The sequence below is a fragment of the Lygodium microphyllum genome, chromosome 3, assembly GCF_053477565.2.
Source record: "Lygodium microphyllum isolate KBCC chromosome 3, Lygodium_microphyllum_v1.1.10, whole genome shotgun sequence".
Taxonomy (NCBI): domain Eukaryota; kingdom Viridiplantae; phylum Streptophyta; class Polypodiopsida; order Schizaeales; family Lygodiaceae; genus Lygodium; species Lygodium microphyllum.
In genome coordinates, this window is record NC_141137.1 from 119,178,260 (window position 1) to 119,322,438 (window position 144,179).

At 39.4% G+C, this 144,179-nt stretch overlaps 1 protein-coding gene across 1 annotated transcript; it reads left to right on the forward strand.

The window, feature by feature from the left end:
* Window positions 1–70,561: 70,561 nt before the first annotated feature.
* Window positions 70,562–72,395, forward strand: LOC148038812 (nicotianamine synthase-like). The gene has a single exon (XM_087674679.1). It carries the CDS (start codon window positions 70,889–70,891, stop codon window positions 71,939–71,941), a length of 1,053 nt encoding a protein of 350 aa, XP_087530805.1. The 5' UTR covers window positions 70,562–70,888; the 3' UTR covers window positions 71,942–72,395.
* Window positions 72,396–144,179: the final 71,784 nt, after the last annotated feature.

The following is a 144,179-nucleotide window of genomic DNA, read 5'->3' on the forward strand; positions in this document are numbered from 1 at the left end:
AATATAAAGTTTACTTTCAAGGAATTTTTCTGATCTGTTTTTGTGTCAGTGCATAAAATTACGTAAAGGAACATGTGATTAACATGTTAATTAAGGAACCTGTTTCTATGCGATACCACTAATGTGCCCTTAGGTAAGTAAGAAACTAAAGCTATCAAGGGAAGTAGGTGGGCGGAACCCCCCACGAGTTTGTCTTACGGCAGGGTGGTCCTAGAAAACTGTGAGGCTTCTTAACATTCAAATCGCAATGATGTATTAACCTTAGATAATGTAGTGTAGAACCTTGGCTCATATCATTTTAGGGGACCATAATGGGACTTTACCCTACCAGTAGAGAGGTCGAGCGATGCATCCCTCTCGTTTTCCATTCTCTTTGAACCAAGTGCAATATGAGTCCACCTTGGTTTAGATGCTTTGTGCAAAGTAGATCATCTGAAGCTAGAAGGTTGTAGAATGACTTGACCATTAGAAACCCAGGAAGATTTAGGTTGATCCTATCCAGGTTGGCTGATACGTTTCATTGCGGAGTAGACTCGGGAGTCGCTAATCGACAAACCCTGTGACATTTCATGGGAGTGCCAAGGGGCATCTTTTAGATCAAACTACTAAAATGTGTCACAACCTAGGCATGTTATAGATGGTATCAAAAGAAACCAACAAACAACATAAGCAAGATAAGAGTAAATCAGATAAGAATTCCCAAAGCTTGATTGACTGTGGAAGTACGCATTCTTTTATTTCTCTTGCTTGTGCAAGAAAGCTAGGAATAACCACAATAGCTGCACCCACTTTACTTGTGGAACTAGCAAATGGGTGTGAAATCACTTGTACTAGACGAACTGATAAAGTGAGATTCCTACTCGATGGAAAGCCAACAATTGTAAAATTCAAAGCAATGAACTTAGGGCTCATGAATGCTTACTTGGCATGGATTGGTTAATACCCAACGATTCCCACATTTACTATGGAAGGGGCCAAATTTCCTTCCAAAGTTCTGAAGGGGAACTAGTCACAACTCAAGGGAAGGCTGGTAAACCCAAAATCCAATTAGCAAAGGCATCACGGATAGTTAAGGGAATACCAAAGGGTTTACCCATCTACTCTATCAAGCTAAATAAGCTAGAGCAAAGTAAGGAGTTTGAAGAAGAACCTTCATGGTTGAAGGAGTATGCAGATGCATATCCAAAGACTTGATGGAGCTATTGCCCCCAAGGGAGATTGATCATGAGATCAAACTCATACCAAGCGTTGCTGCAGTTGCAAAAAGAGTGTACAAAATGTCTATTCCCAAAGCTATCGAATTAAAGGAGAAGCTCAAATAACTTTTAGATCAGGGGTTCATTCGGCTTAGTAGTTCACCATGGGAAGCTCCTATGTTGTTTCAAAAGAAGAAGGATGGAATGCTCTGGCTATGCATCGACTACAAAGGGCTGAATTGAGTAATCGTCAAGAATAAATATCCTATCCCAAGGATAGATGAGTTACTCAATCACCTAAAAGGGGCAAAAATCTTCTCAAAAATTGGCTTAAGGTCAGGGTATTACCAAATCAGCATCAAGGATGAGGATATTCCAAATATAACTTTCAACACCATATATGGTCATTTTGAGTTCATAGTAATGTCCTTTGGATTAACCAATGATCCTTCTACATTCAATAGGCTAATGCAGGATATCTTAAGACCATACCTTGATGAGTTTGTACTTGTTTTCTTTGATGAAACCCCGGTCTACTCCAAGGAAGAAGAAGACCATGAGCCTCAACTTCACATTGTCCTTGAGATCATGAGGATGCATAAGCTTTATGCCAAAAAGAGGAAGCGTGCCTTCCTCAAATGATAGATTGAGTATCTAGGCTTCATTGTATCAGAAAGGGGAATCTCTGTGGATCCTGTAAAGGTTAAAGATGTATAAGAATGGCCCCCACCAACCACTATTAAGGAAGTGTGTAGCTTTCTTGGTCTAATAGGATGGTATAGGAACTTCATCAAGGATTACGTCTTAGTTGTGGCACCCCTCACAGATCTACTAAAGAAGAAGGTTGCCATAGTGTGGATAGCCACTGAATAAGCAACCTTCGACCAACTCAAACATAGCTTAGTGACAATGCCAATTCTGAAGCACCCAGACTTGAGCAGGGAGTTCTTGTTACAGATGCCAACTCACTTGCACTAGGTTGTGTACTAATGCAAGAAGGTCATCTTGTGGCATATTCCTCAAGGAAGTTAAAAACCCATGAGAAAAATTATGCTACTCATGACTTGGAACTATTGACTATCATTCATGCCCTCAAACTCTGAAGGCACTACTTGCTCGACAACAAATTCTCCTTGGTCACAGACCGCAAGTGCCTCAAATGGATCTTCTCCTAGGGGCTGACCTCAACATGAGGCAACGCCGCTAGATCAAGTTGCTACAAGAGTATGACTTTGCAATCAGATATAAACATGGCAAGGAAAATATGGTCGCTGATGCCTTAAGTCGTAAAGCATTCCTCAACTCTTCCATTATGGAGGAACCTTAATGGCCAGATGACTAGCCACCATGGTGTCAATGCCAAGCAACCCTATTCTTGAATTGGCTAGGGAGGACTCTAAACATGACCCATAATATCAAAAAATGATAAAGAAGATCCTAGAAAAGGACCAAAGTCCCAACTCAAAGTTACATACCAAGAGTACTTTGTTTATGAAGGCCTAGTCTACTTTAGGACAAGATTATGTATTCCTTAGAGCCAAAGACGTAAACAATGGATACTCTAGGAAGCACACGATTCCCCTTTCTTTAGTCATCCAGGATATGTCAAGACTCTTAACATGGTCATGAAGAGCTATCATTGGGAGATACTTAAGGGAGATGTACTCAAATATGTCACGTAATGTTTGTCTTGCCAATGCATCAAGGTAGAGCATGTCAAGATGCCTGGAAAGCTACAACCCCTCGACATCCCTCAAATGAAGTGGAAATTTATTAGCATGGACTTTGTTGTTGTGTTACCTCTAGTTCCAGGTGGGTGCAACTTAATTATAGTTGTAGTAGATATGCTCACCAAGGTTGCACATCTCATCCCAGTAAAGACAAATTATAAGGCTTCAGTTATTGCCAAACTGTTCATTAAGGAGATATTCAAACTCCATGGTCTATCCAAAAGGATCATCAGTGGATCAAGAATACCTTTTCACATCTCATTTCTGGAGAGGGATATTGAAGCTGTTGGGACTCAGCTCTATCTATCATCCTCAAACTGATAGCCAAATGGAAAGGGTCAATCAAGTGATTGAAGATATGCTTAGAGCATATTGCTGTTACGAACCACAGACCGCTAAGACCCACGGACCGCTTATTGCTTCAAACGTTCCAAGCGATCTCTCATGACTATCTCTCACCTAGATGACGCGCCGTCGATCCTGTCGGGGTGTAGTGAGCTTACCTTGATGCTGAAATGAGTTGCCTCCTTCCTCACACAAGCCGGTAGCTCCACGATCCTAGATACTAGCTCAAGCATCCTCAAGCCTCCTCCATCTCCAAGCTCTATCCACCATAGCCGTGTGTGAGACAAGAGAAGAGAAGAGAAGAGAGAAGAGGAGATGGTGAAGAGCTTCACCCTCTTGATCCCTCACTCCCACACACTCACTCCCTCACACTCTCACACTCCCTCCCTCAAGAGCACACACACAAGCAAGATGAAGAGAAGAAGAGAAGAAGAGAGGACTCTTGTTAGCCACACACCAAAGAATGAGCTTCCATTCACTTTTTTAACTTTATATATACAAACCCTAAAACCCCATGGGCACCCATCCCTTTTTACATAACCGGCCATTGCGGCAAGGTCCCTTTTTCTAATTCCCTCTTCTTGCTTCATGCCCTAATCCTATACCTGTCTATTCTTTTACAAGTGGCATAGGAGGGAGCCTAGTGCTCTTTTACAAGAGTTTTTGAGGCACCTTTCCTTTAAAATTGCTCTTTTTGCCTCAGTTTAGCTTTAGAGGTTGCCTCTATGCCTTTGCTCTTTTTCCATTCTTTTTTTCTTTTTCCTTTATTTTTTCGCCATCTCGATTTGAGGTCCCCTCCGAGGCGGGTGCCGTTCCATGGTACATCGAGCTGTTTGTTGGGGAAGGGTAGGCGGTTGGCAAGTTGTTGGTCAGGTGATGGTAGGGCCATATGTGGGCTGGGCTACTTTGGAAGCGTGGACAATGATGATTAACAGAGAGCTAATGAGATGTCAAGTGGATGATGGGTCCTCCAAAGTTGATGTTTTGTCACATTTTGCAATAACTGCAAAGGGAAAGTGTGGTGCTCTACCTAAGGGGAGTGCCTGCCTTATTGTGTGGTGCATTGTGCTCGTGCTGGTGGAACGGGAAGCTGGGTCTAACCACAGGTAGGCCTGGGTGATGTCCCACACTTGAGGATCCCGTTCGTGTGGTAGGGAGGTGCGGTGAGTGTAGCATAGGGTGACAGGTCTAACCATAGGCGAGTGTTACCTCCCTAGGTGTGTCCTGCCCTTGGGGTGCCCTAAGTGTGAAGTGGGGGAAAAAAAGAGCTAGGGGGTTAGGAACGGGGCCAACCGATCGAGGTCACCAGACGTGCCTAACTTAAAGACCCCTAGGTGTAGGGATTGTGAGCCATGTGCTGCGACCTGTGTGCGGATACCCTTTTCTTTCTTTTTTTCATTCTTCATTCTTCTTTTTTTTTTTTTGGGTTGGGTTTAGTAGTAGGGAATTGTTAGTCCTCGTCCTCAGGAGGGGGTGGTGAAGGAGATTTAATGGAATAGCTCAAAAATCTCTAGCTTTGCATGAAATTCTTAAGGTCTAAGTGAACTTGGAGGGGAGTGGTGGAGAGAAATGGATGGCTGTAGCGAGTGAACTGGATGTCGCTAATGTCTTCAAGAACAACGAGGTAGAAAGAAGGGAGGAGGCTTGCTCGCATCATCAGGCGGGTCATCGCGCAGCTATCGATTGCATTAGGATAAAAAAAGAGCGGGGGAAGGCCGCATTCAGCTGGGGTGGGTTCTTGCCTAAGTAGGATTTCTAGGAGCCTAAGATTGTTACAAGTGGTGATGAAGGTGGGATCTGGGTAGGAGGAGAAATCAGCAATAAAGCGTGGCATGGTGGCATCTAAGTTGTCGAAGGTGAAGGTGAGGGCCTGGGCTAAAGTGGTGGTATAGGGGTTGTATATTACAAGGAAGTCGTAACGGCCATGGGCGATGGCCATGGGCATTTGGATCCAAGTCTACTCCTATTCGTCGAGGGTACGCCATGTGGGTAGGGTTATTCCTCTCCGAAGGGAGAGTGTTATAGAAGGCCATCCATGCGAATACATTGTCATTGCAGATGCACCTTTGCCACAATGGTTGGCACTCGTATTTGGGCACGGACCGAGGCACTTCAAAAACTTTATTCTGCCAGTATTCCGCATCCTTGGTGCCCCAGAGGGTGGGATTCTTCTCTCTGTCCTTTAGCCACTATTGGCTTAGCCACCTTCCGAGGTTGATCACCTCGTCCACTATTTTAGTGGGAAGGATTTTGCACAGGCCATTGGGGATGAGGAAGCTGAAGGTGAAGGGCTACTTCTCCTTTTCTTGTCTCTCCTAGATTATGAGCTCTGCATGAAAATTGGGAGGCATGTCATTTGGGCATGGCGGGAGAGGTACAGACGGCTGGGCCATAGGGTTAGCCCTTAATCTTTGTCTAGCTTTTTCCACCAGCTTCCTCCTCTTCTCCCTTAGGGTGGTTTTCCTCTCCGCAAATGCATCTACTGGTTGCCCTTGCCCTTCAAAATGGGGTGAAGGGGGTTGTGGAACCACTTCTTCTTCGAAACCTCCTAGGTCGATGTGCAGTTCTGTCTCACTCCTTGGGCGCTCTTGCCATTGTATCCCTTCTATGAATCCTAGAGAATCAATCTCCTGGGGGTTTAGGCCGGTCGATAGCAGATACCTACATTGTTCCTCCGGGCTTAGCCCCATTGTAATGGGTTGGGAGGGCATGTGTAGCCCTGCTCGCAGGGCTCTGCACGCTATGCTCAGTTTCTTTTTTACTGGCTCCAGGGATTCCCCTTTCTCCTCATGAGTGGCATCCATTAAGGTATTCAGGAAGATTCGTTGTTGAGTATGGAAGGCATGTATGCACAAATTTATAAGCACAAGCAATTCTTTTTCAAGCAAATTTTCTACACAATAGGGAGGCAAAACTGTAATCTAGTGACAATTCTTTCCAAATTAGTCTCATTTCCTTCTTCTTGGATTTCTTCTAGTTTCCCTTTGGATTTCTACTAAGTTCCCTTTGAAATCATTATCCCAATTTTTCTTCCTCATTGGATTCTTCCTTGGTTTTTATTAAATTTTTTCCAACGTGTTTTGGCCTTTTCTCGCAATCTTCCCTAACCCAACCGTTGTTGAAGGTTGGTTGATTGACCTTATTATGAGTCTTGACTATTTTTCTAGACTTCTATGTATTGGGAAATGATTACAATTTGTCTTAATTTGTGAAAATTAAGTTAGAACCTTGGAATCTTGATTTTTACCTTGGAAACTATGTAAGTCAACAATGTGAGTATTTTTCTTAGAAATTTCAAGCTTCTATTTTCTTGAAGGAGAAATTTATTGGCTTTTTGGTTGCTTCATGAACTAGAGTTTATACTTCACTTTGTCATGTTGGCAAGTGAGTTGATTCAAATATCCTAGGCTTCTAATAGCTACATACGTAATTCGATAATTTCTAATGGCTACTTAAACATTTTAATAATTTTAAATTAATTAATAACAATGATATTTTTTCTATTAAAGAGGGTACTTTTACTCAACCAATTTAAATTATATGCTTCTAACTATGAAAACTATTTCTCTATGTTTACATAATTTGTATATGCCACAAACTATTTTCTCTATATTTACATAAATTTTAAATAATAAGAAAATAATTCTTGATGTAATTACTTGAATCCTAATTTGTTGTGGATTATTTTGATGGATCTTTCTAAATTGAAAATTGATTAATTTTGATACGCTATGTTTATTTGCAGCTAAAGAGGAGTTTAATTCAATGCATTGTGATGTCATGCAATTTATTTTACCTTTCAAAAATAAAAATCTAAATTAATAGTTACCGTTATTCTAACATTTCTTTGTTATTGAGTTCTTATTTTTGCCTATTTGTTAATCCATAGATTTTTCATCAAACATTGAAATGCGTTTCTTTATGTTTCTAATCCTTGTAAATAAACAAACATTAATCTACAAAGGAACCTAGTTTTGTGTTACTATGCAACGGTGTGTTATCTAAATTCGTTGATTGTATTTGCAACTCACATGTTCCCCACTCCAGAGTATTGTCTCTTTGGGGCCATTGTGAATAGGGAGTCCTCAGACACTAGCTTTTGAGCTTTGTCAGTCTTGATTGGAAACCTTGAACAGCTAGTGGATTCCTTGCAAGAAAGGGACTTCATAGAGAGAAGAAGGGGCCTTTCCACCAATGCTACATGCAAGAGGTTGGACAAAGCTTTCGCAAGCCAGAGTGGTGCTCTCTTATGCGATGATTGTTGGTGATGATGGTCTCCCCTTTCTCTTCTCTTCCTCTCACTCCTCCTATCTTCTTCTTCTTATCTCACTCCTCTTATCTTCTTCACACACACACACACACACACACACACACACACACACACACACACACACACACACACACACACACACACACACACACACACACACACACACACACACACACACACACACACACACACACACACACACACACACACACACACACACACACACACACACACACACACACACACACACACACACACACACACACACACACACACACACACACACACACACACACACACACACACACACACACACACACACACACACACACAATGTGTGTGTGTGTGTGTGACACATGGAGAGTAAGAATAGATAGCCTTTTCCTAAGCCTTAGGCTAAGGCTTTATAGCCTTATCAAGGCTAATAATTGTATGGTGACTGTGTGTTTAACTGATACTTTTGAGTGGAACGGTTTGATGGCATGGAGTTGGATAATACAATCTAAGGCTTGTAATCAATTAACAATAAGATAGAGAAGAACCATGGTGGCTTGTCTCTTTCCCCTCTAATAGTAATGCGCATAAAGTTTAGGATAGGAGGGCCTTTGTTATGCATGCCCTCTTTCTTTTTCTACTAAAGTAAACCGCCTTACGTTATAGGGATTAACTTTTCCCATGGGTCAATGATGAATATGTGCAAGCACATCCTTAATTAGGTCTCCACATGAACATGAGAAATGGAGAGTTTGATTGAAATAGATTAAAAAAGTATACTTTCCAATACATCACTCTTTAGATGTACAATCCTCACTAAAAACGTGTCATTTTCAAGAAAAATGGGATTCATGAGAATAGGACTTGATAAGTTTCACTTTTATATAAGGACTAGGTAAAATATCCTAGAATGGCTAGCTTTAGTATTAGGTTAGAGAAGAATCAAGTTTGTAATTGAGTAGATTACATTGGAATAGATTTTTTAGGAGAGGAATATCACTTTTTGAGTTCTTTTTTAGTCAAGGATGAATTTTTTAACTTAAGGTACAAATTCTTTAAGCATGCAACAAAGATACCATTCCATGTGGCACTATGACCATAAAAGAGACATGACTTGTAAAAAGATCCCAACACATGAGCAATGCCTTATTGTTAGGTATATCATGAAAGCATGTATACAAATACATATGCATATGTAGGTAACATTGCTACATATAAATATGCATACACACACTTGCACACATATAACCATATATATAAATACACTTATTGCTACATATGTCTTTATGTATGTACTACATGTTAATGTATGGATGTTGAAAGTGCATGCATAGATAAAGTGCACACACACACACACACACACACGCACACGCACACGCACACGCACACGCACACGCACACGCACACGCACACGCACACGCACACGCACACGCACACGCACACGCACACGCACACGCACACGCACACGCACGCACGCACGCACACGCACGCACACACACACACACACACACACACACATTGAAAGTGCATGCATAGATAAAGTGCACACACACACACACGCACGCACACACGCATGCACGCACACACGCACGCACACGCACCCACGCACACGCACACACACATGGTGCATGATTGGATAAAATGCAAATACTTAGATAATACCCCCACACTAGATGTTCACATGTGAGGATAAGGTGATAATAAGGATTCCAACTTACAACCTACAAGCAATTCTTGACATTATAATAATCTCTCTATTCCTCTCGATTATAAACAATTGTTCCTTATATAATAATGTCATGAAAAATATTTTTTGAAAGGAGGATGGAGATGTTTTGCCCTCTCCATATTGGAATAGGATCCTCTTAGTCAATCATGATAATTATATTCTTAAAGACATGATATACTTTATGATGATGCTTGGTGTGTCTAAACACATATTTTATATGTTGGAAACTTCTCAAGCACTATAAAAGAAATTGCTTTTATTAAGGGTACTTAATAGTATAAAGTTGTAGATATCACATGATAGGGTAAGGGGGTTTGATTGAATATAAACCTCCATATATGCTTCTAAGTATAAATCAATACCTTAGGCTAACAACTTGCAACCCATAGGTAAGAATTCAATAATTAAAAGAAGTATTAGGCTAGCATACTTAGCTATTCTAATCCTAAATTATATAGACTATGAATATGATTGATGGAAGTTGGGCAGAACATATGATAATAGGAGGATATGGGATGATATTGCATGTGATTCAATATATGATACATACTTATTAAATAGAAAAAGTATGTTATGCTTAAAAAATTTTAAAAAAAGAAAAGCTATATACTATTTTATATAATAAAGAAAGGGTGACATGCATGTTCACCATTGCGGCCTTAAAAGCCTAAGGGGTTAGGATTGGCACAAAGGAACATTGGAAAAGGCCATCATGTCTTAATGGTAATGGCTATGGCTTTTTGATGGCAATTGCTAAAGCCTGTATATCCAACCCTTGTACCCTATGCATAGGCTTGGATCAAGGGCAAAAGAAAACATATATGGCTTATTAATGGTCCCTCTTGGTACTGCCCACTGTATCACTCCTTCATTGGCTTGCCTTGTAGCATTAAAACGAGATATGGCACGATCTGTGCACCATAGTATCAACATCAAAAGTGCAATAATCTCCTAAAATGCCTAAGAGGCTAGGCGACATAGCCTATTAACTTCAAAATAAGCATAGCTGCATCATTGGTGCCTCTACACACAAATGCCATGTATTAATAGTAGCCCCTAGTACTGGCAATATAGCCATGCACCAAAAGCCCTTCATAATTCCAACTGGTCTAGTTTAGTTGCATGGCATGAGCGTCACTAGTAGAAGAGTAATATGGGTAGTCAGAGTGTACATAACCCTCAACCTATTCCATATACACCTCCTCAATCAAATCACCATTCAGAAATACATTCTTTACATCCATTTTCCAAAGCTTCCATCCCTTATAGATGCTAATGCAATGACAGTTCTCACAGTTACCATATTTGCAACCGCACTAAAAGTCTCCTAATGATCTAATCATATTGTTACACATAACCCTTAGAAACTAGTCGGGTTTTGAATCTTTCCAATGATCCACATGCCTTGCATTTCACTTTATAAACCCATTTATGGCCAATGGGTGTTTTTCCTTTAGGTAGACTAACCAAATTCCATGTGTCATTTTCAACCAGTGGTGTGTATTCCTCATCCATGGTAGCACACTAATTTTTATCTCCAACAGTCTCACTGAACTTTGTAGATTCCCTATATCCCATCACTTTAGTCATGTATGCATAATGTTTGGAAGAATACCCACCGTATGTCAGCCTATCAATTAGTTTCATGACCCTTTTTGACCTTCTCAACCACAATTCACTATGCAATTTCCTCTCATGAGGTGGCACACACCTGATTTTCATTAGACCAAGCATCATAATTGATGGTATGCCCAATTCACTATCAAGACTATCACTACCAGGTGACTCATATCTAGATGTAAGTGGACTACTAACATAATCAAACATATTCTCTTTACCTTTATCTAATCTCCCCCTCACTAACATATTCATGTCAGTGATGCAAAACCATAACTTTGTAGTTGTCATGTTGCTGATAATAGAAGAACCATTAATTGTAGCTCCACTCACACTAGTTCTAGAGTAGAAGGGTAGTTTTAAGCGTTAGTAGAGTTGGTTGGTCCATCAAAAATCACTGGATTCAGACCCTGATGCCAACTCATCAAACACTACATCCCTACTAATCAAGGTCTCATGAGTAGATGGGTTATAGCACTTAGAGGCCTTTCTGTCCTATGCATATCTAAGAAAGACACTCTTTATAGCCTTCATATCTAGCTTCCTTCTCTTTTCATCAAGAACATGTACATAAGGAGCAATGCAACCAAATACTTTAAGGTGACTAATATTGGGCTTGTGACCACACAATTTCTCATAAGGTGTGAGATCATGACTCCCTATTGTAAGTGAACTAATCAATACATAAACAATACTAACCACTGCTTTAGCCCAATAACCATTTAGTAAGTTATTTTCATTAAGCATTGCTCTGGTAGTTTCATAAGCACTCGATTTTTTCTCTCCCCCACACCATTCTACTATGGTGTGTAACTATATATAAGCTGCCTTTTTATACCATACTTTGTCAAGTACTTGTCAAATTCTCAAAACACATATTCTCCACCTCCATCAAATCTCAGACATGAGATATAACATCCAAACTCATTTTCAACATATGTCTTAAAATCCTTGAATACATAAAGCACTGCGTCTTTATGCTTTAGAATGCATAGCCAAGTATATTGGATGAAATTGTCAATAAATGACGCATAATATATGGCACCATTGAAATATGTATTATGAGCTAGACCCCATATATCCGAATATATCAACTGCAAACGCCTAAAATTGTTTTTGACATGTCTCATAAACAGAAACCTTGCTTGCTTCCCAAACTAAAAAGTGGAACAAACATGTCTTAGATCTATATACTTAAACTTTGGCAAGCCAAGTACATCCTACTTTTGTTGCATATTTTTCAACCTTTGAATAGTTACATGACCAATGCATTTGTGCCAGATTTCCACATCTCTAATTGATTTATTATCATGGGCAAACATGGTTGCTTTCAACTCAGGGATAGGTGCATCCAAAGTGAACATTCTACAATCTCTTTTGCCTTTTATCAAAATCAATTTGTAGCCATTTCTATCCTCTTCAATAAAACAACCATCTCTATTGAATCTGACTTGTAGATTTTTCTCTACCATTTGACCAATAGATAGTAGATTCTTAGTGATCAATGGTACATATAACACATCATACAGGCTCTTCTTCTTGTCGTCATGCATAACCAACACACAGAACCACACCTATATGCTGAACATCATGTTATGTGTCATCACCAGTGTATTCACAGCCATGAGATCCTTTTGTTAGCTCATCAAAACACTCACCATGTGAAGTCATATGATTGATGCTCCTAAGTCTATATACCACTTTTCATCCTTGCCTTGCTTAGGCATATACCTGGAAACATGTTGCATAGCAAACAACCTATCTACTTGATCATCATGAGTGCCACTAGAAGATGTATAGGTGCCATGCTATCTACCTTTTGCTTTCATGTCCACTTGCTTTTTATGAAAATCCTTTGCTATGTGTCCATATCTACCACAATAATGATAGTCATTATCCCTATTAGACTAATCATGTGACTACCATGATCTATCTCTACCTCTAGGTGATCTCCCCTTGTCTCTAAAGGATCCAGACCTAGCCTTGTGCATTCAAACTTTGCCATGCATTCCATGCTATTGCCCATAGGAAATCTGAGAGTCACCATGACCTTGAGAAGCTCCACAAGCTCTACCACCTCTAGCTCATTGATTGGAGTAAAATATAATATCTCTACTATGAGAGGTACTAGAGCTTGTATTCAAGCCAAGATTGACTTCCTCATGTAGCAATAAGGCAAGTAATTCATCCTAGTTAAGGGCATGTGCTCTCATAGAAATTGACATGTTAAATGCTTTGTAGTCCTTTCCTAAGCTATTCAAGGTGATTGTACAATCAAGTCATCATCTTCAATATTAAAACCAATAGATGCAACCTGATCTATGATGGTTTTAATCTCTGTAATGTATGCTTGAATACGCTTGCCATTCCGTGTCATGTTATTAAATTGTTGTTTTAGCTAAATCTTTTGTGCATGAGTAACATTACCATAGTTCTTCATAAGAATGTCCCATGCATCTTTTGGAGTTTGATAGCTAGTAAGTTGTATGGCCATGGCATCCGAAACACATAATGAGAACCAATCCAAACCTTACTAGCTCTTTATGACCACTACTTGTACACTCTTAGTTACTCTATAGTCGAATTCTGTTCATGAAGTTTTGGTTCAGTCTCATCTCTTATACATAGATCCCAAAAACCTTTGCCAATTAAAAAAAAATGCATCTTGAACTTCCATAGAGCAAAGTTCTTGTTATCAAGCTTCTCTCCCACGATTTGAGTGATATTGTCAGTACTTGTAGCGTTTTCCATATTTGCAGGCTAAAGATATTCAATGTAGTATACAAACTATAAATGCATGACTCCCTATAGTCCAATGTATTTTCACTGCTTAAATCACTTGCATAACATTCAAGAAACTCAAGTACATGTATATATACCATGTATATAGTTTAATCTAGCTCAACTAACATGCAATAGACATCAGTTCTCAAATGAGAATCTTGAAAACTTTCAATCAGGTAGCAAGTAGGTAGATCACTATTCAAACGAGATAGTTTCAATCCAAGATTTTTATGACAGTAAAAACAACAATTAATTTTTAGCTGAAGAGCATGTCAAAAATTTCCAAACATATTTCAAACCATTTGAGGGTAGAAACATTGCATGTAGATCTCATTAACTACATAGTAGACATGTAGGTGTGTCTAACTTGAATGAGAGACAATAGTTTGAAAGGATGGTAGCATAAACTCTAAAATAATCAAGTTATTCTTAGCTCAAAACACCTTCAAATCATAATAGACATGTGTTAATGCATCTGGAAGTCAATACATAACCAAGGAAGCATCGATGCTTGTATTGCCTTCAAGTGGTAGTGTCAAATAAGCTTGTCACAGGTTGTCAACAACCAACTCTTTGACATAGCTAGTTGGAAATCAACTCAAGGCTGAGCATTCAATGCTCATCGCATCCCATAGACCATCTTGCATTCAAATAAGCTTCTCACAGGTTGTCAACAACCAACTCTTTGATATAGCTAGTTGGAAATCAACTCAAGACTGAGCATTCAATGCTCATCGCATCCCATAGACCATCTTGCATTCATGTAGCAAGATACAACTATCAGTATAGGCAACAATCAAGCTCAAATAAGCTTCAAGAAGTCAAGTGTAACTGTTCGAAAAATTGAGGACAATTTCCAATCTATGAATATGCTTCCAATGGTGTACTTCATCCCTCTTTCAAGATGCCTAGTTGTCTATGAATAACGACATGCCTATTGTTAAGCATCGCATGATGTTTGAGGATGCCAATGCCAAGCATTTGATGGGGTTGAAACATGCTTGAAATTTTCAGCAGAAATAGATGCCATATCCCTGGATTCACGCTAATATGTTTGCCTTCTTTTTCATTGTTGAGAATGTGCCTTTGCTTCTAATTATCATGAGCTACAATAAGCACTATATAGTGCCTAACATAACAACTAGAACAGCCAACATGTATAGCTTCATCAACATGACAAAGACTTATGCTATCCATGCAATTAACAACATGCACAAATATGAGATGAACACGTTGAACACCTACTCCTTATGCTGGTCTCAATGAGTAGCTTCACAACTCCAATGCAAGCCATTGATCCCTCTTCACAAGCCTCAATATGCCGTGTCAAAATGTAGGCTTCAAAAACACACTGATACATACCACATCAAGTGTTGATTATGGCCATCAATGTCATTTTGTAGGGGTTCAATCTCCAACTTTTTGATCTAGCTCCTACTCATTGCGAGGTGGTTGAGCTCTCCAGCTCCTCTGATTCCATGTTCAAAGAAAGGGGAAGAGACAGACAAAGGCATGGAGCTACAATAGAGAGCAATGTACTCTCATTATTTCATTATTCCTTTATCATACTCAATTGAGTAACTCAACTAAGGTCTCAGTCACACATCCACTAACTATGGTTGAGTCTAACTAAGTCAATTATTGCAACATACATGAATAGTGACAACTAGGGTGACAACTGTCTAGATAAGCTCGGTCATGTTGGTGATAATGATGAGATTGCTTGAATCTCGGCATGAATTCATAAAGCTTCATGCTCTAAAGAATCCATTGAATTCAATCCATAGATGCTTGAAGATTATGAAATCCTTGAAGAACCAATGACTTGATTTCTCATAAACACTTGAATACTAAAGATTCAAGCTCACTGATCAAAAGCCCCAAAATATGGCTCCATTATGCAATCCAAGAAGCTCAAAATGCTAAAATTTCTCCAATTACTTAAATCTTCCAACTTAATACTTGCTTGAAAATGTCTTTTGGCCCTGGATCTAATGAAAGAAGCTGAGAGGAGAGAGAAAGAGAGCAAGAAGAAGAAGGAAGAAGACTAGAAGAAGAGAGAGAAATAGAGAAAATAGGAGAGAAGGAAGGAGGAAGCCATGGAAGCTGCAGATGAAGGTGAAGAGTATGATCTTGATAATAACTGGTTGTCCTAATCTGGGGCTCTTACACCTTAAATACCCCGGTCAGTGTGACAGGGTGTCTAAACCCTAGTCGGTGTGTATCCCGCTTGTTACAATCCATCCCCACTTGAAAGGTTTTTGCCCTCAAAAACAAGGAGAAATAGATGGGAGTGATGGGTGGGCCAAAGGAGGGTTGCAGAGTACTACTCAGATCCCTTTGACAATGAAAATTAGGTGTGGAGAGACTAGGGACAACATGCGGTCCGAGATCGGTCTACTGAAGTAAATAAGTCATAACTTTTGATAGGCTGCTCCAAATAGGGCATACCACATGTAAAAATGGAGCTTATGACTAGTACTTTCAGTATATGTAGAATGCATATGCATGTGATTTGAGTAAGTACAAAACTGTTCTAAAACAGTGTGCAGTTTGCAGATAGAGGGTGGTCAATTGGGGCATGATTGGCTAGTCTTCCAACAGTTGGGCCTCACGAAGGTAGGGAAAATCATTGATGATGGTTGCTGGGTGCCAAGAGGCTTCTTCCAAGGGTAGTCCTTGCCATTTGATGAGGTATTCTTTGATGGATCGGGACCGTAAGTGCTTATCTTGCTGCCCAATGATTGCTTCAGGGGACATATTGAGTGATGCCTTCTTCATCTATGGGGGGAAGTTCTTCCACATAGTCCACTGAGGAGCCTACAAAGGGTTTCAGCTGGCTGATATGAAACACATTGTGGATTTTGGTGGTAGGGGGAGTTCTAAGCGGTAGGCCAAGTCACCAACTTTCTTCAGGATTCGGTATGGGCCATAGAAGCGGTGGGCCAGCTTGTTACTGCTGCCCTCTTTGAGAGTCGAGTAGCGGGACTTAGGCACTTTCAAATGGACCAATTCCCCTTCTTGGAATTCCAAATGCCTTTTTTTTTCATCAGCATAGAGTTTCATGTGTGTTTGAGCCTTTTGAAGGTTCATTTTGCATTGCTGAAGTAAAGCTTGCATGCAATCCAATTCATCTCGACTCTGAGGATTGATCTTATCATTAAATAAGACTGTGGGGAGGGGAACCTTATATCCATATAAGGCCTCAAAAGGGGAAACTCCAATGCTAGAGTGCATGGAGTTATTATATGCAAACTCAGTCAAGTGAAGCCACGTGTCCCAACTTTGTTGAACATCATGGCAAAAGTGCCTCAAATATGTCTCAAGCCATTTGTTCACTCTTTCAGTCTGGCCATCAGTCTGAGGGTGGTATGCAGTGGATGGAGCAAGCTTGGTCCCCGTGGAGGTAAAAAAATGTCTACCAGAAGTTACTCATAAACTTCGCATCCCGATCATGTACTATGACATGTGGCAAGTCATGCAACTTGAAGACATTCTCCATAAAGTGAGTGGCCACCTGGGAGGCAGTGTATTGGATCTTAGTGGGGATAAAGTGAGCAGCTTTGGTGAGGCGATTAATGACCACATAGATACTATTCCACCCTTTCTTAGTCGCAGGAAGGCCAGTGATAAAGTCCATTGTGATGTGAGTCCATTTCTCTTCAGGGATAGGGAGGGGCTGCAAGAGGCTAGCATGCTTGAGTGTACTATCCTTATTCTATTGGCATGGAACACATTTGGTCACTAAGTCCTTGACATCCCTCCATAAGCCTTTCCAATGAAATCTTTTAGCAATCCTGTCATATGTTTTGAAAACACCCAAGTGACTTGCAGTGGGGCAAGAATGCATCTCTTCCATAATCTTCTACGTGAAGGGGGAAGTGTGGGGGATGACAATCTTGCCATGGGACCAAATAAGGCCATGCTTAAGCTGATATTGGGAGTTTTCAACCATGACCCCATGTTGTAATTTCTAAAATGTGTGGCTGAAGTGATCATCTAACAAGTAAGCCTCTTGAAGCTCTTCAACCCACCAATCAATGTGCAATTCTGAGATAGAGGACACTCTGCATGCCCACATTCGAGAGAGTGAACCAGCCACAATATTATGCTTGCCCCGAGTGTGTGAAATATCAAAGTCATAGTTCTATAAGGTTGCCACCCATCGCCGTTGCTTAGGAGTCAAATTAGACCGAGTTAAGAAGTACTGGAGGACTTGTGGTCGCTTTTTACTTGGAAGCGGTTGCATACAAATAGTGGTGCCATTTCTTGATGGCATGGAGAATGCCCAACATCTCTTGGTCATATACATTCATTTGCATTTCTTTCTCATTGAGCTTGCAGCTCTCAAATGCAATCACACCATGCTCTTGCAACAACACTGCACCAATACCCCGGCCCACTGGCATCACAATGAATGGTAAATAGCTTAGAGAAGTCAGGGCAAACAAGGATGGGGACTGAAGTAAGCGTGTTCTTTAACTATTTGAAGCTATGATCCGCAGTGGCATCCCAAAAGAATGACTCCTTTTTTAAGCGATCAGTCAAAAGTGCTGCAATGGTGGCATAGTGCTTAATGAAGCGTCTATAGACCAAGGAAGCCATGCAAAGAAGTGGTGGTGGAGGGAGTGGGCCAGTCTCTAACACACTGCACCTTCTTCGGGTTAGCATGTATACCATTTTTGCTCACAATGTGTCCCAAGTACTCCACAGATGTCTGCATGAATATGCATTTGCTCTCCTTAGCAAAGAGTCGATGCTCTCTCAATATGTCAAACACCCTCCGAACGTGTGTCAAGTGCTTCGTGGATGACTTGCTATAAATGAGGATGTCATCAAAGAAAACAAGCATAAACTTGAATAGAAAGGGTTGTAGGATTTTTTTCATCAGGCTCTATAAGGTGGCAGGGGCATTAGTCAACCCAAAAGGCATCACTAGAAAATGATAGAGTCCACGATCAGTCCTGAAGGCCGTTTTGACATCATCTCCTGCCCGCATATGGATCTGATGGTAGCCAAAGCACAAGTCAATCTTAGTGAAAAAGCATGCCCCTTTCAACTCATTCAGCAAATCATCAGTCCGTGGGATGGGACATTGGTTCTTCACTGTAATTTTGTTCAAATCTTTGTAGTCAATGCACATGCGAAAGGAGCCATCTTTCTTTTTGACTAAGAGGATGGGGGATGCATAGGGGGAAGAACTCGGCCCAATGAAACCCATCTCTAATAACTCTTGATTTGCTTTGCAACCTCTTCGCGCTCACACTTGGAGAGTCTATAGGGGGGTTTATTCACTGGCTTGGAATAGGGCTCTAGGTCAAGTGGGTGGTCCACTTGTCTCTTGGGAGGGAGGGATGTAGGCATATGAAATAGGTCATTGTATTCCTCAAGTAAGGTTTGCACGGTTGAATCATGAGATACTACAGAGGGGTGATCAGAATTATCTTGACTTAATTGCAAAATAAAGATTTGTGAGCATTTCTTGAACTCTTGTTTGAGTTGCTTTGTTGTAATGAGCTAAAAATTAGCATGATCTTGAACTCCCTCTAGGTGGATAAGATGTCCATGCATCATAAAATCCATGTAAAGCTGAGAGAAGTCCATCCCAATCTTCCCCAATTGTTTCAGCCAATCACAACCCAAGGCAATGTCAATGGGGCCCATATCTAGGGCAATCAAGTCAACCAGTGCCACATAATTTTCAGCCAAGCATAAGGGAACTGTAGGACATACATGTGTGCTGATTTCTTCTTCTCCATTTACCACTTGGACCTTCAAGGGGTGGTGTAATGCCATAGGGGTGCATTTCAACTGATCAATGGATGATTTATTGACAAAACTATGAGTGCTTCCACTATCCACAAGGATAAACACATGCTCTCCATTGATATTTCCTTGAATACAAAGGGTATTGGGGCTACGGGAACCCATCCAAGCATCGAAGAGATCGAGCAAAGGGAAGTGGGAGGTGGGTGGGATGTCAAATCAAGTATCTATGATGGAGCACCGCCCGGTTCAAAGGGAAACCCATTCTCGGGGCCATAGAATTGCTCGTAATCAACATCATCTATAGGCTCAGCCTGGTCAATGGGTAGGCCATCCTCCTCAGTATGCCAATCTTCCATGACATACATGCTATGAACTTTGACCTTAGCTGTCTTGCTCAGACATTTGGAGGCATGATCGGCAGTATACTTATCTTCACACTTAAAGCATAGGCCCTTTTTCTTTCGTTCCTTCACAACATTTGGGGGAATGAACCATTGGTTATTGGATCCTTGGTACGATGATGTAGTGGACTATTTATTTTCAGCATACCTATTTTCAACATTAGAGCTCGATGTTGGCCCAAAAGTGCCCATTTTTCTTTCAACATGGAAGGTGGGGTAAGCAGGTACTTTGGGGCTATTATTAGGCATAGAAATGCCTCAAAAACCACCTTCGTATGGGGCTGATCGTGAAGGAATGCGGGACTGTCCAACACCTTGTTGAAAATGCTCATTCTTACTATACTTTCATGCATTTCTCTCAGCCAATTCAATTGTATCAAACAGTGTGGCAGGTTTTTGGGCCATGATATTGGCTGATAGGCTCGGTTCCAACCCATAGATGTACTTGTGCAATTTAGCATCGTTGCTAATGCTCTCCACATACATGGTCAAATTCATGAACTGATTTGTGTATTCACGTACAGGGAGGTTATGTTGGTCAAGAGTGTACCATCGTCTTGCCAACTATTTTTTTCCACAGGGGACACAAAGACTTGGACCATATGCATTTTAAAATCTTCCCAGTCAATGAACTGATGATTCTCTCGATTGATATAGCGCCACCATGTGTGGGCAAACCCTTCCAAGTGGAGAGAATCAAAAAGTATTTTTTGATCGTCAGTGTGGGGGTAGATATTGAAGTATGACTCCAACTTGGACGTCCATTCCTCCAAGTCAGATGGTGAGGGGGATTGCCCATTGTACTTTGTTAGGATGACCTTGTCACGTAGATCATAGGGGCCATGCTGCCCATGAAATCCTTGCTGTCCACGCAGCTCGTGGTGGCCATACATGCCTTGCTATCCATACATCCCTTGTGATGCATTAATCCCATGTTGTCCATTATAACCATGCTGTCCATGATTGCCAGGCTGGCCATTTGTACCATATTGTCCTTGATGGGGCTGATTCATATGGGGTGCATGGGGGCTCCTAGGTAGAGTGGGAAAAATCTGACCCAAGGTGGGAGAAGGCCTCAAATGGATGTTGCTTGCATGGTGGACGGGGGAATTCAATAGGGGCTCATCATGTGTATGAGAGGGTTCCCTGATCTCATAGGTAGAAGGGGAACTTCCCTTAGCGCCAAGTATACCTTTTGGACTATGCAATGGTTCCTATGCGGATGACATCTAGACTCATGCTTAGAGTCATTGGTCTTCCTGATGTGGATGACGTCTAGACTCATGCTTAGAGTCATTGGTCTTCTCTTGGGATGAAACGGTCGCTAATTGAGCAACAAGAGCAGTGAGCTGCTCCAAGGTCTGTTGAGTCTTCGAGTTTGAGATAGCCATATGCTCGATTACTTAATCAAACTTGGACATCATTTGGTGGTGGTTGGTGACCATATCATTGTGCCGTTCCATATGACAGAGCTCATGTCGGTAGAGGGTGTGATTGAGAAGGGTATACGGGTCCGTTTTAGGCATTTCCTCTTGTATTTCACCATAGTAATCTTGCATTGAGCTTGTTACTCATTCATGAAGGTTTGGGAGTCTCTAATCTCCCTCTGGAGTTCCTCTTGGGCCTTGCTTTTGCCTTTCTGGCCAGCCATCTAGATGCAGTCCATAGGACCTGATGTCAGTAAAAGGGGCGTAACTCTTTGTAGGAAACTCTGATTGATGAGGTTTTGGGCTCAAGTCGGAGGGGACAACTTCCTCTTAAAGATGAGCTATTAACCTTTGTGATAGAAGATGATCAGAATTTTCTGTAATGAGTTTACTGTGCTTATCCTAGAGCAGTCTGCACCCTGTCCACAGTGACCCTAGTGCACAAAAATAGACATAACTTTCAAACCGTAGCTTCGATTGGGGAGGTTTTTGATTCAAACCAGAGGGGACAAAGACCTCTTCGAGGTGAGCTATAGGGTTTGCTCCTAGACTCAGAACATATTTTTTTGCAATGGGATTTTTGTGATAGTCTTGTAGGACAGTGACCAAAAACACTGCATGTCCCTTAGTACTAAGGTCTTACATGGATAGAGCATAGTTCAAGGGGCATGATTAGCCACATCAATAGCATCCTAAGCATACTGAGAATAGTCCCAAGCATCATTGCATACCCATCAGCTCTGCCATTAATGCATAAGTACATTCACTGCCATACATCTCCTTTGACTGCATGTACTTCAAGTGTCATACATGGGTGCCATTAGCATTGTGGGGTATCCAAGAGGGATCATTGGGATAGGGGAGTGGAGCTCATGGAAGTACCTGCACCTGCATACAAGTATCGGGCTTCGGATCACTGGGAGGTGGGCAAAGTTCCCCCTGGGCCAGGGGGAGGGTCACCTCTCTTTTGTCTTATCACTTGCTTGGCATCAGCCTTTTTCCTCAGCCAGAGTATACATGGCAGAAATTTTTATTAGGTAATCAGCATGAAATGCATTGGAAAGAAGACATTTGGCCTTTTCATGAGATGCAAGGAATGACAAAGGTTGGGGTAGGGGTTACCTTGGCAGTCCAGCGACTCACTGGCTGCTACTTACCCAATTTACAATGGATATTATTCATTTTGGGCTCATCGAAGATCACAAGACCAAATAGGGGTTAATGTAAGTCATTACAATAAATTTGAGGAAAATGTATGATGTATGCACATGAAGAGGATTGAACTATTAACCTACGCAATATCGAATCTCTGCAACAATGGATTAAGCTCAGTACAAGTGGCTAAATTGAGAGATTAAGATTAGATTGGCATACCTCTTTAATGCTTGGGAAGACCGTTGAAGCATAAGTCATCATGGTGCCCGATTGCTCCATTGATCAAGTTCGATTGTTGATTGGGCATCTGTGGAAGAATACTTCAGCATTCGAATGCTCCTGCTAATGAAGAAGGCTCCCGTGCTTGTCCTCGAGCTTGAGGTTCAAAGATGGGAAGCTTCAAGTGAAGCTTTCATGGCTGCCCACAAAGCTCCCATGCATGCTGAACTCAATATCTTCATTCGGGCAAGAGAATTCATTCATGGGCTGAAGGGCTTGTGGGGTATGAGCTCCTAGGGTCAGGGGTGACTTCAACTTGAAGAATCCATGGCTGTCCCAAACTGTTTCAAACAGTCCAACCACCTTGGGGCTGAATCCCGGGAGAAAGAGTGCCAAAGGAGGTAGAGCAATGTGCTAAGTCAGTTCCTTGGAGTGGCAGGGAGGGGAGGGCAGCAAGAGGAGAAGGTCAGGAGGGCTGGGGGAGGGTAGGAAGAGCAGGGAACAATAGCGCAAAATGCATCGCAATTTGCGGGTTGTTCCTTGGGCTCTCTACCTGGTTGTGCCCCTCCATAAGGGTGCTGCCCTTGGTCAGGGGCAAGTGGGGAAGGCTCCTGGATCCTCAGATGGAGACTACCATGGCTGCTCCGAGGAAAAAGAAGGGTTCTTCACTATTGTGTGGCTATGGCAACTTGCCTAGGAGGAGAGAGAAAGGGACTGGAGCAAAAAGTAACTGAGGTTTTGCCCTCTTCCAACTTCTGGGACCCTAAACTTGGCCTCTTCCAACTCTTGGGACCCTAAACTTGGCCTGGAACCCTTAAAATTTGCATGAAAATAAGTGACGATCTACTATTTTAACCATTTTACCTCCAGATATGTCTGAGTCTCCATCCATAGCTCCTGCTTGCTCCAAAAAGCTAAAGTTAACTGCAGTCCTTCTTCCTGTACTTGTACTTGTAAGCTGAGTAACTAGGGTCTTTGGGATTTGAAAAGGAAGAAAGGGGAAAGAAGAAAAGGACCAAAGATTGAAGCTCTGATACCACTTGTAATGAAAGAAGATGAGAGGAGAGAGAAGAAGAGCTAAGGAGAGAGAAAGAGAGCAAGAAGAAGAAGGAAGAAGACTAGAAGAAGAGAGAGAAAGAGAGAAAGGAGGAGAGAAGGAAGGAGGAAGCCATGGAAGCTGGAGATGAAGGTGAAGAGTATGATCTTGATAATAATTGGTTGCCCTAATATAGGGCTCTTACACCTTAAATACCCCAGTCAGTGTGACAGGGTGTCTAAACCCTAGTCAGTGTGTATCCCACTTGTTGCATTGGATACAAGGTTTCTTGAATAATATTAAAGGCTTTAAACAAATTTCAGTGATAGCTTGCTGGCATGGTCATTGGAAGGAGAAGAAAGCTTGAAAAGACAAAGAAATGGGTTAATCTTGTTGTGCCATTGATGATCCGTAACCAAATAAAGAGCCTTAGAAGTAAGAAGATGAGTAATCCCATGAGATTTGTGAAGATTCTTTACCATTGAAGCTACTGACTTGTTTTGCCATGGCTAGGGTTGAAAGAGAAGTTGCCTTGCCATTAAGAGATGGCCAAACTTTTCCATGATCAACAAAAAGTAGCACAAGACTTGCCTGAGATGAAGAATCACGCTGGTGTAACCAACACAAAATGTACCAAAAAATACACAAAGGCCCAAAGCTTGCTTGATGCTGGTCACAAGTATGCTCTATGGGACTGAGCATAATGGACAGATCATTTTTCCCTTAATCTCAAGAGAAAGATAATGCTCATACTGCTCAAGAATAGATGTTTCTTGCTATTCTTCAAGGAAGCTTAAGCCAAAATCTTGAAGGAAAAAGGAAAGAGAAAACATGTTTGAAAAAGTAATTGGACTTCTAACCTTGACTAACTCCATTTTCCCTTTCTTTTACCATTTTACCTCCAAAATGGCCTCTATCTTGTGCACAACTACCATTTTTTCCATGATGCCTCCAACTTTGTCTTCATGTACTTCAATTAGCTTTGACTAGGCTATCCTTGGTCTCTGCACCTATCCACTTCCAAGCTGACAACCTATCCTTGAGTAACTAGAATGTAACTACTCTATGAAGGAAATCCAAGGAAAGATTGAACCAAATGGATCAAAGACCAATGCTCTGATACCACTTGTTAGGAAGAGGGCTAAGAGGTGAGCAAAAGGAGAGAAAAAGAGAGAGGAGAGAGAATGAGTGACAAGGAGAGTGAAAGACTAGAAAGATAGGAAATGAGAGAGAGAAGCCATTAATACTATGAACAAGGAGGTAAGATGAGACACAATAATTGTATTATTGCAAAAGATGTCAAAAATTACATGTCTCATACCTTTTAAACCTATGCTAATGTGACAAGGCCTTCCCAAATTCTTACAAACCTACTACCTCACTTGTTACTTAATAAACCTACTTACTTCTTTGGCAGAAGCACCACTTGACCCTCTCTCTACATGCTTGATGCACTAGTATTTGCTCTTTTTGGAAATACAATAGGTGGCAATGCATATTGGAAATTAACCCTTTTTGTTTCCACTTCCTTGGGGAGCTATTTGTGCATCATTTTCTCATCAAAGTTCACATCATTACGTATGATCTCCCTAGCTTTTGGATCCCAAAGGTGATAACCCATTTTGCCACTCTATCCGTAGCCTATAAAGATGCATTTTCTTGACTTTGACTCCAATTTACTACACTTATCTTTTGGTAGAAGCACATAAGCTTCATAGCCAAACACTCTTAAATGATCATATAAAGGTTTCTTACATGTCCAAGGCTCCTTAGGAATATCACCATCTAGTGCAGTATTTGGTGACTATTAACTCCAATACAAGACATGAAAAAGAAAATGCAAGAATATGGAATAATGTGAAAAAAGGCACACAGGCAAGGAATAAAAGAGGAAATACGAAAAGCACAATGGTGATCGCAAAAGTCGAGTCGGAGGCAAATGCACATTGTATAATGCAAAGTCACCACTAAAATTTTGTAAAAAGAGCGCTAGGCTCCCTCTTGTGCGAATTGTAAAACATAGACGAGCAAAGTTGAAGGGATAAGGTGATTAGAAGGGAATAGGGAAAAATGACCTTGGAAAGATGCCTAGTCATGTAAAAAAGGGGATGGGTGCCCAAGGGATTTAGGGCTTGTATATGAACTCAAAAAGTGAATGAGAAGCTCATTCTTTAGTGTGTGGCTAAAGTGATCTCTTCTTCTTCTCTTCTTCTCTCCTTCTTGCTTGCTTGTGGGTGTGGGATTGAGAGAGGGAGTGTGAGAGTGTGAGGGAGTGAGTGTGTGAGGGTGAGGGACCGTGGTGGAGAAGCTCTCCATCTTCTCCTCTCTTCCTCTTCTCTTCTCTTTTCTCCGCATGGCTATGGAGGATGGAGCTTGAAGGAGGAGGCTTGAGGTTGCTTGAGCTCACATCTTGAATCGTGGAGCTACCAACTTGCTTGAGGGAGGAGGCTACTCATTCATGCATCAAGGTAAGCTCACTACACCCTTGTGGGATCGAAGGCGTATCGGCTAGGTGAGAGATAGCCATTAGTGCTCGCTTGAAATGCTTGAAGCAATAAGCAGTCCATGGGTCATGGCGGATGAGCATGAGCCTACACTCCACTTTGCCAGGACCAATGGATTCAAGCTTGAGCACAGTTGCACGCTTCAAATCGAGCATCGAAGTAGGGTTTCATCCCCAAACCGATGCTTGATATAGATAGGATATTTGCGGTTTTCATCTTCAAAACAAGTAAGTATTTTGGGTTTTTATGAGTAGACAAGTAGGATAAATCATTTCAATATTTGGGTGTGGATTTTTGTTGCATTTAGAGTAGGATAGGATCAAGAAATCAAAGTGAACTGCTTTAGGATTGCTAGTGTAAACAGGCCCAAAATAGGGCAAAAAAAAGGTTGAAATCCATTAACAGGGCATGAGCACTAACGGGACAATGATTGAGCATTAGAACAAAGGTTTAAGAACAATGAAGGGGGGTGGAAGGCTCATTTTTAGCTTCTATATATATATATTCCAAGGCCAAAGCAACATGGATCAATCGCCACATACGGGTGTTTTTCAACTGCATAAGGTATATACAAACCTTGCCCCTTGTCTATTCTTGCTTTTTGGAAGTTTGTGTGACCTGGCATGCCCAAAATCATTGCCATTGATTCAATTTTAGCCTCAATTGGAACCATGGCCTTCGAAATCAAACTCATATTGTCTGATTCAGGATAATTGGGCAGTCCAAGTTTGGAAATCGAACCACTCGAACACCATCCAACCCATCCGATTGGACATGTGCCCGTATGAGATCCGGACAGTCGGATAATCGCACAATCGGACTCACATAAATCGGATGCTCCAAAATCGGACCACCCGGAATCTCAATTGGACAAACGAAAATCGGACAATCGACCACTCAAGCCATCCTCACTCGGATGTCCAATTCTGAGGATCGGACACACTGTAGAATCGAACATTGCTATAGAATCGGACCAAAATTCTGACAATAGAAAAATGGACAAATCAAGCACATCCTGGGCGAAGCAAAAAACCTTCCATAAACAGGGGAATCCTCTAAAATCCTTACAAGTGCATTTGATCTTAGAAATTGCAACTAGGCAACTAGAAATGACCACTGACACTCACGTCAAAAGATGCATCACAAACCCTAGAGACCAGTGAGAGCGGCTAGCAACTAAACCTAAAGCTATAGTCGGCCAATAATATAGATAGGAGTGTGGAAGCTGCATTTACCATTCTACATTGCACTCCACATTGTTTGATATTTGAAGTGCACTTTAAAAATAAAAAAAACTAAAAGCATGATTTCACACCATTCACGGAAAGAGCACCACACACACATAGGGTAAACGTAAATTGAGGACTATTTGTAAATAAGAAGGAACCCACTCAGACTTAACAAGTAGAATGAACCCACCAATAGGAGATGATCCTCAAACCTAGACCGATGATCGAGAACCCCAATTTGTAGGACCAGGAGAGAGACCTGACATGGAAGGCCAGACACATAGAAGAATCAACACCATTGGAGGCGCAACACTGCTTGACTTAATCAACCTCATTGACAACCTATCAGAGTAGGAGACCACATATATGGTAGAAACCAGTATAAACTGCAAAAATGAAGAGCTCAACTTGGAAGATTACCCAGTCAAAATCTAGTAGATGGTGAATAAATATGATGCACACACTAGGATAGACCACCATGATAGGCCATTAGAGGACATCATAGTGGACCTCGAAGAGGAGAGGAAAGTAGTGCAGAAAGCCTTGCAAAGCATAGCGGCGTATAATTAGGAGCAGCAAGCTAGGAAATTGCACCAAGACATAGAGATGCGAGAAGTCCAGTGAGTGTTAGCCCTAGGAAATAGGAACCGAATAAGACCAAACACAGAGAGAGCACTTGAGGCAGACCTAATGTTGAGAGCGATCTTCTCACGAAGTGGCTCATAGACAATACATCAGTAGAATAAAGCACAGTAGCACTAGCAACCTCATTGCTTGTAGGATTAGGAGTTACCTAGGGATCTAAGAGCCAATTCAAAATCCATGTAGTTGCAAAGTAGTTATATAAATACTAGCCAGACAACGATTCTTATAGCTTTGTGGAGCAATTCGAGCATGTCTGCGAGGCCAATGGCCTCACCGATCTCGCTCAATGGTTGCAAGCTTTCATCCTATGCTTAGGCGATAAGGGTAGGACGTGGTACACAAGGCTAGACATTGCAGAGCACAACAACTTCAACAACCTCAAGAGTCTCTTCATTAAGAGATTCTATGAGGCTAGGTACTCCGATAATCTCATAGTGAAGCTGATGAACCTTAAGTAGAAGGACAAAGAAGACATCAGGAACTACATTACCTACATGTGGAGTCTCTTTAAGAGAATCTCGACTAATGAATGACCCACTGAGAGAGCGGTGTCTACAGTTTTCATCAATGGATTTTGTAGTAAGGAACTCTACAAGGCATTGGCAGGCAACTCAAGCCTGCAAAGAGATGCACTAACAAGGGTCTTTGAAGAGGCCATACAAGTGGATGACCACCTTGAGGAGAGGAGCTCCAAGAGCTCAAATCAAGACGAGGTCAACTATAGAACCTCAGTAAGGGCGATGACACCTAGAGAATGATCAATTCTAAGCACTCAAGTTAAGGAAAAAAGTGTTGACCAAAGTCAAGAGCTAGAAGAGATGAAAATGGAGCTAGCCACTACAAGAGATGATGAGAAGACCTATGTGCCCATATTTCCAATGCATGTATTGTGGAAAAAGCCACCTTTTTGCTGAGTGTCAGGACCCTAGGTCTTGACCTTGTGCCAATTGTAGTAGGTTTGGTCCTGATGCCATGCATTTTAGGCTACCACAAGGAGACTTCCATACTCACAGCCTTATAATCAGCCATACCTAGGGAATAGACCTCCAAATTTCTTGGGGAAAGGAGCCCCATTGGCTCTTCCAACACCAAATGATGTGAAGCTAGCCCTTCCTAAGATGGAGATCAATCCCACTGGCATACCTAGGCTGCCTTCTGGACGTTTCGTAACCCATCCACCAAGCGACTCTCCAATCTGCTACATGGAGGAGCCGAATGATGAGGAGCCTTACATGAACCCTTATGTGTTGTATGATGAAGAGGGCAATCTAGTTCTCATGGATGATCGACCAATGCCGGTGATGGCATTAGGAAGAGGAAGAGGTAGAGGCTTAGGAGGTCAGACGAAAGAGTCGATTGGACTTGTGGTCAGCCAAGACACATCTCTTTGCATTGCCCTGAGAGGGAGCTGCCCATCGAGATAAGACTGACCTCAGATGTGCAAAGTGTGGAATCACTCACCTCTTTGTTGATTGCCCTAGGTAGACACCACCCTCTAGCTCGGCAACAATCGTACCTTCAGTACCATTTGGAGTTGAGACACTCGATAGAGAGGCCACATCCATCCCATTGCATGTTATGACCCGAGCACAAATGCAGCAAGCCATCATATCACTGCCAAGGCCTAGTAACCTAGACGCAACCTCAATAGGGAAGAGGAACCATAGGCGAAGGAAGAAGAAAACTGATGCAAAGGTCACACTTAAAATCATGAGTGCAACGACACTACTTGTTGGAAAGAAAGTCATGGACATAGAAGTAGAGACATCCACTCCAAAGACTGCTAAGACAGGGAGTGCTAAGATAGGGGAGTACCCCAATCCAAGGCACCAACTTGAAGCCATAGAAAAGGTCAAGGAGTGGGCGAGAGAAGCCTAGGAATACCTAAAGGATGCAGAGCCCATCTTGGAGGACAAGATCGATGATCTCCCAAGCATAAGCACACCAATCTCTCCCACCTGACCGAGAGATGCATCTGCACCTTAAGTAGTGCCACTTAGATAGAGCTTGAACGCCACATGGGCTAGCAAACTAGTCAAGGCCATTGGACAAGTAGTGTAGATTAGGAGAGAAGCAAGAAGCCAACAATCTTTTGACAATGCTAGTATTCACCCCTGTAACTCTGAGCTTAGGAGACCTTCTTAGGCATCATCCAATGCTATGACAAGAGTTAAAGCAATGGGTAGAAGGATCACTAGAGTAAACGTCAATTGACTTGCAAGACCACGATGTAGTAATGCGAATACGGAGCCTAACACCGCACTCAGTGCCCAAGTCCTTGCACGTGAATGATTTTTGGGAAGGCACAGAGATGCATGTAGTCTTGCTGGTCCTAGCTCTAGGTGATACCACGAGGAAAGGGATTGTAGACATAGGGGAAAGAGTCAGTGTACTTAGCCATGTAGTACTCCAAGCTTGGGATAACCCGCTTGTTGAGAATGCTAGGTTCAACATCACGCTAACTAATGGAACAAAAGTAAAGCCATTCGGAGTACTAAAAAATTGGACATTGAAGATCACAGGAGTCCAATTCTTTGTAGAATTCATAGTCATGAAAGGAGTAGACTATGATATCCTATTAGGCTGACCTTGGATGCACAATGCATGAGTCATAGAAGACTAGGGCGATGGTATGATATTCTTAAACAATCGAACAGAAGCGGTGAGAGTGGAGATGGATACTTGGAAGACTACACTAGTCGACCTAGACACCATCTTAGCTATGTTGAAGGGTGACTCTCAGATTAAAAAATCTTACGGGCCGCTGACCAAGTATATCCCTTGCCTTGAGGATGAGTGAGATTGGATGCATGTTCTAGCCACAATCAATATGCCATTCTTGGACAAGGAGGAGTACAAACAAGCTACCAAGGTAGTTGGTGAGCCCAAGAACAAACCCTTAGTACCAGTCTATATGATGGCTAGAAGCTCTCATAGACGACCCACCCCCATCACGCTCCATGTCTCGAACAAAAAACGAGAGCTCCACAAGATCTTAGAGCACTTGATAGACAAATTAGCTGCTAACCCAGTTGCAAATCTTAAACCACTCAAGGATCTCTTAGACAAGCCCAAGTGGCAATGGACCAAGGTGCACGACCTGAACTTGATGTACAATTGGGCATTAGTTACTAAGGACAAGGAAACATAGTATCAAGACCTAGGGGATGGCAAGAAGTCAGATGAGGATGATTCAGATGATGAGTGCGAGGACTATTGTTTCTTCAGTGAGACGAGAGTGAAGGAGAGATAAACACATTAGAGTACGGCACTGAGGGACACGTGATCAAACAAATACGGGCAGACTCCAAACTACAAAATAAGTACACCTTCAGAATCGAGAAAGAAGTCATGCATATGGATTGTGATTGCACATGGTTGGAGTACATAGGAGCGATTGATTATGAGCAAGCAGGCCTCGCCCAACCAAGTGCCATACCATTGTTTAGAATAGAATCATCCTTCAAGCTACGACCACTAGGAGAGATTCCCTCTTTTAGCGGAGATGGAGAGTTTGATTCTGAGTCAAAAGTAAGCTCAAACAATGATCATGAGATAACCTAACCACCTAAGAACAAACGGGCCAAGGGAGACCTACTAGTCCACCTAAAGCGCCGAAGGTTGAAGAATGAAAGAAGGAGACAAGCTAGGGAACCACAAGTTGAGGAGCAGAGAAAGCCGCAAGACCTACCACAATGATTCACTAAATTTAAGAAAGGTGATAGGGTAGTGATCTTGCTAGGAGCCACGCGACAAGGGCAAGCAAGTGAGTCGATAGAAGGACATGCCAAAGTGAAGAAGGTCAATCTTGCTAAGGAAGGGAAACACCGATCTGTGTTCATAGCTGATGACTTGTGTGAGCAAGAACAATCGAGTCTCATTACTCTCTTACAAGAGCATATAGACATGTTCACTTGGTCTCTTGATGAGTTGAAAGGGGTAGATCCAAGCGTGGTGGCTCATAACATCCCCATGACACTTGATGCAACATTGGTCAAGCAGCGACCATATACTATGAACCCCAAACATGCTCATGCTATCAAATAGGAAATCAATAAGCTATTGAGAGTAGAATTCATTTATGAAATGGACTACGTTTCTCCCATCGTGATCATACTAAAGAAGAATGGAAAGATCAGAGTGTGTGTCAATTATAAGAAGGTTAATGCTGCTACGAAGAAAGACAATTCGATGTCATACATTGAGCATATGCTTGAGAGAGTAGCTGGTAAGGAGGTCTACAGTTTTTTGGATGGCTTCTCAGGGTACAATTAGGTGCATATACATCCTAATGATAGGTATAAGATGACATTTGCTATCGAATGGTGGGGTGTCTTCGCCTACATAGTTATGCCCTTTGGGTTGACAAATGCACCGGCCACATTTCAATGGCTCATGTGTGCTATATTCAAGGACATGCTTAGACGAGAGTTAGAACTGTTCGTTGATGACATGTGTGTTCACTCACATTGAAAGGAACACCTAGACAAACTCAGAGTGGTCTTTAAATAGTGCAAATTATATCTCCTCTCATTGAACCCCTTGAAGTGCCAATTCTGGGTGAAGCATGGATGTATCCTCAGGTATGTGGTGTCCAAGTACGACACTACCATCAACTTCTCAAAAGCTAGGGTTATTGTCGACCTACCACCACCAACCAATTACAAGGGAGTTCACTGCTTCCTAGGCCATACGGGATAGTAACAGTGATTCGTGTTGAACTATGCATTAATTGCTAGACCTCTATACGAATTGTTGATAATATTCAAATGGAATGAGGAATGCCAATGCACATATGAAGAATTGAAGAAGGGTCTAACCATTGTACCAATCCTAAGAGCCCTAGTCTAGACCTCAACCTTCCATGTTCACATCGACGCCTCAAAGTTGGACTATTTAGTGAGCTTTGATAGTAGATAAATCATGGATACAGAGATGAACTACTCTACGATGGATAGAGAGGGATTAGCCATGGTATTTGATGTAAAGAAATTTCAGCACTATCTTTTGGCTATGCCTTTTACCTTTTTTGTTGATCATCAAGCTTGGCTTTATCTTGTTATTAAACCATGTGCTAATACCAGGCACATTGCTTGATGGTTACTTATGCTATTAGAATTGGACTTCTCTATGGTTGTATGCAAAGGGAAGCAGCACTACATGGTTGACCATATGTCTCGTGCATACCCATAGGAGAAGCTGTTGGACAGATGACATAGTCCAAGTGCTAGAATGTGGGCTACTTGAACGACCTATAGAGAAGGCCAAACTTAAGTGACTCATCCTCAAGATACAACCCTATCAATTTTTTGATAGCATACCAACTCTATAGGCTAGGGCAAGATGGATTACTACGTATATGTGTATGTGAACATGAGATGTAAGACGTACTTGCAAAAGCACATGGCGGAATTGTTGGAGGACACTTTAGCAAAGACATGACAACCCAAAAGGTGCTGCAGTCTCAACTATGGTGTCCTACTCTTTTTCGAGATGCCGCACAATTGGTAAAGCATTGGGATGAGTGCCAACAGACTAAGGTACATGTTCATAAAGACCAGATGGATCTAACTCCAATCATTGCAAGACAACCTTTCAAGAAATGGAAAATTGACTTCATTGGGCCGATCAACCCTACAGCACAATACTCACAAGCTAAGTACATTATAGTTGCCACAGATTATCTCATGAAATGGGAAAAAACACAAAGCACCAGAAAAAACGATGCTAGAACCATTTCTAAGTTCCTTTGGGAGCAGATGATCTCATGATTTGGCTGTCCCATTGAACTAGTTAGTGATCAAGCTACACACTTCATTAATGAAATGATTGCTCATCTCATGTCGACCTTTCTATTCATCCATAAAAAATCCTCACCCTATTACCCTCAAGGAAATGGCCAGGCTGAGTCTACCAAGACGATCTTAGTGAATGTCCTAGCCAAAGTAGTCTCTCCTACCTCGCGTAGTGAGACTGGGACAACAAACTAATGGCAGCCTTATGGGCCTATCGAACAACCTATAAAATAGCAGTAGGATAGACTCCATTCCAGTTAACCTACAGGTCTAAAGCCATTCTACTTGTAGAGTTCTTTGTCCCGAGCCTGAGAGTAGCCATCCTTGAGAGATGGGATGGAAAGGAGGCATGGACAGAGAGCCTAATCAAGCTAGAACACTTATCAGCAGAGACTTGACTTCTAGCCACCCATGCATTGATTTGTGAAAAGGCATGATGCAAGAGCTTGTTTGACAAGCACATCAAGCAACAATAAATCGAGCAAGGTGACTTAGTGTTATTGTACTCAATAAAAGGTCATAAACAAAAGATGAAGTTTATGTGATTAGGGCCTTTTCAAGTCTGCACTATCAGTAGAATCGGCAATGTAGAGCTTGAGACTCTAGATGGAGAGGGCATAGGCTTCTTCAATGGTAGTCGCATAAAGAAGTACTATCCCCCACACATCCAATGCATGAGCCTCCCATAATAGAGTCTCCTGTGAAGGTTCGAGTTGCCACAATAATGGAAATTTGTGAGAAGGATGAAGAGGCAGTAGCACGTGCTTACCTTTGCATATCGATCACTATCCAACAAACACATACCTTCGATGCATTGATCGATGAGTGATCTAATTTCAATATCTTAACTCACGATTATTGGACTCAAATTGGCTGCCCAGAACTACAACCTACCAATGCTAAACTAAGCCCATTTAGGGGGGCCAATCCTATGCACTTTCAGAAAAGTGCAAAGTCTTAGCCTCTATCGAGTCTGAAAGCACACCCGTAATTTTCTATGTGTTGCCGAATACAAAAGATGCTAGTAAGCTATCACTATTAGGATGCTCATTTAAAAAGCAAGCACATTGTAATGTCAACTATGAGTCTTAAGGTACTCACCTTGCTATTGGCAATGTACGAATAGTCATGACTTTTAACAAGGGCAACGCAGCTCTTGTCAAAGCCTGCAAAGCCACCGATAGAGAAACCCACCACCAAGCCTAAGGAGGGGGGTCGTGACTTGTCACAACCTGCAAAACCACACTGCTAGCATACTATCAAGATCAAAGCTAAGGCCCTTGAACCACATCTCAATTGGGTGCCTTAACATCGAGACTACTGCCTAGAAGCTTACAAACACGACCTCACAAGCCTAGCAACTCATACTCAAAACCTAGGAGGCAAAGAAGAAACTATAGGAACCAACGAACAGTCAAGTCCAAACTCAATTGGGTCCCTAAGACCTTATTGCAAGTGTAAGACTATTACGAGGGCAATGCTTATCGACTCAACCTAGCACTGCCAATGCCCCTAAAGCCTCACAAAAATTTGGTAGCACACCATTAGAATCACAAACCATACTTAGTGCACAAGAGGGCAAACCACACACTCAGGAGTAGCCACAACTGCAGATGCCTTTATTATGAACCAAAAGTTTTATTTTCTTAGTTTCTTAGGCAACGCCCAACTTTCTTAGAAATAAGAAAAAATATTTATGATAGGCATGGTAAGAATATGTTAAGGTTAGGATTAAGCATCTCCAGTATTCACATCCAAAGCACTTTGAAGAAAAGAATCGACTTGGCTAAAACAATGCTTCTTTTGAATTCTTTCGGACTTTTTTTGTCTAAGAGAAGCTTTTTCTACTTGATCATCTAGAAAGCAAAGGACTAGACAATTTATGAGCTTACAATTGCTAAGCTGTCAAGTCCGATCAAACCCCACCGGTCAAACCCCAGCCTCTAGCAGGCCTTAAACCCTCCTACGAATGATGATCAATTCTTACCTTGGTCTCAGACTTAGCTAAAAATACAGGGGAGGACTTCGTTATTTGCCTTCAGTGCTTGGATGCCACATTTACCACACTTACTAAAAGCTATTACCGACGATTAGACCTAGGTCTTCTAGATGAGCCTTTAGCAACCGAGGTATGCACACTCCCTTGCTCATGGGAGGAATCAGAATTTGTGTTCATTAAGGCTCCCCATGCAGCTGAGGAACTCATTGCCACCGAGATTTTCCACGAACAAGCACGCAAGAAACGCCTCATTACATCTTACAACAAGGGCATAGTCCTTGCCACCAACCAAGAAATTGAGGAGTTGACACAACTTGTTGACAATGAGTCCTCTTTCTTGTGAAAATGTACACTCTCCAACTTCAATGGGAGCAAGAGGGCTACCAAATCATGTCCAACACTGAGCAGAGATGTGCAATCAAGACACCAGAATACGACCCAACTTACGTAGCCCCAACCTTCTATAGGGTGTTGACCACCATTCACAACCGGCCTCTAGAAGGCCACATCATGACTCACCCCTACTTAGATCGCATTTTGACAGAGGAGTTACACATTTCCAGGAGAATAGACTCTGATGATTTTCTAATGGATGTCCTCACCTACATCACTCATGTAAGCATTCAGCCTTTTGACATGGACTGCTATGCTAATATAGAGTACAACCCAAACTTCTACGCTTGGCTCATGCAAAAGTGAAGCACCATAAATGCCCTTAACCCTTCAAATCCTAGGAAGGTTTCTTCTCATCTCCTAAGGGGGAGGGGGGAGGGGGTAAGGTGTGGAACATAAAAACAAACACAAAACCTCAATCAACCTCCAACACAAAAAATAATGGATAAAAATCAACTTATGAGTGAGGAAAAGTGTGACAAATTTTTTGGTGGAATGAATGCATTGTTTTCAGTTTCCATTAGCACGTGTCTTTCCACAAAAAGTATTTGAAGAATACTAATGGTGAGCTATGGCTTCATGACAGGCATGTACAATGGCAGGACATGAGAAAACTAGCAAGCTACCATTCTCAAAGGAAGAGCAGGCAAAGTATGGCTTCTCAATGGAGGCGAGGGCCAACAATCAATTCAAGTTCAGGCATGTCCTGAATTTGGAAGACGTAGTCATGGAGGAGTAGGCCATAAGGCAAATTGTGAAGGAGTGCAAGCAACAGGAGTATGTGGAGAAGGTTGGCTAGGCCATGGACTATGAAAAGTGTGCGAAGTTCCTCCATACCTTCAACAGGAACCGGAGCACATCTACGGGTGCAATATTCACAAGTGGAGAATCCCCGACCTCCAAGGCAAGGAAGAAGTCATCGTCGAAGGCCTCAACCATTGGGTTTGGAGGGGTATTGACGGCCATCATCAGAGAGGCATTGGGGGAAGCACAAGAAGATGAGGGAGTTGGCAAAACACTAGACAAGTCCTCTCTCCACCAAGAACATGAACAATCTAGTGAGAGGAGGGTGTGAGTGACAAAGAAGAGAGTAGGAAGAAAGAGAGAATAGACCTATAAAGAGCCCAAAGAGAGTGCAAAAACGGTGAAGAAAAAAGAAAGAGAAAAGAAAAGTAGGAGTCAAAAAGGATAAAAGAGGGATCCAAGAGGGCTGAATAGGAGAGAAAGAGGAAAGTAGATGAAGAAGTTGAGGAGCTTAGGAGGAGAGAAGAAGACATAGCCTTGGCCATCCGCCTATTAGTGGAGCAATCAGGAGAAGCTGGCTGCCATGAGCTCTCATGAAGAAGAACACCCAGGGACTCCCAGGTACCCAAAAGCATGCCACCCCTAGTAGTTGAGGGCAAGGGCAATTAACCCCACCCCACCTATCCTAGTGTCCACCACCCTAGTCTCTGCACCCACCCAAGCAACTTCTACCATAGTAAATGCCATTAACCTTGTGGCCTGGGTGCAATTTTTGGTCAATAAAGAGATAATTCAAGGTGGAAGTGGAGGGACCCCAGTGATTGGAGCAAAAAGATCGGCAGCTATTGCAGATGTGGAATCCAGACAAGATCCCAAAAGATAGAAGATAGAAGCATCCACAATGACTACTCCCATATCACTGCTGTCGTGTACAAACTATGATGATTACGTCAGGGAACTCCTTTCACAGCTGGAAAGAGCGAAATAGGGAAAGAAGGTTGTAGTGACTGAGCTAGAAGTAAAAAAGGATACATTAGCAGCTTTCCAGCTTGAGAAAACCCGAGTAGTCGGCTATCAATGCGAAATAAGTGAGCTAAAGACAGAGCTTAGGGCTAAGGAGGAGTAGGAGGACTAGTTGTTTGGCGAAGAAAACTTGAAGACAAAAATCAAGAGCTAATAGGGCTTCAAAGGGAGTACAAGCTCCTGATCCTACAACAAGAAGAGCTGCAAGGACAAATGAAGAGGGTCCAATACATAATGGAGGAGCTCGCATCAACAGATGGAGAAGAAGAGAGAGCCCAAAGGTACTAGGAAAACATGGACAAGTGGGAGAAGAGGGTGGATATGGAGCTAGAAGAGCAGAAAAGATTAGAAAGATAAATTGAGGAACAAGAGAGGAGAAAAAGGGCCTTAGCCCAAAGGCATAATGAAATCTTTGAGGAGATGAAGAGAAGAGTGGATGACTGGGTGGGTAGGAGCAAAGGAAGGGTGAGAGACTTAGCGAGTTGGCTAGCCCTTGTAGAAGGTCACAAGGTGTTAGTAGAAAGCAAGGCAGAGGCCACAAAAATAAGTTTGGAAGCCCAACAATGCACCTTCCTCAACACTCTCTTAGACTCCACACAATCTAAAGAGGAGGAGGTTGTTGAATCATAAAGGGAAAATCTAGAAATCACGTGCCAGGCTCGAAGATATGGATTGCACATCCAAGCACAAGTAGCAGGGCCCGAGGAAGCAGTGCCACAAGAGCACAAAAGAGAGGAGATGCAAAGGCCAACTGAAGAAGTAGGGCCAAATGGAGCACCACGATGAAGAGTTAGTCCCACAAACCCCCTCTCCATGGCCTAAAGTACAACATGAGGTAGACACATCTGCTGTTGTTGACTATTGAGAGGAAGGTGGAGCTCAAAAGAAAGAGAACAAGAATGCTTGATACATGCATGAAAAAGGGTGCAAGCTCAACCAACAAGAACTCCGGCAGTGCTCATCCCTCCAAGAGAAGAATGCTTCCCAATGGATTGGAATGCAAAACTTATAGTATGGGAGCAGAAGGAGACCCCGACCAAGAGCCCTTCGACTTTAATTTTTGATTCCCCACTGCATTAAGTAGGGTCCTATCAACAAAGATGGTGGAAGAGATGATTAATGCTGGAAGAAGGCTAGGGGATAAGTGGGTTGGCGAAAGAGAGAAGAATCCTACCTTGTGGGAAACTGAGGCTCATGACTACTGGGAGAATAAGATCATGGAAGTGCCCAGAATGGTGAAGGGCTACGAGCGCTAGCCAAGATGGAGAAGGCGCATCTGGAATGGCAACATGGATGCTTGGATGTCATTCTGCAACACCCTACCCTTTGAGTGGAATAACCCCACTTATATGCCATATCCTAGAAGGGTAGGGGTGGTGGACTTCAATCTAGACATCCATGGCCGATATGACTTCCCAAAGATCTACAATGTCAATGCCACCAAGCCCAAATAAGCGCTCACCTTCTCTCAAAGAGACACATATGCCTCCATTGATCACTTTCTCACCGAGTTTCCCAGACCTTTCTGAGGGCTGAAATGATGAACGGGTTGCCTCTTACCCATCCAACCTCCAATCCTCACTAAGAGAACTAAAGAGGGGCACCACCTAGCCAAAGGGAGGATGGGCTAGGACATCCCTTTTCTCAAAGAGAATCAAGAGAACCAAGACACAAATTTACAAGAGAGAATATATGTACTAGACACCATATTGGAATATAGGAGAGAGAGATGAGAGGAGAGGGATACAAGGGGAGAAGAGGTAGAAGAAGCTTGCCATTATGCTACATGGAATGAGAAGATGAGAAGAGAGGGAGATAATAGGAGAAGAGGTAGAGGAAGCTTGCCATTATACTACATAATAAAAGAACTTACTCATAGCTTACCTCAAAGAGATGAGGGTATTCTAGAATGCTCTCATGGAGTTGTCATTGTCCTCTCTCTCCCCTCTTCATTCTCCATGGGCTCTTTATATAGCCTCCATGAGGGATTAGATTAAGCTAATATTCTTGATTAACATAATCCTAGATGATGTATGGCATCTTTGAACATATGGAGAATAGTGGATGGGACAAGTCCCCACCTTGGTCATCATGCAAGAAGCCAAGGGTGGTGGTAGACAAAATAGAGAAATTGAGCTAGATTACAAGAGGTGGGTGCCCAAAGCACATTATTATAATATATTTACAAGAAGGACAGAGTGGAAAGTTGGTGTGGTGAAAGAGAGAAGAAAATTGCATGTAGCCAGCAGTCTGCGCCTTCGTAACTTCAAATCCGTGAGGAATTTGAAAAAAGTTTCTTCTGCAACTTTGTAGACCAGGTTGAAACCGATCGGCCATCACGAGAATTTTCTTGAAATTCACTTTTTCTTGGGAGTTATTGAGATTATAAAAAACGTCTTCCAAAAGCTGCTTTGACTTTAGTCTCCCATATATATATAAATACATATAAGTATGAGACAAAAGGGGTCCATGCTTGTAAGCTTTTGTGCAAGATCCAAGTGACACCATGATGTGGATATTGACTTGTGTGCTAGGGTGAGGTGTCCTCTAATGATAGTGATAGATTCCAAATCTTAGTGATGCAGACGGAGCCCATGTGTAGTTGGAGGCTAGTCCTTTGAAAAATCTATGCATTCACTCAACTCCTAGGTGTAATCCATTTTCATCTTCACTAAGATAACCATCCCTTTGACCCTTTACATTGACATGCCTTCTAAGAACTTGTTCCCTCCATTTGCTAGAGTTATCATAATCGAGAAGCAATGTAGCATACCTAGTGCTTGAAGAGTAAACCCAAAGTGATATGGTAAGCTCTTGATAGGGGCTTTGGCCAAATTTTGTGGTAATAATCCGGGTTGTAAAAAACCCGGATCACTTTCCTTCTTGACAACTTGTAATTACCTTAGGCTCCTTAGAATATTATTAAGGGAAGACCCTACTCCGCAAGAATAACTCCTCCCGCCACTCTTTTTTATCTCAATGCTGGCATAGACAGTCGTGCAATGGCTAGGCTGATAATGTGCGCTGCCTTCTGCCATCTTTTTGTGTATCCCTCTAAGAGGAGCAACATGTAGCTCACTAGCTGCAACCATCCCTTCCTATCCACTACTCCTCTTAATGCTTGAGTGGGCCTAAAAGGGTATATCCAAAGTAGACAATTTCTTAGCAAATCCATTAAGCCGCCAACTTCTCCCTCTCATGGCCATGATGATGAAGATTAGTTTTTCATTATAATCCAAAAGAAAGGAGAAAAGAAAAGAAAAGAAAAAGTCTTAGAGAAAGAAAAAAAGAAAGGAGAAAAAGAAAAGAAAAAAATAAGAGAAGAAAATAACAAGAGAAAGCAAATGACTCACCTCACTACATGTAGGCCACAGTCATTGCACCTAGGGGTCCTCAAGTTAGGTGCGTCTGGTGGCCTTGGTCAGTTGGCTTTGCCCCTAATCCCCTAATCCCCTAGCCCTTTTTTGATTCCATGCTTCATGCTTAGGGCACATCAAGGATAGGACATACCTAGGGAGGCCACCCTCGCCGATGGTTAGACCTGTCTCCCTAAGTTGCACCCACCACACCTCCCTTAAGCACAAACTCGGTCCTCAAGTGTGGGACAACACCCAGGCTTGGACCCAACTCCGAGTTCCACTAGCACGAGCACAATGCACCACATAGTAAGGTAGACACACCCCCTAGGTAGTGCACCTTCTTTTCTTTTCAGGTAAATACAAATGTTGCAAACCACCAAATTTGGAGGCCTCGACGTCCACTCAATTCACTCTCCAATCATTTGATCAGCTTCTCCCTAGGACCAATCCCCACGAGGCCCCATTGTCACCGACTCCCATGACTATCCTTTATATCACCAGTCCTCATCAACACATACCTGCAAGTGCCATGAACTGGCACTTGTCTAGAATGGGGCTGATGTTAACTCCAATACAAGATGGGAAAAAGACAATGCAACAATATGTAATAATGTAGAAAAAGGAAGCCAGGCAAGGAATAGAAGAGGAAATGCCAAAAGTGCAAGGGCGACCACAAAAGTCAAAAGTCGAAGGCAAACACACATTTTATAATGCAAAGGCACCACTATCTAAGCTCACTTTGTATTTCTTAGTAGGTCCATTTTTGAGTCCAAAGTAAACCTAAAGCAAGATTCCTAGTTCAATGTGCAATCCGTTACCAAGTGTCTAGAATTGTTAAACTTCGAGCTGTTGGGTTAAAGGTTAATGTGAGTGGCCACCCATCTTACTCACTAACCTTAGCTATATTTGTACACACTCATTCATTATTCTTTGACTAATAAGGCAATAAGGCATTGCTCACAAGAGAGCTATTGAGGTACTAAGAAAGAAGCATCCTCTCTCTCTCTCTCTCTCTCTCTCTCTCTTTTTCTCTCTCATGCATACTCCATATAGGTCCATCATTTGATATCAAAGCAACTAGGAGTCCCAAGCTAGATGTGCTAGTAAAAATCTTCATTATCTCCATTTTAAACGAGATTCGATGTGCATGAAGGGGTAAAAAAACTCAGAAGGAATCCCATATAGGATTCATCTCCTCTAATTTTTTAAATCTAAGGCCATTTTGGACTTCATTTTTGACATATTAGTTAGCTCCTTTTACTCGCTTCTAGTTTAATGTTTATCCCATGGCATACCCTACCATGCTACATATGATTGGAGCACTCTTGATGAGAAGAATCTAAAAAGCTATCCTATGAAAGATTTAGATATTTTTAGAAAAAATCTACTAGCCGCCCAAGTTTTTAAATGACTTGACTAAATAACTTAGTAAGTGGTCCATCTTAGCAACTTTTAGGTATATAAGTGTTGCAGTGGCAGTTTCGACTTTTTTTGCAATTTTGTACATACTGTTCAAAACCTATAAATTAGGTCGCAAGTTGCAATGTAAACTATAGAGATGCTGTATATGGGTTATCAAGTTAAGATAACATGTTGCATGTTGCTAGATATGAGTTGTATCAAGTTGCATATTATTTTATAAAGGTTGTAGATTGCAATATTTGCAGTTGTAGGGTTCAATGTCAATTATTTGTGTTGTATGCAACAATTACTGATTGTAGCAAAGATTGTGATGTACCTACTATTGCAGCATACAATCTACGTATACTATTAGCTGTGATGAATAGTCTATGATTTTCATAGCTTTTGGATAGTATTATATACCTCATTGATCATTAGGGGTTCATTTGACTTATTCTTATTTTTGGCTATACTGAGCAGTTGCTTCAAAAACTCTACCAATTTTCTGTGTAGTTTTCGACTTATTGGTTGCCTCTCCTTGAAAGTTGCAATTTATGAAAATGGATTTATCATCCTTTATGGTAAGGAGCTTTGTAACATTAAGAAACTTAAAGGCACAAACTTTAGTTTGTGGAAAGAGAAAATCTAGGATATCTTAATATAAAAGAAAACAGTTGAGGTTGATAAGAGGCATAGATGCAAAACTTATAAATATGTCTCAAGTCAGTCAAATTGAGTTGGATGCATAAGCTAAGTCTACTATCACATTACACTTGGCAAAATCAGTTTATTTTACTATTGTTTATGAAAACATTGCACATAACTTATGGAAAAAATTATGTAAAACACATGAGAAGGAGATTGCCTCAAATAGTGTACTAACGAAGCGATTATTTGAGTTGTGGATGAGGGAGGGCACTAGTATTGCCTCCCATCTCAATGAGTTCAACATAATATTCAACCAAATGTAGGCATAGAAATCAAAATTTTAAGATGAGATTAAGGTGAGCTTTTTGTTGTGTTCCTTGGCTACATTATGGGATACCTTTAGGACATCCATAAGTGATTCATCTCCAAAAGATGAGTTGTAGTATACCTGAGAAGTCAAGTGTATCTTTGTGCCATTGCCAATTCGGTCACATGTCTAAGAAAGGAATGGAAATGCTTTCTTGTTTGGGTTACTTATCGATTTTTGACTTTGCTAATTTTTCTATATGCGAGCATTGCATATATGGTAAACATACTTGTTTAGCCCAGTAAAAGAACTTAAACAAGAAAAAGAGTGAGCCACTTGGCTTAGTACATAGTGATATATGTGGACCTATGCTTGTGATATATGTGGGCCTGTGCCTATAAGGTCTTCAAGGGGTATCCTATTTAATCACACTTATTGAATGACTCAACTAGAAAAGTGTGGGCTTTCCCTATGGCTAGGAAAGATGATGCATTGTCTTGCTTCCACAAATGGTTGAAACTTGTAGAAAATCAATGTAGAAAGGGACTAAAGTGATTTAGGATTGATAATTGTGGAGAGTATATATCTTTGACAAATTCAAAAATTTTTGTGAAGCATGTGGCATCAAGAGGGACCTCACTACACATAGTAATCTAGCACAAAATGATGTTACAAAGAATGCATTAATAGGGCAATTAATGAAAGGGTATTGACTATACTTTCAAATATTGATCTTACTCAAGGTTTGTGGATTGAAGCTATAATGACAATTGTACATTTGATAAATAGGTCATTGGAGTGTGGGAAAATGCTCATCCGCTAAGATCCATAGACCGCTTATTGCTTCAAGCATTTCAAGCGAGCACTAATGTCTATCTCTCACTTGACCGATGCGCCTTTGATCCCATGGGGGTGTAGTGAGCTTACCTTGATGCCCGAATGAGTAGCCTCCTCCCTCAAGCAAGCCGATAGCTCCACGATGTGAGATGTGAGCTTAAGCAACCTCAAGCCTCCTCCTTCGAGCTCCATCCTCCATAGTTGCGCGTGAGACAAGAGAAGAGAAGAGAAGAGAAGAGGAAGAGAGGAGAAGATGGACATCTTCTTCACCATGGTCCCTCACCCTCACACACTCACTCCCTCACACTCTCACACTCCCTCTCTCAAGCACACATAAGCAAGCAAGAAGAGAAGAAGAAGAGACTACTTTAGACACACACCAAAGAATGAGCTTCTCATTCACTTTTTGAGTTTATATACAAGCCCTAAATCCCTTGGTCACCCATCGCCTTTTTTACATGACCAAGCATCTTGCTAAGGTCCTCTCTCTCTATTCCCTTCGAGGGCTTGAATCATCATTCATTTGCATATAACCTAAATTGTGTAAATCCCACATCTCTCCAAATCATTCAACATAGCTGGTCATATGATTAGATGTACTTGAATCAACATACCATACATCATCAAGTGTTTCCTTTCTTGTAGCAACACTTATCATATGTTGCATAACAAAAAATCACTCATTTTTGTCTTCATTCTATCATGAAGATGATGTGTAGTTTTCTTGCTGCAGTTTACCACTGCAGATATCATCCGTCTTAGTATAATAATGAGTTGTAATATGATCCATTTTTTCATAATAATGAGAAAAAATAACAAAATTGCTAGAATCTCTATTCTGCCATCTATCTCTTCCTCTAGAGCTCCACCTCTAAAGTTTCCATGGCCTCCTGAAACCCTACATTTCATCAAACTGTTGATTTAACCCGTTTTTCTAGTTATCACCAAGAAGTTCCATACCATGACCTCTTGAAGAGGATCTGCTACATTCCCTTTTTGAACTTGAGTAAAATGCTTAGACTTATTCATCACTTCTTTCAAATGATTCACCCTGCATGTTGATCTCTTCAGTGTGATCATGAGAGAGACTAACTCATTGAAATCTAAAAATGACTTCTGTACATACACAAAGGTAAGAAATAAATTTTAATCATTATTAAGACCAAGCCAAAGTAGATGATATCAAATCATCATCATCAGAAATTAATCAATGCCAAAGTATCAACAATGCTCCTCACCTTCAAAACATACTCATTGATAGAGATATTTTTTCCTTTCTTCAAAGTATTTAACTCTTACTTAAGCTGAATCTTCTGTGCCTTTATATTTATAGAAAATATTTTTTCAAATGTGATACATGCTACATGTGAGCTTTCTACATTTTTTATATGTCCCAGTATAGCATTATCAATGACTATAGATAGCCAATATATCACCTTTTTGTCTTTTGCATTCCATTCTTTTCATACCTTTAATTCATCTACAGTCATAGGGTCACTCAACTCCTTTAACTCTTTTTCTTCACATGAAATAAACTCGAAAATGCCTTTTTTAATTAGAAATTTCATCACACAAAACTTCCATGAGATGGGTAGTGATTCTCGCCCAATGATGGGGTTTCCACTATTCTCTAACATTTTCATAAAATTGATTCAAAATAACAAGCAAGTCTTCTGCAACCTTTCACAACAAGTAAATAGCGATATACCAAGACATATTATTTTTCACTATGACTGCTCAATAGTCTCTCAATAGTATATATAATCTATAACTTCTTTGTAGATAAAACTTGTGTTTGCTTCTTAGAAAACACCTCAGAACTTACAGATTCAAAATTGGTAACATGTGCACCCACTTTCGGTCAATACAATCAAAATTGTAGTATACCTTGAAACAGCTACTCATAACCTTGCGAGTCTAAAATGGGGCCCGAAATGACCTCAGATAACCAAAAAGGCAACAAGCTTTAGGACTTGCTGTAGAACATACAATGCTTTTCTCACACACCAAATCTCACAGCAATCTCAAATTTTTGCTTTGCCCTACTACTATGCCTCCATAGGTACTATCCAAGTGAAAGAGTGGAAGAGCTTCTTACCCGTTGCTTGCTTGCTCAAATCTTTCCTTCTTTTCTTTTAGTTTAGCCTTTAAAACCAGCCTCTCTCAGTGTGGTATTGCTCTAATACCATATCATGGATCGTGTGATGGGGGGATTTGCTTGAGCTACTATACCAAACACACACCATACACATAAGAGGAAGCTCACTCAAGAATACAAGAGGAGATGGAGGCCAAAACATTTTCTTATTGGTTTTTTCTTTTTCTTTTTCTCACAATACAATGCACACAAAGTATAGATAAGATACAACATAGAGGAAAGTAGGCTACTAAGTCAAATAGTGCATAACTGACTATACTAATTGACTAACACTATAATAATGCTAGTTGTAGGTAGGTGCAATAAACTAAATATAATAAGTGATAATTCAATGGCCATGTGAGGATCATAATGATTATTGATGTGCTAAATGTAGACACCCATCTAGCCAAGTGGTCCATCATGAATGTCTGCACATGTTGAGCTTGCCATCTCAATATTTTGCACTTCAATATCCTCCTTAAGGTCTATAGTTATTTAGTCTCACCAAACTTCACAATTTAATTGGATTTTTCTAATTCTTTTGATTTGATAAAATCTTTTGACCTACATTTCTATGGCACTAACATCTTGGACTCTACTTCTCTAGTTTTTCAAGCTTGCTTGATCTCTTTTTACTTATCATACATCTTCATATCCATAATTCCTTGTATTATTTTAGTTGTTTTTTGGCTTTCTATGGAGTGGATAATACACTATCTTATTCTTCTATCCCCAATGGTGCATATGTTTATGATGGTCATTAGAGCTCCTCTAGACTTTATCATGGTCTCTTTATTGATTGCAACTCTCGTCCTTTGTGTTAATAAAGCTATAGAATGTGAGGTTTGAACATAACTTAGTTGCAAGCTCATGGATTACCTCCAAAAAATAATGGTTTTCATTTTGACTCAAATGTTTCCACTTGATAGATCTCGCATCATGTGCTTGGAGATCCTTGCCATAGTAAAATTAGGATACATGCTAGAAAATAGTGTTCCAGAAACCTAGGCCTCCACTTTGACTCCTTCTTCCATGTTGCTAATTAACATAATATGTTGTTTCAATAAAATATTATTGAAGTCCTTGTTTGCTTGGATGGCTTTTCCTCTAACATATATTCCAAAAAAAAAATGAATAGCATCACATATTAGCTTACCTTATCACTTAATGTAACTAGGTGCTTGATTAATCCTTAGGGAAATTGAAATATGAACATTTATTGTGCTTTGAGCTATCTTGTAAGACTTCAAAACCAAGTGCATAGCTTATGATCAATGTTCCCATCAAAAGCTTGGATATATTGGTTAAGGGAGCATTAACAAGAAGCTCTTTTACCTTTGAAGTTTTCTTTATCATGTTTCCCATGTTATATATATACTTGTATCTTAGATCCTTGTATCTCCAAATGTTTGCGCTTAGGCTTAATCTAACTTCCCCCTGAGAAGGTAAGCTAAGGCTTTCCAAAGCAATCATCAACAAATTCCTATCTCCCTACCATCTAGAAGGAAAAAAAGAAACCTTATGAGTTTAAGATTTTGAATTCTAAATAAACTTTCAATATGCATTCAATCAATTTTTTATGTCTTTCTATTAGCCCTAGCAACCCTTTTTTTTTTGGGGGGGGGGGGGGTTTCACCCCCCAAAAGTGGAAGAACACAAGGGTGGGAGAGTAAAGAGACACAAAGATTATGAAAGCGGTTGATGATTGATATTATTTCTTGGGATCATATTACATATTTATAGCAAAAAACATGACCTTTGGTAGCCCCACACAATACCTTTCACCATCTTCACTTGTGTAGTGCTCACCAAAGCATTCTACCAAGGCAATGATGATGACCATGAGAGAATCATTTAGAATGACATCATTGGGTCATGGGTTTGTTCTGATCGTGGTCACCATATATTGGGGGGTTTCACCCCCCAAAAGAGGAGGAATGTATGGATGCGAGAGTAAAAAGACACAAAGATGATGAAAGCAGTTGATGTTTGATATTATTGCTTGGAGGACCACATTACATATTTATAGCAAAAAGCATGATCTTTGGTATCCTCACATGATACCTTTTCCCATCTTTCTCATGTGATGCTTTACATCCTCCCCACTAATATTTATGTACAATAGGGGGCATGGACAAAAAAGGAGCCATTTGTAGACATGGGGGCTGTACAAAAGAGAAGCACATTTGTTTAGAACTGGTGGTATGATGCCTAGCTAGGTAATGTGCATGATAATATCATGTAAGAGATCTCATGCTCCTAGCCTAGTGACAAGCTCAATCTCTTCTTTAGCTAATACATTCTCTAAGAAATCATGGCATTTGAAAGATTTTTCAAGATTAAGGATGACCGTCACTGTCAAGGATATTGGGGCAATAAATGTGGGATCATATCGAGCCATCTTTATGATCCTATATTATTCAACCTTGGTCCTTATTTGGATGCATTTTTTCTTTATACTTCCTACTCCAAGTCTTGCATTTCTCTTCCATAAGGTCCATGATACTAGGTTTATAAGAGGTGGCGAGATAGTATACTCAATTGTGGATTCTTATAGATTTTGTCTAATCTACTAACTATGGTTGTTTATTTATGATAGATCATGCCATGTACTTCCCATGTGATAGCAAGAAAATTTGCAAGCTATTATTGTTCTCATCTAGAGCTCCTATATCTATCAATCCATAATCTCACACAAGCATGATTATCATGGCATTAACTTGTTTAAGTCAAAGGAGTGGTTACATAACCCTTTTCTTGATGAGTTCTTGGGATAATATAGTGATTGTACATCTAACATAGTTAGCTTAAGTCTAGGAGGAGGTTTGGATTTAGTTGAGCATACCTATTAGATTGGTGGTGTTGTGGGTCATTCTTCTTGTTCTTGGTGGTTTCCTTCTTTGTACCAATGGATTTGGTAGTAGTTACAGGATGTTGCTATTGTCTATCTCCATTTTATTGACTCAGGGAGATCACTCATATATGCATGTATGTATTTGTCACGTGGGTTAAGTATAAGTAAATTTCCAAATACTATTTTTTCACTTTTTAAGCCATACAAAAGGGTGTCGTATAAAGGGGTTATTTACAAATTGAATGAAAGTGGGGTTGTTTTATTCAAGAAAAAAATCATAGATAAGGATGTTTATAAATAAGCCTTGAATGCATGTGATATATATGATATACATATTGTGAACCCTAGAGTTTATTTGAAAAAGTTGAGGCATAGTGGTCCAAGAGTGGTCCTTGGTGGAAGGTTGTGATGTGGAACCTACTACTATCTTAGATCACAGGTTTTGTTGGAAAAACTAGAAGGTGAATGTGGAGTTAGACACTAGTTATGGCTAGAGACTACTACTACTATGATTCCTACTATTGGAATTTTACCCTTATGATACCTTTATGTTTAACATGTAACAAACAAGGGATGATAGTATTCTATTCTGGTCTTGTGCATTTTCTATAGCTACTTGGAGTTGTGACTTATAGTGATTGAGGGTTGCTATAGGTATAACCTTGGAGATCTTTGTTTCTTTTTCCTAATGGCTACTATTTTGTTAGTCCTAAAAAGTACTTTAGTTTTGGTCATCCTCCTTTCCAATGGGGCCTTATGTACTATGTTTAGTTTGTGGCTAGCTTTATACTCACTTTTCCTACTAAAGGTTTTAGAAGCATAGAGGTAACAAGAGGGGTTTGTAATAGCTGAGACACGCACATGTATGGAAACACAAAAAACATGGGCCGAAGTAGTAGCACATACTCCCCCAAATGGAGACATGCCTGTACTTCATGCAAAGGGTGGTGATGCAGTGGTAGATGATGTGGATGCACCTGAACGTAAAGAAAGAGAAAAGCTAGCCCAAAAACTTGGTTATTTGGGGATTTCCCAAAACAGATGATGAGACTACATTGTCTCTTACTACAGAAGTCATAGAGTTTTTTGGTAAGTATTTTGCCATGGTAGATGTACTTGTCTTTGGTGCTCAACGTATGGGCAAGAAGAAAGACGATGGGAAGGCAAGAGCCATTGTATGCACTCTATTGGATGCACGTAATAGAACTATACTTTTAGACAATAGTCGAGTATACCTCAAGGGAACAAATTTTTATGTAAATGAGGATCGCATCCCCATGCAATAGGAGGAACATCGGAAGCAATACAATAAGCAAAAGAAATCTAGTGATAACACTTCAAAGGATGTGGCCCAAGGGAGTTACACGCTTGTGAAGGTGTTGTTTTGGAATTGCAGAGGGTTTCCATGGCATAAAGGTGAAAACATTAATGCTATGGTTGGTGATGCTAACATTGTGTTCCTCGCCGAGACATGGGAGCAGGAGACATGTAGAATTCTGGATATCCTAGGGTACATAATTCATAGCGCATATCAGTCACATGTAGGAAAAAGAGGGCAAGGAGGAGTTGCATGCATATATAAATGTCATATGGAAGGAATGATTGATGTATGTAAATTAGTTCGACATAAGAGGTATATATGGATTATACTCAAGCACACTACACCGATGTACATTGTGGGATGTTACATTCCACATAAGGAGTCCCCCTTCTTTGCACGACATGAAGTGGATTCGCAAGAACCTTTTGAAGATTTGAGTATGGATGCATGAACATATATGCAACAAGGACATGTGATGGTCTTAGGTGACTTAAATGCACGAATTGGATGTATGCAATTTCAGCCCATAGCGTGTGATGAGCTAGACAAGGAAGAGATTATGGATGTAGATGCACGTTGGTGTAGACAGTCTAAGGACACATAGATTAATACTCATGGATGTGCTTTGAGGGATATGGTTAATGGTTTGCACATGTTGATATTGAATGGTATGAATTGTTTCCCCAATACTGAAGGATACACGTGCTACTCAGCTAGTGGAAGTTCCAGTGTGGTAGACTATGCAATGGTACACATGAATGATTTAAACATGATTAGAGAGTTTTGGTTAGGTGAAAAACATCCAGAATTGAATCATATAGCTTTGGGCTTGACACTTGATATTTGCCACCAGGTAGGACATGCAGGGGACACAGTAGGTACTGGTTTATTTCGTATTGATGTAGACAAGAAACAAGCATATGCTGGGTCACCTGGATAGTCTTGTGAGCAATCTTACTAGGAGCACATGGGCTGATTTGAGAGATGCAATGCTAAATACGGCTATAGAGGTTTTTGGAAAACCAAAGAGCAGTCACAAAAATGTCAAAGGATTGACATGCAAGAAATGGTTTGATGATGAATGTAAGGCTGCACATAGAAGCTAAAAATCCTCCCTAAGGGATAAGAATGAAGTGAGGCGGAAAAACAAAGAAAGTGAAGATGCTAAGGAGTTTGAGAAATGTCCAAGGCAAGCATGGAGAAAATTGCAAACCAAACAGTCAAGTGTTATGGGGGATTTTACAGATGTTGACATGCTATTGTATGTTACAGAACTTTACATGCATAAAGGGGTACAACCCATCAAATGTGATGTACATATACAACCATTTAGTGCTCTGTTCACTTTAGAAACATTGGAGGTAACCCTCAACAAGATGGCTAATGGAAAAGCATGTGATACTTTGCAGTTGAATGCGGAGATGTTGAAATGAACAACAAAGGAGACGAGATTGTCTATGTTGCATGTGATACATCATGATTTTGCTTATGGTTTTCCCCAAGAATAGCATGAGAATTGGATACAACTGTTGTATAAGGGAGGGGATCACAATTTTCTCACAAACTGCCACACAATTATGGTCAATTCAGCCATGGCAAAAGCTATTCAACACTATCTTAGAAATGCAATTGAGTAAATGGGCAGAAAGTAATAACAAACGAGCTTATGGACAAGCAGGTTTTTGCCCTGGTCAACACCATAGACCATTTGGTTACTTTACGTGTGCTTATGGATGAGAGTTGGCTTGAGGGAGCAACCTTGTATTGCTATTTTGTGGATTTTCAGAAGGCTTTTGACACCATATCAAGGGTTGGATTATGGCAGCGAATGAAAGAATTAGGGGTCCCAAATGATCTATGCATGGGAATTTACATGATATGTCAATGAGTGGTGTGCCACCTCAGAGGTTGCAACAGGCTATCACAAGTATTTGAGAGTAATATGGGAGTCAAACAAGGTTGCCCGCTCTCCCCTACATTATTTGGTTTATGCATTGATAAGCTAGAGGAAATACTTCTCACGGCTATGAATGAAGAGAAAGCCAAAAGCCCACATATTGGTATGTTTGCCATCTTGCTCCTGCTTTATGAAGGAGCAAGATGATGGTGGTCTTCTTTACATATACTGGGGAACGTATGCAGTAGTTGTTCATGGGGATTCTTGAATGGTTTTGTCAAGATAGTGGTTTGACGATGAATGTAACAAAAACAAAGCTAATGGCTATGTGCACCAAGCAATCAAAGACCCCACCAAAAGTACACTATGCAGAATAGTCTATAGAGGTAGTATCTACTTTCAAATACTTGGGGATTGAGATACCTGCAGACCACAGATGGCATACATTTGTAGAGCGGCAATTAGCGGCAGGGAAAGCAAGTATTATCACTTTGAAAATGGCCATAGCCATACATATACTAAATGTTGAAAAATACGTTGTATGATTTTCTATGCATATGTTCTACAGACGGTATTATATGGAGTGGAAGTGTGGGGAGGGAGCATCTCCTCATCTGGACGGAACAACATTGAGAAGCTGCTGAAAGGTTTTATTCGTAGACATTTGGACATCAAAAGCACCACACCATATGTACTTATGCTTTTGGAAACTGGCCGTCGGCCAATTGAGGTATATGCTATGATCCAAGTACTAAGATATGCCACCCGAGTACGTCCAGTAGGCTCCCCAAATGGGCATAGGATGCTAGCACACGCCTACAAAAAACATGGAAAAGTAAAGTGCTTTCAACAGGATGGGCGTTGGATATGCGAAAATGGTTTAAAGGGTGGGGAGTGGATAGATATCTAGATATGGCATTTGAAGATATATGCATGGACACATTTCAATCAGACCTCTTACGAGTGTACCAAGCAAAACATCAAAGCAAGGGAGCAAATGACAGACTTGCTTATTACAGTATGCATATCTATCCTTCATGTTGGGAATCCTACATGCAGGCAAAGGCATACACGCAGCCATACATAGCCAATCCACTCTCAGTGGTATTTAGATGGAGTATTGCATGACTTCGAACTCGATCACACACTTTTTTGATCGAGACAGGTGCATGGAGTGGACAGACAAGAGGGATGAGGTTATGCAAGTTGTGTGGACTACAAAGTGTAGAATCACAGGAGCACATGATTATGACGTGCCCAGCATATGCACACATATGGGCTGACTTTGATATCCCTTTACAGGGGCCACTTCACCAGTTTTTGACCACTACTCCTATATCGAAGTTAGGGGCTCTCATCACCTGCATGTTATGCTTTCGGGAGAACCATGCTGCATAGATCGTTCTTTCACCATAGCTACCCTTTCCTACCATGGGGAAGGAGAATCATTGTATATGTGGAAAGGTCCCATGGGTCATAATTTGGCCTTTCGTGGACAATAATAAGCTACTCTACTCCTTTCTCTCTCTCTCTCTCTCTCTCTCTCTCTCTCTCTCCACACATTTTCAATAGATTTATACACAATCTCACATACAATACATGTACTAAAATTAGATAATTCAATTTATTTTCTAGGATAGTCATTTAAATCAGTATATGGGGGAAAAGCACATTCTTTGCTAGGAAAATGTAAAATATTGATGAATATTGAAGCTGAAAGCTTGCCCATCATTTTTTCCCCTACCAAATAGAGAGGAGGTTGAAAAAAAGATACTACTTTGTAGGTTTTTCGAGTGGTAGGTCAAATGCAACATCAATTTTGATATCTAAAGGATTCTTTTCAATGTCAAAATTATCATACACTATAACATAATGGAAGCAGAGATGTGCAAGGGTGATGTGCAAAAGCGGACGTGTCTAAGTACATGATAATGTATGTGTTTATTTTTTTGACAATGCGATGCCTTCTCATGCAAATTCATATGCACTTCTAAATACATGTGAAAGTTTCAAATATTAATGGATGATTAAGTACATTTATAGACACACAAAATTTGATCATGTCCACACTAGTGTCACAAATCATGACTGTAGCCTCCCTATTTGCATGTTTTTATGTGCATTGAAATGAGGACATTTTTACATGTTTAAAAATTAGTTTCATAGCACATTTATAAGCAATATTATGAGTGTATTTATTAGCAAGTTGATATAAATATGTTTATAAAATTTCTTCAATTAAGGGCTTTTACAAGTGCGTTTATCCTCACATTTAATGACCAAAAGAAATGCAAATTAAATGTGTAGCAATGACAATAAGAAAATGAAAGGTGCAACAAGTCATTTTGAATTTTCTTTTTCTCTTCTTATTCTTTTTCTTCTTCTTTCTTTTCTCTCTCTCTTTTTCCCCTTCTTCTTTTCCTTCTCTTTTTTCTTTTCCTCCTCTTTTTCTTCCTCTTCTCTTTCATCATCATCATCATCATCATCATCATCATCATCATCATCATCATCATCATCATCATCATCATCATCATCATCATCTTCTCTATTTTCTTATTTTTCTTATTCTTCTTTTTGTTCTTGTTCTTTCCTCTCTACTTCTTTCTTCATATCCAAAACCATATACATGATACATTTTTCCCTTCTCTTATTCTTATTCTTATTGTTCTTTTTATTTTCCCCCTTTGTTTTCATAGCTTTATTAGTTCAGTTCTTTATTTAGTTTGTTTTCTTAACATGAATGATCATGCAAGTTAACATGTAGACTTGTGGAATGCATAGCCTAGGTTTTAGATAAACATGTAGACTATTATGCAAGAAATTTGTAAAGTAATAGTGCAAGTTGTTGCCTATTAAATGCTTAGAAGATTCCTCTATTTCTCAAATGAGCTTCTATTTTTTTGTTTATAAGTAGTGCAAATAAACGTGATATGTGCATGTAATGGTCCAATTAAATGTGCAATTAATTATGCATATAAACACTCAAATAATAGCATAGACAACAATGGAGATAGGGTATTGGTTGTTAAAAGAGAGCATGCTCTTTATTCCCTTGTAGCTGAAGGCTTTGATTTCAACACATAATGAGATATCAAGCTCAACACGAGCTAACACACGTACTTAGATGAGCATTTTTGCATTTGTATCATTGATGTGGTTGGTACCTACAGCATCAGCATATCATTCCATTGATACTTTATAGTTGGACATTAGTTAGTAGTCCACCTACTTGAGTTCTGGGATATCTATCTAGTCATCTTTCTACTTAGCATGTTCACACCATGGACTACTTGTACATTATGTATGTTGTACTCTCTCTTATTCGAGGTAGACTCATATAATGAAGAAGAGGAGGAAGAAGAAAGACTAGGTTTTCAACTCCTTATTTTGTGTGCATTCTCTTTGTGTGTTTTGTGTCTTGTAAGAGCTCAAGCTCTCTCTCTCTCTCTCTCTCTCTCTCTCTCTCTCTCTCTCTCTCTCTCTCTCTCTCTCTCTCTCTCTCTCTCTCTCTCTCTCTCTCTCTCTCTCTCTCTCTCTCTCTCTCTCTCTCTCTCTCTCTCTCTCTCTTCCCCCATCTTTTCATGGTATTAGAGCGGCATTCAAGCAAGGAACTGTAAGCCATAAGCACAGGAGTCTACAAGAAAACTATATTGTGGAGTATACCTGTGGAGATCTCTCTCATATGATCTTTGATGGATGAGCCAATTTTGTGTGAGTTTGAAGTACTCAAGGGAGTGTTATATACTTTAGTCTATGGTTATGCGGTTGGAATCACATTTCGAGTGCATTTTGGCCTTCCTTCGGGAGTTTGAGACTATTCATATGCAAAAATGGTAAGATTCACAAACTCTGCAAACCTTGTCATTTCACAAATAGGTTTTAGGTATCGGGTATGATAGATAATATTTGGATAATGTTAGACATTACATGTGTTGCTCAAGGTATGCTTATGTATTGAGTTCAATACATGTGACAGTTTACTTGAATTAGCAAGTTATTGATAAAATATCTGAGGGGTTTAATTAGATTGCTAGCGACAAGCTTGACAAGCACAACTTCCATGCTTGGAAGTTTTGATTGACCAATTTTCTTATGAATAAAGGTTCTTGACATTGCATCAAAGGAGATAATGCTAAGACTCTAAAGTTACTAGAGGAAAACGCTTCGCCTACTAAGGAGGCCAAGACATTTAAGGAATGGGACCAAAGTACTCTAAAACTTATATAATGGCTTTCCATCAGTGTTTTAGACAATCTGGTTGGGCATATACAAGATGCAGATAGTCATGTAGTAGAAGAATGGAATAACCTACTTAAACTCTTTAGTACGAATGCCAAAGCTAGAAAGTTATAGTTGAATTCTATGTTAAACCATGTCAAGTGTGGTAATCTGTCTATTAATGAATATGAATTGAATATTAAGAGAATTGTTGAAGCTCTTGAATCTATTTAAGTATGGGTTGATGATGATTATATAGTGGTTGCATGTTTGGATGGCTTGGGTGAGGAGTATGAGAATATTCAAATCTCCATCAATACAAGAGACAACATCCCTGATTTTGCAAATCTAATATCAACATCTATGTTGATATTAGAAGAGAAAAATTTGGGTCTTGTTGCATCTTTGTCACAAAGCAAGAATAGTTCACAATAGATGCTCTAGTCTAACACAAGTAGAGGTAGAGGGGCTAAGGTGGTGCCCGTTATGGGAAAAATCAAGGGTAGTCTCATGACTTATAGGAGTAGTCACATATACATGGTAGAGGCCAGGCAAGGGGAGCCATGGAGGACATAGCAATAGAATGCAAGTTATGATAATAGAGAATGCTATAATTGTAGTCAAAAGGTCATATTTCATGTGATTGTCTAGAAAGGAGAAGAGATGGAAATAATAAAAATGGAAGAGGATAGCATAACAATTATGCATCTATCAGTAATCAAGTTGATAATAAGAAGTTGTTTGTTATGCACAGCACATGATGAATGCCGTAGCAATAATGGCCGATGATATATAGTATGTGGACTCATGTACCTCTAACCATATGACATCTTATGGAGAATGGTTTAGAGAAATGAAAAATCTTAAAATGTGAGGTTTTGTTGAAAATATAGTTCATCTTATTGCTCGTGTTGAGATTGTCCCATTGTCTATGCAAGAAGGAAAATGTAAGTGCTTGCTAATGTGTTGGATGTACATCACAAAGAGAAAATGGTTGAGTAGGGATTGCAAGTAAAGTTCAATTATAATGATTGCTTTGTAGAAGATTTTAGAAATGGATGTAAATTGGTTGAAAAAGGCAAGCATGTTGGAAGGATGTTTACCTTGGATGTAAATGTACTTGAGCTAAATGATGCTATATTTGCACAACATGCAAGAGTTGTAGTTAATATTGATATTTGCCATAAATGTATTTTCCATTTAAATGTATAACAATTAAAAAATATGCAACCACATGAAATTGTGACAATATTGCCTAAGTTTAAAGTGGCTGATATGCAAAAGTATGTGAAGCATGCCAATTTGGAAAATAGGCAAGGCATGAATTCCCTCATTATGAGCATTCAAGCAATCATTTACTTGATGTTATACATTCAAATGCATCAATAGTTGGATGCAAGTATTATGCAATCTTTCTTAATTATTATACATGGAAGGTATGGGTGTAACTCATGAAGGAGAAAAATGAGGCGTTCTCTCACTTTCAAGATTTTAAAAATTTGGTTGAGAAACAAATAAGCATGTAGATTAAGTGCTTGAGGTCAAATGGAAAGAGAGAGTGCCTTTCCAATGAATTCAATTATTTTTTGAAACAATATGGAATTTAAAGGCAATTTACATGCAAGTATACTCCGCAATAGAATGGTGTCGTTGAAGGGAAGAAATGCACATTGCAAAAATTGCACGAGCCTTGATGGGGCTAAAAAGAGTATGCCTCTTTGTTATTGGGCTAAAGCTATCTCTATAGTTGTGTATATTATGAATAGGACTCCCAATACTAGTGCATGATGTGACGCCAAAGGAAAAGTTTACTGGCAAGAAACCATATTTGTCACATGTTAAGATATTTGGATGCATTGCATGTGTATATGTTCCTGATGAGCTAAGAAAGAAGTTGGATCCAAAAGTTGAAAAGTGTGTATTTGTAGGCTATTCCCTTTAGCAAAAGAGTTACAGGTGTTATGATCCAGTTACACACAACTTATAGGTGAGCAAAGATATTGTGTTTAATTAGATGAGCAGTTGGTATACTACTAAAGAACAGGTTGTTATAGATGATGCAAAAGAAAAGGTGATTGCAAAAAATGTGGATCCATAGTCACATATTGAGTGGGTCAGAAGAATCCTCTTTTAGTAGGTCTATTGAGAGACCATGGAGTGGTAGGTTGCATGCATATAGCACTCCTACAAGTGTGGAAAATGCATCTATTCACATGTAGATGGTGAGTTTGATGTTTAGATCAGAGTATGGATAAGGAGTTTGGTATTTTAGTTATTTAGATACCTAGTGTAAGGAAAACCAAGGCTGATGCAAAAGGATCACAAAGTGTTTTGCAAATGCAGAGGTAAACGAGAGTAAGGTATCTTGTAAATAGGTTGACATATACAATGGGGTTATGCTACTTGCCATTATGTGGGTATGGCAAAGATTATAAAATCAATTGACTCCCACTTGTTTTGAGAAAGCTATTGGTCATGTGCGTTGGGAGAAAGCTATGGATGAAAAAAATGGCTATATTGGATGTAAATCTTGGGATCTAGTGCTGCCACATGAGGAGAAGAAAGCTATAGGCTGCAAGTGGGTTTACAAAGTAAACTATAATGCAGATGGTAGTGAAAGTAGGTATAAGGCAAGACTAGTTGCCAAAGGTTATACACAAACTTATGGTCAATGGCAAATATGGCAACTGTTAGAGTTTTCATTGCAGTGGCTACAACAAAGGTTGGCCTTTGCATCAAATGAATGTAAAAAATGCATTCTTGCATGGTGAGTTGAAATGAGAAGTGTGCATGGAGTAACCACATTGTTATGAGAGCATGGTTTACTCTTACTACATGTGTGTAGGCTACACAAAGCCTTGTATGGGTTAAAATAGGCACCAAGAGCATGGCATGACAAGATAACACAATATCTTGTCTCTATTGGTTTCCATGTGGGAAATGCAGATCATTGGCTTTATGGCTATCAGAGTGATAGGGGCATTATTGTGATTACCTTGTATATGGATGACTTGGTTGTTGGGGGTGATGATGTCGAAGAGGTGGAGCATATGAGGATTCTTTTCAAGTAGAAATTTGATATGAAATATTTGGGAGAGTTGAACATTGGTGAGGTTGACGAGAATATCCTTACCTCCCTCTAGTGGTTATGGAAGGTCTTGAGCTAGTCGTCTGAACACTCTTCTAGGCACGTATCAAATCTCACTTACTAAAGGCTATCACTATAATGGATTAGGTCCATAGATGGCCCTATTAACACATTTTTCAAACTACAAAAAAACTTACAGATGCATCTACAATTGTGATTTTAAAAAACTCATCAATAGACCTGCATCCTAAGTCACATCTATTTCATGTAGTATAAATGTGACGTTTTGTGCCCTTTTAAACATGCTTCATCTGTAGATTTCATGATGACATAAAAGATTATGTAAATGTGCTAAAATGTTGCTAAATGTGCACATGCACACACAAACAAATACAATAGATAATAAATTTTAAAAATCTAAGGGACTACTAGGTGCAAAATTGTGGCTCTAGAGCCACAGTTCTATAATCAACAATCCCTTAGTTTTTCTTTGTCATTTTTTGCATGTTCAATGTGTATACAAAGTAATAGCTCTAAGTATAATTATATACATAACTATAGGACAAGAAAATGAAATAGAATGCATAATTAAACTACTAAAACCATGAAGGAGCATAGAGAAAGACCAACAATCTTCCATATTACTTAAAGAAATTAAGAAACAAAAAGTAGAGAAGGAAAAAAGAAAAAAGGGAGAAAATTATATTGTACCGAAATTGAAGAAGAACCTCCCCCCACCTTCTTACCATGCATGCAATCCACCTTTACTTGGGATAGAAGAAAATCCATCCTCCCTTGTTTTTCTTGTGCCTGCACAGATTCATTAATGAAAATTTTCAATCCCATGTAACAAAGTAATAACAAAAATAGTACCTTATTTTAGTAATTAATTGTAATATTATTTGTGTAGTTATTTCCACTACTATTTGCACTATCTAGGTGGATGGATCTAATTCTTCATTCTCTAGGTCAATGTATGTGATGTTTATTGACCTGATAGTATTAGTAGGAAAGGGCATTAGTGGTTCATGAATTCAATGCTCGCACTCATAAATATGTTATTCTATCACATGGGTTCAATAGAAGTGGTTTTTAAATTTTCTCTTTTAGGTATTGTTTTTATACAAAAATGTATCATCAAATAGGGATATCCATATGTTTAATAGTAAAATGCATGTATGCTATTCATGATAATGTACAAATAATGGATTTTTAAATTAGGCCTTTAATGCACGTGACTCATAAGGCTTTACATATAATGAACCCCTCAAGCTCCAAGAACAAAGAAATGTAGTGCATTAAGTGGATAAGGAAAAATGCAGCCACCAAGAAAATAGAAAGAAAGTAACCAAAGAACTCTTAAATGTGAAATAAGAAATAAGTTGCCTAATAGCCACTTTGGAAGAGTAGCAAACTAGTTTGGAAGACCAAAACGCTAGCTTGGAAGAGCAAGGAGCCTCTAAAGAGAAGTTTAGGGAGGCTATTATGGACATGATAAGAGAATATGTTAGAAGGATAATTACAAGAGATGAAGCACTTAGAAACTAGTTGGATGTGGTATTCAAGAGGAGTCCTATAGCTTGACAACAATTAAAGCTAAGGTTGATCAACTTCCACAAAAATAAAATATCTCATTCGAAAGCTTGCCATGAGTAGCAGGACTCTCATGATACATGGAAGACACCTTTTGAAGAAATAGATGTTGTTGTTGGATGGAGCCATGTCCTCCAAAAATAAAGTTTTCTCACAAAAATAAAAATAGGTGTAGAGCTAATCATGGATGGTCATGTAGAGAGTCTTAGACTTAAAGTTGCAAAATATTCCATGCAAATCTTGATCAACAATTCAATACTACATCACCAAGGGAGGAGTATGAGTTCCCCAAAATAAACTACATATAGCATTTCAAGAGTCCAAGTTTTAATTGAAAGGATATTAGAAGACTAGGATGCATAATCTTGGCTGAGGTTCCAACACAAGTCACTGGACCACCCATATGGTGACATATGAGAGGTTGAAACATTGACAAGATCTACCATTGAAGAACCATGCCTTACCTCCACCATCCAAGTGCTTGAAAAATGCAAGAATGTACTAAATCCTAAATAATCTAAGAATGGATTGAAGCCTCCACAATCCTAGCACCATCACCCCCTCAACCTAATATAGAAAAGATAGAAAGAATCATGATTAATGGTAGTACTACCATGTCAAAGAAAACATTATTCTTACTTAATACTCATTTTTAGAGGGGCCAGGTTGCTTTTTCTTCTTTGTGGTGTTATGTCTTAGAACATAAAAGGCTTCAAGTGCAAATTCAACTAGGTTTGAAGAAAGGAGATTTAGGTACAACACAAAATTCACAAACTTTATGCACATGTAAAGTGTATTTGTGCTTCATTGCTCTAGTTCATTTTCTACTTACAAATTGTCATAAGCCAACCCTTTCCCTTCTTGCAAACCCCATTACAGCCAATTCATGCGGGTGATTTTCCATTCACCTTTTCATCCAACACATTCCATAATAGTGGCATTGGGTTGACATAATAGTTTTCAACCCCTTTGTGGATTGGAAGATATATCTTCAATATAATATGCATAAATGAAAGCTATCCCCCTTTAATCAAGAGAGATACAACTCGGTTGCTTTGCAAGAAATCCACCTTGATATCCTCATCAAGATATGTCCAGTGTATTAGTAACCCTAGTATATATGTGGGATTATGGGCCATTACTAGTGTAAATGAGCCAATATAGTGACAACTAATGATCCTCCATTGGATATTTTAAATTTAGATCGTTATATACTATCTTTGCATAATTGAACTACTAGCATTCCATGCGCGCACGGAATGCTAGGCCGCTTCGCAGCAGCTTCACTGCCTCGATGCAACAAGCGAAGTTGCGCATGGCAACTTCGCTCAACAATCCATTTCTCATCTTTCTCTCTTCTCTTTTTCCTCTCTCTCTCTCTCTCTCTCTCCCCAAATTCCCTATGTCTACTTGTTTTTTTCTCTCTCTCTCTCTTTCTTTGCCTTCTATTTTAGTTTATTTTTCTTTTCTTCTGGTTCTCTCTCTCTCTCTCTCTCTCTCCCCGCTTTTCTTCTCTCTCTCCTTTTATTCTCCCCCCTCCCCTCTCCCCCCTCTCTTTTCCTTCTCTCTCCCTCTCCTCTTTTTTCCTTTTTTTCTTCTTCTTCTTCTCTCTCTCTCTTCATTCTCTTTTTAAATTTTTTCTTTTCTCTCTCTCTCTCTCTCTCCTTTTCTTCTCTTTGCGCTTTTCTTCTCTCTCTCTCTCTCCTCTCTTTTCCTTCTCTCTTTCTTCTTTATTTTTTATTCTCTCTCTTTTTAAATTTTATCTTTTCTCTCTCTATAATTCTCTTTGCATGTTCTCTCTCTCTTCTTCTTCTTCTTTTTCTTCTTCTTCTTTCACTTTCTTTCCTCCCCCCTCAATCTCTCTTAAAGTATGTAAATTTTGTCTTTTCCCTATATATAATTCTCTCTTTATGTTTATATTCTCTCTCTTCTTCTCCTCTCTCTCTCTCCCTCTCTCTCTCTCTCTCTCTCTCTCTGTGTGTGCCCCCTTTTCTTCTTCTCCCCTTTCTCCTAATTTTCCTTTTTTCCTCTCTCCCTTTTAAATTGTATCTTTTTTTTCTCTCCTCTCTTTTAAATTTTATCTTCTCTCTCTCTCTCTCTCTCTCTCTTCCACCCTCTCTCCTTCTCTCTCCCTTCCTCTCTCTCTCAATAAATATTTAAATTTTAATAAGAATTTTCTCTTTTCTCTTTTTTCCCATCTCTCTTCCTTTGTTCCTCTTTCTTCTTCTTCTTCTCTCTCTCTCTCTCTCCTCTCCTTTCTTTCTCTCTCCTCTTTTTTCATTTTTTTCTTCTCTTTAATTTTTTTCTTTTCTCTTTCTTTTAAATTTTATCTTTCCTCTCTCTATAATTCTCTTTGTGTTCAAATTCTCTCTCTTCTTCTTCTTATTTTCTCTCTCATTTTCTTCTCTCTGTCTCTGTCCCCCCCTCTCTTCTCTTTTCCTTTTTTCTTTTTCTCTTTATTTCCTCTCTCTATAATTCTCTTTCCCTCTGTTTCCCCTCTCTCTCTCTCCCTCCCTCTCCTCTTCTTTCTTTTTTGCTCTTTGTATATTTCTCTCTCTCTCTCTCTCTCTCTCTCTCCTTATTTTAATTAAAAAGGAAGTTTCTCTTTTTTTTCTTTTCTCTTTCTTTTAAATTTTATCTTTCCTTTCTCTATAATTCTCTCTCTATAATTCTTCTTCTTATTTTCTCTCTCATTTTCTTCTCTTTGTCTCTCTCCCCCCTCTCTCCTCTCATTTCCTTTTTTCTTCTCTTCTCTCTCTTTCTCTCTTAAATTTTATATTTTCTCTCTCTATGATTCTCTTTCTTTCTTTTAAATTTTATCTTTCCTCTCTCTATAATTATCTCACTGTGTTCAAATTCTTTCTATTCTTCTTATTTTCTCTATCTCATTTTCTTCTCTTTGTCTCTCTCCCCCTCTTTCCTCTCTTTTCCTTTTTTCTAATTCCCCCCCTTCTCTCTCTCTCTCTAATTTTATATTTCCTCTCTCTATAATTCTCTTTCTCTCTGTTTCCCCTCTCCCTCTCCTCTTCTTTTTTTTTTGCTCTTTCTCTCTCTCTTTCTCTCTCTCTCCTTATTTTAATTAAACAAAACATTTACATTAAAAATTTTATAATCTAAGAGAGAGAGAGAGAGAGAGAGAGAGAGAGAGAGAGAGAGAGAGAGAGAGAGAGAACCTATGCCCTACGCATGAGAGAGAGGGGGGAGGGGGAGAAGAAAAATGTTTAATTAAAAAAAGACTATTCTCTTTTCTCTTTCTCCCCCTTCTCTCTCCGTCTTCTTCTTTTTATCCTTCTTCTTCTTCTTCTTTTTCTTCTTCTTCTTCTTCTTCTTCTTCTTCTTCTTCTCTCTCTCTCTCTCTCTCTCTCTCTCTCTCTCTCTCTCTCTCTCTCTCTCATTCTATCTCATTCTCAAAGTGTGTGAAAAACTATGTTCGAAAAATTTTAAATTAAAAAATCTTTTAAAATATTTAATTAAATAAAAGTTTAAATTAAAAAGTTTAATCTAAGAGAGAGAGAGAGAGAGAGAGAGAGAGAGAGAGAGAGAATCTAAGCCCTACACATGAGAGAGAGAGAGGGGGAGGGGGGAAGAATTTAATTAAAAAGGGGATGGGGAAAAGAAAGAGAGAGATTATAAGTGAGAGAGAGGTGAAGGGGTTTTAATTTAAAAAAGGGATGGGGGGGGGGGGGGGGAGGGGGGAAGGCTTTAATGAAAAAAGGAAAGGGGAAGAAAAAAGGAGATATCGCACGTGAGAAAGAGAGGAGGGGAGGGGGGTTTGATTGAAAATGGGAGGTTTGGAAAAGGGGGTAGGTTCGGGAAACCCTCTGGAGGTTCGGGGCTCTCTCTCTCTCTCTCTCTCCTCTCTTTTTCTTCTCTCTTTCTCCTTTATTTTTTATTATCTCTCAACTTAAATTTTATCTTTTCTCTCTCTATAATTCTCTTTGCATGTTCTCTCTCTCTCTCTTGCTGTTGTTGTTGTTGTTGTTGTTGTTGTTCTTCTTCTTCTTCTTTCACTTTCTTCCCCCCCCCCTCTCCCTCAATCTCTCTTAAAGTATGTAAATTTTATCTTTTCCCTATATACAATTCTCTCTTTATATTTATATTCTCTCTCTTCTTGTCCTCTCTCTCTCTCTCTGCCCCCTTTTCTTCATCTCCCCTTTCTCCTAATTTCCTCTCTCTTCCCCCCTCTCTCATTCTCTCTCCCTTTCTCTCTCTCTCTCTCAATAAATATTTAAAATTTAAAAAGAATTTTCTCTTTTCTCTTTTTTCCCATTTGTCTTCCTCTGTTTCTCTTTCTTCTTCTTCTTCTCTCTCTCTCTCTCTCTCCTATCCTTTCCTTCTCTCTCCTCTTTTTTCTTTTTTTATTCTCTCTTTAAATTTTTTTCTTTTCTCTTTCTTTTAAATTTTATCTTTCCTCTCTCTATAATTCTCTCTGTGTTTCAAATTCTCTCTCTTCTTCTTCTTATTTTCTCTCTCATTTTCTTCTCTCTGTCTCTGTCCCCCCTCTCTCTTCTCTTTTCCTTTTTTCTTTCTCTCTCTCTCTTCTCTTTTCCTTTTTTCTTTCTCTCTCTTAAATTTTATATTTTCTCTCTCTATAATTCTCTTTCTCCTTGTTCCCCCCCTCTCTCTCTCCCTCTCCTCTTCTTTCTTTTTTGCTCTTTGTATATTTCTCTCTCTCTCTCTCTCTCTCCTTATTTTAATTAAAAAGAAAGTTTCTCTTTTTTTCTTTTCTCTTTCTTTTAAATTTTATCTTTCCTTTCTCTACAATTCTCTCTCTATAATTCTTCTTCTTATTTTCTCTCTCTCATTTTCTTCTCTCCCCTCTCTCCTCTCTTTTCCTTTTTTTTCTCTTCTCTCTCTCTCTCTCTAATTTTATATTTTCTCTCTCTATAATTCTCTTTCTTTCTTTTAAATTTTATCTTTCTTCTCTCTATAATTCTCTCACTGTGTTCAAATTCTTTCTCTTCTTCTTATTTTCTCTATCTCATCTTCTTCTCTCTGTCTCTCTCCCCCTCTCTCCTCTCTTTTCCTTTTTTTTTCCTCTCTCTCTCTCTCTCTCTAATTTTGTATTTGCTCTCTCTATAATTCTCTTTCTCTATGTTTTCCCTTTCCCTCTCCTCTTCTTCTCTCTCTCTCTCTCTCTCTCTCTCTCTCTCTCTCTCTCTCTCTCCTTATTTTAATTAAACAAAACATTTACATTAAAAAGTTTAATCAGAGAGAGAGAGAGAGAGAGAGAGAGAGAGAGAGAGAGAGAGAGAGAGAGAGAGAGAGAAAGAGAACCTAGGCCCTACACATGAGAGAGAGGGGGGAGGGGGAGAAGAAAAATATTTAATTAAAAAAAGACTATTCTCTTTTCTCTTTCTTCCCCTTCTCTCTCCGTCTTCTTCTTTTTATCCTTCTTCTTCTTCTTCTTCTTCTTCTTCTTTCTCTCTCTCTCTCTCTCTCTCTCTCTTTCTCTTTTATTCTATCTCCTTCTCAAAGTGTGTGAAAAACTATATTAGAAAAATTTTAAATTAAAAAAACTTTTAAAATATTTAATTAAAGAAAAATTTAAATTAAAAAGTTTTATCTGTGAGAGAGAGAGAGAGAGAGAGAGAGAACCTAAGCCCTACACATGAGAGAGAGAGGGGGGAGGGGGGAAGAATTTAATTAAAAAGGGGATGTGGAAAAGAAAGAGAGAGATTATAAGTGAGAGAGAGGGGAAGGGGTTTTAATTTAAAAAAGGGAGGGGGGGGGGGGGGGGGGAGGGAAAGGCTTTAATGAAAAAAGGGAAGGGGAAGAGAAAATGAGATATTGCATGTGAGAAAGAGAGGAGGGGAGGGGGGTTTGATTGAAAATGGGAGGTTTGGAAAAGGGGGTAGGTTTCGGAAGCCCTGTGGAGGTTCATGGCTTTCCGAACCTATAGCTAAAATAATATAATAGTAAGATTTACATTAGATTACACTCAAATAAAAGAGTTTGGGGCATTTTGATACTTGTATAAGGTACTTCTAATTATAAATGGATGATTTATAAAAGAATGATAATAAAACACTCAATTTTAATAGCAAAAAAGTCAATTGTGTGGCAATTTGGACCCTTTATAAAAAAGATCAATTTCTCATCAATGAGAATGTTTAAAAAGAAAACATTTTAGGAAAATGTAATCAACATAAGGTATAGTTGGAAAAAAAAAGGAAAGGGTTTGAATAAACTAGGAAGTACATATTTCTATGTCTAGCTTTGAGACCATTCTCATAGAAAATTGAAAACTTTTAGTGCTTCTAATCAAAACCATCTTTTAAAAAAAATCAATATAAAATTTTCATGAAAAATACTTTGATATGTATAGCATGCATCCCATTAAGAGAATTGTGTTTAGATTTAAGAGCTCCAAATAGTATTGCTAAGTGCTATTTTGACCAATTTTTGTGCACTTTTGAAAATCCAAATTTTGTAGAAAGTGAATTTCCACGTGAAACTTATTCTAATTCTATTATCTTACAATATTGGCAAAGTGCCATCCAATTTTGATATCATATGTACATGTTATTTCAAGTATAGCAAAATAGGACTTAAAACACTAGTTACAAGACTAGTGCATATTTTGTGCAAAACCATCACTAAATTAGAGTAGGGTGAGTTTTGATCTCAAAGGCATTACTTTGTTGGCCCCTTCACCCTAATCATCACTTGTCTAAAATAATATTGCAATGACATTTAGTAGTTCTCTTCATCATAGAGAATTTCAAACATGATGTATTCATAGTTTGTATCGTATTTGGATAAACAATGGGAGATGGATAAGGAAGATATGTTCAAAAGAATCTATCCAATTACGATCAAAATATTGGAATGGAATTTGCAAGTGATGCTAATCATAGGCATGGTAATATATAAAAAGTTGTGGCACCTTATCGTTCACATAAGCTTTAAAAAAGGATTGGATTATGTCCATGATTTTTCATGTGTAAATGAGATGGCAACGTGAAGCCATCATGTATGCATCAAAACATGCTTTTGTACATACCTTTGTAAAAGCAATGTTCGAAGTCATAATCAAGAGGTCAATTTAGACTATGCATTCCCATAGATGAGTGATTGCTAGATAGGGGTCTCCTAGCAAGTTCAGCCACATATAAGGTGGTTCTTAGCTATTCTAGGGATAGATAAGTGTGCTAAACACATGGTGCAATATTGTGACCTTTGACCTAAAAGAGGAGGCATTCATAGATCATAATTTAAGTTTATGGTTTAGATTGAAAGAAAGATGATGGGCCAAGGGGTACTCAATGAGGGTGTAAGGAAGGTTGCATGTGGGGACCAAGGTGGGCTTTTAGCATCAAGATGACGCTCCATGAGTTAAGAAAAGATGTATAAGTCAAAAGGAGAGGGAGGTGTGGGACATATATAATGTAAGCACCTTCAATCCTTAACCCTTTCAAATAAAATCCTTTACTCGGCCTTTCAAACAAGCACACATGTATCTAATACTTTATTTTGTTAAAGGAAAAACCCCTTGGAGAATCACTTTCTAGAGTTGATACAAAAACATTCAACTTTCAAAGTTTACAAGTTTTTTCTTAGATTTTGTAGGGTTTGTTAGTCATATTAAAATTGAAATAACCTTACATCTCAAATTAAAAAACATTATCTTCACGAATATGAAGGATTTTTTTTTGCAATGTAATAATTCACTTAACACAAAACATTAGTTTTTCATAACATTGTCTATTACCAAGATTGTAAATCATTAAGCAAAAAATGATACTTTTCCATTGACTAAAAAAATACTTTGAGCTTTGCTAAAGGAGCATTCACTTTGTGGCACATGTGGCATTCATAATTGTGACTTTAAGTAAATCTTACTAATGTTTAATCTGCTCAAAATAAGGCGTATGCATGTATGCTCCTTTTGCTTTTTCTGTAGTTTGGCAAACTTAAGAGATATCCTCCCTACATGCATTGGATCTAATATTTGTTTTCTATTTAGAGTATATTAAGGACTCATGATAAGGCACTTTTTGTGACTCTTATACAAAGGCAACTTATGTTCTAATCTCTAACCGTCCATATAGAGTAAACTAACTACTAAAATAAAGATAAGCACACTCTCTAGCTTTCATAGAGACTAGTCAAGCCATACAATATTCTTGTCAATCTTTGTACAAACATGATGTAGAGTTTTTGGCCACTTTGTCCATAATAAAATTTCCTTCATTTTGGGAGGCCATGGTTTGAAAGTACAAGGAAAGATCTAATATGGCCAACAACATAGTTAGGGCCCTTTATCTCTATAGAAATAGAAAACCCTTGTTTGCAAGTTGATATAATCACATATTAGGCCAAGACAAAGGTAGGGTGTCTTCAACTCACTAAAAGTTGAAGAACGTCATGACATTGTGACTTTGATGGTGTGGTCACAAAAGCTGGTATGATCCATAAAAAGGAATGTGTAACATTATCATTCGCAAAGTTGATAGTAGGAGCGTCGAGGGTTAAGGTGGAAAAAACTATCAACGTTCTCTCTCAATGCAATAATTATGAGTTTCAATAGTTGGTTTGAACATTTCCCATCTAGGAAGAAGGGCAAGCACAACAACAAGTTGTTGTAGCTCAAGGTCACATGGGGTTAGGTAAGAAGGGGCCTTTGGACTAGGAGAAGTTCCTAGCCAAGGACATATCTAGGCATGCATCATATCGTAGGCATCATTGCATGCCAATGCCTCCGTTGAAAAGGGAATGGGCACAAAGTCATGTGAGCTTTCGTGAAAAGATGTGTTTTGGGGAAGGAAAGCAATGGCCTTGGCTTATCTCAATCATGTCGACAATAAGATTTTCACCTTTTTGCCATATCTTGGATGTCGGTAAATATGCAAGATACGACGCGTTGGGGCCAGGGAAAACAGTCATCGGGCCTCAGCTTATAAACTCTCGCAGGCGAGCTCTGATTGAAAGAGGAGGCGCAGGAACAAGGTAAGCACCCGATACTCAGTGATCTCTCTCTCTCTCTCTCTCTCTCTCGTGGCGGAGTAATCGATGAAGTGAGTCCAATCAAGCGTCTCCCCGCCTCCTGCCCCCCGCCGCGGCCCCCCTCTCTCTCTCTCTCTCTCTCTCTCTCTCAATCAATCAATCCAATCAAATCAGTCAATTGAAGCCAATATAGCAGCCTTCCCCCCCTCCTTTGTGCAAACGCTGATCTGCTGCCGGGCCTGAGCATCCATTTCTGGCAGATAGCTAGCGCCATGGGAGAGGTAGTAGTGGGCGAGGTGGAGAGAGACATGATCTACGAGCCACCAGCTCATCCGGTGCCTCATCGTCATGATCGGGATGACACAGAGCAGCTATTCTTGGAGAGGGTGGTGGATATCTACAGCAAGATCTCGGAGCTGGACAGCCTGGAGCCGAGCGAGGCAGTCAACGGCCTTTTCTCGCAGCTGGTGGAGCTGTGCATAAGCCCGGGAGCGGGTGCGACGATAGACGTGCACAGGATGGGACCGCAGATGCAAGAGATGAGGGCGCACCTGATCCTGCTGTGCGGGCAGGCGGAGGGCCTGCTGGAGAGGCACTACGCGGGGCTGCTGGGGGGGCTCCCGGACCCCTCCGCGCAGCTGCACCTCTTCCCGTATTATCCCAACTACAGGAAGCTGGCGGCCCTGGAGTACCAGATGCTGAGCCAGTGCTGCGCCGTCACGTCGGCGCCGGTCGCCAGCGTGGCCTTCGTGGGGTCGGGCCCGCTCCCTCTGACGTCGCTGGTCCTGGCCCAGCACCACATGCCGCTGGCGCAGTTTCACAACTATGACGTGGATTCCGGGGCCCACGAGCTGGCGCGCGTCCTCGTGGCCGGCGATCAGGGGCTGGGGCCACGCATGGCCTTCCACGTGGCAAATATTCTCCACGTCACCGACGCCCTGGCGGCGCATGACGTGGTGTTCTTGGCGGCGCTGGTGGGCATGGACCGGGCCTCCAAGACGGCGGTCATCCAGCACCTGGCGAAGCACATGAAGCCCGGGGCCACGCTCGTGGCCCGCAGCGCCCACGCCGCCCGCGCCTTCCTCTACCCCGTCGTCGACCGCGACATGCTCGAGTCCCCCGGCTTCGAGGTCCTCTCCGTCTTCCACCCCTCCGACGAAGTCGTCAACTCCGTCGTCATCGCCCGCCTCAAGCTCCGACGCCCTGCAACCACAGGCGATTATGACGACGACGATGATGATCACGAGGACGAGGACGACGATGACGACGTTGTCATACTCCGTGATGACGAGGAGGAGGAGGAGGAGGAGGAGCAAGAGAGATGATAATCATGCCCACCTGATCACATCAAAAGGAGGAACTTATGTGATCTCGTTTGCCTCCATGTCACAACTCTTTTAATTTTACCTTTCCTTAGCTAGTCATTACGTTACATACTATACTAATGAATAACAAACCTTGCAAACTTCTCCAAGAAGTCACCTCCACATGAGAAGGATCTCAGTTCTGTGACAAGTTCTCATGTTGAGACACACACGTATAGAGAGGAGGGATAACAACAACAGGCATACAATTGCTTAGAGAGTGCAATTAATACTTAAGTTGAAGCAAAATAAAGCTAAGAGAACATGTCATTATACTCGAAATTTATGTGACATAGTGAATTCAAAGCATTTTTGCTCACTTCACAACTCATCTCATGATTGTGGTTTAAAGTTTTGTCCACAAATAACCTTGTGGTTTGATTTTCAATCCCCTAATGCTTTAATCTTTGTCCTAGAGTTATGGTTTGTTGACTCAAAGTTATAAAAATCTTAACTTCTCTCTTGCCTAATTTATCTTGTAATGGTGGGAAATCCATGCAAGGACTATAGCTTTGTTCATCAGCACAGCAAGAAACCTTAGTAACTTACACCATGTTACTTTTACAATGGGATAATTTTACTAGTTATAGCAATATGATACAACATTGATAGAGTGCTTCCAAGCTCCCAAAATCATGCAATACACCAAGCAAATCAAGTATGTTAATGTGCAATTTGCACGTTAAATCCACAATATGTTATGCAATGATTGTTTTTTCAAGCTTTTACACTTAAGTTGCAATAGATTTCACATTAACACATCTTTGTTTATAATCGATATATTACAAATTCCTTAAACTGTGACAGACTATACAAGGTTATAGCACATGTTTTGCCATTTTTGACTAGATGCTCAAAGATGCTGACAAATAATACATGATAAGATGCCACAATAGAAATCGTTTTTGCCACTAGATTCCTTGGAGATATCATGATTGGATGCTTATTGCATGCAAAAAGTGTAGATGGGACATTATGGAAAAAGGAACAATTCTTTGGCTTGATTGCTAAAACTTTACAGTATATCATAACTACGGAACAAAACATTGGTTTGATTGCTAGATCTTTAGAGTACTTGTGAAAGAGCAATGTTCCTCTAGCTTTCAACAAGATACTCGTATGACATCTATAAATTCTTTGTGATGGTTTGTATTAACGTACTATTGTGTTTCGACTTTATTTCATATAGTAATGCAAGATTAAGGAGAAAAGTTTCTCTAATAGTGGTGTGTGAACCTTCTATATGTAGTCTTTCTTATGCTTGAGATCTATATTATTAGATTACATGAACACATGCGTGCACATGAAGAACACATGAAAGTTAATGACATACTCTTCAACAACTACACATGGAAAATTGGAATTCGAAAAATGTGTACTCTATGTGTGCGTATGTATGCATCCACATTGTAAATCCAAGTCACTTAAGCTACTACATACAAAAGCTACTTTAAAGCTACACCAAGTAAGACATGGTGGAGGACATTTTCATGTTAATATTCTTTATGTAACAACACCTTGATATCCAAAGTACTAAGCACCTTGGATTCCTACATTTATTAGAAGTCCTATGATTTCATAGATATGTATATATCCATATGTGAGTATTTATGCATATGTCTAGTTAGGTATGCATACACACATGTGTGTATGCATGCGTATATGTATGTATGTGCACATGAGGTGCACATTCAATATTTATGTGTGCAAATCACATCTATGATAATAATCTATTGCTCAATGGTGCCTTCTTTTCACAAGTCACATGTCTCGTTAATATACAACCTTAGTTTCATAAACCTAGACTATTAACTTTGGTTGTCCACACATCAAGGAGTTGTAGCTTTAGTATCAAAATGGTTCAAGATGACTAAAAAGGATTGAAAATATCCATATTTTTCCTAGTAATTTTATTGTAATAAAACCCATTGAGTTAGGAATTTGACTTTCCTTGAAAGTGATACTCAACCTAGTAGCCACTATATCTAGATATAAGTCACTCCAAGAATTTTTTACTTAGTCATTACATAATAATGTAATCTAACAAGTCAAGTTCTCATGAATTATGCATTATAAATGATACCACATCTGAATTTGTAATTTGTAGATAATTTACAACAATATCTTATATCTAGTAGTTCTAGGGATCTCTCCAAATCCATAGCACAAAACCATCTAGTTTCCTAACTAATGCAGCATTCATGTTCATCTAATGTATGTATATGTGTGTACTTAGTGTTGGTGATAAAGGTGCATGTGCCTATGCCACCCTGTATTTACTTCACACACCGTGGCTGCATATCTATACACAACAAGTGGCAAGCGCCCATCACTGCCACTTTATTCTTTATTCTTTTAGTGATGATTGAATAAGGGAAGGCTGGTCACACATTGTGACTGTTGGAGTTTCCACATCTTGTGTATCACTCTCCCTTGCTCTCTTGCTCTATTGCTCCATCCGCCATAACTCTTGCTTCCACTCGTGTGCTTCCATTCAGGCTCTACAATTTAACTAGTATCAGAGCGAGAGCTTCTTCATCCTTTACTTCAACCAAAATTCAAATCTTCAGCTCAAGGTTTCATAGCAACCATTGTTTCTTCCTCTTCAGATTCGCATTGAGTCTTTCCTTCTCCCAACTTGTTCTAGCTTACTCCTGGCTTATCAAGGAGCTTCTTAGGGATTGCTTGAGTCTTGTTGTATGCTTATTGAGCTGAGAAGTAGCCATTCTATCTATTTTTAATGGATATAGAGCATGCTTTAGATATCACTTTTGTATTTTGGCCATAACTTTTGCATACGGTATCAAATTTAGAGTTCTATAGCTAGAAATGAAAAGGACAATGAAAACTACAAATTTAAGAGCTTACAAAGTTGATCCTATATAGTTTTTAATTCTTTGTTTCACACAGAATAGAATAGCTTTAGTTTGGATAGTAAATAGTGAGCTCCATTATACTTCGATGCACGGGGGATTCACTAGTAGTAATAAGGAGATGTCACCTGCGTGCAAGAAATATATGAAAATACCCCTTATCTACCCCCTATTTATGTGACCTTACCTTATAAAATGTACCTTCCTTCCCTTAAATAACCCCCTTCCCTTACACTCACGTGGTACCATACGGTAAACCCTAATGGACCCCCCTGTGCTTCGATGATGCTATTTTGATACCCATATTGTATAGTTACGCTATGGGATGCTATTTGGATTGTTTAGAGCTTGATTAGCTTAGTTTTGCAAAGGTTTATTGTTATCATAACAATTTGGACAGCATGCATATAATAGTGATTTTTATGCTCCGAATATCTATTGTGCCTACATGATATTTAGGATATGTTACATGTCTACAGTGATGTTTAGCATTGATGTATAAGCTCGAATATGGTTATGACATGATTTGGCACTTGGATTTGAGCTACATTTGATGTATTTGGGATTTGGTAAGTTATAACTTTGAGCCTCTATGCTTACTTACTTATGGGTATTGAAGTTTCATTGGATACTTGTGCTTCTAAATGTATTTATGATGTGCTTGGGCTTCCTAGATGCCTTAATATACATGTCTTGAGCTTTGCTTACTCATTTTGCATTCCATATTCACCTACATTATGAGACACTTGTACTTGGAAGAGCTTGGTTCTTGGAGATAATGGGACTCTTGGTTCATATATATGCTCTCTTGTATGCTATTGGACATAGTTATCTTGGCTTGAGGGATGATTTGATTCCATATGATTTGGACGCCAACACTTACCTCTGTCAACAATTTTTCAATGATGTATATGCTTATGGAATGTGTGTCTTACTAACAATTTGAGTTCATGACATTCTTTGGTACTAATGCGTAGTAAGTGGTAGAAGGTGAATACGGGGAGAGATTTTTAGTGAAAGCGGTGGATATTTTGCAGACGGGAAGAAATGCAAGTATAATTTAGCATGTATGCATAGAATTTGGGTCAAAAAACCATGGGCGGGGTCAAAAATAGACCAGAGACATGAAAGGGTGTCAGAAAGATTCGATTCAAGTGGAAAAACCTTAAAATTTGAAAAGGGGATAATCAAGAAGTTGGAAGAAGATGTCATGGGAAGAGGGGGGTTGAGAAAGAAGAAAGAAAGTCATCAAAAACTAGGTGCCATATTCTAGGAGTACATTGATGGATTCTCTGTAGCATTTGGCCTCATTCTCAGCATCATTTGGCTGCAAACAATCACTTCTCTTATCCCCTTCCTCATCAGTCCATTCTTGAAGACTATTCTTCAGTGTAAGTTCAGTGTAGGGAGAGAAAATTACAATAGGATTAATGAAAAATTAGAGGATATTAGTAAAAATGAGGGAGATTAAAAGACTTGGAGATTGCTAAGTGTAAAAGGAGAGAATGAGCAAGCATCAGCATCATCAAATATGGCTGAAGATCTTCCTTTTCTTCATTAATCAGGTATGTCAATTTCTATTCAAGATTGAAGAAAAATGCATAGTTTGAATGGATTTGACATTGAATGTACTAAACGTATTATCTCTAACTTTTAAATGGATGGAAAGAAATTGATTTCTTGCATTATATGAATCAAAATAATTTAAAAATGTTAAAAAATAAGCTTAAAATATATTTTCAAGTCCTAATTAAGGAAAATTAAGAATTTTGAGTAGTACTAATGGAAAGTGAGTTGAACAAAGTAAGAACACGATAAAATGAACCTAGAGATGAAATCTTACCCTTTGAAAATGAATCCATTAAGAGATATAAGTATTTTAATGAAAAAAATTAACAATTTTCCATCAATTAGGGATAATTAAGAGTATTAATGAAATATTAAAGGTAAAACATAGAAAGAAAGTTGACTTATAGTAAAATGGATCTCATTATCAAATTTTAGCTATAATGGGTCTCTAAATTTAGATATACCTAATTTTTAAGGTTGAAAATGATAGTTTTAGCTATTTTTATGAGGAAATAGTGAATATTAGAAGTAAATGAGGGTTTTTACTGGTTCCAAATGGCATGGGCTACATTCATTGTTGAGAATATTTTGTCAAGAGGGTTTAATTTTTATGTCCGAACATAATTATTATGAATATTTTTTTGAGAAAAAATATTTAAAAATTAATAAGTATAGATAAGGAAGTAATTTGTGGAAAGAATGGAAAGAGACTCCAATTTATTAAGAGTTTGTTGCTAAAATTTCATGGTTAATGGAATCCATTTACAAGTACTTCCATTGTAAAATGATATTAGAGTTGAAGTAATGATTAGTGTATATTAGTGATTTTACTTGAGTATTAATAGAGTTTAGTGATAAATTAAGAGTTGTTAGATAAGTACTTTCTTTGATTTAAATGTTGAACAAATTGGGTTTGATATGCTAGGGGTTTTAGTTCAAATTTAGGGTTAAATAGTAACATTTGAAAGATTGCAAGTAACTTGAATGAGATTGTTGGGTGAGATAAAAGTTGGGCTACATAAGGAAAAGTTAGGATGTCTTTTATACTACTAATTTGGGGTTAAAGAGAGTGTATAAATCCACTTCCAATCCTTGATTAACGCAATGGTTTTACACACAGTCACCTTGCCTGTTTATATAGGGGTCTCTTAGGGGACCATCATTTTGTGTTCATTTATCAGGAGGGGCAAGCATGTTAATTAAGGGAAAAAGGGGGGGCCTTGGTTGTTTTACTAACTTAAGCATGACCTAAGAGGAAATAAATTTTAAGGCGGAGATGACACACTAAAAAGGAATAAAATGGGGAGGGAAGATCTATAAGATCTTTTGATTACCTGAACTCAAACTTTGTTCAAAGTTTAATATCCTTGAAAGGAGCCAAATAATAAACTGCTACAATCATAGCAAGAACCACATGTAAGGAGTCTTCCTTGAGAGATGGGGAGAAGCTATAGAGCTTAATATTAGAACTTTATGCATATTTGACCTTGCCACTGGACTTAATTAGTTATTTTAACATTAAGCAAAGGAATTCGGCAACTTAAGCAAACGAGACTCTGATGAGCCATTACAATGAAGCTTTCTTATGAGGCTTCCTCCTTGAATTGACACAAGACATTCAACGAATTATCATAGATAAGGCAAGGGATATCAAATTAGTGGACACGGGAAAACACTTTGGACCTTAGTTGTGGGTTGATGTCGAGCAATTGTACAAGGAATCGGATGTTTCAAGATGAAGCAAAGGGAATTGTGACGTTAGTGTCACACTTTAAATTATTCAATGAAATCCAACTTAATACCATTAGTATGAACCACTATTATGATTGGTTTTTTAGAGAAGCATATAAGTCTTTTAGGATAATAGATTGGGCTCATGTGTTTCAGTGGGTAGTAATAATGAAGGGAATCAAAGCAACATTTGATATAAAGGAAGTGCAGGAAGTGGCTCAGATTTTAGGCTTGGTAGAAAAGCTCAGTGATGATATACTTTATGGGGCTGAGGATAAGGAACTACATGACATTCTTCAAAAGTTAAGTTTACACAAATAAGGGCTCTTACAATAGAGAGTGATAAGAGGATGTGCATGGTAGAGAAAGCTGTCACACACTAGAGTGAATGAGTGAAAGCTAGAAGTTAGCATGGGATGAGAGAGCCAGAAGAAGATTGGAAAAGAAAGCTAAGCGAATAGTGGAGCAGTGAGAAAAATTGAACACTAAGCTATTAAATACTCTGCAAGGTGGGCTGAACTTGTCATTAGAAACCGAAAAAGTCACTTGTCATCTTCTATTGGAACTAATTCAGATTACGATTGGGAGAGGCAATAAAGAAGCTCCGAGGGAATGAGTAGTACTAATAAGGGTAGCTTGAAGAAGGGGTCAATTGCGAGTAAGAAGAAAGAAGAAGGGACAAAAGGAGAGGGCCAAAACAGTGATGATTTTGTGGGTTCTGATAACTTTTCTAGTGAAACAATAGGATATAGAATAGATGATGACTTTGTTGATCATACGATAGAGGACCATAGTATAGATATTCTTTCCAAATATTGGGGTCTTAGTAGATTATTTTTTGACCCAAAAGAGCATGTTCCAATCTTTGAGGATCTAGAGGAAATGCTAAGAGTGTTATATATGGCTGTGAAAGTGCTTGTGCAACTTATAGATTTCACATAATATAATGGTCATTGGGATGACAATCCTGACATACAGGTATAGCCAATGAGATTATTGATGACTATAAAAAACTTCATATATTCGTAGCAACTTTGAAGGATGAACCAGCCTTTTGGTATGGTAACCTTCATGTTGCCACAAGGCCCACTTATGCAATGTTAAGATATGCATTCTTAATTGAGCTTAGGTGGCAAGGGTTTCAGGATTGATTGGGATTAGAGTTTGACTATCTAACACAAAACCCAAGAGAAACTATGGAACATTATATCAAAAATATGGAAGCATTAGTTAGAAAGATGGGACAAAATGCTCCTTCAGAGGATATGTTAAAAAACTTTATTGAGGAACTACAGGAAACTATTAGAAAACATGTAAGCCTTAAACAACCAGCTACTTTGGCAGATGCAAAGATAGAAGCACAATAGTGGGAGGAAGTACAATTAGAATGGTTGAGAAGGAAAGGGTTATACAATAACCCTAGATTAGTTCCCTCAAGTATGTCGCCCTCCATGGTAGCTAGTACACCATATATAGGAGCTCCACTAGGCTTTGTGTATATAACAAGTATGGGTGTGACACCATCATCAATGCCATATTCAAGATTAAATGTGTATCTGGTGCCTCTGATATATCCAGCACCATCGATAGTTACTCCATCTACAAACGCAGTCTAGATGAGTTTAAGATGGCTAAGCCAATAGCCAAATCTTTGGCAGATATGAAAAAGGAGATCTTAGCTTAGGTAAACCCCAATGTGAAGGGAGTTTATAATGTTAGCCAGCCTGCTAATGTGACAAGATCAACTCTAGTATCTAGACAAAAGAATTCCACACCATCAAGGTTCAAAACCTGATGCAAGAAATGTCATGGTTTCGGTCATTTAGCAATAGAATGCCCCACACTAAGTAGAGTGGTTCCTGATCAACCGATGAATTTATTTTGCGAGTATTGCTTAAGAAAAAATCACATGGAGGATCAATGTTGGGTTAAAAAAACTCAGTTGTGACAACAAGCAACCCAAATTCAAACAAATTATAATGATATGGAGAGTCAAAATGTGACTTATCTTATAGGACCTCCTAATAGGCCAGTTATGCTGAGAGGTATACTGACCCAGGGGACATCTCGAGTGCCAATGAATCAAGGACAGGGAGGATATTATAGAAATGAGAGGAGACCTTCACTGTATTGAAATTCTAATTTCAAAAGGAATAATAAGGTAGGAACAAGTGTGGTTTGCTGGAGATGTGAGCAACCTAGACATGTGCCCTAGGTTTTTTCTAAATGTGCAGAAGAGAAATGATTATGTCCCTTTGTGTGCCAAATGTGACTCTAAAGGTCATTATGAAAAGGATTGGCCAAGGGAAGGTACATCTTCACAAAGGCAAGATAAGGATAAGAGCATGGTTGACTCGACCGTAAACCTAGTGGAAATTATAGAGCATTTGGAGGTAAGACCAATTAGGAAAAAAACATGTCTTTTAACTTGGGCGTAATAATTGGGCCAATCACTCTATCAAAATAAACCTAGCAATTATCTTAGATAAGGAACTGACTAATCATAATGGTGCTAAGGTTGGGACTCCAAAACAAGAGATACCTTTACCAAAACATTCAAAAGATAATGACATAGAAAAGACATGATAGATTCACCACCTAATTTGAAAGATTCCCCAAAGATTAAGGAAGGAGTGGCTCCATTTCCTTAAAGACTGAGAGCATCAAAAATAGTGAAAGATAATGATAAAAAGAAAGGAAAGTCTTTTGATGTATGGAATAAACTAGAAAGTTTACAATTGTCTATTAACATGAGACAATTACTAGAGATCGCTTCTAATTGTAGAAGAGAGATATATCGTAGATTAGTATAGCGATGTGGGAGATTTCACTCAACAGCCAAGACCCACGGACCGCTTATTGTTTCAAGCGTTCCAAGCCGATCACTAATGGCTACCTCTCACATAACCGACGCGCCATCCATATCTACGGGTGTAGTGAGCTTACATTCATGCTGATCGAGTTACCTCCTCTCCCGCGCACTCCGGTAGCTCCACGATCCAAGTGCAAGCTTCAAGCAAGCTCCATCCTCAAGCTCCATGCTCCAAGCTCCATTGCCGCGAGCAAGAGAAGAGAAGAGAAGAGAAGAGAAGAAGAGAGGAGAAGATGGAGAGCTTCTCCTCCCCGGTCCCTCACCCTCACACACTCACTCCCTCTCTCAAGCACAAGCACAAGCAAGCAAGAACAAGAAGAAGAAGAAGAAGAGGAGAGCTACTTTTGGCCACACACAAGAATGAGCTTCTCATTCACTTTTCAACTTTATATACAAAATCCTAAATCCCTTTTGGGCGGTCATCCCCTTTTTTACATGGCTGGCTGTAGCCTAGGCCCTTTTTCCCATTGTCCTTCTATCTTCCTAGCTTCCTTTCCACCGCCCATCTACATTTACAAATTGCACGGGTGAGAGCCCGGCGCTCCTTGAATTAAACCACGATGCACTTGTGCTCTTTTACAAAAGTTTTGACTTGCGTTTTTCCTTGTGCGCCTTTCTCCCTTATTTAAGACTCTTCTCCTTGTGCGTCTTTGTCTTCCGTTTCGTTTGAGGGTTAACATTACCCCCCTCCTAGATGAGTGCCAGTCCCATGGCACTCATCGTCGTAGGTAGCAGGCTGTAGCATGCACCGAAGAAGTGGGTGACAAGGATACCTGTGGTTTCCGTGGAGGAGTGTTGGTGGTAGTGTGGCAGAAGGTCCTGGGGGCCTGTTGGTGGCCAAGGTGGCTAGTGGAAGATTGTTGGAGTTGGTGGTAGGGCTATTCTGTGTTGGGGATTGCATTGATGGCCAGCACAAGTGTTGGTTTGTTGGGGATTGTGCACATGACAATTCTTTGCGGGCTTGTCAAATGGTAAGGGGTAAGCATTCAAAGTTGGGTGTTGATGAAGAGCGAACAACACTTTCGTTGGAGTCTTCAACACCTGCAATCGAAAACCTCTCATGTGGTCTCTCCCTAAGGGTAGTGCTAGTCTTCTCTATTGTGCACAAGACATAGTTTGATTAGTTTGGGAGATAGGTCGAACTCTAAGCAAGCTGAGAGTATTGTCCTGCACTTGAGGACCCAAACTATGTATATACTTTGGTGCAGATACTATGTAAGTGCTTGTGCATAACTAGATATTACGTAGTTAGAAGACCGTGGACTAGTTTCTTGTAACAATGTGTGGATGAAGCAAAGTTGTCCCTGTTGAGAAGAATTACACATGAAGGTATATGCGACATCCTTTGCATTGTGACTGCACGACGTAGCATAATTGAATACAGGGACACCACACTTTTAGTAGCTAGAAGCTATTGGACTTGCTTGATGAGGACGGTGTACTTTTCATGGCCAATCGTGCGGTGCTTACCACCACTGATTGCAATGGTATTAAGGCAGAGTGCAAGAGGGAATTGTGCAAGTGGGTCAGGGTGACAGATCTAACCATAGGCAAGACAAGCTCCCTAGGTATGTCCTGCCCTTGATGTGCCCTGAACAATTGTGGGTGATGCTAAAGGGCTAGGGGACTAGGGACGGAGCCAGTTGATCAAGGTCATTGGACATACCTAATTTGAGGACCCCTAGGTGTTGTGCTGTGATTGTGGGTGCTTCTTTTCATTCGTTTCTTTTCTTTGTTCTCTTTTTTCTCTCTTTTTTTCTTTTTTTTTTGTTTTCTTATTTGTTTCTTTTTCTTGTGCTTTTTTCTTGCTTTCTTTCTTTCTTTCTTGTGGGAGCTTTCACTCAACTGCCAAGACCCACGGACCGCTTATTATTTCATGTTGGGGTAAAGGCGCCTCCGTCGTGCCGCCCCGTGTATTACTACACTGACAGTACCGGCCACTGCACACTGCAAGTGGCGGGTGCCCGTCACGTCACTTTATTCTTTACATTCATATTTTAGTGACTAGTAAATAAAGGAAGGCCCGGTCACACATTGTGACTGTTGGAGTTCCCATTTCTTGTCTCTCTCTTTCTTGCTCTTGCTCTCCCGCCATAGCTCATGTGCAAGCTTCGATCCTTCTCACCTTTCAACTGGTATCAGAGCTTGGCTTCCTCTTGCTCGAGCTCGACTCGGTACTTCTCTACCTTCGCATCGACTCCCTTCACGCATTGGATCTCCATCTCGGTAGCCATATCTGATCTCCTCGAGCTCCCGTCACTCCCCGGCTTCCCGAGCACCTTCCCGGCCTATTGAGGCACCTTCAAGGCATTGATACTGAGGTATTTGATCATTCTTTCAGGGTTTCATTTCAGTCTATAGGTTGCAAACAGCAAGGGCAGCCATGGCTTTAAACCCTTAAAGCTTATTCCCCTCATATTGTGCCTTACACCTATCAAGGCTCAAAGAGGCTTGTCATAGGCCTTTGATAGGCCCTTCTTGAGCCCCCCATTACCCGCTTTTCAGCCCATGTGGAGCAACAGCAAGTTTAGCACCAACAGGGCAGATTGCACCATTTTTTTCCAGGCTGTTAGCACTCGTCTACTTCAGCTCCACACTTGGCCATTGCTTCTTGCTCTCTACCTTGATCAAGAGGGCTATAGACTTCATGTTTGATGTCATTCAAGGTTTGGGCATTGGTCTTGATCATTCGGGGATGATTTCTTCATATTTGGGACTATCATAAACTGTCATAATAGGCTGAAAACAGGGCAGCACCATTGGCATTAGCATTTGTTGCTTATACTCCATTCCGGTTGTGCTATTTGATGCCCGTATGCGGTCTACATGATGCCTAGTGCCTTGGGAATGTATGCACATGATTATGCCATGATTTTGGCCTGAAATATTGGCTGATTTGGGACTATTATTTACTATTATACTGTGCTGGAAATAGGGCAGCCACACTTGGCATTGGCATTTGATGCTTATACTCTACTCCGGTTACCTTGTTTGATGCCCGTATTATGTTTCCTTCATTGATAATCATACTTGAGAAGTATGGGTTTACTTTATGTGTGAAAAAAGTGAGGTGCTCATGCACTTTAAAAGCTTTAAATCTTTAGTTGAAGGATACAAGGTTGCATCTTAAATGCCTAGGGTTGGATGGAGGGGGAGAATATCTCTCCAATGAGTTTTTTTGTTTTTTACAAAAAAATGGTATGCAAAGGTAGTATACATGTAGACATACTCCATAGTAAAATGGAATTGTTGAGCAAATTGTAGAGGTGGCTCATACATTGATTTCAAAAAGAAACTTGCCTCATTACTATTGGGTTGAAGCAGTTGTTATTGTTGTATACATTATGAACATGACACTCACTCTACTGATGTACATGGTATGACACCTAAAGAGAAGTTTATAAGTAGAAAGCCAAATCTATCCCATCTGAAAGTATTTGTATTGGTTATAGCATATTCTTGATGACTTGTGTAGCAAATCGGATCCCAAAGCAAGAAAATATATATTTGTTGGATATTCTCTTGAGTAGAAGGGATATAGACGTTATAACCCTATTACACGTGACTTGAGAGTAGCAAGGATGCCGTTTTTTATGAAATGAGTTGATGGTATAATAATGTGTAATGGGGTTGATGTGCATGAGAGTGTGGCTATGCAGAAAACAAGTCACCATTCATACATATTGATTGGACCATAAGAGTCTCCTAGTCATGGTTCTATTGATAGACCTTGGAGTGGCAGATTGAGGCCATAGGTTACTCCACCAAGTATATCACATATGTTAAGAAAAGGTAAAGAGAAATTTGGGGACTTACCTATTATGATAAATGTATCATCAGGGTTCTCTCATGTTGATGTTGATTTAGATGGCTCTGAGAAGAGCTTGCATGAGGAGTTTGGGACTTTTTCTATTAAAATACATGGTGTGTGGAAAGCACAAGGGGATGCTAAAGTACTTGGTGGTGATCTAAGTCCATGTAGGTCAAGTAGAGTAAGAAAGCTAATGCAACGATTGATATATGATAGCTATATAGCTAATCACTATACATACATGGCTAAGGTTGTGTAGGATGTGGAACCCAATTTTTTTGAGGATGTAGTGGGTAATGAGTATTGAGATTGTGCTATGGATGAAGAAATGGCTGCACTTATGGATAATGACACATGGGAATTGATGTCTTTACCTAAAAGCAAGAAAGCTATTGGCTACAAGTGGATTTACAAGGTCAAGCAGATGGATCTATTGAGCGCTATAAGGCAGGACTAGTTGCTAAAGGGTATGTGCAAACTCATGGTATTAATTATGAGGAGACTTTTGCTCCGGTGGCTTAAATGACCACTATAAAGGGTTGTCATAGTAGTGGCTACATCAAAGGGTTGGGTCATGCATCAAATGGATGTAAAGAATGCCTTATTGTTTGTAGGGGAAGTTGTAAGAGAAAGCTATGTGGAGCAGCCACCTAATTATGTAGGTGAGAGTCATCTAGATTATGTATGCATCCTTCCTAAGGACTTGTATGGGTTAAAGCAAGCACCTAAGGTATGGCATGACATGAATGTAAAATACCTTGTCAACATTAGATTTTGCAGAGCATAGGTTGATCACTCACTTTGTGTCTATGAGAATGATGCATGTATCGTGGTTATTACTATATATTAGATTTTGCAGAGCATAGGTTGATCACTCACTTTGTGTCTATGAGAATGATGCATGTATCGTGATTATTACTATATATGTAGATGATTTGATGGTTTTGGGTGATAGTGACACAAAGATTGTTCATATGAAGGGTCTCCTTAAGATTGAATTTGAGATGAAGGATTTGGGAGAGTTGTGCTATTTTCTTAGTATAGAGATAATTAGGACTCCAAAGGGTATATGGTTGTCATAGAGATAGTATTACATTGGATATGTTAAAGAAGTATGGTATGGTTGATTGCAAGCCTATTTCGATATCTTTGGATGTTAATGTGCTAAGCTTAGTGCATATGAGGATGGCTTGATAGAGGATGCCACTATGTATTAGAAGCCTATGGGAAGGCTTATCTATTTGATTATCACTAGGCTAGATCTAAACTACACAGTTGGTTTAGAGAGTTAGTTTAGGTAGCTTCCATGGAAGCCACATTTGGATATAGCGTGGCACACAATTTGCTATGTCAAGTCCACCCTGGACTATAGCTTATTCTATGGTGTATGTGTACCATTAGACTTGCATGTTTATATATATGTAAATTGGATTGGTAGTATTTTGATAAGAGATCTACCATTGGTTTTATGTTTTCCTTTGGTAGTGCTATTATTAATTGTAGTAGCAAGAAACAGTCCACATTTACCTTGTCTAGTACAGAGGCAAAGTACAAAGGTGTTGCAATTGCAACATGTGAGGTAGCTTAGTTACGCAAGCTACTTGTGATTTAGGGATGCAAGTGGACAACAAGGTTATCATTTATTATGATAATCTTAGTAGCATTTAATTGGCTAGGAACCAAGTGTATCATGTGCAGAGCAAACACATAGAGATCCATTACCATTTCATTTGAGAGTTGATTCTGGCAGGTGATATTGACTGGATTTATGTCAGTATATACCACCAATAAAGTTCTCCACCGCCGACATCTTAGCCTTCTTGCTATTAGCAGATTGGAATTAACCTTGGGCTCTTTTTGCATAGCCCTTAGTTATATTTCTATTTTGGAACTTATTGTTCCAAGGCTTATTGTTTCTTGGTTTGGACTTGAGTTCCTGTACAATTGGTCTTGCTCTTATCAATGCATCTTGGAGGTCAGATGGACGCATTGCTTTAAGCTGTGTGTTCAGGGGATCATCCAATCTGTGGCAAAACATGGATGCTTGTTGTGTAGTAACCATAGACGGTGCATACTTGAGAAGTGTTACATCATGATAGAGTTTTCCAAATAAACTTAAGGAATCTAACCATGGATTTCAGATATATCTACTGACTTGTAATTCTTAATTGCTAGAATGGTAACCAAATTCATATTCAATGGATAGACAAAATAATTTCTTTTACTGTAGGGAAAGACACATGGTTTATTTTGGGATGGCTGGTTATTTGGGAGAGAAAAATTCCTTAATACAATCTAAGCATGGCATTTGGATACATCCATTGGGTAATAATTGGGCTTTGAAGAATGACTATCTAAAAATTGGTACTTTAAAGGAAGATCAGGAAGTCCATCTTTGACGTAGTTGTAGCATTTAGAGCGACCAACAATTATAGTTCAGTTTGCTGGGATGACATTTGTCGCTTCCTTGTAAATATATCAATTTAGTTTAACCTCTCGGCCTTTAGTGAATAAAGTTGAATTCATTCTGGCTTCATGGAATAAATAAACCTTTATGACTTTGAGGTTTTCCATCCATCTTATCCTCTTCAAATTGGTTTGAAGGAAGGCAAGTCAGTTTGCGTCGATATAACAATATCCATCACTTATCATCCAATGTCTTTCTCGATACAGTGGAGAAGGATCATAGATGCAATCTAGAATCCGCAATACTTGCATTCTCCATCCATAATCTGCAGAATGCATTACCAATGTAAACATTGCTCGGAAGACTAGGAATTGCTCCCAATCTTCATCTCTTTGGATAGGATAAAAACACATATTAATAAGGGAAGGGAAAAACAACTCATATCTTAGGCTACAATTACCAAGTTTTTGATTTCTTTTGGCCTTGATACCATTTGTAACGTACCTGCCTTAATTACATGACGAGTAACATTTTGGTAGTTGCCTAGAGTTTACCCTCCAGTTGTTGCCATCCCTACTCTAACTAGAATGATTTGATTTTTTCTGACTAGTTAACCCTAGGTCTACCCCGCAAGGGAAGTGTCCTACTGTTACCCACCACGGAGGACCAATCTGAAGGTTCCTAATTGATGTAATAGTCACCTATCAATAACTAGCTCACATTTGGAGGTGTCCTTCGAGAGGATTCTTATTCGGAAGGAGCGACTACCATTACCCTTGGTTCGTGGAGTACAACATTTTTTTCCACTAGCAGACTAAGGATTTATGCCTTGTAGTGCTCTAGCATAGCCGCGTCGTACCTTTCCCCTAAGATAATTTACAATTCGGGTTTTGAGACCAAACCTTAGGTAAGTCAGCAAATCGGCCCTTTCTAGAGTTTCTTCCTAGCGTTTATTTTTGGAGAAACCTCTTGGCCAACCGAGACTTCCCTGCCATAGGACTGGATTTGTCGGGAATCCATCCACCCACTTCCCTCTATGGAAGTTCTTAGTTATCTAATTACCTACCACATTACGTGAAACATATTAAAAAAATTCATTAATTAAAATCCCTTTATGCATAGTTGTTCGTTTACGTAATTTACTCACGGACATATAATCAAAATAAACAAATTCATTGATTATGTTCCATAATGTGTGTTCTCTCGCCCATACGGGAGAAATTCGTCTTGAATTCACAAGTCTCCGTTTTTATGAGGTTAACCTTAAAATTCCTCACGATTTCTATTGAGTTCTAGGTTTTCATAGTTCCCCTAATAGTTTCTAGCCTATAAGATGTTATTATCTTATTCCTATTGAATTTGAATATAATTTTTTAGAAAAATATGTGGTGTTGCGATTGGTAAAGGGTTGCTATCCGCGCCCATGACTCCGTTAGTGACTCCCATGCTCAAACTCCAATTGTTGCTTCCACATTAGTAGGGTCATTCACGATTTCTGCTTTTGAATTCTTTTTCTTTGGGGCCATGATGGAAATATGATTCGTAGAAGAAGAAGAACACGATAGTAATACCGGTTAGCAAGGGTATAAGACTCACGATGATGATGATTATTATTGCGGGATTCGATGATGTAGGCCTCGCAGATGGTTCTTCTTGCTTCTTGGAGAGCAATACTTCTCTCTCTCTTACCTTGGCAAGCAATGGTAAGAACAAGGGTAGCTTTTTCTCTAGTATAGAGCAAGAGCAAGAGAATATGTATAATCTCTTTCTCTCTAGTAGACAGAATAGGGATGAGAGTAGAGGCATGACTTCAAACCAAATCGATAGAATAGGATAGAGGTTTTTAATGTATTCTCTTTTCGGATTAGAGTAGAAGAGGATGAGAGACCTTTTGTGTATCCCCTCCTTGGGTTGAATGGAGTGATATCTCTTCGTCTCGTGGAATAGAGTCTCCTCCTTCTCGATCAACGTCTCATCCTCGCCAAGATTTCTCTTCTTCCTCTCTCTTGGTATGGCGCCAGATATCGCACAGAATTCATGCAGGGGTTCGTGAAGTTGCTCGCCGCAGGGATGAGAATTTGTTGTTGATTTTCAAAAATAGGCGAGAAGCTTTAAGCTAAACTCAAGCCAATCTCCATAGCGACTTGCGATGTTGGAACTTCATTGTAGGTGAGGGGCTTTAAGCACACGTCTTCAAACCTTCTCTCTGAAATTCAATGGCAAGACCGAAGAAGGTGAGGGATAAAATCTCAACCTCAAGTCTTATACACACTTGTGATTTTTTTAATGGCCCTTCTCCTCTCCTTGTCCTCCCTTTTATAGTTTTTCTCCACTCCCTCTCATGTGTGTTTTTTTCTTTGTTTTTTCATAAAATCTTAAAGCGTTTAGCTTTAAAACTTATGCTTTTTTCACTATTTTCGTTTTTTCTGTCCTGTGCCTGTTTGCAACTTGTTTGGATTATAACTTCATCATACGAACTCCGAATATAGTCGTCCAGGTACTCAAAATGATCAGAACACATCTGATTGACAAGCCATTAGGAAGAAAAGTGCAAAAATCCATAAAAAATAGGCAAAAATGACAATTTTTGTAAATCACATCATTTTTCTCCATATTTTGTCTTGGATGACTTATTCCCTTCAAAAAAGGTCACAGTATATGTTTGGATCCATCTAAAGTAGAAATTAAGTCATCTAAACATGATACTAGAGATTTTAGACTATTCTAGTAAACCAGTCTTGCTTTCTGTAAATCATGTAGAGATTATGCAGTTTTTCCATGTGTGGATGTGCATTATCATGTATACACACATTAAAATAAACTAAGTAATGGGGACATTGCACAATGAAATGAATGACATGTCAATATCAAAGCATCCAAGCTCTAATCTCAGCTTAAGAGTATATCATAAATATGCTCATGGCATCCATGACAACCAAAGTGTCGATACATCCAATATGTGGTACATGAGTAGCTTTAAAGCATAATGAGCATAATCTTTGCCAGTCAACTGCTTGCTATCCAATATGAACAACAATGATATGACAATAAAAAGTGAGCTAATAAGAGCTCAACCAAGATCAAAAGCCTTGCATTGCATAGCCATGTAGGCAACATCAATTCATACATCAGTGCATCGAATAGTGTGCCTGTAGAACATCAGAGAGCAATAGGCATAAATTGTCACAAACAAATGCTTGCTATATACTTATTACAATAGTAAAATGATAGTCAAAATTGAGCAAATTCAAGCTCAATCAAAGCCCAAAAGCATCCCCAAGCATCAAGCTAACATCCAGACATCAATGTCAAGCCCCAAGAGCATCACAGAAGTAAAGAAAAGCTCAGTACTTGTTGTTCACAGGTAGTATACAACAAATTGCTATAAATACACAGTCAATGGCTAAAACGGGGAAGCTTAAATCCAATACCAAGAGTTAATAACCAATGCTAAGGTACCAAGGATGATTGCCCAAATAGGCACAACCATACTAACTGATGATGGAGGGACTACTGATTATGTTGCCCACAAGCGGGCCCAAAGAAATTCTCAATGTGTTTAGGGGAAGGCTTGGAGCAAGCCTCAACAAGTCTTTTTTGATCATCAGGAGGGAGAAGAGCACCAATTCATATTTATCCAAGCTGAGCCATGGTTGTCCTTGAAAGCTTGACTTGTAGGTATTCAAAATTGAGCTTGAGCTCCTCAATAACAATGCAATGGATCTGATACCGGTTGAGGTGAGTGATCCTAGACTAGAAGCATGCGAGTGGAAGCAAGAGTTATTGTAATATTTCCACACAATTAAAAGTTAGTTGGTTAGTTCAAAAGTTAGTCAATTAATAAGTTAGTAAGGTTACTAACTAAAGACTAACTAAAGTAAAAACTAATTAACATTAATAACTAACAATTTTTATTTACTTAAAAATATATTTAATAAATTGAGAGTCGTAATCCGACATTTTTCTCGGATTGACAAGGACCGTAGCCACTCTTCACGGAAGTTACAACGTGAACGAGAGCTATGAGCCATATTAATCACTAGTGTTAATGTCTATAGTATGGATGGTCCAAAAATATTCGATTTTTGGGTAAAACTAGCATATTTTAGATATTTTAGATTACTTATTATAAATATTCTAAAAAGATATGGAAATTTCTAGAACTGGATGTCATGTAAAAAAAAGTAAGTGATTTTTAAGCTAGTTTTGGAGATTTAATACAAAAAAGAAGGATTGGTGAAATTGCATGCACCACGATCGCAGTTTACAAGCAATAAATAGCACTTCAAACAGGGAAAAAAAGAAGGACTAATCTAGAAGATTTCTAAGCAAGTGTCTTGGGGTTTTACCCCCCCTTCAGAGTTAAATTTGGAACCATCAGATTTACGATTTGAGCATCAGATCACTGATTTTTCCAAGATCCCCTCCACAAAGAGCTCTTCTTCTCAGCCACAACCCCTCTTCTCTAATTCACTATAAATAAGAGGCATGTGGGAGAGAAGTTACCTCGAGAGGCTGTGAAGGAGAAAGTAAGCTCAATTACCCCTGCCTTGGTCTTCGACTAAGCCATCTTCTCTTGCACTCTCCCATCTCAAATTTATTTTGCCTTTCCTATCTCTAGAACATGCTTATGGAAGATGGCTCCAAAGTGACGAAGTGGAAAAGACCATGGAAACCATCGCAACCGATCAAGCAACGAGTATTGCCAGAGATTCGGGAGTGCTCGAGGTTACCAAAGTTGCCACTACCAATGGAACATCGGGTGTGGCTAATGCAAGCATGAGCAAAGACAAAATTCCCAATGTCGTCATGCTGCCAAACCAAGTTATTTATTACTAGGTTATTATTTCACCACATAAAATAATTACATAAAATATTAGCTTCCATATTTTTCACTTACACGAATTGATAACTTCATCTAGAAAGCATACTACTACAAGCGTAAATGATTAATCGTTATGAATTGCAGCTAGATTAATTGAGATTCTAAATCCTAGAATCATGTTAGAAATAATTGACGGAGGTTATTGTACATATGTATTTATGCGCATTCGATATAGTTATGGTCAAATGCGACAAGGTTAAGTGTTGACTAACACTTGTTATGAAAAGTGAATGTCTATTTAAGAGTCCTACAAGTCATCTCGTTGAGTTATTGGCACAATATATTTCCTTAAGGAAATTCACTTATGTTGGGTAAGATAGCCCAAACAAGAAATTCATGCCTTGTTTAACATGTTGTAAGAGATATATTCAACACTTCTTTATGGGGGAGGAGAATCCTCATTAGAATGCAAGGTTATCTTAGGATAAGGTCTACCTTGGCTATGTGAAGCTGTAAGCTATATGATGGTGTGATTGCCATTGCATCATTTGATATACGTTTGAAATGACTGTTTGTGTTTGCTAGAATCTAGATCTCTAATTGAAATTATTGACAAACAGAATAAAAGAAAGGATTGCGCTAGGCTACCCCTAAGTTAGCGGTGAGACCCTACTCTAAGGGGGTCATGGTTATTACTTCGAGAGGCTTAGACCGGATCTATTGGCGAAAGCTCTATCAGTAGGGATAGTCTTGTGGAGTAGGATATCTGATGAGTCCCTTCGTGACCCAGGATGGGATCTTGGAACTCTAAATAGTAGTTACAAGGGTGGAATCTTGGTGGGCAGAATACCCTTGTGGAATTCTGTGTATCTTCCATAGGGTCGAAAAGATGGAAATTGTAATAAGCTTCCAATATAATAAAGAAGTTTACTTTATTCAAGGATTGTTTGAATTGTATGCATGTTTGTGAGATAAATTACATGAAGGAACATGTGATTTAATAGGCTAATTAAGGAAGCTGCTTGTATATGTTCCAATAAATGTGCTGTACATAATTGAAAAACTAAAGATGATTTCATCATAAAAGGAAAGCGGGTGGGCGTGACCCTTGATGGGTCCACCGTCCAATGGTAGGGCGGTCTCGGTTAGCTGGGAGCTTTTCTAAATCACCAATAGAAATAGGAAGACGATAAATTTTTCTAACTAGTCGTTACGTAGAATCGACTTGTATTGTTTTAGGGGGCTGAACTGGGATTTTGCCTTAGGGGCAGGAGGGTTGACGTACCATACTCCCTTCTGTCTCCCATTCTCTTTAAACCAAGTGCAATTGCAAGTCCTCTTCAGATTGAGTAATTTTGTAAAAGTGGAAACTCAAAATTACTAATGCTAGCTGGCAGCTAGGAGACCCATTTGATTTTAGAAACTTGAAAATTCAGGTCGATCCTAGTGGGTTCGGCAGAAACTCTCCTGTTGCGAAGTAGACTCAGTAGGGCCTAAGTGACAAACCCCATGATGTTCCAAGGGAGCGCCATGCGGCATTATTTTTTGAAAACCTACAAATGTACTACTAAAAGGTGTGTTGTGGATTGAGACTGGCGGACACCTCACAGTTATGGTAGAAGGACCAAGAGAGCAAGAGCAAGAGACACAAGATGTGAAAACTCCAACAGTCATAATGTGTGACCAACCTTCTCTTATTTAAATATCATTGAAAGAATAAATAATGAAGTGACAATGATGGGTACCTGCCACCTGCAGTGTTGTACATGTGTGTGGGTATTGTAAGTGTAAATAATACATGGGTAGCTAGGCAGAAGCGCCTTTATCTCCAACACAACTCTTAATAAACTCTTCTCTATACAATTGAACAAAGTTAGTTAGGCTAAGAAACTTTGCATCCAAGAAGATGGCTTAGATAAAAATCTTCCTTGATACAATAGCTGAAAATCTTATCTTAGCCCAAAAGAAGCTTATACTAGTAATATAAAGTACTTTGTTCAAAACAATGCTTTTTTGGATCACTCTAAATAGGCTCAATGATGCATATATCCACCCAAAATACTATTAAACACAAAAACTCTTGAATTTCTTGATAAAAAAACATTTTTTTTCATTGTCAAGACTCATTTATAGTAGCAGGTATTCAGGAATACAAAATTGACTTGAAATTGTCATTTCCTGGGCAAGTCTTTTGGAAAGAAAGCACCCATATCAAGCCACAGGATTCTTCACTTACATCACTTTAGCCATGTATTTCCCTCTATATTACAATAGCAAAATTTCTCCTTTGGGTAGTCTCAAAGCACCCTAAAGACGGTTCTTCAAATTCTTCAAGCTTCTACCCATTGTAACCAAGCATATGCAACAAGATTTGATCTTAGAGACCAAATAAGCATGCTAAAAATTCAAGATAGCACTACACAATATGAATATCCTAATTTTCCTTATTTCCCATAGCTCATATGAGTCACAAACTTGATGGGGGTAAAGGCACCTTTGCCTAGCTGCTTGTGTATTACTACACTGACAGTACCCGCGACTGCACACTACAAGTGGCAGGCGCCCATCACCGTCACTATATTCTTTATTCTTTTAGTGACAGTTTGAATAAAGGAAGGCATGGCCACACATTGTGACTGTTGGAGTTCCCACATTGTGAGTCTCTCTCTTTCTTGCTCTTGCTCTCCCGCCATAGCTCTCCAAGTGCAAGCTTCAATCCTTCTCACCTTTCAACTGGTATCAGAGCTTGGATCTCATGGAGCTCAACCTTGACTTGCATCGCTTTAGCTTTCAAAAGAATACCTACAGCCATTCTCAGGTTCATGGTAGCCATAGCTTGACCTTCATAGTATGTATTTTTTATCTCCCACCTTCCTGCCCTTTACCACTTGTTCTAGGGTACTCTTGGGCTCTTGTGAGCTCAGTCAGGAGCTAAACTTTTCGCTCAGCACTTGGACAGACAAAGGCAAAATAGGGGGCATCCATATCTCATACTCATTGGAGCTTGTATACCTCATGTCTCACTTGGAGCTCTTTGAGGCTAGCTTGGGCCTATTGTAGGCCATATTTAGCACCTTACCCAAGCCCCCCATCAACTATATTGGAGCAAAAACGTGCTACTACCCTGCCACATAGGTTGCACCTATTTCATGTAGGCCTGGACTGCATATTCATTAGCTACACAACTTGGTTTTGGTCATTACCTTCTTCATTTGGCACTTATTCAAGCTTGGCACTCATGTTTGGTGATCATTGATGCTTACCACTTGGTTTGTGGCATTGGATTGAGCTCATTCTTGCTGGAATGTACAATAGGCCATACCTTGAAGCTCTAAGACTAAGCTCTATTTCTCTTCACCAAAGCCTCCAACTTGCATGTGTTTTTAGCCCCCTTCTTCTCAACATTTTTTTGAGGCCTAATTTTCCAGATGTTTTCCTATTGTTTATGCTAAAATGTTCCCTCCTTTTCTCTCTTTTCCATTCCTTTCCTACCCTATAAGAAAGTCCCACAAGCTCCCTACTTACCCCTTACATAGAGTCACATGCCTTCTTACTCATAATCACAAACTTATTTGACTTTCTTTGTCTTCTATTGGGTTCAACCTCATTACTTGTGACTAAACTTTTATTAAACCACTAAGTTTAAACTTGGTAGTATCTCTAGATCTACTACAACTTGTCTTGTCATGTCCTATGTACAGGATCCTAAATACATGAAGTTATGGGATCTCATTTTTCTTGATTATATGGACATAAAATTGTGTGACATCCACCCCCTCCAAACTTGCGTATCCTCTGGCATGTGCCAGACTATCATGCTTCTGCAAGTTCAAAGCCTTCATTATCCACTTCAAAATCATCCTTATCCTCATCCTCAAAACTATCTTGGGCACTTGTATCCAATTGCTCTATCTCATAAGCATCAAAATCACATCTCTTAAAGACTCTAATTTGCTTCCTTGCAATTGGTATCCTCAATTCATCTTACTTACATGTGGCATCATCATCCAAATGGTAGTGATAGTTCTTTGTACCCATCAAGTTTAATTACTTCTTGCTTTGAAAACTGTCAATTAGGACTATCTTGTAGAAATTTGTTCATAACTTTTGATTTATAACTCAAATCGCCAAGCTTTCTTTTGCAAAATTGTAGCCCCACTTTCAATCTACAACTTCCAAACTCTATAACTCTTGTATACTAGCTTTGGATGACAATCAAACTTGGTAGGCCTATTCTTGAGGTGTAAAAGCTTAGTATAATTGTGTCACTTACCACTAGAACCTATTTGATTAGCACCAAATTCTAAAATACTGAATCGGCCCAAAACAATCAATTGTAGCAACATGCTTCCATAACCTCCTCCTGGGTCAAAAGGCCACATCATAATCATCGAATACTTCATATATACATACCACATACTTTCTCCTGGTCCATATGGGATGTATATTACATATAGCAACAAATGGAGATCACCACGAGCAAAAGCCCACTTCATCTTCTTGTATAAGTCGACCTCATGAAAGCATTCACTTAGATCATAAACTTGAATATTTGTATCCTCCATAATCATGCATTCAATCCATCCGTGATCATACACGCAAATACATGGCTGTTTTCTTTTTATTTGCTTGCATAGAAGCTAATACTAGTGAAAGGTATTTGCCCACCCTTGCTTTGTTGTACACATCCTCAACTGATGTAGATACTATATATTTTGCATAATTCACATCTTCATCAACTTCTTGTAAGCATTTTGACTCCTCCCCATCAGAATCATCAAAGCATCCATCTCATTTACATCTTGAGTCATTATATCGTATGTTTGTACGGATAAAGCATCAGACAAGGCATGAGTATCTTGTATACCCCCTCTCAATACATTATTTGCATAAGTTAGCACTCTATCATCTGCATCCACATGCTCTGTGGCATCTACACTTTTAGTCACAACATCTTCAGTCTATATATCCTCATCAAATAAAGCATGTCTGTCATGTACTACATTAGTATTTCCAATACCCTCTATCAAAGCATCTTGTCTTATGTAGTGCTACAAAAACTAAATTTTTGGCTAATATCGTGACCTTTTCACCCTCAAGTAGCCCATTTCTAGCTTTAGCCTGCTTTAAAACAATATCTGACTCATCAGTAGACTCTAACTAAATCCCTTGAAAATCCCATATTCTCATCAACTTGCACTAGTGATTGAGTGGCCTCTCCCATAAACTACATATTTCTCTTAATAATATCTATAATTTCATCATGAAACTTGCACTTAGCAATTCCCAGCACCTCACAAGTGTAAGCTCAACCCTACTATTAAGGATCTGCTCCTCAAGCACTTTCTTAATGTCAATGGTACTCTTTATGTCAGACTGTGATTCATACCCAAGCTGCTTGCCTTTCTTCTTTCATTTTTGCTTCTTTTCTTGTACTACATCTTCCATTATGTGTTCAGGAGTGTTTTTTAACAGAGTCTTTTGCTATTTTTCTTTCCTTTGTGTCGTCCTCTTTTAGGTACCCGCATCATCATCTCTTCTTCTCTTTTTCTCCACAACTACATCAATATTTTGCACTTCTACCAAGAATGCATAGGTTGTAAAAGAGTCAACTGGAACATCCCAACCTATCATACTCCATATATTCTGACCAACAAATGACAATTTAGCCTTAGAATTCTTTTCCTCTTTTATACAATCCTAAGCATGTGAGCATCAACCATGCATGTATCAAGAGAACCAAGCGATTTCTCAATTTCTAAATTGTATGTGATAACATTTATGGTTGCAAATACATTTGTTGCTACTAGCTCCTTAAGATGCTTTTGCATACCACCTTGCCAAGTTTGACTGAAGTAGAAAACTTGCCTCTCTTGAATGGATCTTACCATCCTTCCAAAAGATCATATTTGTGGCTTGTGCATCATGATAAGACACACAATCACACCTCTCATGTGCTAAGGACTATCACACCATATATACCTACATAGAAACCCCTCTTGGGTAGGTTTTGGGGTTACTGATCGATCCCTTTCTTCCACCTTTTCATCCAATTTTGTAAACTTCAGCTGAAGATCGTGCATGCCCTTCACTATCTCATCCAAAAGCTTCTCTTTTATAGTTGGACCAATAAGCATAACTAGATGAACAACCATTGAAATAGATGTCTTAGCTACAATTTTGTAAGAAGCTGGGAAGAATAGTGGTTTAGTGTGAAAACAATAGTAATAACATGTCACGTTGACATAGGTATAAAAGGAAGGGACATGTAATTTTTCTTATCTTTTGAAACATTAATACATTACTGTCTCTCTCCTCATTACCTTACTCACAGCTTCAATGGCTTCTTACATCTTTCTGTCTCTCTCTCCATTTCTAGTCTTTCTCTCTCCTTGTCACTCTCTTTCTCTCCCTTTTACACTTCTCTCTCTTTTGTAGTCTTCTCTCTCCTGTTTCTCTCTTTCCAGTTCACTTCTTGACAAGTGGTATCGGAGCTTTGGTCTTTGATCCATTTTTCTTCTACTTCAATCCAAATTTTTACCATAAAAACCAATTTCAGAGAAGTACTACCAGGTACTAGACACAATCAGTGACTAGCAGTGGCTTGTAGGACATCTGCAGTTAGAAGAAGACTATATCTAGAGGTCTTTCGAGACAGATATGGATGTGGAAGGCTAAAATAGCAGGTTGTCATAAAATTTTCATGCAATTTTGAGGTAACTTGGTCAAATGGGAGTTAAATTAACCGGGCTTACAAGGGAATTAAACTGTGGTTACTTTTCAAGAGAGGCTTCTCTTTCCTCTTTCTTCAAGCTTTGGTCAAGCTTCAATGGAGTTTTTGGCATAGATCTTCTCGTAGCCTCCAGACCATGAAGTTTTATAGACATTTCATGCTTGAATCTTTCTCTATTCTTCATCCTCAACAAGTGGAGTACCACTTTGTGCTAGGGTTGAGCTGTGTACTACAGTGAACAACCTCAAAAATTACGGTGTAATCTTCGAGCTGATTCTTGGCTCAGTTCTCCTCCTATGGACATCATTGTGTGTGTGGCTTTGTCATTGACCTTTGGCATGCTAAAGCTCCCACAAATTCATGACAAAGTTGGCATTCTCCTCTTCTCCCATTTCTGAGAAACCTAGCCATGGACAACTAGCCATGGACAGCCATGAAATCTTCAACTCAAGCTTTTATTTCTCTTCAATTTCTTGAAGATTTTCCATTATTTCAGCCCATGAAGTTATTTTAATAAGGATTCTTGAAGAAATTACAATGACTGAACATGAATGGCCAAAGATTGAAGCTCAACAGCTTCTATGGAGGCAAAATTTAGGGGAAACATGTTTAATGCTTCAATCTTAAGCATCTGAAGCTTCAAGATTGCTTCCAAGCATTAAATACACAAGCCTTAAAGATTATTTTAGCAACATTAGGCAACCGAAACTTCAACAACAAGCATTTGGGGATCAATCAAGTCTTCATCAACCATATCAAAGGTAATCCTCTTTAATTCTTAATCTCTCTCATTCATCCATTTATTGAGCTTCATCCAATTGATTGAGAGATTAAAGAATTGTATAATTTCCATCAAATTTCAAACAAACATCACTTAAATCAGTCCATTCATGTAATGCAATGTTTGTTTGATGCATATTGGATCTAATCAGTGAATTAGAAGCTTCAAACTAAAAATTCTAGCATTTCATTTAATCTAGTTGATTAAGCCCACTAAGTAATAACATTGCTTACTCTAATCCATTGATTGTTGATGATTGTTCCTTCATTTAAAATGTATCATAACCCCATTGTAAAAAGATAAGTTAACAGTGAGTCATTTCTTGGTAAGACCCTCTTCCCATCCATTTTGCCAATATTTCAATTCTTTTGCATTTCATGAAAAGAGTTGAATAGATATTTTAGTAATGCATCTCATGCTGATTGATTAGAGTAGTATGCCATTGCTATGTTGATATTTCCACTAAGAAAAAAGGTGGATGTCGGGGGAGATAGTGAGACAAAAGAGAGGTGACCCTCCCTCACTATTAAAGATCCCAAAGGGGTGCAACCAACTGACCTGAGGGGAACTTTGCCCACCTCCTAGTGATTCGGAGCCTTTGTAGGGAGCTTGTCCTGCCATTATATCCCTCACATAGGTACAATGAGTGAAGTATTGAAGATTGAAGCATTTCCAAAGACTCAAGTACCTTCAAGAGAAAAATATGGTAAAACAGGGGATTTACAGGACACTACAAGGTATATACAGGTCATTGAAGATACCATCTTCTTTACTGAAGTACAAGTCCAGGTACTATAGGTTGTCCATTGGTCATATTTATTCTCATACATGGCTTAGTAGCCATTTGGGACTACCATTTTACTCTTACAGGTGGAAACATGGTACTTACAGGTTTAAATAGGGTGTAGGCTTGGATAGTTCAAACTCAGAGATTGAATTGCAAATTTTTTTTGCCCTAAACTTGTTATGATATGCTATAGCTCATCTTAAAGAGGATATCATTGGCTTTGGTTCGAATCAAATTTTTTGGGAATTGGAGTTTTCTAGCTCAAGTTGTAGCCAAATTTCTAATAGGGAGTATTGCAAGATTACACTACTATGCACATCATAAAGGAGAGAATAAGGCCTTGGATGAGTATGCACAACAAATTAGAGACTCCATAACTAGATAATACACCTCAAGAGGGCCCTGAAGAGCCTCAAGTGCATGGAAAAATCAGTCCACTCAATAATACCATGTGTGAACATGAGAATAGGCATGTCCAAAGACATATGGAGCTGTTATCTAGAGTGGAGGAGATGGTATTGTCTACTAGTCAAAAAAAGTCTTCCATTGAGAAGTTGGTGGATCCCACTACCCAAACAAGGGCTTCAATTGACAAGTTAGCAATTCTCCCAATGGATGCAAATGCAAATGGGAACCAAGGAAGCTAAGGAGAAAGCTCATTCAAATAGTGATCCTTCAATCCCACTTCAGCCACCTAACCAAAATGGTCAAGGTCATGGTGGTATCATTGGACAAAAGGGCATTCCCAATAGTCAATATGAAGTAGATGAATCTCCACAAAGGCATGATGACTATTTTTCCAGTTTGAATGGTGCTAATTTCCAAGCTTTTGGGTTGAATACCCAACTTCTTAGAGGTCATCTACCAACGGGAAGGTTTGATACTAGTTCTTAGCCACCTATTGGGAGAGTCCCATCTTATTTTGGGGTTCCATGCCTAGTACCCATGAGCAGTCTATTTTCGGACAATAACCCTTCCATGAAAGAGAGCTAAAGGAGGATAATATCATTTTGGCATAGTACAATGATTGATCATCTTCACTATCTGATCTAGAGGAATGGATTTCAAAATTGCAATCTTACTTTGATATATTTCCTAGAACCAATGATATGAAGATTAATTTTGCATCCTTGCATTTGGAGGGATTTGCTCATACTTGGTGGAGATACATTAAGAAGGAGAATATACTTGTAAAGAATTGGGATGCGTTCAAGACACTTATGGTTGAGGACTTTGTCTCTCCTCTTGAAAAAGAGAAATTGGCAAGGAGATGGTATGGACTAGAGTAAAGAGGTCTAAGTGTACAAGAGTATACAAACCAATTCCTCAATCTTACCATGTATGTAGAGAGCATTAGTGATGAAGCTAAACTCCATAAGTATATGTATGGTCTAGAGCCGTCTTTATCAGTTGACGTTATGGCATAAAACCCTACCAATATCTTCAAAGCTATTGAGCTTGTGGAGTGATATGGAAGGAAATATAGAAGGGAATCTCCATTTTAGCCTAGTTATGGGGACACCCAAGGACTATTTTAAAATAGGGACAAGTTGGCAATGTTTATGGAAACAATCATGCACCAAGTGGAAGCTTAAGAGTGCCAACTTGTCCATCATTCAATGCTACAAGACCTCAAAGAAATTTTAGGGGATCAAACAATCCAAGAGTAGATTTCAAACAAGGGGACATCAAGCCTAAATCTATTTTAGCCAATATGAATCCAAAGTTTATTCCTATGGACCTCTACAAAGAAAGAAAAGAAAAAGACTTATGATTCAAATGTGGAGAAAAGTATATAGCTGATCATGCCACAAAGTGTGTATACAAAAATGCAAAAGCCAAGGTTCATAATATATTAGTCTTTGAGGATTCTGAAGATGACATTAATGAGGCTAATACTTTTGTACCTACTACTGCTAAAAATTAAGATCTTTGAGAAAGAAGTTGGGCAATGGCATTTTTATGATCTTGCTAATACTTTTCCTTTTGATTTAGGTGGGAGTGTTCCTTTCGATCCAAGAGGGAGGAACTTATGATGAGCCACTTGCTACCACTAGTTGTTCCATTTCCATGGATGCTTGGACATGTTCTAAGAGTCCTAATACACTTTGTATGAAGTGTAATATTCATGGGAGGGATGTGTTCATTTTGATTATAGATAGTGGCAGTACACATAGTTTTGTGAATAAGTCATTTTTGGACAAGCTGAATTGTCTTCCCAACCACTGACTTACAACAATCCATAAGAGTTTAGGTAGCTAATGGTGAAGAAGAAATCATCACCCAAATATGCCCACAGGTTTCTTTATAATTGGCTAAAATTTTTGAAGTAAAAGTAAACTTGATAACCTTGGAAATGGGGCCCATAGATATTGTACTTGGTTGTGATTGGTTGGTGACATTGGGCAAAATTACTATGGATTTTTCACAGTTGGAGTACAAGCACTCACATATTTTTGTTTTGCACCTAAATAAAGAGGTTGAAGATCAATTCACAAATTCAACAAGTCCTCTAGCTTTGAAAGATATACTTGAGGAGTAGGGATTTGTTTGAAGTTATTGGCTAAAATTTTTGAAGCAAAAGTAAACTTGATAACCTTGAAAATGGGGCCCATAGATATTGTACTCGGTTGTGATTGGTTGATGACATTGGGCAAAATTACTATGGATTTTTCACAATTGGAGTACAAGAAGCACTCACAGATTTTTGTTTAGCACCTAAATAAAGAGGTTGAAGATCAATCCACAAATTCAACAAGTCATCCAGCTTTGAAAGATATACTTGAGGAGCCAATTAATAAGCTAAGGCTTATAGATTGTCCAAGTGTGAGTGTGAAAAAGTAGCCAAGAAAATCAAGGAGCTTCTTGAAATGGGATTCATTGAATCTAGTTCTTCACCTTATGCATTGAGTCTAGAACAAGTCCTCTAGCTTTGAAAGATATACTTGAGGAGTAGGGATTTGTTTGAAGTTATTGGCTAAAATTTTTGAAGCAAAAGTAAACTTGATAACCTTGAAAATGGGGCCCATAGATATTGTACTCGGTTGTGATTGGTTGATGACATTGGGCAAAATTACTATGGATTTTTCACAATTGGAGTACAAGAAGCACTCACAGATTTTTGTTTAGCACCTAAATAAAGAGGTTGAAGATCAATCCACAAATTCAACAAGTCATCCAGCTTTGAAAGATATACTTGAGGAGCCAATTAATAAGCTAAGGCTTATAGATTGTCCAAGTGTGAGTGTGAAAAAGTAGCCAAGAAAATCAAGGAGCTTCTTGAAATGGGATTCATTGAATCTAGTTCTTCACCTTATGCATTGAATCTAGTCTTGTTAGTTAAAAATAAAGATGGATCTTTCAGGATGTGTATTGATTACAGGGATCTTAACAAGATCACAGTGAAGAATAGGTAACAAATACCCAGAATTGATGATTTTCTTGATGAGCTCAAGGGGGCTAAATTTTTTAGGAAGATTGACTTGAGGTTAGGGTATCATCAGATCCAAATGCAAGAGGGTGATGAAATCAAGACTGCTTTTAGGATTGATCATAGGATCTACCATTTCTTAGTGATTCCATTTGGGCTTACAAATGCTCTAACTACCTTCCAAAGTCTAATGAAGAAGATTTTGGAGCCTTTCATCTTTCAGTTTGTGTTGGTATTATTTGATGACATTTTGATTTACAGTGAGACCCTTCAGGACCATTTATCCACATGAGGAAGGTTTTTGATGTATTGAGGCATCATAGACTCTTTGTTGAGGAGAAGAAATGCTCTTTCATGCAGGCTGAAGTGGAATACTTGGGACATATTGTTAGTGAAAAATGGATCCAGTCTGACCCTAAGAAGGTGCAGTGTGTTAGAGATTGACCAATACCTAGTACCACTACTTTTCTTAGAGGGTTTCTTGGTCTATCTTCATTTTACCACAGATTCATCAAGCATTGTGTAGCTATTGCAGCTCTTTTGACTGATAGGTTGAAGAAGAGAGCTTTCTTTTGGGATCATCTTATAGATAGTAGCTTCAACCAGTTAAAGGAGCTTCTTACTTCTGCTCCTATTCTAGTATGCCTAGATTTTTTGAAGGAACTTACCATATAGTGTGACGCTAGTGGCCGTGGCATAGGGGATGTTTTGTTACAGGAGCATGGTGTAATATTCTCGTGCTCCCCCCGTGCCTCCCCCCATAAGAACCCCTCCTAATTTTTTTTACTCTCACTCTCTCTCCCCCTGCTGACTGCATGGCAGGGAGAGAGAGTGTGTGTATGTGAGTAAGAGGAAGTTAGGGGGGGCATGCAGCCCCCCGAGGTGGGAGGGGTGGTGGCCATACCACCCTCCTCCCCCTCTTTAAAAAGGGGGGACTTTCCCTCCCTCCGGCAGCGTAGCCTCCCCCCACCCCCATCACCTGCATCATCACCCCCCGCGTCTACAACAGCTGCAACTCCTCTCCTCCCTCCTCAACGGATGGTGGCCTCCTCCTCCTCGGCTTCAGCAACAGCCCCCACCCTGGTCGTCAGAAACCCACCCCCCCTTGGTGGTCTCCATAGCACGCGCCCCCCCGAGAGAGAGAGAGAGAGAGAGAGAGAGAGAGAGAGAGAGAGAGAGAGAGAGAGAGAGAGAGAGAGAGAGAGAGAGAGAGAGAGAGAGAGAGAGAGAGAGAGAGAGAGAGAGAGAAAGAAAGAAAGTTATATTAACGTCTTCTAAAGACCAAAACTGGCCTATGAGACAAACTGTGATACAACTGATGAGGTCCAGCTATCCAAATAAAAGTGCTGAATGAAAAGCTAAAAACTGGAAACTGAAAATACGGTGCTGTGAGTGTGATAAGTGTCGTATATGTGTATGTGCGTATGTAGCTCTGGTACTCCGAATAATGGCTACAAAAGGGGAACAAATGTCGGCTGTGATAGGGGAACAACTGTCGGCTGTGATAAAGTGGTGTGATGTGTATATGTAACAGATGCAGGGAGATATACTATCCTGGGATGTAGTAGCAGTCGTCGAAGTCGCTAATAGCAGGTGATTCCTCCTGGATGCAGGATGTGGTACATCGGCGGTGGAGAAAGAGCAAACTGGAGATCTGAGATCCAATGTGTCGAGTGTCGTCGGATCTCAGTCTGCTGTCGATGTAGATCAAGAATCCTCCGGATCTCCTGTCGGTGTGGCTGTGGGGTTCGAAACCCCCGGATCCTCGTGCGGCGTCGGGTACGCTGGTCCTCAGCCTGCTGTAGTGTGAGCCCGGAGGTCTGGCTGGAGGCTGGTATAGTAGCTCTCACTCTGTCTGTCTGAAAGAACTGTGTAATAGTCGTCTGGGTGGGCCCCTCTCTGACTGGGACCCGCTGTGTACTCTGCTCTCTGATGTGCCATGCCTCTCCCAAAAAACGGCCAAATGATCTCTGATCCATATCAGTCATACATCCTTGAAGTGAGCTGCTCAATGTGTATCTAGATCTCAACTCTGAGTATGCCGGGCATCTGAGAACAAAATGCTCCTCACTCTCCACCTCTGATCTGCAAAGGGGGCATATCCTCTCCTCCCGTGGGATGCCACTGGCTCTGCCACTCTCAATCATAAGCTGATGTGATGATACCCTGAGCTGTCCAATAAGAACTCTCAATCGATGTGGCATATAGATCTGCATATATCTCGGAATCTCTATGAATCCCTGCTCTGATATGCTCAAGAACTGTGTATAATAATGTGCCATCTTCGATGGTAGTGGCTGTGCAGGGCTGACCCATGTCCTCTGTATATAAATATGCCATATCTCCTGTCTGATGACTCTGTTCCTCTCAGAGAGAGAGAGGGTATAAGTGGGAGCCCGAGTATCATATAGAAGAGGTGGGAGTCTATCAATGTCCAGCCCATGTCTGTCAAACCAAGCTCTAGTCAGTGCATACCATGATGTGGTATCCCCCGCTCAAGCCATCTCCTGAGATGCCATATATGCTCTATATGCAATGCGATCTCTATCCATATCTTGAAATCTGTGTAGGAAGCAGACTGTCTGAAATAATGCCTCGACTAGCATGGGCGGTGTGGCAAGCTCTGCTCGCACAATGTCATGTGGGACTGAGGCCTTGCTGCGAATCAATCTAGATATCATGATCACTTGAGGTCTCTCCATCAATGTCCATACATAATCGGCAAGGCCTGGCCCCCATATAGCTACTCCATACATCAGTGCTGGAGTGACTAGAGTATCAAAGAGCCACCCCTTGGTGCGGGGCTCCTGGAAGTGTGCCTGATAACACTGTCGCTCCATAAGAGCCAATGCTGAGTATCCTCTAGTGAGGCGGTCACGAGCTGCCTGTGTCATCGAGAAAGTCACTGAAGCTGCTATAAAGGTGACTCCCAAATATACATATGATCCAGTGACCTCAATACTCCCTCCTGCTGCCATGAAAATACTCTGTCTGCGTATCTGAGCTGATGTATGGAATATAAGAACCTTGGTTTTACCAAGGTTCACTGTCATGCCTCTCTGTATGCAAAAATCATCCAATGCTAATAAATGCTGCTGTAATCCCTGAGCTGAGTCTGAGACCAACACAATGTCATCTGCATATAGTAAGATATGAACTGTGGCTCCACTGAGATCTATACCTCCACCGGCTCGCTGTTGAATAAACTCTGCTATCTCATCAATGTATAGCCCAAATAGAGTCGGTGAGAGTGGGCATCCTTGTTTCACACCAATGGTGCTCACAAGGGGATCTGATATACCTCCCGGACATCTGACTCTGCCAGTAACCCGCTCATATAGTGCATAAATACCCCACATCATGTCATCATCCACCCCCAGATCAAGTAGGCGTCTGAAAAACCTCTCTCTCGGAACCATGTCAAAGGCTTTGCAGAAATCCACAAAGCAACAGTACAATCTCTGTTTCTTCACTCGTGTCTGGTCAATCAGAAAACGGAGAGTGAAGATGTGGTCTATGGTAGAAAATGCCCGTCTGAACCCTGCCTGTCCGGGTGTGCGCATGCACTCTCTCTCTGCTAGCGTGCTGAGCTCCTCCTCCATCACCGTGCCATAAATTTTGGACAAAACTGGCCCAATCATGATGGAGAGAGAGAGAGAGAAGAGGGAGAGAGAGGAGGAGAAGAAGAGGAAGAGCGAGAGAGAGAAGGAAAAAGAGAAGAAGAAGAAGAAGAAGAAGAGGAGAGAGAGAAAGGAGTTTGGAAGCTTCCAAGAAGCTTCCAAAGCATCTCCTTTAGGGGGTGTATCACCCGCAAGACCCGGCTTAATTTTTCCTTAATTCGTGACCACATTGATTCAAGTGCAAAGGCCGTGAGGATTGGTGGGAAGTTGTTGGACAATTTACAGGAAATTCTTGCGCATCTAATAGCTATCCTCGCATATGAAGGCCACTAGATTTCCGTGAAAGATGGCACCCAAGAGGCACACAACTAGCAACTCTGCAGGTGTTTCTACCCAAGGCAGAGAAGTGGTTGCTAATGGGGTTTTGATTGCCAAGAATCAGGTCCATGATCCCGCACTCCTTGTCGATGAACTCAATATGTTGAATGATTACGTAACCTCATATATACAAAGTTCATGAAATACGTATCGAATAAATTCATAGGGAATTTTTGCATTAGACACTCTCATAAAAATTGTTTCATTGCATTGTTTAAGAAGGTTCTCTTGAATTTAATAAAAAATTCTAGCACATGAGTTGCATGAATATTTGCAAACACAGGGTGATTTCATGGAAGTCATCTACACTAATGGAACGACTCAGTATTACCTTTGTGTCCCAAATATATTAATTATGCTCCATTGTGTATTGAATTGGAAATGGCATATCCTAGGGTCCCTCTTGATATTGATAGTGAAATGCATAAAGTATCACAGTCATATTAGAAACATGCAAGGAAAACTTTTATACGCATGGGAAAGATTCTTGCATAAACAAGCAACATGTTAAGTCGCATGCATTGAAAGGACCTTCGCATGTGTCATACAAAACTATTGCTTGTGACTAGTATTTATCATGGGTTCCTTTCATACGTTAATTGCATGATCATGAAAAGATAAGTGCATGGAAGGGTAGACATATCTTAAGGGTCTTTCTCTTGAATTGATTAGCGAAATCAAGTGATATGGTTGTCGCATCCATACTAGATGCGTACGAAGGAACTATTGCATGCATGGGTAATATCAAGATTGCACGCATAGAAAGATTGCATGAAATAAATGTGCATTAGAATGCTTGAATTCATGCTTTGTACATTGGTATTGAAATTGTTGAGTAAAGTCAATACTTGTCTTAATCAACGTAGTTAGACAAGCTCAAAGAAAGGGTTAGAAAGGGGCAAACATTAGTGCATGTGAGTACTATTGAAAAAGGGGGTTAAGTTCAGGTATTCTTGTATCACCAAAAGTATCCTTGGTCAATTAGGGATCGAAGGAAAGATCACATAGATACTTCAAGGGATCTAGGAGATAACCAATACCAACCAAGGACAACGGGGTTGTCCATGACCTATTTTTACCAAGAGACCTAAGGTAAGGATAATTAGGGTCGGTAGGGTACAAACCCTAACCCAAAGATAATGGGGAAACAAGCAATCTAGCTTGCCAAGCCCTTGGAATCTTGCCAAGTCGCAAACGATCCAGGATCGAATGCTAGGAGCATTCGGGAAAGAGGAATCACACCTTAGCAGTCGGTCGTACTAACGGCCTCCGAAATGATCGTGATTGTACACTTAGGTATATTGTTTGAACTCCTTTGCTCAAGGAACTAATTCAAGGCAAAATACTTCATGCTTCAGGTTAAAGGCTCGGAGGGAGTGGTAGGTTCAGTTACCTCCAACTATCTGCCTGGCCCTATCCAAGGGGGTTGTTAGCCGCGCCAGGTATATGGACCTAACCCGCCGCAAGAGGTCTCTCCATGGGTGCTGCTTGGAGCGGGAGGACGCTTGGGTGCCAGAGGAGGCTCTGGCTGTAAATCCCTTGCCTCTGGACCCCGCACAAGAGGCCGACATGACTCGAGATGGGATCTCAAGGCCCGTGTACTAGTCTATGGGCGAAACTTGGAGCAGCAATCCTGTTGATTTGCTGGGATAGCCTTTGGGCAAGATACTTGATGTACTCCAGGATTATGATAAATAAAGATCAGATATTTGAAAAAGGAACTTGCTTGACATTGTTTTTGTGTCAGTGCCTAAGTTACGTGAAGGAACCTGTGTTTAATCTGGTTAATTAAGGAAGCTGCTTTTGCATGTCAAACATAATGTGGTAGGTAATTAAATAACTAAGCAACCTGAGGAAAGTGCGGTGGACGTGACTTAGGTCCGTCCTACGGAAGGGTGGTCCCGGTTAGCTGGGAACTTTTCTCAAAAGACGAGACAACGAGACTATCACGATTTATGTTGTGTTAGGGGAAAGGAATGGGACTATGCCTTATGGCAGAGAGGTTGAGCTTCACATCCCTCTCGTTTCCCATTCTCCATGAACCAAGTGTAGCGTAAATCCGCTTTGACTCTGTTGTTCCTACTCAAAGTGGGTCATCTGGAGCTCGACACTAGCTATTTCCTGGAGACTTTGCCGATAGGAAAGGAACCTTGACTTTAGGTCGATCCTAAGTGGGGACGGCCGGACACTTTCACTCGGGGCAGACTCAGGAAGACCTAGATCGCAAACCCTGTGACATTCCTTGCGAGTGCCAGGCGGCGCTTTTTAGACTCTCTTCCTGATGGGCTGCTAAGACGTGTCTCACAAGCGGACGAGCGGACACGTTACAATTGGTATCAGAGTGAACCAACGAGATCTAGAGATTACAAGGGAACTTAATGGAGGAAAATAAAGAGAATAAGGGGATAAACAATGGAAGCTGAGTAGAATAGAGCAATGTTTTCTGTTGAAAGCATTTCTTTACTCACTTATGGATGCTGGGTTGCAAAGTCACGAAGCATGGAGCAAGTTCTTGGTGTTCCAGGTCATGTTCATGACTGCAATGCACACTTCAAATTATCGCAAGAGGCTTGACATGATGGATATTCTGGACCACATCTATAATCCTTCGCCCCTGTATGTGGAGCAGAGATGGATGGGAGATTCAGGAATATACTACATAGTAGCCCATCGACTCGGGTACCTTCAGACCAACTTGAAGAGAATCAAGTGGATGGAGGATTTAAGGATCGTGAAGCTGTTCATCTTTGTCAAAGCTCAAGTGAACGCAACTTTGCATGTTAATGATCGACAAGTCAAGCAGAACAAGTATGTCTATGAAGAAGTGACCCGGGTGATCTCTGACGACAAGATCAAAGTGTTAGGGCGCTATGAGAAGAAAGGGTATCAAAGGAAGGGATACCCCAAGCTTCCTATGACTTACCGTTTCCTGAAAATCCATGACCCCACTCCATATTATTATTCCGTCCCTGTAGCCAATTGTAACACAATCCTATTTTTCCCAAATTGATGTATCAATCAACTTGTCCTACCTATCCAAAATAAATGTACTCAAAGGGTTATGCCTTCATGAATAAATAATACTTTTTATCTTGATTGTAAATGTTAGCTAAGGTGTTAAGTGATTAAATCACTTGGCTAAAAGCTGTGCTAGTCGTATTAACGTAATATGGGAGCATATGATAAGATGTTAACATAAAGAATCTTATTGTTCAGACGCAACCCCAAGCGCAGGTTCCAAATCTGACTCCTGCACTAAGTCCAGCTATGATTCAAGAGAAGAAATTCCTTCTCAAACAAATTAAGCAACCCGAGTTTGATGGCAAGGGAAGGACTGTTCAAGCCGACACCGAGATCTGGATTGAGTCCATGGAGGACTACTTTGAGGCTGCAGGAACTGCACCTGCTAACCAAGCCATGGTCGCCAAACTTAAGCTTGCAGGCGAAGCGAGACTTTGGTGGAAACAGTGGTGTAGAGACCAAGCAATCTCGGAGGGGACAGTCACTTGGGATAAGCTTAAGGAAGCTGTGCGAGGGAGGTATTTGCCACCTGCCTATCGCACATAAAAGATGAATGAATTCTATGACTTAAAGCAGCTAGGATTATCCCGTGAAGCATATTATTCGAAGTTCGTTTCACTCCTAAAGTATGCACCCCCAATGGATATGACACAACAGGTGTCAAAATTCTGTGTTGGGTTGGATCCACCCATAAACACTCGATTGGAATCAATGCGCCCAACGGACCTACAAGACACACTCATTCGAGCTGCTCTAATAATACAGGAGGTGCAAACCAAACCAAGAAACAATAGGATTTGGCCTTACAAGGATTAGAATAAGGGTATGTTTAAGGCTCAGACCAAGAGAGCGCAGGGTCAGAATTAGGGCCAATGCTGTCAACAACTTTGTTCCAACACAAAGCAATGACGCAACCCACGTTGTTTCCATTGCAACGAGCCCGGACACTTCAAGAGGGAGTGTCCCAAGCTTAGCAGAGGACATTGCCAAGGGCAATTCCAAGGTCAAAATCGAGTCGCTCATGGACAAGGAACCACTGTTATGGCCAGAGGGAGAACCTCCAGTGTCTCCAACAAGGGGCTGGACAATGATGAAGACCCATCCATGGATGTTGACATGGAGAGGGCAATGGTTCACGCCACTCTTCACAAGAAGGGTCTGAATCGCCAATTCTCGGTGATTCAAACCCCATTAGAATATCAAGATAAAAGCTTTAAAACCCTGATTGATTGTGGCAGTACACATTCCTTCATTTCACCAATCTATGCAAAAAGATTAGGGATAGCCACAATAGATGCACCTACTTTACTTATGGAATTAGCAAATGGTCGTGAGGTCACTTGTACTAGGCAAACTGCTAAGGTGAAATTCCTACTGGGTGGGAAGCCAACTTCTGTACGATTCAGGGTAATGAACCTAGGTGTCCATGAATGTTTTCTCGGAATGGATTGGCTAATACCCAATGATGCCCACATCCACTGTGGGAAGGGCCAAGTCTCCTTCCGAAATTCCGAAGGGGAACTAGTCACGACTCAAGGTGAGGCCGATAAGCCAAAGATACAGTTGGAAAAAGCAACGCGGATAATAAAAGGTATTCAAAAGGGTCTACCTGTCTACCTGATTAAAGTGAATAAGCTAGATCAGAATCAGGAATCCAAAGAAGAACCTTCATGGTTAAAGGAATACGCAGACTCATTTCCTAAAGATCTGACGGAACTTCCTCCCCAAAGGGAAGTCAACCATGAAATCAAACTTGTGCCAGGAACTGCACCGGTCCCAAAGAGGCCATATAAGATGTCCATTCTAGAAGCTATCAATCTGAAAGAGCAACTCAAGTAGCTGTTAGATCAAGGCTACATCTGTCCTAGCAGTTCACCATGGAGAGCTCCAGTGTTGTTCCAAAAGAAGAAAGATGGAACGCTTCGCCTATGCATTGACTACAGAGGGTTGAATCAGGCAACCATCAAAAATAAATACCCCATCCCAAGAATAGATGATTACTTGATCGTCTTCAAGGAGCGAAGATCTTCTCAAAAAATAGATCTCAGATCTGGATATAATCAGATAAGGATCAAGGAAGAAGATATCCTGAAACCTGCATTCAGTACAAGGTATGGACACTTCAAATTTCTAGTAATGTCATTCGGGCTGACACATGCTCCTGCTACTTTCAACAGATTAATGCAGGATATCTTTAGGCCCTATCTTGATGACTTCATACTCATCTTCTTTGACGATACCCTAGTCTACTCAAAATAGGAAAAGGATCATGAACCCCAGCTTCGCATTGTTCTTGAAACAATGAGAGCACACAAGCTTTATGCCAAGGTCACTTGCTGAACAGACCAGCTTTGACAAACTAAAGCAAAGCTTAGTATCAGCACCCATCCTGAAAATTCCTGATCTTAGTAAGGAGTTTGAAGTGGTAACTGATGCTAGCGCACTTGCTTTAGGATGTGTACTTATGCAAGAAGGGCACCCCGTAGCATATTCTTCAAGAAAATTGAAGAACCATGAAAGGAATTATGCTACCCACGACCTGGAGCTGTTGGCTGTCATCCATGCTCTCAAACTTTGGAGACATTACTTGCTAGGTAACAAAATTTCCCTAGTAACGGACCACAAGAGTCTTAAATGGATCTTCACCCAGAATGAGCTCAATATGAGGGAACGTCGATGGATCGAAGTGCTGGAAGAATATGATTTTGAAATCAAATATAGGCCAGGAAAATAGAATGTAGTTGCCGATGCACTCAGTTGCAAGGCATTTCTAAATTCTCTCATCTTGCAAGATCCATCAATAGCAAGGTCTCTAGCCACAAAGGTATCAATGCCAAACAACCCGATCCTTGAATTAGCAAAAGAAGAGGCATATCATGACCCAGTCTATCAGAAAATGCTAAGGGAGATCCCCATCAAGGATCAAGACCCGAAGCTAAAGACGAAGTATCAAGAATTCTCCATTAGTAGTGGGCTTGTCTACTTTAGGACAAGATTATGTATCCCTACAAGCCAAACTCTCAAGCAGAAGATAATGTGGGAAGCCCATGACTCCCCTTTCTCAGGACATCCTGGCTATGCCAAGACCCTTAATGTAGTCAGAAAGAGCTATTATTGGGAATGGCTCAAGGGAGACATACTCAAATATGTCACAGAATGTTTGTCTTGTCAACGCATTAAGGCAGAACATGTTAAAATGCTTGGGAAATTGCAACCACTTGACATTCCCCAAATGAAATGGGAATTCATTAGTATGGACTTCATTGTTGGCCCACCCCAAGTTCAAGGGGGATATAACTCTATTATGGTTGTAGTAGATATGCTCACCAAGGTCGCACATCTCATCCCTGTCAAAACGAACTATAAAGCTTCAGACATCGTAAGATTATTCATCAAGGAAATATTCAAACTTCATGGGTTACCTAGGAGAATCATTAGTGATCGTGACTCTCTTTTCACATCACACTTCTGGAGGGCTATCTTGAGGCTATTGGAACTCAACTCTGTTTCAGTACAGCTTACCATCCCCAAATTGATGGTCAAACAGAACGAGTCAATCAAGTCATTGAAGATATGCTTAGGGCATATTGCTGTCGCGAACCCAAAAATTGGATTCAATACATACCACTCGTTGAGTTTGCCTACAATGCCTTCTTACCAATAGAGTATTCAGATGACCCCTTTTCAAGCATTGTATGGGCACAATTGTCGTACCCCTTTGAACTTCTCGGATCCAACTTTGAGGGTAGAAGCTTCAAGGCAGATGTTGGAAGACATGGATGATCAAATCAAATCAATAAGACAAGACATTCAAGCTGCCAAGGATAGACATAAGGCTTACGCTGACTTGAAACGACAAGACAAATCCTTCGTCGAAGAAGATATGGTCTTCATCGGTGTACGCCCTAAAAAGAGTTCACTATCCTTGGGAGAGCACAAGAAGCTAAGTCCAAGGTATTGTGGACCTTATAAGATCACCAAGTGCCTAGGGCCTAATGCTTACAGACTACAGTTACTCGCAACCCTAAAGATTCATAATGTATTCCACATTAGCCTATTGAAAAAGTATCTACCTAATCTGAATCATGTACTTGATGATCAACAAATTGTAATGCCTAGCCAAGGAGTCCTTGAGCTACAGCCTGATAGAGTCCTAGATGTTAGGGAGAGGCATTTGAGATCAAGGACCTTGAGAGAATACCTCATCCAGTGGAAAGATTATCCTGAAGAGGATGCCACCTGGATGGATGAAGATACTCTCAACTAACAATACCCCCAGGACTTCTCGAGATGAGGACATCTCGGTTCCTCTAAGTGGGAGAGGATGTAATATTCCCATGCTCCCCCCGTGCCTCCCCCCATAAGAACCCCCCCTTAAAAAAATTTATTTTTTTTTTTCAAAATTTTTTACTCTCACTCTCTCTCCCCCTGCCGACTGCATGGCGGGGAGAGAGAGAGTGTGTGTGTGTGTGAGTAAGAGGAAGTTAGGGGGGGCATGCAGCCCCCCTAGGTGGGAGGGGTGGCGGCCATGCCACCCTCCTCCCCCTCTTTAAAAAGGGGAGCCTTCCCCTCCCTCCGGCAACGTAGCCCCCTTCCCCCCGTCACCTGCATCGTCACCCCCCCTCCGTTTGCGACAGCTGCAGCTCCTCCCCTCCCTCATCAATGGACGATGGCCTCCTCCTCCTCGGCTTCAGCACAGCAGCCGCCGCCCTGGTCTTCAGAAACCCTCCCCCCCCCCCCCCCCGAGAGAGAGAGAGAGAAAGAGAGAGAGAGAGAGAGAGAGAGAGAGAGAGAGAGAGAGAGAGAGAGAGAGAGAGAGAGAGAGAGAGAGAGAGAGAGAGAGAGAGAGGAAGAGAACAAGAGGAAGAGGGAGAGAGAGAAGGAAAAGATGAGAAGAAGAAGAAGAGGGAGAGAGAGAGAAGGAGAAGAAGAGAAGAAGAAGAAGAAGAGAGAAGAAAAAGGGGAAGAAGAAGAAGAGGAGGAGGAGAGAGAAAGAAGGAGAAGAAGAGTAGAAGAAGAAGAAGACGAGGAAGGGAGAGAGAGAAGAGAGAAGAAAAAGGAGAAGAAGAAGAAGAAGAGGAGAGAGAGAGAAAGCTTCAAAAGCATCTCCTTTAGGGGGTGTTTCACCCGCAAGACCTGGCTTAATTTTTCCTTAATCCGTGACCATATCGATTCAAGTGCAAAGGCTATGAGGATTGGTGGGAAGTTGCTGGACAATTTGCAGGACATTCCTGCGCATCTAATAGCTATCCCCGCACACGAATGCCACTAGATTTCTGCGAAAGATGGCACCCAAGAGGCATGCAACTAGCAACTCTACAGGTGTTTCTACCCAAGGCAAAGGAGTGGTTGCTAATGGGGTTTTGATTGTCAAGAATCAAGTCCATGATCCCGCACTCCTTGTCGATGAACTCAATATGTTGAATGATTACGTAACCTTGTATATACAAAGTTCATGAAATACCTATCGAATCAATTCATAGGGAATTTTTGCATTAGACACTCTCATAAAAATTGTTTCATTGCATTGTTTAAGAAGGTTCTCTTGAATTTAATAAAAAAGTCTAGCGCATGAGTTGCATGAATATTTGCAAACATATTGTGATTTCATGGAAGTCAGCTGCACTAATGGAACGACTCACTATTACCTTCGTGTCCCAAATATATTAATTATGCTCCATCGTGTATTGAATTGGAAATGGCATATCCTAGGGTCCCTCTTGAGATTGATAGTGAAATGCATAAAGTGTCACAATCATATTAGATAAATGCAAGGAAAACTTCTACATGCATGGGAAAGATTCTCGCATAAACAAGCAACATGTTAAGTCGCATGCATTGAAAGGACCTTCGCATGTGTCGTACAAAACTATTGCTTGTGACTAGTATTTATCATGGGTTCCTTTCATACCTTAATTGCATGATCATGAAAAGATAAGTGCATGGAAGGATAGACATATCTTAAGGGTCTTTCTCTTGAATTGATTAGCGAAATCAAGTGATATGGTTGTCGCATCCATACTAGATGCATACGAAGGAACTATTGCATGCATGGGTAATATCAAGATTGCACGCATAGAAAGATTGCATGAAATTAATGTGCATTAGAATGCTTGAATTCATGCTTTGTACATTGGCCTTGAAATTGTTGAGTAAAGTCAATACTTGTCTTAATCAACGTAGTTAGACAAGCTCAAAGAAAGGGTTAGAAAGGGGCAAACATTAGTGCATGTGAGTACTATTGAAAAAGGAGGTTAAGTTCAGGTATTCTTGTATCACCAAAAGTATCCTTGGTCAATTAGGGATCGAAGGAAAGATCACATAGATACTTCAAGGGATCTAGGAGATAACCAATACCAACCAAGGACAACGGGGTTGTCCATGACCTATTTGTACCAAGAGACTTAAAATAATGATAATTAGGGTCGGGAGGGTACAAACCCTAACCCGAAGATAAAGGGAAAACAAGCAACCTAGCTTGCCAAGCCCTTGGGATCTCGCCAAGTCGTGAACGATCCAGGATCGAATGCTGGGAGCATTCAAGAAAAAGGAATCACACCTTAGCAGTTGGCCGTACTAACGGCCTCCGAAATGATTGTGATTGTACACTTAGGTATATTATTTGAACTCCTTTGCTCAAGGAACTAATTTAAGGCAAAACACTTAATGCTTCAAGTTAAAGGCCTGGAGGGAGTGGCAGGTTTAGTTACCTCCGACTATCTTCCTGGCCTTATCCAAGGGGGTTGTTAGCCGTGTCGGGTATATGGACCTAACTCGCCATGAGAGGTCTCTCCGTGGGTGTTGCTTGGAGCGGGAGGACGCTTGGGTGCCAGGGGAGGCTCTTGCTGTAAATCCCTTGCCTCTGAACCCCGCACAAGAGGCTGACGTTACTCGAGATGGGATCTCAAGCCTGTGTACTACTCTACGGGCGGAACTTGGAGCAGCAATCCTGTTGATTGCTGGGATAGCATTTGGGTATGATACTTGATGTACTTTGGGATTATGATAAATAAAGATCAGATATTTGAAAAAGGAACTTGCTTGACATTGTTTTTGTGTCAGTGCTTAAGTTACGTGAAGGAACCTGTGTTTAAACTGGTTAATTAAGGAAGCTGCTTTTGCATGTCAAACATAATGTGGTAGGTAATTAGATAACCAAGCAACCCGAGGAAAGTGCGGTGGACGTGACTTGGGTCCATCCTATGGAAGGGTGATCCCGGTTAGCTGGGAACTTTTCTCAAAAGATGAGATAATGAGACTATGAAGACCTAGCATCAGTAGAGTTAGAATCCCGATTTATATTGTTTTAGGGAAAAGGAATGGGACTATGCCTTATGGCAGAGAGGTTGAGCTTCGCATCCCTCTCATTTCCTATTCTCCATGAACCAAGTGCAACATAAATCTGCTTCGACTTTGTTGTTCCTACTCAAAGTGGGTCATCTAGAACTCGATGCTAGCTACTTCCTAGAGACTTTGCCGATAGGAAAGGAACCCTGACTTCAGGTGGATCCTAAGTGGGAACGGCCAGACACTTCTGCTCGGGGCAGACTCGGGAAGACCTAGATTGCAAAACCTGTGACATTCCTTGCGAGTGCTAGGTGGCACTTTCTAGACTCTCTTCCCAATGGGCTGCTAAGATGTGTCCCACAAGCGGACGAGCGGACACATTACACATGGAGTGATTTCCTTTGAAAGTCGTAAGCATACATATAAGGAAATGGCTAAAAATGTTTATGACCATGAGATGTTGGCTATCTTACATGCAATTGAGAAATGACACCATTATTTATATAGCAGCTAGTTTAGAGTTCAAAGTGATCACATGGTCCTTAAGTATTTTCTCACTCAATCCAATCTTACTCTTAAGCAGTGTATGCAGGTAGCTACACTACAAAATTGTGATTTTGACATCACTCATATGAGGGGAAAATAAAATGTAGTGGCTGATTCTTTTTCTCGTATGTGGGCCAGTAAATTTTCAGCTATGACTGAGATTGAAGAATTACAGGAAGCCTATCTTTTGGATGAAGAGCTTAGGCATATTTTTCAAAACTTATAGCAAGGTCTCATGGAATCTAACTCACACTATCAGCTTAGAAATGGCCCAATCAAGTTAAATGGCAAGATTGTCATTCCTTCTACTTCTTTTACACTGAAAAATATGGAGGAGTTGCATTCTCTTCACCATTAGTTAGACACCTTGGAGTTTTCAAAGCCTATGATAGAATCAGTAAAAGCTTTTATTGGAAAGAGCTGTGGAAAGATATCAAAGATTTTGTCATGAAGTGCATGCCTTATCAACAAAATAAGGATAGTACCCATACGTTAGGTGGTTTGTTGTAGCCATTACCCATTCCTACAAGCAAATGGATGCATATTACCATGGATTTCATTACTGGCTTGCCTAGTACCAAAAAGGGATAGAATAGTATGTATGTGGTGGTGGATAGACTCACCAAGGCAGCCCATTTTATTCCAATCAAGTCCTAGTTTAATGCTTCTCAAGTGTCTAGCCAGTTTATAGAGTAGATTTTTAGATTACATTGATTACTGTAGGTGATTATTCATGACAAAGATTCAAAGTTCATGAGTAACTTTTGGCAAGCGGTATTCACATTCATGGGCACTAAATTGGCTCCCTCTATGGCCTATCATTCACAAATTGACAGATAGACAAAAAGGGTAAACAAGTGGTTGGAGACTTATCTTCGCCATATCTCTTATGATCTCCAAAATTCATGAGATTCTGAGTTACAATTGGTTGAGTTTACCTACAATAACTTCACTCATGCTAGCATTGGAGTTTCACCTTTTGAGGCTATGTATGGATATAAGGTGTCCTTACCCATAGTCATCTTCAATGAAAGAATCAATCCTCATTGGAAAGAACAGTTGGAAAGAATAGTGCCTTCTTCAAGTGTAAGATGAATCTTAATAAAGCCCAAGACCAGATGAAGATATATGCGGATGAGAAGAGGAAACCTTTAGAGTTTCAAGAAGGAGAATTAGTTTTATTGAAGGTGCCCAAGTCTCGATATTCTACTTTGAAGGATGGATCCAGTAGCAAGCTTGCTCACATATTTTATGGACCCTACAAGATCCTGAAAGCGCATTGGAGACTTGGCATATAGATTGGAACTACCCTCTTCCACGAAGATTCATAAGGTATTCCATGTTAGTCCTTTCAAGCCTTTCTAGGGTGATCCTGTTGATACAGTTGATGAGCTGCCACCTCTTGATGAAGAAGGTCTTATTCAGTACATCCCAGAGGTTGTCATAGGTTAGTGTGAGAAGAAGCTTTTCTCTCGCTCCATCATCGAAATTTGATTAAATGCAGAGGTTTGCAACATGAGGAAGCTTCTTGGAGGCTTGATAGCCATCTTCTCATCCATTGTTGCATCCTAATAAGTAGGACCAATAACATCCTCAAAACAAGTGGGCTCAACATCCCTAACCACTTTTACCATATAAGCATAATGGTGAGCTGCATAACCGTCAACACAAAATCTTTTAGTAGGGTATCTAACCTTGCTAGACCTGCGTACCACTTGATCACTCAGTGGGGCCTTTACATTACCATGTGCTCTCTATATACCTAGTGTTTTGACTGAAGGAATATGAAGCTCATCATCCAAACTCTTTAAATAATTGGAATCTCCATCAAATCCCAAATGACACTTTCTTCTTCTCTTTGTCTTTACTTGCAATACTTGTAGATGTACCTAAAGATATAGGGATACTTCTTAGTCTCCCAAACCAAGGGCTAATTGTAGATATAGTGCTATACGATATTTCTATTCCACTATGGATACATGATTCTTGCTTTGCTTTCTACACTTAACTATCATGATCATCATTATCATCCAATACATCACCACTAGATGTATATCACTTGCTCATCTCATAAAAAATAATATCCTTGCTCACTTTGAACTCACTTGTGATAGGGTTATAATAACGATACCCTGATGGTCCCCTAAGAGAACCCCAAATAAATAGGCAAGACGTCTATGTATAAAGTGATTGTGTTAATTAAGGATTGGAAGTGGATTTATACACTCTAACCCCAAATTAATAGTATAAAAGACATCCTAACTTTTCCTTATGTAGTCCAATTGTCATCTCACCTAACAGTTTCATTCAAGTTACTTGCAATCTTTCAAATGTTACTATTTAACCCTCATTTTGAACTAAAACCCCTAACATATCAAGCCCAAAATTTTCAGCATTTAAATCAAAGAGAGTACTTATCTAAAAACTCTTAATTCATCACTAACCTCTATTAATACTCAAGTAGAACCACTAATATATACTAATCATTACTTTAGACTTGAACATCATTTTACAAAGGAAGTACTTGTAAATGGATTCCATTAACCACACAATTTTAACAGCAAACTCTAAACAAGAAATAAACTAGATTCTCTTTCCATTCTCTTTCACAAATTCCTTCCTTATCTAGACTTATTGAATTTTCTCTATTTTTGCTAAAAAAGAAATATTTTAAATAATTATGTTCATACATAAAATCATAAACCCTCTTAACATGATATTCTTACAATTAATTTAGTCCATATACCATTTGGTATTAGTAAATGCTTTCATTTACTTCTACTATTATCCACTAATTTTCTCATAAAAATGCGTAAAACTGTGATTTTCAACCTTAAAATTTGGGTATCTCTAAATATAGAGATCCATTATAAATAAAACTTGATCAAGAGATCCATCTTACTATGATTCAATTCTATTTTTATGTTTCACATTTAATGTTTTATTAATGCTTTTAATTATTCTTAGTTACAATTGAAAACTACCATTTTTTCACTAAAATACTTATATCTCTTAATGGATTCATTTCCAAAGAGTAAACTTTCATCCCTAGGTTCGTCTCAACTCACTTTCCATTAATACTACTTAGAATTCTTAATATTTCTTAATTAGGGCCTAAAAATATAGTTTTTAATCTATTTTTCATCATTTTCTTATCATTTCAATTCATACAATGCAAGCAATCAATTTCTTTCCATCCATTTGAAACTCAAATATCATAATTTAATATATTCAATGCCAAATCCATTTAGACCATGCATTTTTATTCAATCTTGAATAGAAATTGACATACTCGATATGGATAGGGCATTATCCTTTTGCAGCGACTCACTACTTTTACAATATTTTCACTTACCATTTTCATCATTATTTCAATCGTATAGCACCAATGCTCCATCATCCAACAAAAATCGAAGTTAAGTAGTCAGTGAGTAGCATTTATGCAATCAATTTAGCATCAACATTTGAATGGGCAAGAAGGAGAATTCATCAAGCAATTCATCAAGCAATTCATCAAGCAATCATAATCAGTCCTAGGCTAATTTCTACATGCCCTTCAATGGGGAATTAAGAGGATCTATTACACTCAATCTCTCTTTATCAACAATAGGTGCGGTTCAATAATTGGATAAAAAGAGATTTTCAGTTGAAAGCGATAGAATTACCTCTTTAATGTTGATGAAGAGTAGTATATGAATCCAAGCAATCAATATTTAGCATAAACCACCATCCATGGACCAAGATTGAAGATTATAAGGCCGGCTTCAAAAAAGCTTTATCCAATAATATGATCGCTCCCATGAAATTTTCAGCTCCCGATCAATAAGATTTCTCCAATGCATCAAGAGAATCCAATGATTTGATAGAAGTCTACAATTGTTTGTTAGAGAAGATCCTTTGAGCTTTGAAGAGTGTAAATTCTTAATACAATCAAAGATTCTAAGAAATTTTAGACATTGCCATGTTCAAGAGGCTGAAAATGCCTTCAATCTTGTAAGCCCTATCTTGATGGAATACCTTTAATTAAACCTTCTCAAGGTTGTAGACAACAAAAGCCCCATGAATTGAAGCCTCAAGGGAGCAATATTTGATGAAGATTGATGGTTGCCCTGCTTCGTCCCAAATCTGAGATGAGGAAAATGCTTCAATCTTGCTTGGAAGCCCAATGTCGGTTTTAAATGCTTGCTTTTCACTTCTTAAAGCTAAAAGATACCAAGATTGACTCAAAACTTCAAGAAATTGTTGAAATCTTAATACTGTACATTTTTAGCCATAGCTAGGGTTGTGAAGGAAGCTTTAGGGTTGAAGGAGAGTGAAGGATCAAGCATTAGAGAGTAAGTACTTTATGTCAGGGGGGACTACCATTGATCAACCAAGTGAGATAGAAGCTTCAATGGTGGATAAGATTGCTAATTATTTAGGAGAAGATAAGTAGAAAAAATGGCACAAATTGTCCCAGGACTCTTGTTGCTCCACGTGGTCAATACTTTGGTGATGATTGAGCAAATAGATAGTCTACAGGTTGCTTGAGACATCAGGGATCATTCTCTGAAGGTTTCATGAAGAGATATGGCAATGACAAGGAGATATGAGGAGTGACCTCCATGGAAATTTTTAGCAAGAAGCTTGGAAAGAGGAAAGAGAAGCTTGCTCCAAAAAGTAACCATGGTTTAGCCCTTCTAAACCCTGTTTAGGCTTCATTAAGTCCATGATTCTTTAAAATGGTCCCAAATTGGCCGTGAACTACCAAAATGACCATGAATTTGCCATTATTTCTTTAGATATTCTTCAAGACCATCAAATTTAATCACGACTTACTACAGAGACCTTAACTAGTCATGGTTTTAACTGTGTCAAATTTTGTGACTATTTCTTGTCCTCTAGTTACTCTGTGCCTAATCTTCTAAGCAGATTCACCATGAAAAAAAACTTTTCATTGGATCAAATATATGCTCTGATATCAATGTAAAAAAGTGAATTCCCAGAGGAAACCATTAAATTGAAAGTACAAGAAATAGACTATTTAATCAAGAAACCATAACCAAGGTGGCTAGGCATGAAATGATATTACCATTGTTGGCGGAGAATCAAATGATGAGAGGCTACAATATGGTATGCACCCCAAGCTATGGTGGCCAAGAGTATAAACCCTCTTAGATGGTGCGAAGTTGAGGCCTCAAACATAAAATGTTGTAAAATGGCAAAAAGATACTAGGCTAGTTACAACTTAGCCTTTTATACTCAATTGTGATAGGCTAAATATTGGCTAAGGTATGAAGACATCTTTACTCTATTACAATTAAAAAGTCCATAATGCAAAGTAGACTTCACATACCTCAATATGCATCTAACTGCATCCAAATGAGGCTTTTTAGGCATCTACATAAATCGACTAAGGCCAACAGCATAACTCAAGTCTGGCTTTGTGATAGTTGTATAAATTAGACTTCCTACTATCCTCTTGAACATAGTAGGGTCTTCTATCTCATCCCCAACATCAGCACTCAACTTCACATTTTGCTCCAATGGCACTAAAAGAGGCTTACATGTTGTTATACCATACTTGGGTCATATTGCCTTTAGGACAACCATATACCATCATTACATCATTTGATCACCTTCATATCAAGAAAGTAGCTTAGCTCACCCGAATCCTTCATCTTAATCTTCTTCTTCAAAAGGTCATTGATTTTACTAATTCTAGTATCACTATCACATGTAATAATGAAGTCATCAATATAGATGACTATGACGAACAAATCTACATCTCCCTTTTTTCACATAAAGTGAGTGATCAACATAAAAAACATAAAAACCAATGTTGAAAAGATGCTCTCGGATCTTGTTAGACCATTCTCTAGGTGCTTGCCTCAGCCCATAGAGTGTCTTCTTTAACCTACACATATATGTGGGATGCTTTAAGTCCTTATAACCTATTGGCTGCTTTGTATACACCTTTTCTTGCAATTCACCATGGAAAAAGTAAATATTTACATTCATTTACTACAGACTCCAACCTTTGGCTATTGCCAAAGCAATCACATATTTAACAGAGGCCATTCTAGCACAATTAGACTTAATGTCTCTTCATAATCTATGCCATATGTTTAAGCATAGCATTTTGCAATTAGCCTAGCCTTATACCTGTTAATAGAACCACCTTTATCATGCTTAATTTTGTAGATCCACTTACAACCAATAGCTTTCTCACTCCTAGGAAATGGTACTAGATCTTAAATCTTATAGCTTTTAACATTTTCAATTCAGTCATTTCCCAATACCCAATTGCTTCATTGAAGAATTTAAAGGTTTTTTCAGTCAATGCATAGCATCCTTGTTTGATTAGCCATTAGAATGTACTTGCCATGTTGATTCTCATGAGAAAAAGTGGATGCCATGCGAGTCAGAAGACAAAAGAGAGGTGATCCTCCCTTCCTAATTATGATCTTGAAGGGGTGCACAACCTAGCTTGAGGAGGAACTTTGCACACCCCTCAAGTCTCGGAGCCCATGCAATTTTCAAATTTAGGTACATGTACATTCCCCATTGTCAGAGTTTAGTAGTAGTACAATGGTGACAAGCCCTATTCAAGGTACCACACAGGTGGTTGAAGGTTCCATTGGAACAAGATTGGAAGAGGTGTAGAGGGCATCTCCTATTTTCAAGATACCTACAGGTGGTTGAAGGTTCCATTGGAACAAGATTGGAAGAGGTGTAGAGGGCATCTCCTATTTTCAAGATACCTACATGTGGTGGTCACAATTTTACAATTCTTACAGCATACCTACCAATCTATAGGTTATCCTTGAGCCCTACATGTGTCCCATAATCCTCTTTAGGTTAGTACAAAGATTTACAAGGGTTTCTTCCACTCAAGGTACTCCCACAAGGTCAAACAGGGTACTTACAGGTGGTGGACAGGGTGTAATAAAAATTTGTTCAGAACAGAAGATTCAATTACAGAAATTTTTTTCCTAATCCAAACAAAGAACTTGATAGCTCTATTCAAAGAGGGGATCCTAAGCTTTGATTTGAATAAAAAAATTTGTCGATCCAATATCGGGAGCTCAAGTTCCACCCAAAATCTCTAACCCAAGTTCATATCTTTTGAAATCCTGTATATACCCATATAATAAGATTTTCATAGAGTTATTAATAATTGATATTAGTACTATATTTTGAGAGAAATAGTGGATTTTTTGACAAACTGTCTACTATTACAACACTGTCTCCTATTTGGTGTCCAGGAATAAGAAGAAAGACCCCTTTATTGAAGCATTGAATGATGGTGTCAGGAACTTTCAAGATGATCAAAATTACACAAATGAATCCCATAATGTTGAAAAAATAGATGAAGATTTAAGCATTGGGATTGCTTATAGCACACACCAAGAAAGGGATGACACAAATGGAGTGCATGTAGTGAATGATTACCTATTACTGTCAAAAGAGTTGGAACATGTGAATGAAGGCCTTTCTAAGGATTTGAAGACTTTTAATGAAGGCTTAATATATATGAATCAAGGTTTGTTGCAGGGGATGGCACAAGTTAACAAGGGTATCTCTAATCTACAGCAAAGAAACAAAATCTTTATTCCAAGAACTCATCTTAGCCATAAAGGAAATTGGGAGCAACCCACAAAGGGAGCCTCAAACTATCGAAGATCCACATGCAACTCCTTTTATTGGTAATCCTTCCCATTCAAAAATGGAAAGTTTTCAACCAGTTATGCATACTTTTGAAAGGGAAGAACCATTTAGAGTGAGGGGTAACCATCATCCTTCACAAACCCATGGCATTCATACCACAAGGCCTTAGTTTAGCAGTCCAGAAGATAGTCATATAGACATGACGGGGAACAAGACAACAATCGATGGGATGATGATTATCATGGATGCAACCCTTTCTACAAGTCTTTTTACCATTGGTCCTCAAATGTACAAAAAGAAAATGCAATCAACAATCAAGTTCATGAAGGTGGAAGGTATGATGTGAGAGAAGATCAGCCCATGATTTTCCAAACAAAGAGCATGTTTCAAACAATCAACCCTCATCTCATGGTTTTGGGCCACCTGCTTTTAGGAAAAACTCATGGAATAAAGATTCATGGAAGCAACATTCTTATGGGAAGTCATCTTACAATGAAAAGGAGTATAAGGAAAATATCAATAGCACTAATTTCAAAGGGGATAATGCTTCACCTTCGGAGTGGGAGGAATGGATTAATAAGCTTGAATTGTACTTCACCATTTATCCTAGAAGTGAAGAAGCCAATATTTATTTTGTGGCTCTTCATCTCAAAGAATGTTATGCCTATACTAGGTGGCATTACATGCACAAGATTGGGCAAAACTTTCTCACTTGGGAGGAGTTCAAGAAAGAAATGATTGATATTTTCATTTCCCCTTTGGAACAAGAAAGGCTCCAAAGAAGATGGTATGCATGTGCTCAAAGAGGAATGTATGCCGTTAGAGACTATTCTAACACCTACTTGAATATCTCTATGTATATTGAAGGTATTTCATATTTTGCTAAGATGAATAAATATATTTTTGGTCTTGACCATGCCCTATTATCAAAGGTAGGAGCTCAACAACCAAAAACTTTACATGAGGCCATACAATTGACTGAAAGATATTCCTTGAAGTACAAGAGAGATGCAGGAAATTTCTAGAAAAGAAAAGTGGGTAATAATTTTTCCAGCTAACCAACAAAATATCGTCAAGTTTTCAGCCAATCAAGAGACACAATATAAAGCAAGAAAACATGGGTTATAACAGTCAAAATAGTTATAACAGCAAAGTGCCAAATTTTCTTATTGCTTATGTCTCTAAACAAGGTGGAAATTATGCACAGAAACAAGGGCAAATTTTCAAAAATGTGGCTGAGACAAGAGGCAAATTTTTAAGAGCTAGAAGTGCTCATAAACTATCCCAAAACAATTCTAACAACAACTTCCTTCCTCGCGACAAGCTTAGAGAAATGCATGCTAAAGGGTTATGTTTCAAATGTGGAGTGAAGTGGTCATAAGATCATAAGCTAAAGTGCAAAGCCAAGAATTCAAAAATCAATATGGTGATCACTCAAGATGTTGAAGTTGAAGAAGAAGAAGATCAAGAGGGTAATTTAATGCATGTTGATGCTTACCCAATGGTCGAAGAAATTCACGAAGAAGAGGATGCAACTAATGAAGGATTCTATGATCCAATGGACATATTTTTATTTGATCCAGGTGGCACTCATGATTCTCATGCTTCCTTGTGTACTATTTTACATGATGCATGGATTGGATGCAAAGAGGAAAGTACACTTAGATTCAAATGTATCATTAATGGCAAGGTTGCACATATTTTAGTGGATATGGGAAACACTCATAGCTTTGTCAACACCAAATCTTTGAACGGGATGAAGTTGCTACCCATTGATATAGATTCCTCCTTGTGGATACAAGTTGTCAATGGTGCATATGATTCTAGTAAAGAAGTGTGTCCATATACTTCAATTGAGCTATGGCCCTCGTGCAAAATACAAGTGGACTTGATCACCTTGGATATGGGGCCTATTGACATTGTTATTGAATGTAACTGGTTGAAGATGCTTGGAAAATTCACTTTAGACTTGGAGCAAATACAAATGGAATTTGATTGGCAAGGACAACACATAGAATTGAAAAGCATAGACCACAAACATATAGAACTCATCTCTATGAATGAATTACAAAAAGAAGTCAATTCCAAGTCATGTATCTTCACTCTTTTGCTCACAAAAGTAGACAAAGAGCAATCATCAAATCAGCCATCTTCTTCTACAAAGAAAATGGATCTAAGATTGGAAGAGCTATTGGAAGAATACAAGGATTTATTTTAGCCACCATCATCTTTACCACCAAAGTGAGAGGTTGATATCCTATTGATTTGTTGCCCAACACAAAGCCCATCAACAAAAATCCCTATTGCTTGTCCAAGTTTGAGAGGGAAGAAGTGGAGCGACAAGTCAAAGAATTGCTGCAAATGGGTTTAATTCAGAAATGTCAATCGCCATTTGCCTCTCCCATGCTCTTAGTCAAGAAGAAGGATGGATCATTTCACATGTGTATTGATTATCATGATTTGAACAAGTCAACGGTCAATAATAGGTATCCTATTCCTCGAATTGATGATCTTTTAGATAAGCTTAAAGATGCAAATGTCTTCACCAAAATAGATATTTGATTGGGCTATCATCAAATTCAAATGAAGAAAGGAGATGAGTTCAAAATAGCTTTTAGGACTAAAAGAGGGTTATACTACTTCTTGGTTATGCCATTTGGACTTTCCAATGTGCTCGCTACTTTTCAAGCCCTTATGAATAAGATATTGTAGTCCTTCTTGTTTAGAACAGTCCTTGTTTTCTTTGATGATATCCTTATCTATAGCAAATCCAAGGATGAGCATTTGAAGTATATATGAGAGGTCTTTGACACATTACAAAGACAGATACTCTTTGCCAAGATGAAAAAGTGTTCTTTCATGGAAGATGAAGTTGAATACTTAGGTCATGTTGTGGGAGAGCAAGGCATTAGAGTGGATCCCAACAAGTGAATGCAACCTCTTTGAGAGGATTCCTTGGGTTATCATCCATCTATAGGAGGCTCATCAAGAATTATGCTCATGTGGTGGATCCATTGATGAATAGGCTTAAGAAGAAGGCTTTCTTTTGGGATTCCATCACTGACCAAAGTTTCAATGAGCTGAAATCTCTCTTAATTTTAGCACCTATCGTTGTATGCTCTGATTTCTCTAAGGAGTTTGTCATATGTGCAGATGCTATTGGAAGAGGCATTGGGACTATTTTATGCCAAGACCATGGAGTCATAGTTTATTAAAGCCAAAAGCTTGACAAGAAGCGTCAATTACATATTTATGAGCAAGAGATGTTGGCAATATTGCATGCTATTAAAAAGTGGTATAATTACATCTATGGTAGCCATTTCAAAGTCAAAAGCAATTATTGTGTGTTGAAATACTTCCTTTCACAACCAAATTTGTCTCCCAAGCAACGAATATGGTTAGATATTCTTCAAGGATTGGACTTTGAGATATCTTATATAGCTGGAAAAAATAATGTGGTGGTGAATGCCTTATCAAGAATGTGGGCATGTTCTATCTCTACCATTTCAACCATGCATAAAGATTAGATCCATGACATTCAAGAAGAGTATTTGCTTTGATGAGCAAGCATCCAAAATGATGAAGGAATTTCAGTAAGGCAAAGGAGAGAGTACCCAATTTATAGATGGCATAATGGTATTTTATGAGTACCTAAATTATAGATGGCATAATGGTCTTTCATGGGATCAAGGACGTGTTTTCTTGACTCCTCAATTATCTTTCAAAGACTGCATTTTGCAAGAAATGCACTCTTCACCTTGCGGGACATCATGGTTTGTTAAAAAAATTTGATAACATCCATAAGAGCTTTTATTGGAAAGAGATTTGGAGACTATGTCATGAGTTGTCTTCCATGTCAACAAAATAAAGATTTCACACTTCTACCTGGTGGTTTGCTTCAGCTACTACCTATTCCTCATGGGAAGTGGATTGATATTAGCATGGATTTCATAACAAGATTGCCTACAACAAAACATGGGTGGAATAGCATTTATGTGGTGGTAGACCAATTGACTAAATCAACCCCTTTCATTCCAACAAAGGCTCAATTTACAGCAAAGCAAGTGGTTGATCAGTTTTATGAAACATGTCTTTAAGCTTCATGGAATGCCAATGAAGATTGTGTCCAATCGTGATACCAATCTTATGGGCAGCTTTTGGAGGAGTTTGTTTTCTTCTATGGGGACTATTTTGACTCCTAGTACGGCTTATCATCCACAAATGGAAGGACAAACTAAAAGAGTCAACAAGTGGCTATAAGTTTATTTGCATCATTTTTACCATGACACACAAGACGCATGGGACCATTGGCTTCATCTTGCAAAATTTTGTTATAATAATACTCATTACATGAGTATTGGAATGTCTCCTTTTGAAGCATTATATGGCTACAAGGTTCAAGTGCCTTCTGCATTGTTTTATAATTATGTGAATCCTAATGCTCGTGAAGAGTTAGAGAAGATGGAGACTTTTATGAAACAATGCAAGGATAACATTGGAAAAGCTCAAGAGACAATGAAGGCCTATGCGGATGAGAAAAGAAGACATGTGGAGTTTGATAAAGGTGAATGGGTTTTCTTGAAGGTTCCAAAATCCCGTTATGCTTCTCTTAAGAGAGGACATAATAAACTTGCTCATAGGTATTATGAACCATACCAAATAATTAAGAGAGTTGGGGATCTTGCTTATCAACTTGATTCACCTTCAACTACATGTATTCACAACGTCTTTCATGTATCTCAACTTACGAAGTATGTTGGCCCTGAAATCCAAGTTCTTGAAGAACTAACTCCACTTGATGAAGATAGTTTGATCATTTATGAACATGAAAAGATTATTAGCAAGCAAGAGAAATTTTTAAGGAACCTAGTTCTTATGGGGTATCTTATAAAGTGGAAGGGTTTGCCAATTGAAGAATCTTCTTGGCAGTATGCTTCATATTTGGAACAATTTTTCCATGGCTCCTTCAAGAGGATAGTTCATTCACTGGATAGTAATCAACTTACTATAGTAAATTTTTGTTCTAAAGTTGAATGTTTTATCTTCATCAAAATTTGATTTTGATGGCATGGTTGATACTACATATTGTACTCTACATTTCTATACCTAACACATGGAAATTGAACACTTCTACTTCAAGATATGACCAAATTTGTACTATAGCCTATTTTTGACAGCATATAGCAGATTGTTCCACTTACATGGTCTTTCTTCATTGACTTATTGGTATTCTTCAGCATGGACTCCTATTTTAGCATGACTTCATCTACTTCAAGCTATTCTTGTACTCATCCTTGTATCTTGTCCCAAATTCAGCTTTGAGGACAACGCTCTTCTAGGCCGGGATGTCTTGTAATAGAGTAAAAATGCCTTCATACCTTAGACAATATTTAGTCTATTAGGATTAAGTATAAAAGGCTAAGTTGTAACTAGCCTAGTATCTTTTTTCCATTTTATAACATTTTATGTTTAAGGTCTCAACCTCCCACCATCTAAGAGGGTGCATACTCTTAGCCACAGTAGCTTGGGGTGCATACCATGCTGCAACCTCTCATCATTTGATTTGTAGCCAACAATGGTAATATCATTTCATGCCTAGCCACCTTGGCTATGGTTTCTTAGTTAAATAGTCTATTTATTGTATTTCTAATTTAATGGTTTCATCTAGGAATTAGCTTCTTACATTAATGAGGTAGGTAAGGATATGTAAGTGTTTGGATATATTGATGGAGATTGGATTGGTAGCATATCTGATGGAAGATCAACCAGCAGATTTATGTTTTTCCTTGATAGTAGAGTGGTAGTTATGTGGAGTAGAAAAAAGCAACCTACAGTTACTTTATTGAGTACAATGGCTAAGTACAGAGGTGATGCTATGGCAGCATGTGAGGTGGTATGGCTGCAAAAGTTATTGGGTGATTTGGATGAACAAGGAGGTGGTCTAGTTGTCATCCACTATGACAACATGAGCAACATACAATAAGCTAGGAACCTAGTGTTCTATGCTAGGATAAAATACATTGAGGTGTATTTGTTGAGAAATGACAAATGATGTATGTTGCAAGAAGAGATGTCTTGAATCCCATATGCACAGAGAGGAGAGTGGAACAACCCAACTACTATAAAGCATTGTACTTGACTATCACTTTCAAGATGAGTAATGCAATGTCATGATGCTGTGTACTTTTAGTTAATGTCATTATCATTATCAGTCTCTTACACAAGATTGTTTTTATGAGTCCAAGCTTCCATCTTGGAACCTAATTCACTTGTGTAACATTTGGTCTGGTCATTATCCATGCCACTATGAGCTTAGTCTTCATCTTCCAACCTCCATAGCTGCCATGCTCTAGATTTGTGTTTTCAACATGGTACCAGAGCTTAGCTGAGCATGGCATAGTTCCATACACTACTTCTCTATCTCTCTTCACCTCTGGTCATCTCTGTCACATCCAGTTCATGACTCCATTTTCAACTTCACCTTCAACTGGACCTTCAATGTGTCTACCGCCATAGCTAGAAAACTGAGAGCTTGACTTTTATCATCAACAGTGATTTTAACACTAAGCTACACTCTTTGGAGCTCACTATAGATCTAGAAGTGCCCATGTAAGCTAAGAAGTCATCCACAAAGATTCAAGAGAAGACCAAGACTCCATACCCATCTTACCTCAAGCTTTCTTTTCACTTCATTTTCACACCTCTCTTAGCTCAAGGAAGTTCCTGCAACTCTGATTTGGTGATTCACTCAGTTTCTATAGCAAGTTCTTTTCCATCAAATCAGAAAGAAGGGAGAAATCACCAACAATATCAAGCTCAACATAAAGATCTCAAATCCTCAAGCATGGTATCTATTGATACTCAACTAGTGATATTTGGCACTAATATGCTTGTGTTCTTGGGTAACTCACTTTCTGGTATTATCTCAGCTATTTGAAGCTGATCAACATGGTAGAACTTAAGCAAATAGCCAAGTTAAATGGAGAAGACTTTCATGCCAGGAATGAGAAGACCATGTACCACCTTATGGGGAAGGACTTGTGGGACCTGTTTGAGGATGATGCAAATAGCAAGAAGGAAGATGATGAAGACAGGTTTGTTGAAGAAGACCAGCTCAAGACAAAGGAGTGGAAAAAGATGAACAACAAGGCTCTAGGCATCATTTCCTGGGGACTATTTGATGATGTATTGCACCATATCTCTGGCATCAGAGATGCTAAAAAGGATTGGGATGAGCTTGTTGAAAGCATATTTGGAGGTCAAGCCAAAAACTCTAAGGTCAAGTTGTTAATGCAGTTCTATAAGATTGACATAAAAAATATCACTTCAATGACTATGCATATTAACAAATTCAAAAGTCTAAAAACTCAACTTGCCAGTTTGAAGAAAACAATAGATGAAGATGAAGCCATTGTTGTACTCCTTGCTAATGTAAACTAGGATCCTTATGAAAATCTTGTCTCTACTCTCAACAATGTACCTAATTTGTCACAGAAAGATATTGAGCACTCTCTTCCTGATGAAGAGAATAAACAAAAGACAACAATGCAAAAGATGGTGTCTCATAATCTAGGGAAAACCTCTTGTACACCATCAAAGAAGCTGTTGGACCAAAAGGCTGAGACTAGGGATTCAACTCCGACAACAAAGATCGGATGACATGTCATTATTGTGGTAGGACTGGCCATATAGCTAGTGAATGTTTCCATTGTAAAAGATCACAACAAATGCAAAATTGTTACCATCATAATCAGTTCATGAATGAAAGAGAAGGAGAAGAAGATGCTTCCACCATCAACAACAACTCTGACACATTGTTTTGAAGAAATTATCTTTCCCATAGTGGATTTTCTGTTTCCCTTAGTGAATTTTCCTTGTAAAACAAAACCCTTGCCAAATATGTAAAGTTTCAAGCTTTAACTTGACTAGGCTACCTATGAGCTAGTCTCTCAGGCCATGTCATCATGTATGGGGGGCAAAAGGCAGCAAGTGTAGAAACTCATCATTTGAGGGGGGGTGTCGAGAAATGGCAAATGATGTATGCTCCAGGAAGAGATGTCCTGAATCCCATATGCATAGAGAGGAGAGTGGAACAACCCAACTACTATAAAGCATTGTACTTGGATGTCACTTTCAAGATGAGTAATGCAATATCATGATGCTATGTACTTTTAGTTAGTGTCATTGTCATTATCAGCCTCTTACACAAGATTGTGTTTATGAGTAAAAGCTTCCATCTTGGAACCAAATTCACTTGTGTAACATTTGGTCTGGTCATTATACATGCCACTATGAACTTTGTCTTCATCTTTCAACCTCTATAGCCACCATTCTGTAGATCCGTGTTTTCAACAGTATTACCACTTTATGAGAGAGAAGGTACTTGCAGGAGAGATTGAGTTGATATATGTCAACACACATGATTAGATAGCTCACATTTTCATAAAGGCATTGGGTGCAAAGAAGCTTTGAAATTTTTGAAGCTTACTTGGAGTTGCCTCAATACATGCAGATATTGATGATAGACCACCTAGTTAGATGAGTCCACATGTCTACACTTAGTATGTTGATGGTCATTATGATCTTCACATGGCCACTAACTTATCACTTATTATATTTGGTTTATTGTACCTACCTATAGCTAGCATAGTTATAGCGCCAATTGATTAGTATAGTCAGCTATATACTGTTTGACTTACTAGGCCATTTTCCTTTGTGTTGTATCTTATCTATACTTTGTGTACATTGTATTGTATGTGAAAGAAGAAGAAGAAACCAACAAGAAAATATTTTAGCATCTATCTCTCTTCTTGTATTCTTGAGTGAGCTTTCTCTTGTGTGTATGGTATGTGTTTAGCGTAGTGGTTTAAGCAAGTCCCCCCACTACATGATTTATAACATACTAGAGATAGATGTTAGCCTGATCAATTTGAGCCCTCCATGCACTATGTCATGGTGATAAATTCTGGTGAGTTCCTTTCTTATGAGGAGGCCATGTGCAGAGGTAATAGTCAATCTTGGGAGAGAACCATGTAGTCAAAGTATGAATCATTGTAGAAAAACCATACATTGAATTTGGTTCCTTTTCCTAATGGAATAATGCATTGCTCTGCAAGTGGATATACACATTGAAGAGTACCCCTAGATGCCCCAAACTAGCATATAAGGTTAGATTTGTCGTTAAGGGTTTTAAGCAAGAGGATGGTGTTAACTTTGATGAGGTATTTTCTCCTGTAGTCAAGATGACTACCCTATGCTTAGTGTTGGCCTTGGTTGCTCAGTTAGATTTGGATCTCTATCAGATAGATTTTAAGGCTGCTTTCTTACATGGGGACTTTCATGATGAGATTTATATGCAACAACCTAAGGGATTTCAAGAAAAGGGCAAGGAACACCTAGTGTTCAAGTTGAGAAAGAGCCTTTATGGTCTTAAGCACACACTTCGAGAATGGTATCATAAGTTTGATGCATTTATGCAGTCATAGTTTTACTTTCATTGTGATATGAATCTGTGTCTCTACACAAAGAAGGCTTGTGATGGCAGTCTTATTATCTCAGTATTTTATGTGGATGATATGTTGATTGCTTCAAGAGCTCATGATGAGCTGGATGCTTCAAAAACACTCACCCTGATATAGCATTTACAGTGGGAGTTGTGGTACGCTGTCGTGCTGTTGCGCATCCGAGCCGTAAACACCTCCATTTTTTGTTGTGCATTTGTGTTATCTTTTCACGTGTGTTTCATTGTGTTTGATTGCTGCATTATCTTTCCATCCTTTTCTGTTCCCGCATCCAATGTACATACTCCACTTGTGTGTTTGTGTTTGTGTGTGTTTTTGTTTGTGTGCGTGTTGTGTGTGTGTCAGAAAAATATGAAAAACTGATGCCAAAGAATATAATCATGCTGTCAATTTCAATGAAGAACTCCAAGAAAAGTGCAGGAAACCGTGGAATCAAAGGAAGCTATCTAAAAGCCGACATTTAAGCTAAGAAGACAAAGGTTGCACGTGAACAAGGTCAACGTAACATGCGGGACAATGAAGCTGAAACTGTTTTTACTGGTTTGTCCCAGCTCAACACTGTGTTGTGGAATGCAATGCTCACAGCATATGTAGAGCAGGGACAAGACAAAATATCTCTAGAATTGTATTGCCATATGCAAGAGGAACATGCAATTCAAGATGAGATTACATTGATGACTGTTCTGCAAGCCTGCTGTGAAGTAGGAGAATTGGAGGCTTGTAGGAAACTGCAATTTTGATGCTATATCTACAGGTTATGAGATGAACATAGCCCTTGCAAATACTCTCGTTTGTGCTTATGGGAGTTGTGTAAACATGGCAGATGCTCAGGAAATATTCGATGTACTTGTCCAGCCTGATTCTGTGTCATGGAATGTGTGCATTGCTGGCTATGCACAAGAAGGAAATTGTAATGCTAGTTTTCACATGTTCCAGGAAATGCAGTTGGCAGGTTATGATCCAGACCAAGTGACCTTTGTGTCTCTTCTTTCAGCTTGCAGTCACTGGCTTTGTCACCGAAGGTGTTGAGTGTTTCAAGTCTATGAGCAAAGTGTTTGGTTTACATTCAGACTCGAAGCATTATGCCACTATGATAAACCTTCTTGGATGTGCATGCGATTTTGAGAGGATACAAAGTTGCTTGTTAGGAATGCCTATCAAGGCAGACTTAGCTATTTGGTTGCGCTATATTGGAGGCGAGGACTGGTTGTTTCTGGGGGAGGACGATGCGCTATGGGGGGGACATCAAGGCTTTCTTAGGATCCGAAGGCCCTGACACGACGGAAAAACTTCAAAACAGCACCTGCCGAAGGCCAGCAAAAGGCGTGTATAGCCGACGAACAGAAAATAGGAAGCGAGGCGGAACCTCGGCCCTCTGCACAAGTTGGACAACGTTCAACCAAGAAGAAATCGAAGAAGCCACATGAGGACGGGGTTTCAATACCGAATACTGATCCGCTTCTGGATGCCAATGACAGTATGGAAGAAAGAGATCCTATGAACTCTAGGACAATATACGCAGGTGGAATACCATACTACTCTTCCGAGGATGACAAACTGTAGTTGGGGAACACTGCAAAAGCTCTGTCACCTAAATCTAGCCAACATGGCTGTTTGCTTGTATCGGATCTATGATTCCATCGTTTGTCGCATAATTCTTCACAGCATGCCTGAATTTCAGCTCCTGAAGCCATGCGAAAGGGGAAGCTTTTCCTGGGGGCTTGCTTGCCAGATTGGTGGAGCTCTTTAAAAGTGCGAGACCGAGCTCTAATATAGGAAAATTTTCAAATTCCAGTATGACGGAACATGTTCGTGGCAGGACAGCAGATTTCTTCTTCATGGCACCTAAGTTGTTGGATTGGGATGGAACATGCCCAAATCTGAACTGCAAGTTTATGGGGAAGCTTGTATTGCTGTGGAGAAGATCTACTCTCCAAATTGTGCAGACGTAATGTCAGATAAGCAAAGGAGCTGAACTTGCCAGTCTTCTTGGATATACATGGAGATTACAAGTTATTTTTCTAAGGCAATATGCCTATAACTGCAGCTTCTTGTCAAGAGTAGTTGGCAGCTTCTTTGTTGTAATTCGCTTGGCAAGCAATATAGTGATCTTTGGCATTAAAAAAATTGAGATCTTCTTGTTAGCCTCGTGCCTTGCAGCATCTTGAACCCTGTGTTCAGCAGCTCTTGCATGAACTCCACGACAACGCTATATGGCTACACTTGGCCTGCAACATTGGAATGCCATGAAGGGTATCATGAGGTACCTAAAAGGCATCACATGTATGAATGATAGTTAAGATATTATCCTTATCGTTACATTGGCTCCAACTATATAAGACATGAAAATAGTAGAAATTCCACTTCTAGGTATATCTTCATTTTTGCAGGAGGTGCTCTTTCTTTGATGTCGAGGGTGTAGAAATGCATGGTCTTATCTATTATTGAGGCAGAGTATGTTGCAACCATTGAGGCTTGCAATGAGGCCCTATGATTGAGATATTTGGTGACAAACCTTGACATTATTGTTACTCCTATACTATAGTCGCATTCTATGAGTGCTATTTAGTTGGCCAAGAATATGGTCTTCCATGTAAAGAAAAAGCACATTGAGGTGCACTATTACTTCATTAGGGAGATGGTAGAGGACAAGTCTATTGAGCTTGTCAAGATCTAGAGACTAACGAGAATCCTGCATATCTGGTCACTAAAAGTCTCTCAGTGGAACCTTTTTCTTTCCTTAAGAAGATGATGGACATGGGATAAAATGATGTCTATTTGTCATCCTATTGTACTTTATGGAAGTAAAGGCAAATGTGCCTATGTCACCCTATATTTTCTTCATACACTATGACTACACACGTACACTATAGGTGGCAAGTACCCATCACTATCACTTTATTCTTTATTCTTTCTATGACTAATGAATAAAGGAAGACCCGGCCACACATTGTGACTATTTGAGTTCTCACATCTTGTCTTTGTGTGTGTGTGTGTGTGTGTGTGTGTGTGTGTGTGTGTGTGTGTGTGTGTGTGTGTGTGTGTGTGTGTGTGTGTGTGTGTGTGTGTGTGTGTGTCTTTCTCGCTGGCTCCACTTGCCATAGCTCTTACTTTGCTCTTTCTTTCAGTTGTGCACTTCCACTCTAGCTCTACCTTTCACTTAGTATAAGTGTTTATATTTGGATAAATATTTATATGTGTGTATGTGTGCATGCCCACTAGCATATGATTTTATATCCATACTATGAAGACAAATGAGATCCTGTGACTACATGTATTCAATAGCCTATACACAGGACATGACAAGATAGTTGTAGGAGGAGATCTAGAGAAACTAGCAAGTTTAGAATTAGTGGTTTAATTAGAGTTTAGTCACATGTAATGAGGTTGAACTCAAGAGGAGATGGAAAAGTCAAATAAGTCGGTGACTATGAGTAAGAAGGCATGTGACCCTATGTAGGGGGTAAGTGGGAAACTTGTAGGACTTTCTTGTAGGAGGGTAGAAAAGGGAGGAAAAAGAGAAAAAAGAGGGGAGCATTTCATCATGAATGATAGGCAAACATTGTTCAAATTAGGCTTGGAAAAAACATGGAGAAGAAGGGGGTTGAAAACTCATGAAAGTTGGAGACTTTGATAAAGAGACAGAGGACTAAACACTCCTGAACCTTCAAGGTATGGTTTGAGGTAGCCAAGGAGTGAGTTTGTTGCTCGTATGAACTATGGAAAATAGGAAAAGTCAAGGTATTCAGACTTAGTAGTGTTGTTCTAGATTTTCATCATGCTTTTTTGCTCTATAGGATCAAATATTGTTGCTTATCCTTGGTTGCAACTGGTAGAGTTGAAGAACCCTCTTTAGGGTTCTTTTGGGACTACCTAAAGGAGTTATTTTACTATTGTAATACATAGGATAATACTAGGTTGAAGTGTTGTAAGCAAAGAATTCAAGTGTTTATGGCTCGATACAGGTGCTTTCTTTCCAAAAGGCTTGCCCGGGTGCGTAAAGACAATTTCAAGATAGATTTATATTCTGAATACCTACTACTATAGGTGAGTCTTGAGTGTGAAAAGAAATATTTTTAATCCAAAAAATCAAGAGTTTTCAATAGTATCTGGTGGCTATATGCATCATCCCAACTATTTAGAATGATCTAGAAGCATTGTTTTGAACAAAGTACATTGTATTACTAGTATAAGCTCCTTTTAGGTTGTATTACTAGTATAAGCTCCTTTTAAGTTGAGATAAGAGTCTGAGCTATTATCTCATGAAGAGTTTTGTCTAATCCATCGACTTGGATGCAAAGATTCTTGGCCTAAATTATTTTGTTCAATTATATAGAGGAGAGTTTATTAAGAGTTGTAGTATATTGCATGGAATTATTGTTAAGAGAACTTGTTATAGTTTTATTTAATCTAATTCACAGAATTTCTTAACTCTCTTTCTCTCCTTATGTCCTGAACCCCTATAGTTAGGCCTTTAGATGTACATGCTTTGACATTGGTGAATGTGACATAAAGTCTATCAAAAGGATTGCAAACACATGGGAGATTCATTAGGTTTTGGTTCTTCTACATGAACTAGTGTGATATGAGACAAGTGCTATTGCTACTATACCAGCAATGGCAACAAGAACAAAGATGGTGAGACTTTGATAAGCTTGCTATTGCATTTGCTGGTAGTTGAACATGAATTGAAGTAGTTTAATGGTCATAATGTATCGCCTTATCTTGTGTATGTAGTAAAAATGGATCTTTTTGGGGTTCCATAGTATGCATGGAGCTAGTACTTTGCTCCTCTTACCGTGTAGGCACTAAAAGATCAATGTGTAACTTTGGATAGGGAATATTCAAATTGGACGAAATTTACAAAAGCTCTAAGAGAGGATTTTTTTCTTGAAGACATTGGTTTGGTCACACACAAGACATTTATGGATTGGGTTAGAAGACCCAACAAAAGGTGTTGAAGCTATTACTTTGGTGTGAGAATTTGAGAATTGGTATGCACGGTTGGATAATGTTCAATAGCAATATTTAGAGGGTCAAAAAAGTGAATTATTTTTTAAAGTTATAGATCTAGCCTTACAACAAAAATTGGGGGACTGTTTGGAAGATGAGACAATGAAAACAAGGTTGAACTGAGTGGTTGCATGTATTAGAAGGTATGAATATGATTGTTAAGAAGGATAGAAGGAAATTGAGATTGGGTAGAGGGCCTATGCTTGTTGCTGCCTCTAGCAAAGCACTATAAATTTGTCAAGAAGGGAATTGGAGAGAGAGAGAAAGAGGAGAGAGAAGACTACAAAAGAGAGAGAAGAAGTGCAAAAGGGAGAGAAAGAGAGTTACAAGGAGAGAGAAATACTAGAAATGGAGAGAGAAAGACAAAAAGAGGTAAGAAGCCATTGAAGTTGTGAGTAAGGTAATGGGGAGAGAGACAACAATGTATTAATGTTGCAAAAGATAAGAAAATTTACATGTCCCTTCATTTTATACCTATGTCAGTGTGATATGGTATTACTTTTATTTTCACACTAAACGACTATTCTTCCCAGCTTCTTACAATCCATCCCATCCCAAAGGTTTTTGCCTTAAAAAACAAACTTATAAAGATTGGGAAAGGATGGATGGAATAGAGTACTACTTTGTTTTCAACTTTACAAATTGGGAATTGAATGAAAGATTAAAGACTTATGGAGTGAAATGAAGGAATGAAAGCAAGCCTTAGCTATATACAAGATCAAGAATGCTTTAAAAGTACTTGGAGTCTTAAAGTCTTTAAATAATGGACTAAAAAAGAAGTAGACAACTTGTTGTAAGAACAGACCCTGCTAGATCAAATCTACCATAACTTCTGGTAGAAGTATCCAAATGAAGTGTGCCACATGTCAAAATGTAGCTCTTGAAGAGTACTTTTACTTATGTAGGTGGCATAATTCTAAAAATTAGGCAGAATAAAAACTATTCTAAAATAGTATGCTGTCAGGTCCTTGTCTGCATCATAACTGGCTCCATAGTTAGTAAGCTTCAGCCACCATCAATGTGTCTCGTAGGTAAGGAAACTCATCTAGTAAGAAAAGGAAGATATTCAATCATATTTGATGATGCTCATGCTTGCTCCTCCTCTCCCTTTATGCTCAGAAATCTTCAAGTCTTTTAATCTCCCTTTTTTCCCCCTAATATCCGCTAATTTTCCCTTCTTCGGTCTATTTTTGACCCTGTCCATGGCTTCTTGATCCAAATTTTATGAGTGCATGCTAAATTATACATGCATTTCTTCCCATCTCCAAAATATCCACCACTTCCACTAAAAATCTCTTCCCATATTTGCCTTCTACCACTTATTACTTTTCCACTCCCTAAAAAACCCCATCTAAAATATCGCAACTCCCTACTTCTAACTCCATCTCAGCATAATCAAATACAATTTTACGATCTTATTTTTATTAATTTTTTATGAAACGTATTATGTGATATAGAGCCAAAGCCCTTCACTTTACATGAGAAATAGTGTAAAAATAGCTCAAAATAAGCAATTATCATTCCTCCCTCACTAACTTTAGTGAGCTCCCATGAACTAACATAGAAGGAACGACTCCGGTCTTCAAGAATTACTTCAACAATGGTAATATCCATGAAAGTGGCAAAGCCAATAACTATGAAATGTGAAAAATATATACTCTCCCCCTCCAAGCTGCGAGCATCCCTACAAGCATAGCTACAAGATCTACAAAAGCGCACATAAAAGACTAGTAGACACTAACACTAAATAGATAGAAAAGCATATGAGTGTCATGTTATAGAATAAGCAAACAAATTAAATATGACACTTAAAAAGGTTGAAACATGTACAATCTAATCGTCCCTTGACTCACTCTCCCCATTAAAGTGCATAACTTAGTTTCATCCACGGCATATAGTATACCAACTAGAAAGCATTCTAAAGCTGCTAAACAACAATAATCCCTCTAGGTAAGAAAGTACCACACTACTTTCATATTAGAAATATTTCTTCAAAAATAGCATCATTAAGAAGGACATTACTCAACAAAAAACCCATACAAGGCTAGCTAATATTACAATACCAAATAGGACTCCTAAGGTTTAATTGCCAACCCACCATGTTCTACTAAAACAACCCAAAAGGTCAAAAGAGTATATATATTTATTCCTCATCCCAAAAGGTCCCACCCCAAAGAGATGCAAGATATTAGACACAAGGCAGCACCTATCAAGGAAATCCCCATAGCTTGCTACCACAACTTTAGAGGCAATGGTTATCTTCTTTTGGGTTTTTTATAAAAACCCTTTAGTCTTTAAGATGTTTTTTTAAAAAAATATGTTCTTTCTTTCAAAGAATAAATAGATAGACTCTCTGGAACTTAATTTAGGTTAATTCGGGTTTAGGTCTTTTTTCTTAAAGGAAACAACTAGAAAGCTAGGAATGCATCACTAAATTAAATGTTCAAGCATTCCAGCTCAACAGTTTCACTTGAGGAATCTAATCTAGCACATAATGTTAATCATGCTGCTTAGGAAAATGAAAGACAAGGATAACCACCAACTTAGCATCTCTCATCCATGCTACCCCTGGTCAAAATTTTGTGGAGAGAATCTTGTTGCCTAGCTACTTGACATCGCTAAAAGAAGCGATAAAGAGAAGGGAATAAACTCTATTAGATTCCTAATCAGGCACCACATATAATGAATTTCACTAGGTCATGCACACACATCACCCCCTTCGATCACTTCTTAGTGCTATTATCCCATCCCATACTAAATCCTTGTATGTGTTTAGGTGTTGTTAGTGTTTTTTTCAATAATGATCTATTCCTAAATGCTAAATCATTCCAACCAATTGATATGTCCTTATGCATTCTTCATTTCAAAAGAGCATAGATGTGTTTAGGTTAAGTAACGAAACAACCTGTACATAAAAGCTAACATTGCAACTCTAAAGTATTGTTGAGATAAGCACGTAGGGGTTTTCAAATTTTGACAATTATCAAATCTGCATAGAACTCAACCACTAACCACCACTAAACCATTAACATGTTAGATCGATAAATAGGAAAACTCCTTGACAAAAGCGGCAACCTAGCCAAACTTTATTGTCAGAAACTTATAGCACTGAAGGAGTATCCCAACCGTCTAAACAAAACAAAAGAATCTAAGAAAACAAAACATCTAAACAAAAATCCTCGCATCCTCTAAGATCCTCTAACACAAATAGTAAACTGAGCCCCAAGATCATATATACTATCAAAATCAGACCTATCAATGAAACTATTATCTAGAGGATGCTCCTGAATGGCCTCCAATATAGGCACATTAGAGGTCATAGATCCACTATTAGGTGCATCACT

Excerpts from the sequence above, each read along its gene's own strand:
- LOC148038812 (XM_087674679.1), top strand. The coding sequence starts at position 70,889 with ATGGGAGAGGTAGTAGTGGGCGAGGTGGAGAGAGACATGATCTACGAG.